Source organism: Columba livia, chromosome W, assembly GCF_036013475.1.
Source record: "Columba livia isolate bColLiv1 breed racing homer chromosome W, bColLiv1.pat.W.v2, whole genome shotgun sequence".
Lineage (NCBI taxonomy): Eukaryota > Metazoa > Chordata > Aves > Columbiformes > Columbidae > Columba > Columba livia.
In genome coordinates, this window is record NC_088641.1 from 17,905,255 (window position 1) to 18,049,433 (window position 144,179).

The 144,179-nt window shown below is 42.4% G+C and overlaps 2 protein-coding genes, 1 long non-coding RNA gene and 1 other non-coding gene across 26 annotated transcripts; 1 reads left to right on the top strand and 3 right to left on the bottom strand.

Moving 5' to 3' along the window:
* Window positions 1-47,504: 47,504 nt before the first annotated feature.
* On the bottom strand, window positions 47,505-111,303 carry LOC135577160 (5'-AMP-activated protein kinase catalytic subunit alpha-1-like). Of its 23 annotated transcripts, none has more exons than XM_065044969.1 (11): window positions 111,100-111,303; window positions 91,807-91,935; window positions 88,848-88,989; window positions 83,625-83,718; window positions 82,547-82,691; window positions 78,320-78,407; window positions 77,188-77,412; window positions 74,574-75,060; window positions 74,032-74,158; window positions 54,918-55,059; window positions 47,505-50,558 (listed from the first exon to the last, which is right to left on the bottom strand). In XM_065044969.1, the coding sequence occupies exons 1-11, from the start codon at window positions 111,224-111,226 to the stop codon at window positions 50,555-50,557; spliced, it is 1,710 nt and encodes a 569-aa protein (XP_064901041.1). In that variant the 5' UTR covers window positions 111,227-111,303; the 3' UTR covers window positions 47,505-50,554. The 23 variants fall into 23 exon arrangements, 21 of the variants coding, with proteins under 21 accessions (XP_064901041.1, XP_064901042.1, XP_064901047.1 ...); XM_065044970.1 differs by lacking the exon at window positions 54,918-55,059 and adding an exon at window positions 90,296-90,528; XM_065044975.1 differs by lacking the exon at window positions 54,918-55,059 and adding an exon at window positions 90,410-90,528 and having other exon boundaries at window positions 111,100-111,302.
* LOC135577162 (uncharacterized) lies at window positions 102,035-109,052 on the top strand. The gene is made up of 2 exons (XR_010468742.1): window positions 102,035-102,419; window positions 108,852-109,052. It is a non-coding gene; the product is annotated as an uncharacterized LOC135577162 (long non-coding RNA).
* Window positions 111,304-116,659: 5,356 nt separating the features above from the next.
* Window positions 116,660-120,597, bottom strand: LOC135577161 (large ribosomal subunit protein eL37-like). The gene is made up of 4 exons (XM_065044988.1): window positions 120,467-120,597; window positions 119,616-119,751; window positions 119,262-119,346; window positions 116,660-117,917 (listed from the first exon to the last, which is right to left on the bottom strand). The coding sequence occupies exons 1-4, from the start codon at window positions 120,467-120,469 to the stop codon at window positions 117,854-117,856; spliced, it is 288 nt and encodes a 95-aa protein (XP_064901060.1). The 5' UTR covers window positions 120,470-120,597; the 3' UTR covers window positions 116,660-117,853.
* Window positions 118,020-118,100, bottom strand: LOC135577229 (small nucleolar RNA SNORD72). Its single transcript, XR_010468774.1, has one exon. It is a non-coding gene; the product is annotated as a small nucleolar RNA SNORD72 (small nucleolar RNA).
* Window positions 120,598-144,179: the final 23,582 nt, after the last annotated feature.

The window sequence follows — 144,179 nt, forward strand, 5'->3', positions numbered from 1 at the left end:
TTAGGGGCCTAGAGCACCTTTCTTATGAAGAGAGACAGAGAGAGATGGGTCTGTTCAGCCTTTAGAGAGGGCTGAGAGATGATCTCTTCATGGTTTATAAATATCTCAAGGGTGGATATCAAGAAGATGGGACCAGACTCCTTTCAGTGGTGCCCAATGATAGGATGAGGGGCAACAGGCACAGACTGAAGCATAGAAGGATCCATCTGAATATGAAGAAAAACTTCTTTACTTTGAGGGTGACAGAGCACTGGAACAGGCTGCACAGATATGTGGAGGAGTCTCCTTCTCTGGAGACATTCAAAACCCACCTGGACGCATTCCCGTGGAATCTGCCCTAGGTGTACCTGCTTTAGCAGGTGGGTTGGACTTGATGATCTCCAGAGGTATCTTCCAACCCTAAACATTCTGTGTTTCTGTGGCACAGAGGTCAGACCGACAGACCTGTAATTCCCCAAATCCTCTTTCTGGCCCTTCTTGTAGATGGGCGTCACATTTGCCAACTTCTATTCAACTGGGACCTCCCCAGTTATCCAGGACTAAACAGTGGAAAGTGGCTTGGTGCACACATCTGTCAGCTCCCTCAGAACCCTTGGATGGATCCCATCTGGCCCCATAGACATGTGTGTGTCTAAATGGTGTAGCAGGTTGCTAACCATTTCCCCTTGGATTATTGGGGCTTCATTCTGTTCCACATGCCTGTCTTGCAGCTCAGAGGGCTGTTTATCTGCAGCACAACTGTTCTGACTATTAAAGACTGAGGCAAAGAATGCATTTAGTACCTCGGCCTTTCCCTCGTCCTCTGTCACTATGTTTCCCCCCGCATCCACCAGAGGGTGGAGATTCTCCTTAGCTCTCCCTTTGTTGCTCATGTATTTATAGAAACATTTTTTGTTGCTTTTTATGGCAGTAATCAGATTAATCTCTAGTTAGTCTTTGGTCCTTCTAATTTTCTCCCTGCATAACTTCACGGCATCCTTGTAGTCCTCCTGAATTGCCTGCCCCTTCTTCCAAAGGTTATACATTCTCCTTTTATTCCTGAGTTCCAGCTGAACCTCTCTGTTCAGCCAGACTGGTCTTCTTCCATCCTGGCTTCTTTTTGGCACACAGGGACAGCCTGCTCCTGCGACTTCCTTCTTGAAGAGCAACCAACCTTCCTGGACTCCTTTGCCATTCAGGACTGCCTCCCAAGGGACTCTGTAATCAGCCTCCTAAACAGATCAAAGTCTGCCCTTCAGCAGTCCAAGGTAGCAGTTCTGCTGATCCCCCTCCTTACTTCTCCAAGAATAGAAAACTCGATAATTTCTTGATCGCTACGCCCAAGGCAACCTCTGACTGTCACATTGTCCACGCATCCTCTCTTCACAAACAACAGGTCCAGTGAGGTGCCTTCCTTAGTAGGCTCATTGACCAGCTGTGTCAGCAAGTTGTCTTCCATACACTCCAGGAGCCTCTTAGACTGTTTCCTCTCTGCTGTGTTCTATTTCCAGCAGACATCTGCTAAGCTCAAGTCCTTCATGAGAACAAGGACTAACGATTGTGAAACTTCTCCCAGTTGCCTGCAGAATATTTCACGTGCCTCTTCATGTTGATCAAAAAAACCCAAAATTTTGTTGGTGACACCGGTCCTGCAGTGAGGTATTCATCTTCCAGGTCTTCTTTTATCTTCCCTCATAATTCCCTGCAACTGAGGGGACAGAGAACACTCCTTGTGCTCCTGATCCCTTAACCAGTTGTCCTAAGGCCCTGAAGTCCTTCTTCATTGCCCTCAAATTTCCCATTGCAGTCTCATTGCTGCTTACTTGAAAAATCAATAATGGATAATAATGAGGGCCTTACCAGGGCAGGAGGTTTTCTCATAACATATTTAACCCAGGCCCCAGGAAGGCAGCAGACTTCCCTAAGAAGTGGGTCTGGTCTGCATATTTAGGTTTCTGTTTCCCTCAGAAGGGAGTCTCATATGACAATGACACTGTTGTAGGAAAATAAGGAATTAGGATTTTAGGCCTATATCAGTGTTATAAGCTGTGCTGCTAAGGCTGAAAGTCTCAGCTTGTCTCCTGTATAGCCCTTACCCAGAACCAGGAGCGTGGTTACCTTATGCTTGCTTTGTACCTTTAGTTGAGGCATTGATAGATGCTATTCTCCGTGCTAGACTGATGAACTATAGATAACAAATGAGACAGGTAGAACTTCAGACAAAGCTAGCCCTGTGACCCGATGACCTTCCGTTTGGTACTTGCCGTAATGGAACAAGAAAGAAGAAGTGGAACCTGCAGACCACTGGGACGGAAGGAACCTGAGGACATCGTGAATACTTAGAAAATTCTACTGGACAGTGATAAATTTTGCTTACTTGCATAATACCTGTTAGAACCCTGTATAAAGACCAGTTATACTGCTGTATGATTGTCACTCTCTGAGGAGGTGACCCAACGCTGTTGTTCCTGCGAATCTTCTACAATAAATACTGCTCAGAGTAACCCACAAGAGTTCGAGTCTCTGTCCAGCACCTCCTACGACTACCTTTTTCAGTTGGTGACCCAGATGGGACTCTGCAGCACAAATTGACAAAGGGACCTGGCCAGGGACAGGTGAGTTCGAGTCTCTCCTGTTCTCCCGTTTTGTTCTTAAATTTGTATATTAGAGTTCAAGTCTCTTAAATATACTTGTCAGGATGGGGGCTGGTCCCTCAGTCCCAAAAGGTACGCCTTTGGCAGAAATTATTTCAAATTGGGGAAGGTTATCAGGAACTGTGGGGTTGCATATAAAAAGAATGATTACACTTTGCCAGGATGATTTGCCCTTGTCCTGGTTTTGGTAAAAACAAGTTTCTCTTTCAGTGAATTTTGCCTGTCAGCTAAAGCCTTCATATTAACTGCATTTTCCTGGAGCACCAGACACATGTTTTGGTAAACCTAGCAATGGAATGCAAACTTATTGATAAGCACGGATGGACATCTCGCGAGAGGGGTGACGAGAAACAAGTAAGCAAGAAACTGACCAACTGTGTATAACATTCCATTCACATGAATACTTCATATAAAAGTGGGAGATCACGAGGATCTCGTCCCTTTTTTTGCCTTTTCCCTTCTGCTTATGGCCGACATTAGAAGAGGACCTTGCTAGTTGTCCCTGCAAACTGAGGCCTAGTGACAGACTGAATCCAGCTCCGATTGGCTGCAGAGTCTAATCCAGGACTTTGGTTGCCGGCTCTGCAGTTACTGAGACTTTCAAGATTGGTTTTGTATATTTTGTATTATTTTCTCTATTATTATTAGCAGCATTAGTAAAACATCTTTCATTTTTTCCAACTCTCTTCACTCTGTCCTTCTTTTCCTCCCAATCGCCTCTCCTTAGTGGAAAGGGGGGAGAGGGAGGGGGAAGTGGGGGGAGGAGGGGGAAGAGGGGGTTAACAATACATCTGCCAGGGTTTTATTGTCACCCCGCAATCTTAACCCTTGACAGATAATTGGCGCCCAACGTGGGGCAAGAGAAAGGGGTAAATCTGAAGATTTTTGGCTTTTCTACGGCTCTGACGTACCTTTCAGTTTTCTTGGCACGGTGCCAACTCATAGAGTTGTGATACTTGCGCGTCCGTTTGCTTTGGATATTATTTAGTTGTATTAAGGCAAAGTGAATTACACTGATTTAAAGATGTTATGGCATAAGTTGTATCAGTTATTTTCTACATTGTGCTCACTGATTCCATATCTGTGTTGGGCCTTCTTTTTAAATCGAAGTATTCATTATATAACAACAAGGAACCGGACAATGGTCATGATGATACTGTGTGGTTTGTCACTGGTTTATTTCATTATACTGCAGCCGCTAATTAATTTCTACTCGCTTCTGCTTTACCTTGAAAAGCCTCCAGGAGAGATTAAAGAGCAGTACGGCTCTGTGTTTGCTAATTGGTTGAGCGAATCTTTAGAAAGGCTGACTAACAATACTTTCGTTTTTTTGCTAGGACAGTTCGCAAATGTTTTAGAGAACTTTGAATATCCTTGGAGTTTTGATAGAACTGTGATGGTCTTATCTGGTTTGCTGAATGTGTGTCAGTTTGTGCTTCTGTTAAGAGAAATGGCATTCAACAGGAGGTTTGCATCTCTTTGTTGTCCTGAGATTTGCGGTGCGTCTTCGGAAGATTTAGCAAAAAGCACTCCAAGCCGCTCGAGAAAGAGCAAAACAGCAAAAGCTGCCCCTGCAGCCACTGCCCCCCTAACAGCGGCTTCGCAGGCTGAAGCTACAGTTCCTCCGCAGAGTTCCTCTGCCAAGGTCGCTGCAGATAACATTACTTCTCCAGCCTCAAAGGCTAACAAGGCAGCCCCCCCTTCTTCACACACTGGGCACTGTTGCTGCTGTAGCCACTGTGACAGTCATTCAGACTCTGGAAATAAATCAAATGATGGCGAACCCATATCAGCATCAGTTGCTGGTTGTAAGAAAGTCACTAGAAAGACTACTCGTGCAGCAGATGATCGCACAGGGCCAACATCAAGCCAAGGTGCACCATCAGGACAGGGAGGAGATGAAGTGACCACCACTCGGTCCTTTTCTCCAGGTGAGCAGAGAGATCTGCGAAAAGACTTTAGTCGTCGTGAAGGCGAGAATATTTTAACCCGGCTGCTCTGATGCTGGGACAATGGGGCAGAAACAATTGAATTGGAAGGTGGTGAAGCCTGGCAGCTGGGATCTCTGTCAAGAGATTCCACCATTGATAGGGCAATTTCAAGAGAGTCTAATGCCACTACTCTCTGGACCCGACTCCTGGCAGCTATGAAAGTAAGATTTCCCTACAAGGAAGATTGTATATCCAAGTTGGGGAAATGGAATACTATGGAGAGAGGTATTCAGTTCCTGAGAGAATTAGCTGTGCGAGAGATCATCTGTTTTGGATCAGACAACCAAGAGGGGACAGACCCAGATAGAATCAATTGTACACGATCTCTGTGGCGCAGATTTGTACAAAGTGCACCCCCTGCATATGCTAAGTCATTGGCATCAATGGTCTGGTCAGCTAGAGGTCTACAAGAGATTACTGAAGTGATTGAGCAGCTCCGGAACTTTGAGGACAGCCTTGTTGGTTCTCTACGGGCTTGTGTCTCTGCTGTACAGAAACTGTGTGAAAAATCTGATGACCGGTTTGAAAAGATACTGCAAGAAATCAAAGAACTCAGAGAAGACACATACCATTCACGACCTGCACAAACCTATGTTTCAGCTATTAGGAAAAGGCGTTTCCAATCTCGAGAGAGAGGACAGAGGCAGCCCACAAAAAGAGGTTCACTGTGGTTCTTCCTACATGAGCAGGGAGAAAACATGAATAAGTGGCATGGAAGACCTACCTCAGAACTTCAAGAACGAGTACGTGAGATAAAAGGAAAAACTCCTAGGAAGGTGGCTGCTCCAGTTTACAAAAGGAGCAGAAGAGATTCTGATGCTCTTGAAGGAACCTCTAATTCACACCCAGAGACTGTGCAAAACAGAAATTAGAGGTGCCCTGCCTCCAACCAGGTGGAGGAAAGGGATAACAGAGTTTATTGGACTGTACAAATACGATGGCCTGGTACAACACACCCTCAGGAGTACAAAGCTTTAGTGGACACTGGTGCTCAGTGCACAATAATTCCTTCTAATTATAAAGGAACACAATCCATCAATATTGTTGGAGTGACTGGGGGATCCCAGGAACTGACTGTTGTAGAGGCTGAAATGAGCCTAACTGGAAAAAACTGGCAAAAGCATCCCATTGTGACTGGTCCAGATGCTCCGTGCATCCTTGGCATAGATTACCTCAGGAGAGGGTATTTTAAGGACCCAAAAGGGTATAGGTGGGCATTTGGTATAGCAGCTGTGGACACTGAGAAAATTGAACAGCTGTCTGATTTGCCTGGTCTTTCAGATGACCCTTCTGTTGTAGGACTGCTGATGGTTGACGATCAGCAGGTGCCAATTGCTACCACGACGGTGCATCGCCGACAATATCGCACCAACCGAGACTCTTTGATTCCTATCCAGAAGTTGATCCGTCAATTGGAAAGCCAGGGTGTGATCAGTAAGACTCGCTCACCTTTTAACAGCCCAATCTGGCCAGTGCGTGAGTCTAGTGACGAGTGGAGACTAACTGTAGACTATCGTGGCCTGAATGAAGTTACACCACCACTGAGTGCTGCTGTGCCTGACATGCTAGAACTGCAATTTGAACTGGACTCAAAGGCAGTGTGGCAGAATGCAACCCCCCTCCCTCCTTCAGTATGGCACATCTCCCTCTTTCTCTGCTACCTGAGGCTAACAGCTTCTTTTGTTTGACCCAGAGCACCCTGGCTCCTGGGACATTAGAAGAAGGGAGTGCCAAGGCACACTGAGCCGCGCCCAGTGTGGGGGATGTTTGGAGGCTTCAGGGGCACCCACAGACAGTGTGGGGGTGCAGAGAAGCTTCTAGAGTGCCTACAGTCACATCTGATCAGCCAGTATAAAAACGGGACTCTCGTCGAGACTCCGCCCATTTGCCGCGGGTCTCTCGGAGCACGAGCAAGATGCTGCTGCCGAAAGCCCCCCTCCCCGGGATGGGGACTCCGCTTGCCTTGCCGCCAAGTGTGTAAGTAAAACTTCTCGCAGGATTGCGAGTATATTTATACCTTTCGTGCACATATGCACGTATAACTTTCCGTGCTCCATATGAGCGCGTGTAAAATTAATCCTCGCAGAATCGCGGGTGTATTTTCTTTCCGTGCACATTTGCACAAGTACTTTATTTCCTCGCACAATCGCGAGTGGCCGCCGAGAGCGCCTCACACAATTGCAAGTGTATTTTCCTCCCGTGCTTCCACATAAGCACGTGTAGGATTCCGTGCACATTTGCACATGTAAAATAACTCTCGCAGGACTGCGAGCGTATTATAAATTTACTCTCGTGGAATCGCGAGTGCACACTTTCCGTACTCACTACGAGTACGTGTACCTCTTTAAAATAATCCCGCACCGTGTTTAGGCAAGTGTGTACTCCTCCGGGACTCGGGGACGGCTCTGGCATTGTTTTGGGTGAAGCCACGTGCATGCACATTGTGGACCGCCTGTTGGTTATATCAGTGGCTGCCCCTCAAATAATCTTCCTCAACTGATATCCGAACCTGTATTTAAGTCACTTTTGGAGTGCTAAACCCTGTTTTTCACCGGTTCAATAAAAGTTGTTTTTGGACCTTGTTGTCCCTTAAATTGACCTGTGGGTTGCCTCCGTGACAGGCAGCTAAGTGGTATGCCACAACTGACATCACTAATGAATTTTTATCTATTCCTGTAGCAGCAGAGTGCAGGCCGCAGTTTGCTTTCACCTGGAGAGGCATTCAGTACACGTGGAATCGCTTGCCCCAGGGGTGGAAACACAGTCCTACCATCTGCCATGGACTGATCCAGACCACGCTGGAGCAAGGTAAAGCTCCAGAACACTTGCAGTATATTGATGACATCATCGTATGGGGTGACACAGCGAAAGAAGTCTTCAAGAAAGGTGAGAGAATAATTCAGATTCTTTTGGATGCTGGTTTTGCCATAAAACGAAGCAAGGTCAAGGGACCTGCACGAGAGATCCAGTTTTTAGGAATAAAATGGCAAGATGGCCGTCATCAGATCCCAATGGATGTGATCAACAAAATTGCTGCAATGTCTCCACCTACTAATAAAAAGGAGACACAGACTTTCTTGGGCGTTGTGGGTTTTTGGAGAATGCATATTCCTGATTACAGCCAGATTGTGAGCCCTCTCTATCGAGTGACTCATAAAAAGAACCAATTTGAGTGGGGCCCCGAACAACGACAAGCCTTTGAACAAATTAAGTGTGAGATAACTCATGCGGTGGCCCTTGGACCAGTTCGGACTGGACTAGATGTTAAAAATGTGCTCTACACCGCAGCCGGAGACAATGGACTTACCTGGAGCCTCTGGCAGAAAGCACCATAAGAAACGCGAGGTCGACCCTTAGGTTTTTGGAGTCGAGGATACAAGGGATCTGAGACCAACTATACTCCAACTGAAAAAGAGATACTAGCAGCATACGAAGGAGTTCGAGCTGCTTCAGAAGTGATCGGTACTGAAGCACAGCTCCTCCTGGCACCTCGACTGCCGGTGCTGAGCTGGATGTTCAAAGGGACGGTTCCCTCTCCACATCATGCAACCGAAGTTACGTGGAGTAGATGGATTGCATTGATCACACAACGAGCTCAAATTGGAAATCCCAATCGGCCAGGGATCTTAGAAGTGATTACAGACTGGCCAGAAAGGAAAGACTTTGGGATGTCTCCAGATGAGGAGGAAGTAAAACGTACTGAAGAAGCACCACCGTATAATACACTTTCAGAGACTGATAAGCAGTATGCACTGTTCACAGATGGATCGTGTCGTCTTGTAGGAAAACATCGAAGGTGGAAAGCTGCTGTGTGGAGTCCCACACGACAAATTACAGAAGCCACTGAAGGACAAGGTGAATCTAGTCAATTTGCAGAAGTGAAAGCCATCCAGCTGGCTTTGGACATTGCTGAACGAGAGAAGTGGCCAATACTTTATCTCTATACTGACTCATGGATGGCAGCAAATGCCTTGTGGGGGTGGCTACAGCAATGGAAGAAAAGCAACTGGCAGCACAGAGGTAAACCCATTTGGGCTGCCACACTGTGGCAAGACATTGCTGCTCGGCTAGAGAGCCTGCCTGTGAAAGTTCATCATGTAGATGCTCATGTGCCTAAATGTCGAGCCACCAAGGAACATCTAAACAACCAACAAGCAGATCAAGCTGCTAAGATTAAAGTAGCTGAGGTGGACTTGGACTGGCAACATAAAGGTGAACTTTTCCTAGCTCGGTGGGCCCATGATGCTTCAGGGCATTAAGGTAGAGATGCAACATATAAATGGGCTTGCGATCGAGGGGTGGATTTAACTATGGACACTATTTCACAGGTTATTCATGAATGTGAGACTTGCGCCGAAATCAAACAAGCGAAACGGTTAAAGCCTGTATGGTATGGGGGGCGATGGTTAAAGAATAAGTATGGAGAAGCTTGGCAGATTGATTATATTACACTTCCACAAACACGTCAAGGTAAGCGTTATGTACTTACAATGGTGGAAGCAACCACTGGATGGTTGGAAACATATGCCGTACCTCATGCTACAGCCCGAAATACTATCTTGGGCCTTGAAAAGCAAGTCCTTTGGCGACACGGTACACCAGAAAGAATTGAATCAGACAATGGTACTCATTTCAAAAACAGTATTATAGACAATTGGGCCAAAGAACATGGTATTGAGTGGGTATATCATATTCCATATCATGCACCAGCCTCTGGGAAAATTGAAAGGTGCAATGGTTTGCTAAAAACTACACTAAAGGCACTTGGTGGTGGAAACTTTAAAAACTGGGATTCACATTTAGCAAAAGCCACTTGGTTGGTCAACACCAGGGGATCAACCAATCGAGCCAGGCCTGCCCAATCAGAAATTCTACGGACTGTAGAAGGAGATAAAGTCCCTGTAGTACACATGAAAAACATGTTAGCAAAGGCAGTCTGGGTTACTCCTGCCTCAGGCAAAGGCAAGCCCATTCGTGGGATTGTTTTTGCCCAGGGACCTGGGAGCACTTGTTGGGTGATGCTTAAGGATGGAGATGTTCGGTGTGTACCTCAAGGGGATTTGAGTTTAGGTGAAAATATTCAATACTGAACTGCATGATGTGAATTGCCATACTAACAGTGTTTAATAAGTGTTTTTCAGATCAAAACAGTGATGATGAAACCAGAGCTAGCTTCTTCGAGTGGCGCCTGACAACTTCTTCGAAGTTGATGTCTTTAACCCACAAACAGTGGTCATGAGATGCACTTGTACCATTTTTCCTGCCCTGGGAGACTGTCGTGACAAAATGAACTTAATGAACTTTTCAAAGGATGGTCCACTGATTAAGATTAATTACTCCTGTGTATATATGTGTATATATACATATATATATATAGTAGTAGTGATTAATTAGATTGTATTGATAAGGTTTAAGCATTCAGTGAATGGCATATTTTAAGGGGTGGAATGTCCTGGTTTTGGTAAAAACAAGTTTCTCTTTCAGTGAATTTTGCCTGTCAGCTAAAGCCTTCATATTAACTGCATTTTCCTGGAGCACCAGACACATGTTTTGGTAAACCTAGCAATGGAATGCAAACTTATTGATAAGCACAGATGGACATCTCGCGAGAGGGGCGACGAGAAACAAGTGAGCAAGAAACTGGCCAACTGTGTATAACATTCCATTCACGTGAATACTTCATATAAAAGTGGGAGATCACGAGGATCTCGTCCCTTTTTTTGCCTTTTCCCTTCTGCTTATGGCCGACATTAGAAGAGGACCTTGCTAGTTGTCCCTGCATACTGAGGCCTAGTGACAGACTGAATCCAGCTCCGATTGGCTGCAGAGTCTAATCCAGGACTTTGGTTGCCGGCTCTGCAGTTGCTGAGACTTTCAAGATTGGTTTTGTATATTTTGTATTATTTTCTCTATTCTTATTAGTAACATTAGTAAAACATCTTTAATTTTTTCCAACTCTCTTCACTCTGTCCTTCTTTTCCTCCCAATCGCCTCTCCTTAGTGGAAAGGGGGGAGAGGGAGGGGGAAGTGGGGGGGGGGGGGGGGAAGAGGGGGTTAACAATACATCTGCCAGGGTTTTATTGTCACCCCGCAATCTTAACCGTTGACAGCCCTTTATAAGCCGAGTGGCAGGGGCTTCCCCTGATGATCAGTGGCTGATATATGGCTCATTTGAGGATACTAAATTGCAGTCTCTCCGTAAAATTCTGGAGGACCGCCAGCCCCAACAAATGGACTATTTATATTTATGGTTTGACTATACTGATATGTGAAAATGAAAGCAACTCCAGAAGAGCATGAATAAACATCAATTACTTGCTTATCTGGATAATGAAATGAGTGACAATACTAAGTCCAAAACTGATTCACCCGCAGGTATTTTCCCCATGACTGTATCCTATGTGGCTAACCCCAGAGCTGGTCGTAGTAATGCTAGCAACCAGCCCCCGCTTCTCGGGGTAACTACACATTACCCCTGGAAACCAAGTGATATTTTACTCTGGCATGATAAAATGCCACGACTCCATGATGATGCAGAGCGATGCTCTAAAATCATTCGAACTGTTGCCCAAGATTACTCTCCCAGCTGGAATGATATGCAAACACTTTTGTCCGAATTATTTTCCCATGAGGAAAAACAAAAGATCCTGGCTAAAGATAAAGAATTGGCTGAACAGACACAAGGACGTAACCCCTGGCCAGAACAAGATCCAAATTGGAACTTACACGAGGAGGACCAGAAAGCTACTTATCTGGTTGCAATTGATAATTTGATTGAAGCAATCCGAAAATGTGATGAAAAAGTGACCAATTGGTCAAAAGTTAGAGTGCCAACAGGCTCCTAATGAACACCCGGGAGACTTTTGGCACCGCTTAAGAAAAGCTTTAATACAGTATGGAGGAATGACCGAAGATGATTTTCAAGAACCATTGGCTATTAGCATTTTTGTCAATCAGTCAGCCCCTGATATTCGAAAACATTTTCAAAAACATATGCCTGGTTGGCAAGCAGAGAATTTACAAAAAGTTCTGTCGGTCGCTAACTTTGTGTATAACGGCCGTACAGACGAGCAACAACGTAAGTTGCAACTAGAAAAGGAGGCTGAGCGCCTTCGACAGGAAAAAGAACGTGAAGCCAAACGCCGACGGTATCGGAGAGAAAGACAGGAAGATATGAACTTACTAGCTGTAGCCATAGCTCAGGGGGTTTCTGCAACCCGGGGACGTGGGTATCCCCGAGGAGTCCGAGGGGTATTCCGAGCTCGATTCCCTCGGGGCCGGGGACTCCTCGGCAGAGGAATCGGGATGGGAAGTTCCTTTCCACCTATGGGGGGTTCTTTCCCAACTACAAGTCCTGCTGCTACCGGTCCCCCGATTGATGCAACGCAATTAACCTGTTTTTGGTGTGGTAATTTAGGACATATGCAACGTGAATGCCCGTTGCGACCCCAATATCAACCAGGAGCTACTCTACCTGCACCTTCTGCCACTGCTGGTAGTCAACTTGGTGGTATTACTGATACCCCTTCTGCTCCGCCGCCTCCATATCATCGTAGCTACTCTCAGTAAGCATTGCATAATAACTTTAGAAATTTCTTCTACAGGTCATATTTTAGCTGATGTTAATGGAAAATCAGTCTCTTTCTTAGTAGATACTGGGGCCACACTCTCGCTTCTCAGCTTTGGCACGCCATAAATATCGCAGGAAATGATCGCTATCAAGGGTGTTACAGGCTCTGTGCTAAACCATGCTCTCTCTAAACCGCTTCCTGTCACTTTAGGTGACAAAGTTACATGGGCTCGCTTCATTATTGCACCTGGGGCACCGACTTCTTTGCTGGGACGAGATCTCTTACAAGAATTTGGCACTCAATTGACCTATGGTAAAGATAAAGCTAAATTGATTTTTGTTGGAAGTGTTTTTACTCTAGATCATACTCCAAAGAAAGAAGTGGCCATTCCGTGGGAATTGCAGAATGTCCCTTCTGGACTTTGGAGTCGTACAACTAAAGATATTGGTCTTTTGAAGTCTGCGCTACCGGTTGTTATTAAAACTAAAGGTGGTCCCCCTCCTGCTATTAAGCAATATCCAATACCAGCTGTTGCATTACCGAGTTTGCGAAAACAAATTCAAACCTTTCTTTCTCGATGAAGGGATTCTAAAACCTGTTATGCGTCCATTTAATACCCCAATTCTTCCAGTTAGTAAAAATCTACTGGATGAGGATGGAGATTCTGAGTACCGTTTTGTACAAGATTTACGGGCTATCAACGATTATGTTGAAGCTCCGCACCCAGTTGTACCAGATCAATGTTTAATTTTAACCGAGATTCCATCCTGGGCGTCATGGTACACTGTTTTAGATCTGACAGGAGCTTTCTTTAGCATACCTGTAGCAGAAGAAAGCCAACCTTTGTTTGCCTTCACTTGGGAAGGTCGCCAATTGACTTGGACTCGGCTCCCTCAAGGCTTTACTGCTTCCCCTACCTTGTTTTCGCAAATTCTCAAATGTGATCTCCAAGATATTGAATTGCCAAACAAATCTTCACTGATTCAATATGTTGATGATTTACTTGTTGCTAGCCGAACTCGGGAGGCCTGTGCAATTGACACAGAGCACCTTTGCATTCGACTGTATCATAAGGGTCATCGTGCCTCATTAGCTAAGTTACAATTCTGTGAACCAGAGGTAAAATATCTGGGCTTTGTTTTAGCAGGAGGAGTTTGAAAGATTGATCCCGACAGAAGCAATACTATTCTTCAAATTACACCACCTGTTACTAAAAAACAAATGAGAGCTTTCCTTGGCCAAGCTGGGTTCTGTTGACCATGGATTTTAGGGTTTAGCGAACTAGCTAGACCACTTATTGAAACTACAAAGGACAAAGCTCCAGAGCCAATTATCTGGACGCCAGAATTGTCCGATGCCTTTTGTGGCAGAATGCAACCCCCCCCCTCTCTCCCCCCTCCCTCCTTCAGTATGGAAGGAGTGGGCACATCTCCCTCTTTCTCTGCTACTTGAGGCTAACAGCTTCTTTTGTCTGGCCCCAGAGCACCCTGACCAGGGCCATTAGGAGAAGGGAGTGCCGAGGCACACTGAGCCACGCCCAGTGTGGGGGATGTTTGGAGGCTTCAGGGGCACCCACACTCAGTGTAGGGGTGCAGAGAAGCTTCTGGAATGCCTACAGTCAGATCTGATCAGCCAGTATAAAATGGGACTCTCGTCGAGACTCCGCCCATTGTGTGGGTCTCTCAGAGCACGAGCAAGATGCTGCCGCCGAGAGCCCCCCTCCCCGGGATGGGGACTCCGCTTGCCTTGCCGCCACGTGTGTAAGTAAAACTTCTCGTGGGATTGCAAGTATATTTATACTTTTCGTGCACATATGCACGTGTAACTTTCCGTGCACATTTGCACGCGTACTTTAAATTATTTCCTCACACAATCGCGAGTGTATTTTCCTCCCGTGCTTCCACATAAGCATGTGTAGGATTCCATGCACACTTGCACGTGTAAGTAAATTAACTCTCGCAGGATTGCGGGTGTATTATAAATTTACCCTTGCACAATCGCGAGTGTACGCTTCCCGTACTCACTACGAGTGCGTGTATCTCCTTAAAAATAATCCTGCACCGTGTTTAGGCAAGTGTGTATTCCTCCGGGACTCAGGGACGGCTCCGGCATTGTTTTGGGTGAAGCCACGTGCATGCACACTGTGGACCGCCGGTTGGTTGTATCAGTTGCTGCCCCTCAAATAATTTTCCTCAACTGATATCCGAACCTTTATTTAAGTCACTTTTGGAGTGCTAAAACCCTGTTTCTCACCGGTTTAATAAAAGTTGTTTTTGGACCTTGTTGTCCCTTAAATTAACCTACGGGGTGCCTCCGTGAAACCTTTGCATCTTTGAAGCAAGCTTTAGTCACAGCCCCAGCTTTAGGCCTGCCAAATTACTCTAAACCTTTCACTTTGTATGCTACCAAGAAGGGTGGCATTGCAAAGGGGGTCCTAGTACAACCTCATGGACCTTATGAAAGGCCTGTGGGTTATTATTTAGTTGCTCTTGACCCAGTTATCAAAGGGTCGACACATTGCCTTAGATCAGTAGCAGCAGCTGCAGATTTCTCCATGCAAGCCTCCTTTGATATGTAGTGAAGAGAAGCTGCTAAATTAATGTATGCTGTCATTAAGTTACAAAGATGTACCCATCATTAACCAATTGACATCATAAATGCTTTTTGACTACCTGCAAAACAAGGGGATATTTTTCAAGTTTTAGATCCTTCTGCATGACGAGGGAGACATAAGATTAAGTAATACATTGTTTAGAAGCAGAGTGCTTAGTTTATATTTGACTAGTAATTAATAGATGTATTGTAAATAAGAAACTAATCAATTGTCTGTGTGTGTACTAGTTGCGCTTGTGCGAAGAGCCCCCAACATGGAGAGGTTGATCAGCGGACAAGTGAAAAGACCCTCAGAAGCCCCACCAAGAGACTGCAGTACCAGTAGAAGGACGCTAGATAACAGCAAAGACTGTTAAAGAACTAACGTCATACTAACCTATGCTTATGCAATTCTTTCTTAGTGTACATGCATGTTAAAAAATTCCAAAAATTGTAATGAATATGCAATAATTGTGTGAATACAAGCAACGCAAAAGTGTCTTATGGAGGATAATCCCCAGTGCTACCCCAGCACCGATTAAATAAAGAATGCCTGCTTAACAGTATAATTGACTTTGCTGTTAAGTTTATTTCTTTGTTTCAGTAGTATAGATATGATCTTGGGACCCTGTGCCTGTTCTTTGAAGACTTACTAATCTCCCTCCCAAAAATGTATTAGGTTGGGCACAGAACTGCACAAATTGGCTTTGTTGCAGGTGTACATGTACTAAACAATTCTAAGAGTTAGAGAGTGATTTTCAGATGAAAAAATACTTAGTGCAGTTGTTGAAGTGAAGGAAATACCTTTGGGAAAAAGGGTTGGTGGTACAGCGTTCACCTCTGGACATAAAAATACATACCCTAGAACCTGGAGATAAGGTACTCATAAAAACATGGAAAGAAACATCATTAACCCCTTGATGGGAGAGACCTTATGTTGTTTTACTCACTACAGAAACAGCCATCCGAACTACTGAAAAGGGGTGGACACACGCCAGCCGAGTTAAAGGTCCAGTCAAGACTAACGCCTGGACTGCAGAGTCCACAGACGACCCTCTGAAAGTTAAACTACGGAAACAATAAATGGACTTGGGCTTGTTGAATCATATCGTGCAAGTACAGAAAAACGATAAAGTTGTTTATGAATATCCCATTTGTAAAAATCATAGAGTTAGATGTATTAATATAAGTTGTAATTGTTATCCTTTTTATATGCTTTAGGTGCATAGTGTGCTGAAACAATTGGTGGTTGCATTGTATAGACGGTATTCCCCTAGAGGAATATGCAATAAATGTTATAATATAGAATTAGAAATTACAGATTGGCATTGAAATCAAAAGTCGCATGAAAAAGAGATCCAACCCGACAGTCCTGACTGGTGGTGTATATACACCCACGAAATATAGCCTGAGCGGTTTTGCTCTCACCCTAATGAACCAACCCCTCTAAAATACAAATAACAAGGGTGTGCTGTAGAACTACCATAAAGAAAATACCGTGCCACTCTCCTATAGTCAGAGACTATAACTGGGAAGTGTATAAACAAAGGCATGGAGAGCAAAAGCATTCAGGGTTTCCTGAAGAATATTCTTGCTGCCGAGAAGATGGTTTACCCCATGGCTCGAAGCAACCGAGTCGACGGGCGAGGCAGAGGAATAAGAAATGGTGGAAACAAGAGCCTGAGTGGAACTATGTTGCTATTATTGCTGAGCTATGGAGAAACAGCGCATAGACCGTATAAGTGGACTTTAATTCAAGCAGAGGAAAGTCGTGTGATGATTGAAGAAAATGTAACTGTAGGTGCACCCTCATTTAACGTAACCATTTGTGATTTATTAGGACATTTAGGTTTTGGGGAAGACTGGAATTTTGGTCACTGCAAACCTCCACATAAAAGGGGAATTGCAGTATCAACTTATTGGTGCCCTAGCTCCAATCCAGGAAAGGGATATTGCAACTATCCTAACCAATATTATTGTGCTTATTGGGGTTGTGAGACAATAGCCACAGCGTGGAGCGTTGCCAATCCGGATAAATACCTCCAAGTCAACTGGTGGCCTAGAGATTGTCGACAATCTCTCCCATCGCTTTATGGTAGTTCTGACCCAGGGAATTGCAAAACATTAGAAATTACAGTCTTGCAACCGCAAGACCAGGGGTGGTCAATTGGCAAAACTTGGGGTGTAAGGATCTGGGAGACTAGGACTGATCAAGGGACACTTATAAAATTACAAAAAGAACCTGCCCCAGAAGGGAAATCCCAATCAATAGGCCCTAATGAGATAATAACGGGGAAATTAAAGATAAATAAAACTTCTAAGATATTTAATATAACAATGACAGATAGCTCTGATATAGATGCATTTACACAACCGGAAGAAGTAAACCCACTTTGGACTCTAATAAATGCGAGCTATCAGGTGATTAACAAAACACACCCAAATTTAACAGCAGAATGCTGGTTATGCTTAAACACCAAACCACCATATTTCAAAGCTATTGGACTAAGAAATATGCCAAAGCTCGCTAATGGATCAAATCCTGGGTCTTGTAGGTGGGAAAATAATACTCAAGGAATATCGTTGCAACAAGTCCAGGGGCAAGGAATATGTATAGGTCAAATACCCCCTGGAAAACGGTATCTATGTATAAATGGCACCCTTAAAGCTAATAGGCCTGGTGATTGGGTAATACCCGCCAATAATTCTAAGTGGATATGTTCAAAAACCGGACTTACACCTTGTGTTTCCATGAATTATCTAAAAACCATGAAAGAATTTTGTATACAAGTGGTCGTAATCCCTAAAATTACTTATCACCCGAAAGAATATGAATATCAGCTAGAAACTGTCTTTACACACCGATTAACGAAAAGGGAACCGATCACTGCTCTGACCTTAGGTATGATAATGGCCCTCAGTGTAGCAGGTGCAGAAACAGGAATTGCCTCAATAGTCAACCAAAACCAAGAATTCGCAGCATTGAGAGTAGCCGTCGATGAGGATCTGCTAAGAATAGAGCAATCTATTACTGCACTAGAAAAATCAGCCAGATCCTTGTCAGAAGTGGTCTTGCAAAACCGGCGAGGATTAGATCTATTGTTCTTCAAAGAAGGTGGCCTTTGCGCAGCTTTAAAGGAGGAATGCTGTGCATATGCAGACCACACAGGTCTAGTAAGAAATACCATGAATAAGCTACGAGAAAATATAGAAAAACAAAAAAGGGAATATGAATCTCGGCAGAGTTGGTACGAAACCTGGTTTAGACAATCACCTTGGCTTACAACCCTCCTCTCTACTATAGCAGGGCCATTGATTCTCTTAATGCTAGTGTTGATGTTTGGACCATGTATTTTTAATAAAGTAATAGCTATTGTGAGAAGCAGGCTAGAAGCAGCACATTTATTATTAGTTAAAGCAAAGTATGAGCAGTTACCCAATCAAGATGATACTGAGTTATTTGTATTAAGTAGTCAAGAATTACAACGCTTTAATGAACAAAATAAGTAGAAAAAAAAAAGGGGGGAATTGTAATAAACAATTCTAAGAGTTAGAGATGTTTGTTCATTAAAGCTTCTTAAAAGGAAACACTCAGGGGTTATTGTGCAACACGGGAAGCCCCTGCCCTTTGTTATGCAATTACCTTAAATGTTCGATCCTCTAAAGGTGGGGGGGGGGGCAGGGGTAGGTAAGAAGATAGGAGATTAACTGCCTGGCAACAGAGGACACATTCACTGAAAGAACGAGTGACGTGGCACTCTCAACGAACCCAGGACTGTCGGCCCTATAAAAAGTTCGGAAGAAGTTTTTCCCGCGCGCGACACTGGAGGAGTGGGGACTCCCCGGCCGCCCAGCACTGTTTTTGCTTATTGCGTTGAAATCCATCGGGAATAAATTTCTGTTATTCAAGTTAATTTCGAGTCAAAATGTATTACATACATAAACTGGTCTTTTGTACTACTCCAGGAAGATTTACTAGCACAGGTTGGCAGTTTGAGAAAGCTCTGCCTAGCATTTCATTTCACCTGCAAGACATAGACTTCTTACTCCCTTCCTTGATTCTCCCTTCTATGAAAACAGATTAGAAGGAACATATCGTAACAGCCTTTAATTCTCCTGAACCAACTTGTGTGACCGGGAGCAGCAGTCCTTTGCACTGAACTCAGGAGTGTCAAGGCCAGACTTTTAGCTTTCCACAGATGTCAGCTCCTTTTGCAACAGAGAGCAGTTCTGAGCTTTTGTTGGCTTTGTAATAAGTGATGGTCAAAATTGTTAATGTTGAACAAATCGAGTAGGATTCAATTGTATTATGCATATTATTGTAAGCAGTAACTGTGCTTGTGCGAGTTCGATTATGTTTTGTAGAACCTTGTAGTAGTAGTTAAAGACAATGCCATAAATAACAGGACTACCAGGTGGTGCCATAAATAACAGGACTACCGGATGGTGTCATAAATAACAGGACTCCCGGATGGTGCCACAGATAATAGGACTCCCAGATGGTGTTACAGATAACAAAGCGCTCGGATGTTGCAACAGATAACAAAAGTTCCAGAGACGGAAATTCCCAGCACGTAAACGAACGCATAACGTATATAAGCACATACGAAAGGTTGATTTGGTGTGCCTGTTGGCGGAACTGAGCTTCCCCCGGTCACCCAGCGCTGTTTTGCCTAATTACCGCTTGCTAAATAAAATCAATTGATTGACTCAGAATCGATTTATTGGCTCTTATTTATAACAGGCTTTTTATTCTCAAGCAGAATTTTTTGTCTGGGTGTTTGCTTGTTAGGAGAATTAATTTATTGTAAATAACCGGTAGAAAACCTGCTGGGAATGAATTCCGGAAGGACCTTGTGGCAGTTGCGCAACCCCGATGAGATCCAGAGCTTTCAATAGGGCGGTTGATGGCTCTTTAGCACCTTTTGTACCTCACTGTGCCTGTCCTCAGGTTACAACCTAGGTTGGTGCCAAGGTGCTGACAGTCACATCCTCCCCCACCCTTACTTTAAACGCAATGTGTGTTGAACGGACAGAGGCAGGCCGCAGGAACAACCTCAAACTATGGATGAAATGCAAAGAGTAAATTTATTTTCATTACCTTGCTAACCAGGGGATCGCCAAAAAAGCACATAAGCACCCAGGCACGGGTACACAAGCAGCCACTGCAGCACTCAGTCCTAGCTAGATCACCCAGCCTGCTTGTTTTGCCTGTATATCAGGGATTCACACAGGTGCAGTTTACCACACTGCTTTGATCTTTGCCTGCAGTAGAGCAGGAATTTCAAGGATGTTCTATAAGGTGCCTCTAAGTTTTTCACAGGTCTATGTTATCTAAACACAGAGGTTTTACTTTGTCAAACACACAAAACTAATCAACAATTAGTGTGATATATGTTTTTCTACACCCCAGCTGCAGTCACTTGACCGTATTTACAACTCTTCTTCTCTCCAATCTTCTGGTTTATTCCATCAAAATGAAACATGTCTGATGGGACAGATTGGGTGGTATAATCATGGACCTGGAGATAAATCCACAGACTGCACCAATTTACTCCTTCAGAGTGTACAATCATGTGCCTGAGTGATTTACTGTGGCAGTTGCACATCCTCAGATGAGATCCAGAGCTTTCAATAGGGCAGCTGATGGTTCTTTAGCACCTTTTGTGCCCCACTGCACCTGTCCTCAAGTATCCACCTAGGGTGGTGCCAAAGTGCCCGACACTCACATCCTCCCCCACCCTGGAGCAGGGTGACTCCTCATGTTCACATCCCCCCCAGCTGGGGGAGCAGAAGGAGCAGGACCCTCGGTCAACAAACAGGGTCCTCAACCAAGGAGGTGCCCAGGCCCAGAGAAGATAAGAAGACCGTGCTCATAATGACTATAGCCAGATCAGACTAGGCTATAAAAGGGGGCCACTGCCAAAGACCCCCTTTGAGTGGTCTTCTTGGAGCAGAGGGTCTGTGAACAGAGCCCTGCCCTGAGATCAGGGTGATGCCGTAAATCTGCTATGTGAAGAAACCTCTAAAACCAAAAAATTGTGGTTTTAAAAGCAAGCATCACCTTTATTGATGTGCCAGCACCCATGGGAATAGTTCTGCTTAGTGGGGGCACCAAACAATTCCCAGACACAGATTATATCAACACAGATCATGCATATTCATTACATTTCAAAGAAATCCTTTGCATATGCATTGCATTCCTTTGTTATTCATCTTCTAACCTGCTTGTGCTGGTGTCTGCCACCTTACCTTCTGAGAGCAAAGGCATTGTCTCCTACTCTTCTCCTGCTTATCTTAACAAATACCATTCTTGTGACCTAATGCCTAATAAGTGCCTAAAACTTAACATCTGTGAAGCTTATTCTTATTAACTTAGTAAATGTCTAAAATCTATGACCCTTGTTCATATAGACTTATTTTATTACTAATTGCTGATTTTAGGTATCAAGGGATGCCTTCTAAGGAGACTTCCTGTGATTGAGTGCTCTCACCTTCTCCTTGGTGAGTGATTTTCTTCTGGATATATCCTTGAGCAAGCCCTTGCCCACCCTGGGCAAGCAATTATTTCTTATGGGTACCCTTGAGTGAAAGAGACCTCTTGTTTTGTGTGTGCACCCTGTGGATCCTCATTATTCTTATGTGGTTGCACAGTGATAACATCCTCAACTAGTATATCGAACCTACAATTCACTAAATGATGCCAGAATGCTGAATAATTTTGGATAAACCCCATTTCTAGTTGTTTTCTTTGCTTAACAGCTTTGGCTAGAATAAAGTCTGTTTTGAACTTGTTTCCTGCCTAAACTGATTTCTGAGGTTCCTCCGTGACAGCCCTGCTGAATGGGCCATAGTCTCCTGTTATATACAGACTTCCTGCACATTTGTGCTTTTCCTTTGGTCAGCTGATTCACTTCCTTTTTCATCTGTGCCAGTTGTGTGGGAAAATAAAATCTCAGAGCTTAGGAGTTAGTTGTATTAGGTGTCCTATTAGTCTCTTGCCTGGGCTTGTCACAGTGTTGCTAGATGAGCCAAAAGACCTGACCATGAGGTCTGCTAGAAAGTTAATATTAGACTAATAATAGATTAGATGTCTAGCAGTAATTAACTTTCAGCTGTAGAACAAAATCTATTCCAGAAATGAGAATTCAACCATGGACAGTTGATTATCTAGTGATTATTGCCAAATTTTGTGGATATGCTTAACCTAAAGTAAACTTGGCTCATTATAATATCATTTTAATACAAAAACACACCTCCTCGTTGAAGGCTACCCACCTCCAGGAGAAGACAACTACTCAATGAGCATGAATGGTAAGAATAGTGTTATATAACTTGTATGTAAATTTTGTAACCAATCAGCCCTACAGGACTGCCCTGAGGGAGTGTGTATAGTAATAAGATTTTCTATACATGATTGAGACTTTTGTATTGCTGGTATACTAGCTTGATCTAGCATCCAGGAAAAGTTTAAAATGCTTTACTAATGCTACTAATAGATAAAATAGTACAAAAATATACAAAACCAATCTTGAATTTCCCAGGGTAGCGCAGCGTTGTCAGTGGCAGTGGAGCTGGCATGGCTCCAGCGGCTGCAGGGCAGGCACCTGGAAGTCCTGAGCTGGACTCTACAGTAAACCAGAACTGCATTCAGGGATGCAGGATCTAGAACCAGGCCTCAGATTGCAGGCATGACAGGCAGGGTCCTCTTCAGATACCAGCCATGGTCGAAGAGAGTGAGACCCTTGTGATCTCCCACTTTTATAGGGTGTATGACCTGTGTGGGATGAAATACTCAATTGGTCAATTTTAGTCACCTGTTCTGTCTGCCCCTCCTTGCAAATATGCCCCTCTTACTTACGGGATGTGCAAAATTTTATCAGTAACCTTGGCTGCTATAGCAATAAATCTAAACCTGAGCCTCTTCTGCATACCTTATCAGCTCTGGAGTGCAGTGTCTGAAAAAAAAAAAACAAACACGCAGCTAAATTCAGAAAAGTGCAGTTACTTAGAAGAAGTTAGCTGAAAGGAAAATTCAGTAAAAGAGAACTGGTCTTGTTTTTAACAAAATCAGGACACAATGAAAATGAGCTTTGTCTGCTGTTGAAAACTGTAGTGACCCAATGACATCTCTGCAAAATGCATGCCTTGGCAAAACGTTATAATTAAAAAAAAAGAAAATAAAAAGTAAAAGTACGTGTCATCAAGTTTTCTAGTGACTTCTAAGACAAAATAACCAGCAAAAATCTAATTGATTACACTAATAAAATAGCAATTGTGTTACAGAATCTTTGGTTAGGAATTTAAATTAATGACCTAAAAATTATAAACTTAGAATTCTTTTCTACTTTAAGGAAAGGGTGGACACATCTGAGTAGCACAGACATTATTCATTATTTCCATTCAGTTTTTTGGCCAAAATCTGAATGCATTTATCATCAACTTTTCCCATGTAGGCATGGTGCTGTTTAAATACAATGACAGTATGATGAGAAGCTTACTTTATGACTTTCTTTAGCTCTGATAAAGGGCTTATTCTTTCTAATAGATCAGAAGCCATTAACCACAGAAGTTAGTCACTGAAATCTGCTCACCATCTGGTACATCTGCTCAGCACCCTCCTGTAAAGAAGAAAGCTTTTCACTAATATGTTCCAACAGTTTGAATGTTCTTCATGGTGACAACTTTAGTCAGGCAGCATATGTCATTTTTCATATTTCCTATCTCTTTTAAACAATGAACTGAGGAGCATGGTGGCTGTATGTGTGGATTTAGCTGTAAGACTGGGTGCAGCCCTTGGTGGTAGCAGAGCCCTGTGTCACAGGGGAGTAATTTAAGGTTCTGCTTACTGCAGAGTTCGATGGCGGATTTACTCTATTATTTACTGCATGGGGGAGATATACCAAGCCAAATGCTACTTACCTTCTTTCCAGGTGTGTGTATCAGTTCATGAAGCAAACCTTCAGGTGTCTTCCCTCCCTGATAACTGTTTGCTCCAGGGGCTGTGTCTTGAAGCTCTGGAGGAAAACTCTCAGGCAAGGCCTATATCCATCACAATGCAAACTTTCAGGATTCTTCTCTCCCTGATAACCATTTGCTCCAGAGGCTGTATTTAGAGGTCTGAAGGCAAATTTTCCGGGGAGGCCCATAGCCCTTCACAAAAGCAAACTTTCAGGCATTCCTTCCCTGATAACCGTTCGCTCTGGAACCTATTTTTAAAGCTCCAGTGACAAACTTTCAGACGAGGCCCTTGTGATCTGTATCATAGAATGTCCTGAGCTGGAAGAGACCCTTGGCTCACGTTCAACTTGCCGCCAACCAGAAACCCCGGATCCCTCTCCACAGAGCTGCTTTCCAGCATCTCGTCCCCCAGACTGTATGTACAGCCAGGGTTGCCGTGTCCCAGGTGCAAAATCTGGCACTTGCCCTTGTTGAACTTCATGTGGTTGGTGATTGCCTAGTTCGCTAATTTGTCCAGATCCCTCTGCAGGGCCTCTCTGCCCTCAAAAGTGTCAACAGCTCCTCCCAATTTTGTGTCATTGATGAACTTAGTATTCCATCAAGTTCTGTGTCCAAGTCACTTATGAAGACATTGAAGAGTACCGGCCATAAGATGGAACCCTGCAGAACTCCACTAGTGACTGGTTGCCAGGCCGACATAACCCATTTACTATAACCCTATGAGTCTGGCCCGTCAGCCAATTGCTCACCCACTGCATTGTGTGTTTATCCAGCTGTTTGCTGGACATCTTATACAGGAGGATTCTGTGAGAGACAGTATCAAAGGCTTTACTGAAAATCAAAAAGATCACATTGACAGGCTTCCCTTGGTCAACCATGTGGGTAACCTTGTCATAGAAAGAAAGTAAGCTTGTTAAGCAGGACTTTCCCTCATGAACCTGTGCTGGCTGGGACCAATGACTGTTGTCATTCAGATGTTTTTTAATAACTCCCAGAATAATCTTATCCATAATTTTGCCAGGCACAGAAGTGCAGCTGACAGACCTGTAGTTGCCAGGGTCATCTGTGTTGCCCTTCTTGCAGATCGAGACGTTTGCCAGCTTCCAGTCATTTGGGACCTCTCCAGATTCCCAGAAGCATTGAAAAATCACAGATAGAGGTCTTGCTGTGACATCAGCCAGCTCTTTAAGCACCCTTGGATGAATTCCATTAGGCTCGATTGACTTGTAGGGATCTAACTGGAATAGCAAATCTCATAGAAGTTCCAGATTGATTGGGAGTTTATTGTTTACCCAGCCATGGTTTCTCTAGCCCAGGGCTATTGGGTGTTGAAGACCAAAATGAAGAAAGCATTAAACGTCTCAGCTTTGTCTATGTCCCTGTTTATAAGGTGACCATGCTCATAGAGTAATGAGCAAATGTTATTTCTGGTTTGCCTTTTGCCACTAACATATTTTAAAAAAGCCTTTTTGATTGTCCTTCACAGTACTGGCCAGATTCAATTCTAATTGAGCTTCGGCTGCACAAATTTCCTCCCTGCCGTGGAGACCAGCATCTCTGTAGTCCTCCCATGACATCTGACCTTGCTTCCACTGACCATATTTCAAGAAGATTCCTGCTCAGCCAAGCTGGCTTTTTGCCTCACCTGCTAGGTTTTTGACATTTTGGAACTGCCTGGTCCTGTGCTTTTAGTAGGTAGTACTTAAAAAGCAACTAACACTGATGGACCCCAACACCTTCAAAAGATTCTTCCCAGGGAATCCTACTAAGTAGTTCTCTGAACAGCCTGAAGTCTGCTCTTCTCATATCTAGAGCTGAGGTCTCGGTGTTAATTTTCCTCCCATTAGCATAGATTTTGAGCCTGACTGCTTTGAGGTTGCTGTGGCCAAGGAAGCCACCAGTCACCACTTCTCCCACGAGACCCTCTCTGTTAGTGAGTAGCAAATGCAGGAAGGCCTAGGATTGCAGGCAGAACAGGCAGGGTCCTCTTCAGATGCCAGCCATGGATGAAGAGCGCGAGACCCTTGTTATTTCTCACTTTTATATGGTTTATGATGTGTATGGGATGGAATACCTAGCTGGCCAATTTGGGTCACCTGTTATGTCTGCCCCTCCCTGCGAGTATGCCCCTCTCACTTACAGGACATAGAAAATTTATCAGCAATCTTGGCTGCCATAGCAATAAGGATAAACCTGGGCCTTTTCTGCACACCATTCCTAACATTATCAGCTCTGGAGTGAACAGTGTCCGAAAAACATGCAGCCAACTTCAGAAAAATGCAGTTACTTAGAAGAACTTAGCTGAAAGGAAAATTCACTAAAAGAAAAATCATCTCGTTTTAACCAAAACCAGGACAATACCCCAGGCACAGAGATAATACATCACTAAGTATCAGCTCCCCTGTAATGAAAATGCTCAGGCCCATGAAAAAGATTTTTTTGTCAGAGTTCAGATGGCAGTAGACACTACCACAGAACAGAAAATCTCAGTTCTGAAGTAGTTTAATGTTTATAGCTGTTACAGACAAGTAATATCAACTCTGTCACAAATCAAAATGAATTAGGAGTGTAATGGTTGTACTAATCCAGGTTAGGTTCAAAAGCAGAGTGGTGCCAATGAAGGGAAGCTGCTGAATCAATGTACATCATGATTAAGTTGCAAAGGATGTACCCATCATTGAACAATGACATGTTTCTTAACCATCTGTAAAATGAGGGGATATTTTTCAAGGTTTCAGATCCTCTTGCATGACAAGATGGAGACAGAAGATGAAGTAATACATTGTTTAGAAGCAGGATGCTTAGCTTATATTTAACTAGAAACTAATAGATGTATTGTAAGTAACACATGAGGTAGACTAAAACGACCCTTTGAAGAATATGACCCTCAAAGAGACTGCAGTACAGATAGAAGGACACCAGATGACAGCAAAGACCACGAAATAACTGACCTCATGTTTATGCAATCATTTCTTAGCATAGATGTATGGTATGTTAAAAATTTCCAAAAATTGTAATGAATATGCAGTAATTGTGTGAATATAAGCTATGTAAGTGCGTCCAGTCATTGGAAGCACTTATGGTGGAGAATCCCCAGTGAGACCCCAGCGTTGGCTAATAAAGAATGCCTCTTTCACAGTGGAATCAACCTGCTGTTAAGTCAATTTCTTTGTTTCACGATGTTCCTTGAGAAATGTTTGTAGAGGAGACAAGACTGCCTGGTGTTGAAAGAGAGCTAGAGGAGGATGTGGGAAACTGCAGCGGGTCTGTGGAATCCTTGACAGAAAATATGAGAGTAGAGATCAGCCTTGAGATATTAAGATTTACCCTTGAGAAGGATGGGAGTAAAGGAGTATACGGAGATATGGAGGTGTACCCGTGAGAGAGGAGGGGATAGAAGAATAACATGGATGATAGAAAAATTAACCAATGAGATGTTAGTGCTGTAACTTGTAACCAATAGTGAAAAGACACATGAACTGGTAGAATTGTATAAAAATGCATTTGTAGCAATAAATGGCATCTGTTACTTTCATCTTGAAAGAACTTGGTCCATGTCGTTTGTCCGTCTCAACCGCGACATCTGGTGACCCCAACGTGATACTGCCTGAAGAGGATCTCGCATGACAAGGTGACAGCGTGAAGCTGTGAACAGCCGAAGAAGAGCTGTGGAGACAGAGCCCGGTACAGCTGATAAGAGCAGCCGAGGAGAGCTGCTGAAGATCCGGATCGATTGAAAAGACACCTCGCTAAGGAGTAGGTGAGCTACCGGGAACAGGGGGGGTGAAATTTATCTAAAGAAGAGGGTACTATATTATCCACATGGAAGCTGCTTCTGAAGAAGCAGGGTGTTAGCCTTCCGGAACTGACTTTAAGAAAAATGTTACTATGGGGCAAAGCACAAGGTTTAGAGGTTAATCCTGTGACACCATGTAGTGTGTCACAATGGATGGACTTGGGAGATAAATTGTTTGATAGTGCTACCCAAGGGTCCAAGGAAGCAACTGAACTATTAACGAAGTGGCACTTGTTATTACATACTCTGAAAGAGTTAAAACAGCAACAGGCAGAGGCGGCGGAGGGGGATGATCTTCCTGGCTCTCCTGGGCCAGATTCGGAGAAAAAAGCAAGATTAAGTACTGCTCCGACCCCCCCTGTTACTAAGGATTCGTCAAAACCGCCTAAGTCCATATTATCTGACACGGATAAGGATCCGCGGCACTTTCTTGGAAAGTTAAAAGGAGTAAAGGAGGAGCGTACGTATGTGTGGCCCCGAGATCAGAAAAAAGTTATGAAAGACTCGTATACATATGTGTGGCCCCGAGATCAGATAAAAGCTATGAAAGACTCACATGAAAAAACAGCGTTGGGTTATGTGCGATCTCGGGAAGGGGCCCTCAAAACACCGGTCGGAGCGGTGCATTCGGCCGACCGCTCCGCTGTCATCAATCACGGCTCGAACCTCTCCTCTACCATCATCAACCACGGTTCTGCCATCTGTGTCACCACCATTGATCACAGTTCAACCCTCTGCCCCGCCGCTATCAGTTGCAGGAAAAAAAAAAAAAAAATGGACATTTTTTTTCCTATCCCCCCTTGCCTGGAGATTTAGGTGGGGAGGACCCCCCCGTGGTGAGCCAGACCGAGCCAAATAACGTAATTCCTACAGATTTGGGTCCCCCCAACCTGCCCCCGCCTCCCTCCCACGCTGCTGCAAAGCGAACTCCTGAGGGTGGGGGTAGAGTTTCAGAGCGTAAACCGAACTTACCAAAAAGCTGGGATTTACCCCCAGTTCCGATTACAGTTAAACCACGGGACCCTGTGCGTTTCTGGAAGAGACACTAATTGACACACCACAACTACAGGCCCGATAAGTTTCTGAAATCCTGAGGCAGTCAATAGACCTCGCATATCAAGCTACGATAAAGGTGCCTGAAACCAACAATGCAGCCAAATAATTTGCAACTATAATCAGGGTCCCAGTGAGAATTACATGCAATTTATTGACCATCTTCAAGAGGCCATCAATAAGCAGGTTGAAAACTTAGAAGCTAAGGAAGCATTGGTGTTGAAATTAGCAGTAGAGAAGGCTAATGTTTGCTATCAACATGTTATCTGCAAGTTTTACAGTACATATTATGTGTTTCTGTGTATTGCCTCTCTGAAAATCAAGCAGCTTGTTAGGAATGTGAGTTAATTGTTTTACTAGTTGTTTTTAAGTGCGCCGTAAAACTCTCTCCCCATTTTTCCCAGTCGTGCTGCAAGCAGCCTGTGTTTTCTACCCCTCCCTCCCCCTTCTCAAGGTTTTTACTTGCAAGATGGGGTCAGGAATAATTGTTTTCAGTTGTGTTCCTGAAAAATCAGTATTGGGAGGTGTTTTAAAACTTAGGAAAGCACTCAGAATTATAAGGAAGGAAGATCTTGTTAAATATTGAAATCAGTGTTCGCTGCTGTTTACGTTAAATGATTGGGAAAAGTGTCCAGAGAATAGAATTTTGTTGCAATTAATGTTGTTTTTAAGGTGAGAAGAGCAGGACAAAATAAATCTCTACAAGAGATCATTAGATCATTACAGACAGTTTTACAGCTGGAACGATTTGAATGTCAACAAGCTGAGAGAGAGTTAAGTGATAACACACAGGTCACAGTAAACTTGCTGAAGTCTGCAGGATGCTTTCCTCATTAACCTGTTTTCTTTGTGGGTATCGGTTTAAGCATGTTGCAATTTTGGTAGGTCTTTGTTATATGGTACGATAAGTTCACAGTCTGTTAAATCATGAGAATTCATTGACTCAAAATATGCGTTTTGTGATAATACAGAAGATCATAAGTAATTTAGTTCTTTACTGCGTGAATGTGATGGTAAAATTTTGTGTGTAGTAGCTGTTATTTTTTTTTCCTTTCTCTAGCATGCTACCTTTATTCTGGCATTCAGACTTGCGCAACTCTGTGACAGGCTGTGTCTCATCTCGGTGTGGTGGATTTGGCTTTTCCATATGCACACCATGTAAAGAATCCTGGTTTTGGAATAACAGCTGTAGCGCACCAGATGAGACACTAAAAAAAAAACCAAACCAAAATGAAACAAAACAAGGCCTTGCCCAGTCCAGCTCGCTGTGGTGGTAGGGGGGCAGGTGCCGGATGGGGCTTCAGCGCGCACTGACCTATTTTGTCAGGGAGACCCAGAGGTACCTCCACCTGGCTGAGCAGTAAGCGGCCCAAAGGTGCAATGCAAAAAATTGAGATATTGTCTTGAATTAGGGTAACTGTGATCCATCTGCTTATTTGAACTTGGTATATGGTTTTCATATCTGAGCTCAGTATTTTAGTTTGCATATTCATATTTGGTACCAAAAGAATCTTGTTTGGGGAGATAATTACAAAATGGGAACCGGTTCCACTGCTAAAATTTCACCTTGCCTCCCCTTAGAATGCATCCTTATACATTACAATGGTTGCTTATATTGTTAGAAAAGCATTTAAATTGTTAAAATGCTATGATGGCTGTGAATTTGGAAGAGGTTGTATTTAGAAATTGCTAGAATATTAACTGATTTGGATCTGGGAAAATAGACTAATGGATTTATGTTTATTATACTGGTTTATACTGGTTTTTGACATCTCTAAATTGTAAAAGGTAAATGGAGCTAAGGAATGTAACTATTTCTGAGCTACTTGAAATTGCATATAAAGTGTAGTTGGAATGAAATGGGTAAACAAAAGAGCAAAATATCCCAGGCCTGTGTGCAGCTCATTGTAACTGAGGAGTTTGCCAGAGCCTCCCACTTCGTACCAGTGATTATACCAGCTGCATGGCCTTGGCTATATCTGAACTGCGGCGAGAAGAGAAAGATGAAAAAAAAAAAAAAGGAAAAAACCCGTTTTCCCGCTGCTAAGCAGAGAAAGGGGGGCTTTACTCCCCCCGATCTGTCCTTTTTTTTTTTTTTTTTCCCTGAAGTATTGTCATCCATTTTTGTTGTGGCACTGTGTTGTTTTTCAGCTTTGAATCAGGGGTTGTTGGTGTTGTTTATTTTTGCTTCTGTCTTGTTTCCTAGGTTTTGGCACATCTGGGGAAAAGAGCTCATAATTTTACCTCCTTGCTGAAGTCAGTCTTTTCACACTGGTCAGCTTTGGGGGGTCACAGTGTTCAGTGCTTCTCTGGGTCAGACTGGTACTGATTTGAGTGTGGAGTGGAGCCAGATTGGTTTGATGTGCAGTTCAAACTGATGTGTTTTCATGCTGGGCTGTACGTCTTGCCATCTCAGATGGGGGCGAGAGGGAAGTTTTATTCCCCCCCATGCCCCTCCCCCAAGCAATGTTACTGCTAGAGAGCTGTAATACTGCATGAAGGAGTCTGAGGGTGAAATTTAAAGGCGTCACCAGTGGATCCATAGTTCTAATGAAACTGGAAAATTAAGCCAAAAATTTGTTAATAGACTTATTCTGTGTTAATTACTTGTAAGTGACTTCTTAGTAAATTCACCATGCTAGTTTTTGAGGTCATGAGACACAACGAAAGAAAGGCCATTTTTTGAGACAAACGGAACGCCAGATTTGGAACAAAGTTTTAATACATGAATTCTTGTATTTGCCCAAAAGCCCTATACCTCTCTTGGATCAGGGTTTGTTAAGCAAACTGTAAGCTCAAATAACGTTTTCTGAGAATTCTGTTTAGTTGCATGGCCTACAAGAAGCTGCTTGGATGGTGCAGATCTGCTTGCTGCAATTGAGAAATCTCCAAGGAAATTTCAAATGCTGTATTTCCACTAGTATTAACAGCCAATGTTTCGATAAAGCAAATACTACACTGATTGATCTGAAACAGGACTTTGATCCGGTAAGCGAAAACAATATCCAATAAATATGACAGCCAAAATGGAGTTGGAAACTTTGAGGAATAAGTTTATGACAACCTTACAGGTTGACTGCATTCGACTGGACTTGCAGATTTGTCTATGAAACAACCTGTGGCTATTGTGGGACAGTATGATGAGAATGCTAACAGACTGATACACCAATTGTCTCTCTAATCAAGAAAATGCAGGGAATTAATTTAAGTCTTAATAGGCCATGATCCTTTTGTCATTTGTGAAATTTAATTCTGATTTTTTTATTTTATTTGTAATCTATGTCTTTGTCAATTGCACTAGCTGGTTTTCTTAACAGCACAGCTTTTGGCATGCATAAATGTAAATTGCTGCAGAACCTGCAAGTCTTTAACATCAGGCCATAGGCCATACTTGTATTTGGTCTGATCCTACATACTTGCAAAGTTTTTGTTGATGGTTCTGGGAAGTCTCAAAAAGCTGTAGTGGTTTGGTGTGAAGATAACAATTGGCATAATTCTGTAAAAATTATTGAACGTTCAACCCAATTAGCAGAACTTGGCACAGCTTTACATTACTTAGAGCTTTTTAAGGAGGAACCTCTAAATTTGGTTTGTGATTCTGAGTACATAGTCAAGGTCCAATGCACGTATCTGCTTCTGAACTGTTTTTTGTTTTGGTTTTGTTCTTTTTTAAAACAAAAAGAGGGGAGAAGTAGGGAAAACACCACAAAACCAATTGTCAAAAGCATTGTATGTGATGAAATACTTTGCAAGTGTGACCCAAAACCATGCTAAATCAGAAAGAACCTACATTACTTATGGCCAAATCACTAGTTAATGGTCAGTGGAAAAGGCCACACCAATTGATAACCTGGGGGAGAGGCTATGCTTGTGTCTTTACAGATCAAGGGCCACAATGGTTGCTGGCACCAAACATGAAACCTGTGTTATCTTCCTGACAATGATTGTTGCAGCTGCTGTGTTTTGGATGCCTGCACAGACAAAGACTAACATGTGGAGTACTTTAGCCAACATGACTGACCAGGACTCCATATGCCTAGCTATGGCATCTCCAGAAAACCCGTTCCACACATGCTTGGTTGGCATCCCCCTTGATGACTACAGCAGCATCACACAAGTGTTTCAAATAGTGGTCGATGCAAAGGCATTGCAACAAACTGTAATAATACTAACATAGCACTTTGAATTAATTGCCTCCTGGAAATAGACATCGAATCACAGGAACTGGAATTGCTGGCATCTATGCCCATGGACACTTGTATCCAGTAGGTATGTGAAAAGTGACAGGACAATATGCTAAAGCATGAATGGATAAAACTGCGAAATGCTAATGCTACCCTTGGTGACTATAGAAATGAAACTCATTGGTGCAGTGCCTCGCAGAAGAATCCAAGGGATGTCATTGATAATGTGGGAACAGCGACCCCAAAACCTCCTGTATGGTGTATCCTTGATCTGTGGAGATAGAGCCTGACCAGGAATTCCTTCTAATGCTGTTGAAGGACTGTGTATTTTGGGACTATTAACTCTCTTAATGCCCAATGTATCTATGATAATAGATCACAGAAGAGCAAGACGAGAAAAACACTTTTTGCGTGTATATGAGTCAAAATGTGATGATAATGTGGATTCTTGGGGATCAGGATTAAGGGTTTTAGGATCTCTTGTATCTGGTGTTGGCACAGCTAAAAGCTTTAAATATTTTAGAAAATTAGGATGCTAGCTAGTTAAGCAAACTAACAGAACTTCTAAGGCTTTAAGTGGACTTTTTCTAGATGTAGATTCTGTAAGACATTCCACATGGCAGAGTAGGGCCGCGATAGATTTTTTTGATATTATCTCAAGGACATGGGTGTGAAGATCTTGATGGGATTTGTTAAATAAATTGCTTAGTGGTTGAGGGTTTTTAGGATGGTTGTTATCAGTAGTGAAAACAGGACTGATCATTTTGATGATTGTTGTGGTTGTGTTACTAATGTTCCCATGCATGATTTCTCTGCTGCAAAGGGCCCTGCAGCGGATAATGAGGGCAGCATTTTTAGCACAAATACAAAAAGGGGGAATTGTGGGAAACTGCAGCGGGTCTGTGGAATCCTTGACAGAAAATATGGGAGTAGAGATCAGCCTTGAGATATTAAGATTTACCCTTGAGAAGGATGGGAGTAAAGGAGTATCCAGAGAGGGGAGAGATGTACCCATGAGAGAGAAGGGGATAGAAGAATAACATGGATGATAGAAAAATTAACCAATGAGATGTTAGTGCTGTAACTTGTAACCAATAGTGAAAAGACACATGAACTGGTAGAATTGTATAAAAATGCACTTTGTAGCAATAAATGGCATCTATTACTTTCATCTTGAAAGAACTTGGTCCATGTCGTTTGTCCGTCTCAACCGCGACAGGAGGACCACAGAGGCCATTACTCTTCCTGGAAAGAGGAGCAATCAGCCCCTGTCTCTGCTTCATGATGGAGCATGTAGCAGGAAGAGTTGGTGGACTTTCCTGAAAAAGGAGGAAAAGAGATCTTAGGAACATGTAGAATATAGCATATTAGCATATAGCAAGTTTAGATTCAAATTACACGTTTTGAAATTAAACATGCTATTTCAATTTCCACAGACAGGTATTTAAATCACTGTCTTCCAAATGTCATGTGCTTAAGTCATTGCTAATATGCTCAGCATTTTTCATCTTTTTTTTTTTTTTTTTTTTTTTTTTTTTTTAATGCAGTAGCATCAGCTCAGTAAGAGTTCAGTTTATCCTTTTTATCCGGATGATACTGTTTTACTTCATTTATGGTGGCTCTAAATCAAAGCAGGAAAGAGAAGGTTTGAAATCAGAAGACTGACTGCATAATTACAAATAATTCCCTCATGTCTTTGTCCTGTGACTGTTTAGTAAATTTGGAGAGGACGAGGAGTACTGAAGGATAAGTAGTGGTTGAGGATGGTATAGTGTTGTGGTTTAACCCAAGCTAGCAATACAACCATGATAGCTGCTCACTCACCCTCTCCCCACCCCCCCCCCAACAGGGGAGAGAATCAAAAGGGAGGGGAGAAACTTGGACTGAGATAAACACAGTTTAATAAAATAACATTATACTAATACACTACTAGTAAATATATATAATAGCAATAAAAGATACTCAAGGCAATTCCTCATGAACACACTGAGCAGCCAGTCCTAGGAAACAGCACCTGGTCCCAAAGCCAATCCCAGAGAGAGAAAAGAGAGGAAAAAGGCAGAAAGGCCAGAGGCCTCTGCAAAATGGCAAAAAGCCGAACTTAACGTCCTGCACCAAAAATTTCCCTGGCTCTGACAAAAAAGAACGCAGGAAAAAAAAGAACGCGCGCAAGAGAAAGTGCCCGAGAGAGAGCGGAAGAGCCAACCGGAAGGTCCTAACTCCCAACTCTCCTTAAATATGAAGCACAACACTAATGGGATGGAACACTCTTATTGATCAGCCTGGATGTCAGTCAAGCTCTGCCCCATCCATGTCCCCCTTCCTCGATGCCTCACAGCACTGGGCAGAGCACTCAGAATGTCCTTGGCTTTCAGACCAGAGCAATTAAAAACATTGACTTTGTGCTGGGGTGTTACCTCTTGTTTTCAAACTAAGTCCAAATAATTAGTGTGTTAGCTGTGGAAAAGAAAGGTTTCTAACGGCATGAAGAAAATTAACCCATTTTCAGTCAAACCAGCACACACAGGTAGGAGGTGGCACAGATCAGCAGCTCCCTGTGTGGTGGCTGTCCTGCTGTGCCAGTTGTGCATCCCAGCTCAGATGGGTCATGGCCTCTGGTTCACAAGGGGCTGGTGAGCAGTTTGACTACTGCATTCACGCCAGGGTTACATCACAAGATAAACCGTAGGTCTGGCACAGGAGCTGTCGGCAGTGACAGAAGATGATCCCATCAGATCTACTGAGGCAAACATGACTGGGTCACTCCAGGTGTGAGCTGTCCTTTGGCAACTGCAGCATCCCCCAACAGAATGCAGGGCTTACTGGGAGGTGCTGGCAGCAACACCAACAGCACGTTTCCTCCTGCGTAGACAGAGGGCAAAATTTGTCTTGGGTTCGTGGCCATTAAGACATGGCTTGTAGTGCCAGGGAAGCTGGCTTCCTTGTCCTACCTTGAGTGTATGGGACTCTTACACAGTAACACCAGAACAAGGGGGTAAATTGTGTCAGGAGCTACATATATATTATACAGACTATTAGAAACAAGACCATCCTTTTGCCAGTACCCATTCAGGATTTGTAGCGGCTTTGTAGTCATTACCACTTAAAAGAATGAATCCTGCTGGCAATTGCTAACCTAAACATATGTAAATCCTCTCAGTCTAGGGTCAGTCTCCTACTCTAACAAAGAGTGATTTGGAAAACTCCTTATCAGGAACCTTGGGGGAGTAATTTAGGGTTCTGCTTACTGCAGAACAAGGTTTGTATTTCTTAAAGAGAAGTGCAACATAAAATCATTTGGTGGCAGATTTACTCTATTATTTACTGCATGGGGGAGATATATCGAGCCAAATGCTGCTTACCTTTTCTTCAGATGCCTGTAACCATTGGCAGAAACAAACTTTCAGGCATCTTCCCTCCCTGATAACCGTTTGCTGCAGGGGGTGTATCTTGGAGCTCCGGAGGCAAACTCTCAGGCGAGGCTTATATCTGTCATGGTGCAAACTTTCAGGATTCTTCTCTCCCTGATAACCATTTGCTCCAGAGGATGTATTTAGAGGTCCAAAAGCAAATTTTCACGGGAGGCCCGTAGCCTTTCACAAAAGCAAACTTTCAGGCATTCCCTCCTGTCGAGGGTTTAGATTGCGGAGTGACAACAAAAACCCTGGCAGATGTATTGTTAACCTCCTCTCCCCCCCACTTCCCCCTTTTTCCCCTCCCTCTCCCCCCTTCCCACTCAGGACAGGCGATAGGGAGGAAAAGAAGGACAGAGAGAAGAGAGTTGGAAAAATTAACAATGTTTTACTAATGTTACTAATAAGAATAGAGAAAATATACAAAATATACAAAACCAATCTTGAAAGTCTCAGCAACTGCAGAGCTGGCACCCAAAGTCCTGGATTGGACTCTGCAGCCAACCGGAGCTGGATTCAGTCTCTCACTAGGCCTCAGTTTGCAGGGACAACTAGCAAGGTCCTCTCCTAATGTCGGCCATAAGCAGAAGGGAAAAGGGATGAGATCCTCGTGATTTCCCACTTTTATATAAAGTATTCACATGAATGGAATGTTATACACAGTTGGTCAGTTTCTTGGTCACCGGTTTCTCGTCGCCCCTCTCGCGAGATGTCCATCTGTGCTTATCAATAAGTTTGCATTCCATTGCTAGCTTTACCAAAACATGTATCTGGTTCTCCAGGAAAATGCAGCTAATATGAAGGCTTTAGCTGACAGGCAAATTCACTAAAAGAGAAACTTGTTTTTAACAAAACCAGGACACTTCCCTGATAACCGTTCTCTCTGGAACCTATTTTTAAAGCTCCAGTGACAAACTTTCAGACGAGGCCCTTAACCACATGCAAAACAGACTTTCAGGAAACAAAATTCTCCTAAAATAAAAAAAATTAATGGAGTAGAACAGCAGAAGGGCTGGCTCAAGTTGGGTACCTGCAAAGAGGTCCACCCAAGCATAGAAAACCACAAACTTTTATATCTTTACAGACCATTCACAGCAAGATCCAGTTCAACAGCAAATTTTTACCACCAGGTCCTTTGCTCCCCATTGGACCCTTTTTCTCTGACTCCATGTGGGCCTTTGTTTTGTTCAGTTGTAGACATTGTTTTTGGTCAATATCCTTGAAGGTGCTGTTTTGTCTGGATAAATCTTTTCTTCTCAGTGGAGTGCAAAATAGGCCCCACTTTGCAGAGGTCTGTGGTGTCTCTGCGTTAGCCTTGGATGGTTGTTTTCCCAGTCAGTTTCATCCTTCCCAGCAAAATGTAAGCTAGATTTTATCTTTCAGGCATTTAGTGCAGTCTGCAGTTGCTTTTGGTAAATATGAGCTTGAAATTTTAGCAAATCTAGTCTACCAAGTAACATGAATCAAAGAGTACACTAAAAATCATACAGCCTTATATCTCTAAATAATCCATTACATTTGGTGTGCATCTACTTAAGCTTCATGATTAATACTGAACTTGAATTGGGCTCATCCACTGACCTCTGAGTAGTAGAACCATTGTCATACAGCCTATTTATTTAGCAGGGAGAGCTCAAAGTGGGCTCATCCAGGCTGTCATATTCATAGAATGAAGTGGCTGACTCGTAGTCAAATTGCATACAGTAGGAAAAGTATGCATGAGACTCCCTGTGCCCACAAGCCACCGGTGTTCAGTGTGCCGTTCTGCTTCCTTGTGGGTCTCCTGGAAGGAGTTCTTGGCCTGGTTGTGGCTCAGGCCCTTACCTCCTCTGGAGCATGGACCAAACTGCTGCTGGTTTGCCTGTGGGGGGTGGGTCGACTGCACCCACCATACCTGTCCTTGCAGTGTAGACACCTTGGATCTGTGGGAAACTGCAGTGGGTCTGTGGAATCCTTGACAGAAAATATGGGAGTAGAGATCAGCCTTGAAGATATTAAGATATACCCTTGAGAAGGATGGGAGTAAAGGAGTATACGGAGATATGGAGGTGTACCCGTGAGAGAGGAGAGATGTACCCGTGAGAGAGAAGGGGATAGAAGAATAACATGGATGACAGAAAAATTAACCAATGAGATGTTAGTGCTGTAACTTGTAACCAATAGTGAAAAGACACATGAACTGGTAGAATTGTATAAAAATGCACTTGTAGCAATAAATGGCACCTATTACTTTCATCTTGAAAGAATTTGGTCCATTTCCTTTGTCCGTCTCAACCGCGACATCTGGTGACCCCAACGTGATCCTGCCTGAAGAGGATCTTGCATGACAAGGAGACAGCATGAAGCTGTGAACAGCTGAAGAAGAGCTGTGGAGACAGAGCCCGGTACAGCTGATAAGAGCAGCCGAGGAGAGCTGCCGAAGATCCGGATCGATTGAAAAGACACCTCGCTAAGGAGTAGGTGAGCTACCGGGAACATGGGGGGAAACTTATCTAAAGAAGAGGGTACTATATTATCCACATGGAAGCTGCTTCTGAAGAAGCGGGGTGTTAGCCTTCCGGAACTGACTTTAAGAAAAATGTTACTATGGGGCAAAGCACAAGGTTTAGAGGTTAATCCTGTGACAGCATTTAGTGTGTCACAATGGATGGACTTGGGAGATAAACTGTTTGATAGTGCTACCCAAGGGTCCAAGGAAGCAACTGAACTGTTAACAACGTGGCGCTTGTTATTAGATACTCTGAAAGAGTTAAAACAGCAACAGGATAAGGCAGAGGTGGCGGAGGGGAATGGTCTTCCTGGCTCTCTTGGGCCAGATTTGGAGGAAAAGGCAAGATTAAGTACTACTCTGACCCCCCCGTTACTAAAGATTCGTCAAAACCGCCCAAGTCCATATTATCTGACACGGATAAGGATCCGCGACACTTTCTTGGAAAGGTAAAAGGAATAGAGGAGGAGCGTACATATGTGTGACCCCGAGATCAGATAAAAGCTATGAAAGACTCACATGAAAAAACAGTGTTGGGTTATGTGCGATCTCGGGAGGGGCCCCCAGAGCACCGGTCAGAGCAGTGCGTTCAACCGACTGCTCCGCCGTCATCAATCACGGCTCAAACCTCTGCTCTACCATCATCAACCGCGGTTCCGCCGTCTGCGTCACCGCCATTAATCACAGTTCAACCCTCTGCCCCGCCGCTATCAGTCGCAGAAGAAAAAAATGGACATTTTTTTTCCTGTCCTCCCTTGCCTGGAGATTTAGGTGGGGAGGATCTCCCCATGGTGAGCCAGACCGAGCCAAATAACGTAATTCCTATAAATTTGGGTCCCCCCAGCCTGCCCCCGCCCCCCTCCCACGCTGTTGCAGAGCAAATTCCTTTGGGTGGGGGCAGAGTTTCAGAGCGTAAACCGAACTTACCAAAAAGCTGGGATCTACCCCCAGCTTTGATTACAGTTAAACCACGGGACCCTGTGCGTTTCTGGAAGAGGGCGAAGGCTAAAGCTAAGGAAATAGGGGACCGGGATCTATCAGAAACTATATCGGTTCCTACCACTGTTCCTGAGCCACCACCCATTGAACCTGTTGAATCTATGGCATTTCCCGTCATATACCATAACCCTGCAGGGGGGGAACCCCATGAGCACGTTTCTTATTCCTGGAAAGTAATTCAAGATTTGCAAAAAGCCACTGCTCAGTACGGGCCTAACTCCCCTGCGGTTATGCAGCTGTTACGTTTGTTATCTATGGAAGCTATGACTCCCTACGATGGTTCTCAGTTAGCTCAGGTTATTTCTCAACCTGTACAGCTCTCAGTGTTTCGAAATATTTGGCAGCAAAGGGCTGAGGCATAAGCAGTGATAAACATACACTTCCCAGACATTGATCCCCGTTCTGCTACTGGTGTGGATGTATTGATGGGCTTGGGGCAGTATATTGATCAGCAACTTTAAGCGCAATGGCCTCCTCTAGTGCTTGAGCAAGTGAAGGCCGTAGGGATCGAGGCTATTGTTAGAACAGCAGAGCTGGCAGAACCAAAACAGAGATATACTGCTATCAAGCAGGGTCCTAAAGAGCCGTTTCTTTCCTTCGTTGAAAAATTACAAGCGGCTGTCGAACGTCAGGTGTTCGATGCGAATGTCCGGGGACTGCTAGTAAAACAGCTAGCTCGTGATAATGCTAATACAGATTGCCAAAAAGTGATTGAAGCTTTGCCAGGGGATCCACCTTTAGAAGCAATGATTACTGCTTGTACCAAGGTTGGTTCAGTGGAACATAAAATGACTGCACTTGCTGCTGCTATGGCAGCAGCTAAAACACAATATCAAAAGTGCTATGAACGTGGTCGGAATGGTCATGTAAGACTCATCAGTCCACGTAAAAACAAACAGGCTTCAAAAGCTGTACACACACCTGTCTATGATACAGCCTCAGTAACTTGTTTCAAATGTGGAAAAAAGGGGCATTTTTCTAAGCAGTGCCATTCTAGGTATCATTCTAACGGACAGCTACGGTGTGGGAAACTGCAGCGGGTCTGTGGAATCCTTGACAGAAAATATGGGAGTAGAGATCAGCCTTGAAGATATTAAGATTTACCCTTGAGAAGGATGGGAGTAAAGGAGTATCCGGAGGTATGGAGTTGTACCCGTGAAAGAGAAGGGGATAAAAGAATAACATGGATGATAGCAAAATTAACCAGTAAGGTGTTAGTGCTGTAACTTGTAACCAATAGTGAAAAGACACATGAACTGGTAGAATTGTATAAAAATGCACTTGTAGCAATAAATGTCACCTATTACTCTATTACTTCAATCTTGAAGGAACTTGGTCCATGTCGTTTGTCCATCTCAACCGCGACACTACTGCCTCAGGGAAATGACAAGAAGAGCGCAAAGGGGCACGTGCAGACACAAATGCCTCCTTCAACAACGCTTTGCAACCCTGGCAATCCGTTTCTGGGGTCAGTGCACATGCAGCCTTCTGTGACACACTATCAGGAAAAACCAGCGGAGCAGCTGGGATGGATGTATCCACCGCCCACACAGTAACTATAACAACTCAAGAGGTGCATAAAGTGCCCCTGGATTCTTGGGGGCCAATTGGCAGGGGACTGAGTGCTTTGTTAATAGGACGATCAAGTAGTACCCTGCGAGGATTAGTGGTACGTTTGGGGGTTATTGATGCGGACTATACAGGACAAATTTGTGCCTGGGTTTCCACAGCGACAACACCTGTGGCAATACAAAAAGGAACACTTTTAGCTCAACTTGTGCCCTTTTTGAGTTCTGTTCCTAGGACTGAGCAAGTTCTTCGTGGGGACAATGGACCTGGTTCAACTGGAAAGCCACTTATTTTTTGGTCTCAAACAGTGTCAGGGAAAAGGCCACAAATGGTTTGTACACTCATAATGAATGCTTTTGTTCCCAGCCAGGTGACCCTTACTGGACTGCTTGATACAGGAGCAGATGTCACTATAATTTCACAACAGGACTGGCCTCCTTCTTGGCCCTTGGTTTCAAATGCTGTAGGTGTGATGGGACTGGGTGGAGTCGCAAACAGTTTGATGTCAGCTAAACCAATAGTGATTGCTAATACTGAAAACCAAAGGGCTACAGTGAGACCTTATGTGGCCCCAGCCCCGCTGAATTTATGGGGGAGGGACTGCCTAGGGCAGTGGGGAGTACGGATAACTACGGATTTTTAGCAGGGGTCACTGTGATGCAGGGTGTTTCTCGGCCCACTTTAGCACTAAGATGGTTAACTGAAAGACCAGTATGGGTCAATCAGCGGCCCCTTGCTCAGGAAAAACTTACAGCCCTGCAATCTCTTGTGATGGAACAGCTAGCTGCGGGACACATAGAGGTCTCACATAGCCCTTGGAATACTCCTGTGTTTGTTATCAAAAAGAAGTCTGGAAAATGGAGATTATTACATGACCTACGAAAGGTTAATGAGGTTATGGCAACTATGGGAGCTTTGCAACCAGGTTTACCTTCTCCTACAATGATTCCAATGCAATGGGAAATTGTTGTAATAGATTTGGAGGATTGTTTCTTTACTATTCCTTTAGCAGAACAAGACATGGAAAAGTTCACCTTTACTGTTCCATCTGTAAATAATGGAGAGCCAGCGAAAAGGTATCATTGGAAAGTGCTGCCACAAGGGATGAAAAATTCACCTACCGTATGTCAGTGGTATGTGGCAAAAGCTCTGAGTCCAGTACGTGCTTTGTTTCCATCAGGGTATTGCTATCATTATATGGATGACATCTTGTTGGCCGCAGCAACGCCACAAGAATTGGGTGAAATGGAAAATAAAGCACATGAGTCATTAAATCAGTATGGGCTGGTTGTTGTACCTGAGAAGGTGCAACGACAACAGCCACGGCTTTATTTGGGCATGAAAATTTTGGATGAGACAGTGACACCACAACCTATAAAAGTGCAAATAAAAAAACACTGAATGATGTGCAAAAATTGGCAGGAATGATTAATTGGGTGAGGCCTTATGTAGGAATCCCCTCTTCTCAATTGCAGCCATTGTTTGATCTCTTGCAAGGAGACACTAATATTTCTGCCCCTCGCACTTTGACAACAGAAGCACAGCAGGTAATTGCGAAAATTGAACAAGCAATCAGTAGTAAGCACGTATGGAGAATTGATTTGACAGTGTCTGTACAAGCAATTGTTTTGATTGATCAATGCATTCCTTTTGCTATGATTGCACAATGGCATGAGAAGTGGGGAGATCCTCTACATATTTTAGAGTGGGTCTTTTTGCCAGCCAGGCCAAAAAAGACAGCCCCAGGTCTTTTTGAACTGGTGGCTCAGGTAATTATTAAAATCAGATTACGTTGCATGGAATTAATGGCAAGAGATCCAGAAACAATCATGCTTCCTGTGCAAAGTGATTATTTTGAGTGGTGTATGGCTAATAGTTCTGCACTACAAGCAGCTATGATGAATTATACGTGTCAAATCAGTTATCATTTGCCCTCACATCCAGTGATTAAATTAGGCAGTCAGGTAAGATTTGGTCAGAAGCGTCATCATGAATATTATGTCATGCATGTTAAAAGTCATACTACGTTACCAGGTTTCATAATAGAAGGAAATGCAAAAGCAGATTCTCTAGTTTCAGCAGTGACTTTAGGATCTGTTCCTGATGTTAAACAACAGGTAATAGCGTCACATCATTTCTATCATCAAGGCTATCGTGCCTTGAGACGACACTTTGGCATTTCAAATTCTGAGGCACGTGCTGTTGTTGCTGCGTGCCCTGATTGTCAAGGTCAGCATATTCCTACTTATTATGGTACCAATCCCCGTGGCCTTTGAGCCTTGCAAATTTGGCAAACTGATGTTACACATGTACCTGACTTTGGGCGCTTGAAGTATGTTCATGTCTCTATAGACACCTTTTCTTCTGCTATCGTTGCCACTGCTCATACTGCAGAATCTGCACGAGATGTAATACGTCATTGGCAGTGTGCATTTTCCTTCTTGGGCGTTCCACAACAGGTAAAAACAGACAATGGCTCAGCATATGTATCCCGAAAAGTTGCTTCATTTCTACAGCTCTGGGGAGTATCTCATGTTACAGGTATTCCTCATTCTCCCACAGGGCAAGGTATTGTGGAACGTGCTCATGGAACACTCAAGCGTTTTCTTTTAAAACAGAAAGGGGGAATGTTGGCTGAACCACCTGATGCACGCTTGGCTAAAGTCACATATGTTTTAAACTTTCTGCAGGTTTCTGATGATGCCCAGATGCCGCCCATTCTACGTCACTTTTCCTCTTTAGTGGCTCAAGAAAGGGTGGGTCCAGGGGCAAAAGTGTTGGTGCAGGATTTGCGCACAGGACAATGGACGGGTCCACATGAATTATTAACCTGGGGAAGAGCCTATGCTTGTGTCTCTACAGATCAAGGACCACAATGGTTGCCTGCGCGAAATGTGAAACCTGTGTTGCCTTCCTAATGATGATTGCTGCAGCTGCTTCATCTTAGATGCCTGCACAGACAAAAACTAACATGTGGATTACTTTAGCCAACATGACTGGCCAGGACTCCATATGCCTAGCTATGGCATCTCCGGAAAACCCGTTCCACACATGCTTGGTTGGCATCCCCCTTGACGACTACAGCAGCATCACACAACTGTTTCAAAATAGTGGTCGCTGCAGAGGCATTGCAACAAACTGTAATAATACTAACATGGCACTCTGGATTAACTGTCTCCCGGGAAATAGACATTGAACCACAGGAACTGGAATTGCTGGGATCTGTGCCCATGGATGCTTGTATCCAGCTGGTTTGTGAAAAGTGCCAGGACAATATGCTAAAGCATGAATGGATAAGACTGCAAAATGTTAATGCTACCCTTCATGACTACAGAAATGAAACTCATTGGTGCAATGCCTTGCAGAAGAATCCAAGGGGTGTTGTTAACAATGTGGGACAGCGACCCCGAAAACTCCCGTATGGTGTATTCTTGATCTGCGGAGATAGAGCCTGGCCAGGAATTCCTTCTAATGCTGTTGGAGGACCATGTAGTTTGGGACAATTAACTCTCTTAATGCCCAATGTATCCATGATAGTAGATCACAGAAAAGCGACACGGGAAAAACGTTTTTTGCATGCATATAAGTCAAAATGTGATGACAGAGTAGATTCTTGGGGATCAGGATTAAGGGTTTTAGGATCTCTTGTACCTGGTGTTGGCACAGCTAAAGCTCTAAATACCTTAGAAAAATTAGGATGTTGGCTAGCTAAAGCAAACTAACAGAACTTCTAAGGCTTTAAGTGGACTTTTGTTAGATGTAGATTCTGTAAGACATGCTACACTGCAGAATAGAGCTGCAATAGATTTTTTGTTATTAGCTCAAGGGCACGGGTGTGAAGATTTTGATGGTATGTGCTGTATGAACTTGTCAGATCATTCTGAGTCAATTCATAAAAGCATACAATTGTTGAAAGAAGGGGTACAAAAGTTACAAGTTGATGATGGATGGGATTGGTTAAATAAATTGTTTAGTAGCTGGGGGCTTTCAGGGTGGTTGTTATCAGTAGTGAAAACAGGACTGATCGTTTTGATGATTGTTGTTGTTGTGTTACTAATGTTGCCATGCATGATTTCTCTGCTGCAAAGGGCCCTGCAGCGGACAACGAGGGCAGCATTTTTAGCACAAATACAAAAAGGGGGAATTGTGGGAAACTGCAGCAGGTCTGTGGAATCCTTGACAGAAAATATGGGAGTAGAGGTCAGCCTTGAAGATATTAAGATTTACCCTTGAGAAGGATGGGAGTAAAGGAGTATCCGGAGATATGGAGTTGTACCCGTGAGAGAGAAGGGGATAGAAGAATAACATGGATGACAGAAAAATTAACCAATGAGATGTTAGTGCTGTAACTTGTAACCAATAGTGAAAAGACACATGAACTGGTAGAATTGTATAAAAATGCACTTGAAGCAATAAATGGCACCTATTACCTATCACTTTCATCTTGAAAGAAATTGTTCTATGTTGTTTGTCCGTCTCAACCGCGACAGAATACATTCTTAAATAAATGTGGTTATGTTATAAATAATTTTAATGCGCTTTTCTCACTTTATGTTTTTTTTGCTACTGACTTATTGCTTCCTGTTTATTTCATATTTATTTTAGACTATCGAAATTTTGTTGGACAAAAAGCACATTTGAGCAATTTTCTTATTCGTGTTCAAAATGGGTCATAAAGCAGCAGAGACAACTCGCAACATCAACAACGCATTCAGCCCAAGAACTGCTAAAGAACATACAGTGCAGCGGTGGTTCAACAAGTTTTGCAAAGGAGACGAGCCTTGAAGATAAGGAGCATAGTGGTTGGTCATCATAAGTTGACAACAAACAATTGAGAGCAATCATCGAAGCTGATCCTCTTACAGCTACACAAGAAGTTGCCAAAGAATTCAACATTGACTGTTCTACAGTCATTTGGCATTTGAATCAAATTGGAATGATGAAAAAGTTCGAGAAGTGGGTGCCTAATGAGCTCACTGAAAACAAAAAATTGTCATTTTGAAGTGTCATCTTCTCTTATTCTATGCAACAACAGCAAACCATTTCTCAGTCGGATTGTGACGTGTGACAAAAAGTAGTTTTTATACAATAACTGGTGATGACCAGCTCAGTGGTTGGGTTGAGAAGAACCTCCAAAGCACTTACCAAAGCCAAACTTGCACCCACAAAAGGTCATGGTTGCTGTTTGGTGGTCTGCTGCCAGTCTGATCCAGTACAGCTTTCTGAATCCCAAGTAGCAAGTGATAGGACAAGAGGAAATGGCCTCAAGTTGTGCCAGGGGAGGTTTAGATATTAGGAAAAAATTCTTCAAAGAAAGGGTTGCCAGGCATTGGAACAGGCTGCCCAGGGAAGTGGTGGAGTCACCATCCCTGGAAGTGTTTAAAAGGCATTTAGATGAGTTTCTTAGGGACATGGTTTAGTGCTAGATGTAACTTAGGTTATGGCTGGACTCGATGATCCTGAGGGTCTCTTCCAACTGAAATGATTCTATGATTCTATGAAACCATTATATCTGAGAAGGATGCTCAGCAAATCAATGAGATACATCGAAATCTACAACACCTGCAGTTGGAATTAGTCAACAGAAAGGGCCATTTCTTCTCCATGACAATGCCCGACTGCATGTCGCACAACCAATGCTTCAAAGGTGGAACAAATTCGGCTACAAAGTTTTTCCTCATCCGCCATATTCACCTGACCTCTCTCCAACCTACTACCACTTCTTCAAGCATCTTGACAACTTTTTGCAGGGAAAACACTTCCACAACCAGTAGGATGCAGAAAATGCTTTCCAAGAGTTTGTCAAATCCCAAAGCACGTATTTTTGCAGTACAGGAATGAAGAAATTTATTTCTCATTGGCAAAAATGTCTTGATTGTAATGATTCCCATTTTGATTAATAAAGATGTGTTTGAGCTGAGTTATAATGATTTAAAATTCACAGTCCAAAACCACAATTACTTTTGCACCAACCCAATAAGTTTGTCTATTAATTTATAACATATATAACACTAGAAGACAGCATGCAAAGTTTTAAACAAGATGGCTTAGTTTTATGTTTACTTAGTTTTAAGTTTTGAGAGTTTAAAAAGTTGTAGTTATAAACAAACATTTGGGCCATTCAGCTTTGTCAAAAGACAAAATGACCCACAACACAGGAAGTAGGCACATCTTTGAGAAAGGACAGAACTTTATATCTTACAATAGTAATGAACTGGTAATTTTTTTTTTCCAACTCAGAACAACCATGAAAGTAGTTTTTAAATATTGCACCACCAAAATCAAATTTTTATTAATTACCTAGTGAGTTTTACTGCACACGGACAATGAGGTTTATACATGAAAAAAATTACAATGTAAAGGCAAGATAATTCAACATACTCCAACTAGAGTAAGCTTGGGAGCATAGAGTAACATACTTGACCAATTTGTATATTTGCATAAGCTGCCTCCTTACAACCCTTGGAGATTTCTCTGTTAAGTTTTGTTTCACAGCCTATTGGCAGATACTAGTGTGATGCTAAAAAAAGGTCTGTAAGATCAGTAGGAACATCTGCAGAAAGCAGTTTCAACAGCAAGATCTACAAAGCACAGGAAAGTTACACAACACAACAGCTTGCCAGTCCCCCTTCAAATAGCTTGTCAGTCCCCCTTTCTCCCTCCCCCACACCATATCAAAAAAACAAACAAACAAACCCAAAAACCCCACAAAGAAACAAACAAAAAACAAACCCCGACTCTTTTCCATCAGGAAACTTTTGGCCATCAAAACTGATTTATCATACCAGTAAAATTTACTTTATTTAAAACTATGCATACAGTACACTCTGGCCAGAAATTTACTTTAACTTCCAGACATCAAGACAAAGTAAAAGCCATGGTTGCCTTAATGCACAAGAGGGCCAAAAAAGTATATAAAAATTAAAAGCTCTTTGCACCTTGACACCTTGCATTTGTGGTCAGCATTACAAATTTGCAAACCAGAAGCAGATATCATTTGCAAATATTTAGTTTGACATATGCGAGAGACCATTTCAGTGATCCCAAACCACTTCCAGATGAGGAACTACTGCAATAAAAAAACCCAAACAAACACAAAAACTATGCATTTGTTATATTGTGCAAGTGCAATATTTAACAATGTCAAAATAAAAGGGTAACAAAAACGAGTACACCAATTTATTCAGTACATCAGAACCAGTTCTTACAAGGCTAAAAAATAACCAACTTAAGTAGGATTTGCAGTTGGTCCCTCATGTTGACATCTCAATCTCAGGAGTTTAAACCCAAAGCTTTAACAAAAATCTTCCACTTTGAGATACAGTAATACAACTTTGCATTACAGGGACTGTGTGTGACACTCGAGGATAAAAACTTGAAGCTCTAACTTGTACCTACATACTAGGCAGACCACACCAGTGCTCAGTTCAGAACGCAGCTACAGTGGCTCCAGGAGTTAAGCAGCTTTATGTTTCTTCAAATTCTGTGCTGTGCATATTCATGAATTTCTGAACTGAAATCAGCTGTCCTGGATTAGACTGTTCTTAAAGCTGTAGCTAGCAGTTTTCAACTAGTCATTGGCTAGAACCCCCATTAATTTTACAAGTCTAGGTTTCACTACTCATATTAATACCTTGATTTCCAGTCCCTAACTGGGAGAACAATCTTTGAAACTGAGGTCATGAAGTTTTTTTTTAAGAGAATGCTCATGCTTGAATGCAAAACTAGATGTTTTATGACATACAGTTTATTCTTTAATGTTTACATCTATTACTGCTAGATGGAAATGGAACTGTGAATAATTACATCAAATTTACGAGAGATTATATGTTTTTGTGCAAGTATTAGCTGTGATTTTAACATTTAAGGTTCAGTTTTCTTCCTAAAACACTGCAAAAACCATCAACGCAGAAGGATTTATGTCATTTGTAATGGCAATCTACTGCTGAAAATTTTTTTTCATATTAACAGTCAAGTTGTCATGATCAGTTTTAAATGTTCAGCTGAAAAGTTGAACTACTAATGTCATAATTTAAATGGCAGAGTTCACTATAAAGGTGTCTTGGGAAAACCTAAACCTATATATGTAGTTTCAACTGCAAAGTGAATCCTATATATTATAATATATTATAAGCTAACATACAATATAAACAGCTGTATAAAAGTTTTAACATATATTTTAAAAATGGTAAATTTTAGATTCTGGAATAGCATGCAAGAGCCCTTAGGGCTGTGCTCTTAACCACATGCACATGTTTATAAGGAACAGGATTCTCAGCCTGAAGTAGTAGTAGGGAACTGCTATGCTGCTACCGCACTAAGGTATGAGCTAGCGAATCTGCACAGATCAGGGACCTGCTGACAATTCTTCACAGAGTAACATTTTGTTTCAGCCCACAGGGTGCCAAGTCTTCTTGGCATTAAGTCTCTTACCACTGTTGTGGCCTCAGTTGTTCTACTTACAGCCCACAGAATTTCACCCTTAGTGCATTACAGAGCACCTACATGCATTTTTCACCTGGTTGGATTTGCATGCATTTCATCAAATTTAGCCATTATTACATTATAATTCATTAAACTATTTATCATTTACTGTCAAATAAGGGGGAGGAATCACAGCAGTTTTAACACATTATTGTTAAATGTTGACAATTCTGATCAACTGAGGCACAATTGTAGATGGTGACCAACAAGTCATACTTCAGTCATTGAACTAGTAAGCGTACATTTACTTACAGTGAATCAGATGTATTACTAGTGAAAAAAATCAAGAAGGTCCATGTAACTTGAAGTCTAATATGCAGTATAAAGTGTGAATACTGCCCCAAGGGCATATGACTTCCTGTACCTGTACAATGGTATTGTACAGCAAACAATCAGAATTCACTCCAGGTTCAAAATAATATACATAACTGCCCATAATCATTCCAATCCCTCTGCAAATTGCATTCTGTGGCTAGTTTTTTCAGTGCCTTCGTTAATTTAACTGGATTATAACTGGAAGCATCTGACTATGATTTAGGCATGCTTATTACTGTAAAAGAAATCAGCCCATCTTCAAAATTATTGTGCAAGTATTTTAATAAGATTTGCACACATCTCAAAGAATTCTATCGTATGACTCCCTGGTCTTGGAGTTAAGTCAGCTTTATAAGAGTCAAGCGAAGAGGTCACTGATGGGGTAAGGGATATATCTGCAGATTTTCCTTGTGCATCAGCATCTGAATCTTTCTGAAAGGATCTACAGTTGCTCACAGAACCTGATCTCCGTGGAGTTGCAGTCCCAGATTTTGCTTCAGTAATTTCATCTGGGGGGCAAGTGGAGAGAGGAGGAAAATTAGTTATAAGTATCAAATCAGTCATAGGAACAGCAAACATCTTCTCCTTCTCACACTTCTAATCTTATTTTTTAAAACTTGATTAATACATAAACAGCTTTTGCAAACTATATATAGTTGATAACAAAATAAAAATTTATATATATAGAAACACAGAATCAAATGTCCTTATGCAAATTATTCTTGTGCTCTGAACTGTGCTCTAGGACTATCTGATCTAGTTTAGACCAGCATTCACCATATTTTTCATGAACTAGTTTCAGCACCTAATAGTTCAATTGATTTAGTTTAAACCAGAAACAGGATAGCATCATAAGGTTAAGTCAAATAACAGTTCAAACATTTTGTAGATGTTTTTGGTAGTATAGAGTTTATTTTATTATATTTGTTTTCTTTCTTGTTGGTTATTTATACTTTGCTATTTGTATTTTTATTATAATTCATTGATGCATTAATTGTTAGCATCTACATTAATTTATCCTTCATTTTTGGTAGTTTTTTCCCTTAATATGCATTTGGGCTGCAGCAGTTTAAGTTTACTTCTAAGATGGAAGTATTTTCTCCTCATACTGAAGGTACTGTTCTGCCGAAGTCTCTTTATTCTTACTTTAAATACTCAACATTATTTTTGACACCTGCCATCAGAAAAAGTTATTTCCAGGATAAATTAGTGAACATAGGAGAGGTTGCCTTTTCACATCAAAGCTACTTTAAACTATAGTTCAGTAAGAGGAAAATAGAACAGTTAGCTGTGGCAGAGGAAAAGTCAAATCAGCTTCACTATTGGAAGAGAGATGCCAAATCCATGCCCTTGGGTTGTATTTCCTCAAGAGTTGAGGCCAGAACTGCAGCAGGCTGCCCTCTCCCAGCTGCATGGCTTTAAGCAGTCATCTCCCCTCCAAAAGGGATGGTTTTTGTCCTATACTGCAGTAGGTCAGTACAGGAAAGTGATTCATCCCCTGTATCAAATACTACTAGATCTAAACAAGCACTTGTCAGAAGGAACAAGGCAAGAACTGCAGTGGCAAATCAGATCGGGTTAAACTGTCACGAGACACAGCCTTATCCATCCTATACTGTAATATCTATCCTATAGTGTAATCCAGCCATATTCCAGTAAATCCTTTTTCCATGCCACATGTTTTCCTAGGGATTTCGTGTACTCCATTGGCTGTAGGTAATTCTGCTTTAGTCTACTACGCCCTTAAAAAAGCATTATGGCCAATCTATATTAGCTCCTCCATTTTCAGGAAGGTATCCAACTTGGAGTTTGTGTTGGTTTTGGCTGGGATAGACTTAATTTTCTTCATAGAAGCTTGTATGGGGCTATGTTTTGGATTTGTGCTGAAAACAATTTTGGTAATATAGGGATGTTTTAGTTATTGCCAAGCACTGCTTACACTTGTTTTGCTTTGCTTCGTGCGCAGCTTCTGCTTTACCTATTAAACTACCTTTATCTCAACCTACAAATTTTCTCACTTTTACCCTTCTGATTCTCTCCCCCATCCCACCGGAGGGGAGTGAACAAGCAGTTGTGTGGTGCACATTTGCCAACTGGGGTTAAACCACAACAGTCCTTTTTGGCAGCCAACATGGGGCATAAAGAGTTCAAGATAATGACAGATTTGATTGGAATGTGTTAGATCAAATTGACAGCTGTTATTGTTGTTTAGCTATTAATGGACAGGCTCCTGTGGTTGCCATGGGGCTTGCTTGGCTTACTATAAATTAGTCTTGTGCTCGTTAGTGGCCTCTTCTTCCTTTTGCTGCTTATTATCATACTCTGCTGTGCTTGAAAACATTTCGATAACAACAATAGCCATGCACCTGGGCTGGCAGATGGCCAAGGCATTGCTGCTGTTCTGTCTGGAACGCCAGGGTGAACTCAAGTCAAAGGGACTGTGACTTGTGGATGAGTAGATGTGGGAGCGGGACACCCCAAAGCATCTGTGGCCACAGATAAGTCCACACCAGAGCAGGTACATCTTGAAGCATCTGTGGCCATGGTTATGTCTGTTCCACAGTAGGTATACCTCTGAAGGGGTTGTGGCCAAAGGATAAGTCCACGCTGGAGAAGATACACCTCGAAGCATCTGTGGCTATGCATGAAGTCATGTTGGAGCATGTGGCCATGGATAAGCCCACAGCAGAGCAGGTACTCACATTGGAGCAGGTTTACTTCTGAAGGGACTGTGGCTGTGGGTAAGGCCACACTGGAGCAGATACACCCCTAAATAGACTGTGGCTCATAGATAAGGCTCCACTTGGAGTAGGTACACCCCTAAGGGACTGCAATCTGGATAAATCCAAGCCAGAGCAGGGGCAAGGGGTAGAGTTCATTGCAATGTTAAAACCTACGGTTTGGCCCAAAGGGACCAGGGGTGGAGACTGTAATGGAAATACCTTTAAGTTATTGTAACCTATGATTTGAGTTGCATGTTATAGGAATTACTATAGTAGGAACCACCTGAACCAATGGAGGACGAGCCTTAAAAGAAGCAGTGCAAGTGCAGTAGTGTGCCGATCTGAGCTGGCTTTGGTGCCCAGTAACTCCATGCATCACATCACCTCTCCCATCCTGAGTGACCACCATAACAGATGGAGTCCAAAGTCATGGACTCAGTGGACATTTGTGGATATTTGACAGACATTTCACAGGGATGGTCCATAGACCAAGGGAATGATATTTGGGTATTATATCAAAGGATGGGAAGGGGGATGTTGAGTAATAACAATGCATTGGATAGTGTGGGAACCAAGCATGACATAAATTATATGGAACAAGGGGTGGAGAATGTGCTGGTTTTGTCTGGGATAGAGTTAATATCCTTCAGAGTAGCTAGTATGGGGCTATGTTTTGGATTTGTGCTGAAAACAGTGTTGATAATGCAGGAATGTTTTCATTATTGCTGAGCAGTGCTTACACAGAGTCAAGGCCTTTTCTGCTTCTCACACCATCCCACAAGCAAGTAGGATGGGGGTGCACAAGAACTTGGGAGGGGATATTAAATTATTTGGTATATTGGTCCTTACAGAACTTGTTTAGAAGTTGCTTGTATAGAAAAATAACACAGAATATCGCTTTGTATGAGATATACGGGAAATTAACCAGCACATAGTGGTTCTTTACCCAGTAGTGCCTGATCCCTCCCCATAAGAATTCTGTGAGGTTATGGAGGGAGAAAAATAGAAGGGCCAAAGCCCAATTAGAGCTGGGCCTGGCTACCGCTGTAAAAGGCAACAAGAAATGTTTCTATAAAAATATTAGCAACTTAGCCCAAATTAGCTCCTCATCTTGAAAAAGCCTCCGAGAGGGCAGTGACGCATCGCTGCCCATCAGGCACTGGGAGGGGCAACCAGCTTCTGACGCAGGTGAGTACCAGCCACACTGTGCTGCAGCAGCAGGTGTGATAGCTTGTGCAGTAGGGCACAGAGGTTGTAACTCCTTGCTTGTTAGACACTCTCACCTATTGTCAGTGTCCCAGACCGCTGCCAACCATGGTCTCCTCCAAAAAGAGAGCTTGTCACAAAAAGACTGTGGCAACTCAGAGGCCCTGCCCCGAACCATGGCTGTTCAGGTGTCCGACTGCAGGGAGTGCCAGAGCCTGCTGCCAGGGAAGGGAGGGTAGCATTCCACCTGCGTGAGGTGTCAGCAGGTGCAAAATCTGCTCAGCATGTTTGCGAAACTTAAGGAGGAGGTTGAGACACTGAGGTCCATCAGGGAGTGTGAAAAGGAGATAACTGGTGGAGTAACTCCCTGGTGTGCCACTCAGAAAGGCCCCAGGGGGATACCCCCCAAAAGGTGATGGACCCCCTGCCCTGTCAGGCAGAGGGGGAAGACACAAGACAGCCCCTGCACTGTTGCTGTCAGGCAGAGGTAGGGTGTGGGAGATTTGAGGGATTTTTCTTGAGGTTGTTGTGTGGATGGGTTTCTATTAGATGGAGATTTATTTCTGAAGTAGCCAAAGGAATCTCGAGGCCAGCTCAAAGGCTGAAAAACAGCACCTGCTGCGGGAGTGAGGCCTCAGGGCCTCAACAAGATGTAAATCAACAGACCTATTAGCAGTGAGACTCGGGCGCGTGGACAGCTCATGAACATGGACAATATCCAATCAGCTAATGCATGCTTGGGGCGTGGACGCGTGATCGATCAGGAAATAACTGCATATATAAGGAGGCTTGTTTCTGTAATAAATAAATGGCTTCGCTTGAATTCATATCGAATTGTGTGGAGTCCATGAGTTTTCGCCCTCGCAGTAGGGGACCGAAAAGATGGCGAGGGTTGGAAGCAAGTTCCAGTTCAGAGTCACAGGCAACCCCCCTCCTTACCTGCTTTGTTTTCCCAGGTGCCCCTCTGTAATAAGTTTTGAGTCCCTGGATCTTGAAGAAGAGGTGGGTGAGGAGGTGGTGCAAGGTCTGCCTACAAGGTCACATAGAAAGAGGCAGTTGACTCCACACCTCAAGACTGCCTCTGATAAGAAAGAAAGAACAGTAATTGTAGTAGGCAATTCCCTTCTGAGGGGGACGGAGGGCCCAATCTCCAGAGTTGACCCTCATCACAGGGAAGTTTGCAGTCTACGCGGAGCCCAGATTAGGGATATCACCAGGGTACTCCTCAACCTGGTGCACCCAACAGACTACTACCCACTGCTGATCTTCCATACAGATGGAGAGGAAGATGCATCCCGCAGTCTGACGGGAATGAAGAAAGATTTCAAGGCCTTGGGATGGATGGTGAAAGAGTCTGGGGCTCAAGTGATTTTCTCTTTCTTCCCTCCATTTTCGGGTGATTACATGGGATGGAACAGAAAAATTCAGTCAATAAATGATTGGTGACAAAACTGGTGTTACAGGCAGGGCTTTGGATTCTTTGACAATGGCTGGTTTTACAAGACACCAGTTCAGACAGCGATATGTGAGAAAGGTTATTCTTGCAGGGGAAAAGGGATGCTGGGACAGGAATTAGCTGGGCTCATTTGGAGAGCTTTAAACTAGACTCGAAGGGGGATGGGGTTGTAGCTGGGCTTGCATCAGTGAGGCAGCACTCTAGAGTTGATGAAGACTTGGAGGCCTCCCATCCCCCTAGGGTGAAATCTGGGTGCTCAGCTCACTCCCTGAAATGCCTGTACACCAATGCGGGCAGCATGGGGAATAAGCAGGAGGAGTTAAGAAACCTGTGTTCGGGCAGGAAATTATGACCTGGTGGCAATTATAGAGACATGGTGGGACAGCTCACATGACTGGAATGTGGTCATGGATGGCTATGTCCTTTTCAGGAAAGACAGGCCAGCCAGGCGTGGTGGTGGAGTTGCTCTTTATGTGAGAGCAACTACAGTGTATTGAGTACTGTCCAGGCACGGCTGAGGACCAAGTTGAAAGTCTATGGGTGAGAATTAAGGGGCAGGCTGGCAGGGGTGATACTGTTCTGGGCGTCTATTACAGGCCACCAGATCAGGATGGGGAAGTTGATAAGGTCTTCTAGAGGCAGCTGAGAGTGGCCTCACAGTCACAGGCTCTGGTTGTCGTGGGGGATTTTAACTTCCCTGATGATCGCTGGGAAGGACTACTCAGCCAGCCAGCCACAGTCCAGGAGGTTCCTCCAGTGCCTTGACAATAACTTTCTGATGCAAATGGTGGAGAAGCCAACTAGGAGAGGTGCACTGCTTGTTGGAAAGTAAAATGTGGCAAAGCAAGATGTGCAGTTCCAGCCACCTGGATGATAAAGGAAGATCAATACTAACATGACCATCTGAACGGTTGAAGACATAATACTAACATAATAATATATAAAAGGCAGACAGATATATAAATAAATATATAAATAAATATATTATATATATATATATATATATAAATAAATAAAATATATAAAAGGCTTGGACAGATTACTTTGAAGTACGTTTCTCATAACTGTAAGAAGTTATAGCCCAGACTTCTGAGAATGGTATCTTGGGCTGGATAACCGCCCCCAAGTGCATGGGATGTGTGAATGTCCTTGGGCATGGTCTGTGAATGAGTGGAAAAACAAGTGAGACAAACATCACATGAGTTTAGTGTGTTTTTAATAAGAATTAGTGGAAAAACACCTTTTTGTAAACATCTTAGTCCATGCTCGTACCTGTAAATCCTATAAATTGTCAATGGTGAATAAAGAAGGCAGCCTAGGCCTAGGTCAGCTCTCTGCTTGGCCAGGTTCTGCGATTCTTCCTGAACAAGATCTCTGCCTCTGCGTGAATTTCTGTCTGCGTCCTGGTATGCGTCGTTCCTAATCACTGCAAATGGTGCCCACTCTGAGTGTGTGAGCCCTGGAGGCTCTTCATCGAGCAGTGTGTTTGGTAGCGACCACGCAATCTGACGGGTGAGTAAATTTTATTTGTGGCCACATTAATCCCTGCGGTGTAGATAGGGACAAGCAGTCCTCATTGAACTAGAGAGCTGCGGGATTGCGTTAGTATGGGGCAAGCCGCTTCTCAGGAACATAAATTGTATTTGCAGGTTTTACTGCAGCTATTACGTTCTTCTGGGTATCGTATTTCTGAGAAGCAGGTAGCTTTGCTCCTCGTATGGTTGAGAGAGCATTGTGCTTGGTTTCTGAGTGAGGGGACGTTTGACAGTAAAATTTGGAAATAGGTCGGGGAACAGCTACACGCACATAAGAATTCAGTTCCCAATAGTTTACATATTACTTGGAGATTTGTGTACTCTGCACTATCACAGTTGCAGTCGGCAGAGCACATACTGCAAGGGCAAACAGGAGAGGATGGACAGAAAAACACAGATGAGCAGGTTGCTAATGATTTGAGTCTTGACAGCATTCATCCTTTTGAGTCAGGCTCTGTAGATCTCGAAAAAGAGTCAGTTCTATATCCATCATTAATGCCATCACAGCTATGTAAAGATAAAGCAGAAATTTGTGTGGAGCTGGGTCAGGAGTCTAAAACTTTACCCTCAGCACCTCCTTTGCCTGATTTTAAAGATGCTTATACAGCACACAGTAACCCCTTCATGACTAAGACAGCAGAACACAAAGGGGTGATGCGAAATGCCGTGAAAAGGCTATGGAGCACGGCGATTTTTCTTTCGCCTTTCCAGTTACTTACAAACCATAACAACCACCAGAACATGACGGAATACCTGCTTCTGTGTATTGCCTTTCTGAAAATCAAGCAGCTTGTCAGGAATGTGAGTTAATTGTTTTATTGGTTGTTGTTAAAAATGTTTCTTTGTGATATTGTTTGTATAAGTGCACTGAAAGCCTTCTCCCCACTTTTCCCACTCGCGCCGCAAGCCGCTCCGTGCTTCCCCCTCCTCCCTCCCTCTTCTCATGGTTTTTACTTATGAGATGGGGTCGGGAATGACTGTTTTTCAGTCATGTTCCTAAGAAATTAGTACTGGGAGGTGTTTTAGAACATAGGAAAGCACTTGGAAACATGAAGAAGGAAGATCTTGTGAAATATTGTAATCGATGGTGGCTGCTGTATAAGTTCGATGACTGGGAAAAGTGCCCAGAGAATAGAACCTTGAAGTATAACACTTTGTTGTTTCTAAAGCGAGAAGAGTAGGACAAAAATAAAACTCTACAAGAGATCATTGAATCATTTCAGACAATTTTACAGGCGGAATGGTTTGAACTTCAACAAGCTGGGAGAGAAATAACTGATAACACACAAGTCATAGAAAACTTGCTGAACTCTGCAAGATACTTTTCCTTATTAACCTGTTTTCTTTGTAGGTATCTGTTTAAGCATATTACAATTTAATAGGTCTTTGTCTGTTATATGCTACAGTAAGTTCATAGACTGTTAAATAATGAGAATCCATGGACTCAAAATGTGCGTTTTGTGATAATACAGAAGATCATGAGTAATTCAGTTCTTTACTGCGTGAATGTGATGATAAGATTTTGTGTGTGACAGCTGTTACTTTTCTTTCTAGCATGCTAGCTTTATTCCAATATCCAGACTTGCGCAGCTCTGTGATAGGCTGTGTCTCATCTCAATGTGCTGGATTTGGCTCTTTTGTATGCACACCAAGTAAAGAATCCAGGTTTTGGAATAGCAGTTGTAGCGCACCAGATGAGACACTAATAAAAACCTTGCCCGGTCCAGCTTGCTGCGGCGGCGGGGGGGCGGGTGCCGATGGAGCTCCAGCGCGCACTGACCTGTTTTGTCAGGGAGACCCAGCGGTACCTCTGCCTGGCTGAGCAGTAAGCAGCTCAAAGGTGCAATGCTAAAATCAAGATATTGTCTTGAATTAATGTAACTGTGATCTATCTGCATATTTGAACTTGGTATTTGGTTTTCATATCTGAGCTCAGTATTTTAATTTGCATATTTATATTTGGTACCAAAAGAATTTTGTTTGGGGAGATAATTACAGAAAGGGAACCGGTTCAGCTACTAAAATACCACCTTGCTCCCCCTTAGGATGCATCCTTACACATTAGAGTAGTTGCTTTTATTGTTATCTAATAATTTTGAGACCAGAAAAGAGTTTAAGTAGTTAAACTCTGATTCGCATTGAATTTATGTGTTTGTTGGAGGTATGGGAAAGAAAACTAAATGCTATGATGGATATGAACTCGGAGGAGGTTGTATTTAAAAGCTGCTAGAATATGAGCTGATGTGGATCTAGGAAAATTAAAGTAATCAGTTGATAGTTAATATGCTGTTTATTGACATCTGCAAGACATTACAAACAGTAAATGGGCCTGAGGAATGTAACTATTGCTCAGCTAATTAGAATTGCATATAGAGTGTATTATGGCTGGAATGAAATGGGAAAATAAAAAAGCAAAATATCCCAGGCCTGTGCTGTACTGTTTGAACATAAATTTCAGGCCTGTATCAAGCTGCAAATTAAACTTAGCCCCCTGGCAGCTCCCACTTAGCACCAGCAATTAACACCACCTGCATGGCCTTGCCTGTTTCTAAACTGCAGCAAGAAGAAAAAAAAAAAAAAAAAAAAAAAAAAAAAAAAAAAAAAAAAAACACCTGGCTGCCGGCTTTTAAAGCGGTGAAAGGGGATTATCTCTCCCCACCACTGCAGCAATGTTGTAATACTGAACAGAGCAGTCTGAGGGTGAAATTTAAAGGCATCCCTAGCAGATCTGCAGTTGTAATGAAACTGGGAAATTAAACCAAAAATTTGTTAATAGATTTATTTTGTGGTAACTAGTTGTAAAAGACTTCTTAGTAAATTCACCGTGATAGTTTTTGAGATTGTGGGAAAGAAAGAAAGATCATTTTTTGAAACCAATGGAATGCTAAATTTGGAACCAAGTTTTAACAGCTGAATGCTTCTATTTGCCAGAAAGCCCTATACCTCCCTTGGGTCAAGATTTGTTAAGTAAATTGTAATCTCAAGTAACATTTTCTGAGAATTCTGCTTAGTTGCATGTCCCACAAGAAGCTGCTTGGATGGTGCAGATCTGCTTGCTTCAAGTGAGAAATCTCCAAGGAAATTTTGGATGCTGTATTTCCACTAGTATGGACAACCAAAGCATCGGTAAACTAAACGCTACACTGATAGAACTGAAACAGCTCAGTGGATGAGCCAAATTTAAGTTTCATATAAATCATTCAGCTTAAGTAAATGCATACTAAAGATAATTAATCATCTAGAAGTATAAAGTTGTGTGATTTTTAATGTAGTCTCTGCTTTGTTAGTAAGCTGTATTTGCTGAAATCTCAAGCTGTAAAGTTCTGCTCATATTTACCAAAAGCAACCATAAACTACACTGAACACCTGCAAGATAATGTCTAGTTCACACTTTGCTGGGAAGAACAGAACTGACAGGGCAAAAATCAATTACTTCAAGGCTAATGAGCTGAGATCAGCTGATTGGAGGCAGCTCGGCAGGTCTCGATTAAGTGAAATCTGCGAGGTACAGAGAAGCCTTTTTTTGTGTTTTTTGTTTGTTTGTTTTTTGTTTGTTTGTTTGTTTGTTTTTTTTTTTTGTTTGTTTGTTTGTTTAGTTTGGTTTTTTTTTTGTTTTTGTTTTTTTTTTTTTTTCTCTCAATCGGGAACTTTCGTTCTCGAGAGACCCGGCAGCCCTTGCGAGAGTAGCTGACGTGGAGTGGGCGTTACCATGGCAGGGGCGATCACTCGCCTGCCCCTGGTCTTGAAAAAGCCTCTGGGAGGGCAGCGACAAGTCACTGCTCACCAGGTGCTGGAAGGGGCAATTGGCTTGTGACACAGGTGAGTAGTACCCACGCTGTGCTGTAGCACCAGGTGTGGTAACTCGTGCACTAGGGTGTAGAGGTTGTCACCTTTTACTAGTTAGACTCTCACCTATTGCCAGTGTCTCATACTGTTGCCGACCATGCTCTCAACCAGAAAGAGAGCTTGTCTGAAGAAGACTGTAGTAACTCAGACAGACTGTCTGCCCTGAACCGTGGTTATTCAGGTTTCTGGCTGCAGGGAGTGCCAGAGCCTGCTGCTGCTGGATGACGATGGCCAGCATCCCACCTGTGTGAGGTGTGAGCAGGTGCAAGATCTGCTCTACATGGTTGCGAAGCTTAAGGAGGAGATTGAGACACTGAGGACCATCAGGGAGTGTGAAAAGGAAATTGACTGGTGGAGTAACTCCCTGGCGTGCCACTCAGAGAGGCTCCAGGGGGATACCCCCCAAAAGGTGATGAACTCCTTGCCCTGTCAGGCAGAGGGAGAAGACCTGAGACAGCCCCTGCCCTGTCGCTGTTGGGCAGAGGTGGGGGGAGACAGAAAAGATGATGAAGGGTTGGAAGCTAATTCCAGTTAGGCACTGTGGGCAACCCCCCTCCCTACCTGCTTTGCTTCCTCAGGTGCCCCTCCGTAATAGGTTTGAGGCCCTGGATCTTGAAGAGGAGGTAGGTGAGGATGTGGTGCAAGGCCCACCTACGAGGTCACATAGAAAGAGGCAGTTCACTGCATGTCTCAAGACTGCCTCAGATAAGAAAGAAAGAAGGGTAAATGTAGTAGGCAATTCCCTTCTGAGAGGGATGGAGGGCCCAATCTGCAGAGTTGACCCTCATCGTAGGGAAGTGTGCAGTCTACCTGGAGCCCGGATCGGGGACATCACCAGGATGCTCCCCAACCTGGTGCAACATTTCAAGGCCTTGGGACGGATGGTAACAGAGTCTGGGGCTCAAGTGATTTTTTCTCTTCCCTCCTTCCAGTTTTGGGTGATGATGTGGGAGGGAATAGAAAAATCCAGTCCCTAAACAATTGGCTACAGGACTGGTGCTACAGGCAGGGCTTTGGGTACTTTGATAACAGCTGGTTTTACAAGACACCAGTCCAAACAGTGATACATGGGAAAGGTTTATCTCGCAGGGGCAAAAGGATGCTGGGACAGGAATAAGCAGGGCTCACTTGGGGAGCTTTAAACTAGATTTGAAGGGGGATTGGGTGGTAGCTGGGCTTGCATCAGTAGGGCATCACTCTAGAGTTCATGAGGGCTGGGAGGCCGCCATACCCCTGAGGTGAAATCGGAGTGCTCAGCTCGCTCTCTGAAATGCCTGTACACCAATGCGGGCAGCATCGGGAATAAGCAGGAGGAGTTAGAAACCTGTGTTAGGGCAGGAGATTATGATCTGGTGGTGATTACAGAGACATGGTGGGACAGCACACATGATTGGAATGTGGTCATGGATGGCTATGTCCTTTTCAGGAAAGACAGGCCAGCCAGGCATGGAGGTGGAGTTGCTCATTATGTGAGAGAGCAACTACAGTGTATTGAGTATTGTCCAGGCACAGATGAGGGGCAAGCTGAGAGTCTGTGGGTGAAAGTTAAGGGGCAGGCTGGCAAGGGTGATACTATTGTGGGCATCTATTACAGGCTACCAGATCAGGGTGAGGAAGTTGATGAGGCCTTCTACAGATAGCTGGGAGCAGCCTTGTAATCACAGGCCCTGATTGTGGTGGAGGATTTTAACTTCCCTGATGTTTGTTGGAGGGACTACTCAGCCAGTCAGCCACAGTCTAGGAGGTTCCTCCAGTGCCTTGATGATAACTTTCTGATGCAAAGGGTGGAGGAGCCGACTAGAAGAGGTACACTGCTGGACCTCATCCTCACTAACAAGGAGGATCTGCTGAAGTGGTAAAGGTTGAGGGCTGCCGTGGTTGCAGCGACCATGAGATGGTGGAGTTCAGGATCTCATGTGGTAGGAGCAGGATAGCAAGCAGGATTGCAACCCTGGATTTCAGCAAGGCAAACTTTGGCCTTTTCAGGCAATTGCTAAGGGAAATACCATGGGCAAGGCTGCTTGAAGGTAAAGGGGCCCAAGATAGTTGGTTAGTATTCAGGGACTGTTTCTACCGGGCACAAGATCAGAGCATCCCGACATGTAGAAAGTCAAGGAAGGGAGCCAGGAGGCCTGCGTGGTTAAACAGGGTGCTGCTGGGTAAGCTCAAGTGGAAGAGAAGAGTTTATAGATCATGGAAGGAGGGGCTGACCACTTGGGGAGAATATAAGGCTGTTGTCAGAGGATGTAGGGAGGCAACGAGGAAAGCTAAGCCCTCCTTAGAATTAAACCTAGCGAGAGAGGTCAAAGACAAAAGAAAGAGTTTTTTCAAATACATGGCAGATAAAACACCAGAGTCAATGTAGGCCCACTGATGAATGAGGTGGGTGCTCTGTTGACAGAACATACAGAGAAGGGAGAGTTACTGAATGACTTCTTTGTCTCTGTCTACTCTACTGGAGGCTGTCCTGAGGAGCCCTGTACCCCTGAGGCCCCAGAGGAAGGCAGGACAATGAAGAGGTCTGCCTTAGTTGATAAGGACTAGGTTAGGGAGCAGTTAAGCAATCTGGACATCCATAAATCCATGGGTCCAGATGGGATGCACCCGTGGGTGCTGAGGGAGCTGGCTGAAGTCATTGCCAGACCAATCTCCATCATCTTTGCCAAGTCTTGGGTAACGGGAGAGGTGCCTCAGGATTGGAGGAAAGCAAATGTCACTCCAGTCTTCAAAAAGGGCAAGAAGGAGGACCTGGGTAACTATAGACTGGTCAGCCTCACCTCCATCCCTGGGAAACTGATGGAACAACTTATCCTTGGTGCTATCTCAAGGCATATCATGGATAAGAGGGTCATTAGGGGCAGTCAACATGGCTTCACCAAGGGGAAGTCATGTTTGACCAACCTCATAGCCTTTTATGAGGACGTAACGAGGTGGACAGATGATGGCAGAGCGGTGGATGTGGTCTACCTTGACTTCAGTAAAGCATTTGACACAGTCTCCCACAGCATCCTCACAGCCAAACTGAGGAAGTGAGGTCTGGACGATAGGGTAGTGAGGTGGACTGAAGGAAAGAAGCCAGAGAGTCGTGGTCAATGAGGTGGAGTCTAGTTGGAGGCCTGTATCTAGTGGAGTGCCTCAAGGGTCGGTATTGGGACCAGTACTATTCAATATATTCATCAGTGATTTGGATGAGGGAACAGAGGGCACTGTCAGCAAGTTTGCTGATGACACGAAGCTGGGAGGAGTGACTGACATGCCAGAAGGCTGTGCTGCCATCCAGTGAGACCTGGACAGTCTGGAGAGTTGGGCGGGGAAAAATTTAATGAAATATAACAAGGGAAAGTCTTGCATCTGGGTAGGAACAACCCCAGGTTCCAGTATAAATTGGGGAATGACCTATTAGAGAGCAGTGTAGGGGAAAGGGACCTGGGGGTCCTGGTGGATAGCAGGATGACCATGAGTCAGCACTGTGCCCTTGTGGCCAAGAAGGCCAATGGCATCCTGGTGTTGTATTAGAAGGGCGATGGTTAGTAGGTCGAGAGAGGTTCTCCTGCCCCTCTGCTCCGTCCTGGTGAGACCGCATCTGGAATATTGTGTCCAGTTCAGGGCCCCTCAGTTCAAGAAGGACAGGGAACTGCTGGAGAGAATCCAGCGCAGGGCAACCAAGATGATTAAGGGAGTGGAGCATATCCCTTATGAGGAAAGGCTAAGAAAGCTGGGTCTCTTTAGTTTGGAGGAGACTGAGGGGTTACCTCATTAATGTTTATAAATATTTAAAGGGTGAGTGTCACGAGGATGGAGCCAGGCTCTTCTCAGTGACAACCAATGGTAAGACAAGGGATAATGGGTTCAAACTGGAACGCAAGAGGTTCCACTTAAATTTGAGAAGAAACTTCTTCTCAGTGAGGGTAACAGAACACTGGAACAGGCTGCCCAGGGGTGGTTGTGGAGCCTCCTGCTCTGGAGACATTCAAAACCCACCTGGACACATTCCTGTGTAGCCTCATCTAGGTATTCCTGCTCCAGCGGGGGGACTGGACTAGATGATCTCTTGAGGTCCCTTTCAATCCCTAACATGCTGTGATTCTGTGATTCTGTGAAGAGGAGGGCTATGGGATGCAGGGGGAAACATAGTGACAGATGAGGGAAAGGCTGAGGTACTAAATGCCTTTTTCGCCTCAGTCTTTAATAGAACAGTTGTGCTCCAGGTACCCAGTCCCCTGAGCCAGAAGACAGGGATGGGGAGCAGAACGAAGCCCCAATAATTCAAGGGGAAATGGTTGGTGACCTGCTATACCACTTGGACACCCACAAGTCTATGGAGCCAGACAGAATACACCCAAGGGTGGTGAGGGAGCTGGCAGAGGTGATCACTAAACCACTTTCCATTATCTGTCAGCAATCTTGGTTAAGTGGGGAGTTTCCAGTTGACTGGATGCTGGCTAACATGATGCCCATCTACAAGAAGGGCCGTGTAAGAGTCGGTCCGAAGATGGAACAGTATTTGCCTGAACATCGCCATCAGGAACTGAGAGAACTGAGGCCCTGACAGAAAGAATGCATGGAGAATGTCTTGGAGAGAAGCCTGAGGAGAAGCATTGTGTTGTATTGGTTTCTCCGATACGGGGGAGCTGCTGCTTACAATGGCCGCTGTATGGACTTCGCCTGCTGCTTCAGCCAAACCAGCCCCTGCCTCCTGAAAGTGATTGTTATGAGGGTCTCTTTGACTCAGGGACAATAGCTGCCGTCCAGAAGATGTGTTCTCACCTGCAGCCTCAGTCACACATGTCCCCCACCTGCTCCCCCAAACAATGGCCAATGAAAAGGAAAGAAAGACCCTTTAATGCTGGCCATGTAAGCATTGGCAAAAGAAAGCATGAATCTTTCGAGCCTGCGCAGTACAAGCCTGGGTTGCGAAATCAAGGCGGAGACTGGCCTCAATTAATGGGAGTGAGGGGGGGTGAAGAAGCATAAGAGATGACTCCCGAAGGGACACTGTGGAGATCTTCCCACCAGAGGATCCCGAACCACGACGGAGGACCAGCAGGACTCTACAGGACCAGAGACCAGAGGGACGCCTCTGAAGCTCTACTGGTGGTAAATGCAACCTCACTTCCCATCTTTACTTTTACTCTCCCCATTTCTTTTCCCTTTTTCTTACTCTCTCTCTCTCTATCGCGTGCTGCTTTATGGGCAAATTAATAAAGTAACACTGTTTGATTGAATCATAACCCCTTGGCTTTTTGGTTGCCTTTATTTTGCACTCTGAGATCAAGGTAAACGAACCATCACGAGTCCATCACCAAGTGGACCGTGACAGGCCAGAAGGAGGATCCAGGGAACTACAGACCTGTCAAGTCTAACCTCGGTGACAGGGAAGGTCATGGAGCAGATGATCTTGAGTAACATCACATGGCACATACAAGAAAACCATGTGATCAGGCCCAGTCAACATGGGTTTATGAAAGGCAGGTCCTGTTTGAGCAACCTTATCTTCTACTATGACAAGGTGATCCACCTAGTGGATGAGGGAAAGGCCATGGATGTTGTGTACTTAGACTTCAGTAAAGCCTTTGACACCGTATCCCACAGCATTCTCCTGGAGAAGCTGGCAGCTCATGGCCTGGATGGGTGTACTCTTTGACGAACAAAGAACTGGCTAGAGGGCCGGGCCCAAAGAGTTGTGGTGAACGGAGCCAAATCCAGTTGGCGGCTGGTCACGAGTGGTGTTCCCCAGGGCTCAGTATTGGGGCCAGTTCTGTTTAATCTTTTTATCAATGATCTGGATGAGGGGATTGAGTGCACCCTTAGTAAATTTAAATTTACACCAAATTCGGTGGGAGTGTTGACCTGCTGGAAGGTAGGAAGGCCATACAGAGGGATCTGGACAGGCTGGATCCTTGAGCTGAGGCCAATTGTATGAGGTTTAACAAGGCCAAGTGCTGGGTCCTGCACTTGGGTCATAACAACCCCAGTCAGTGCTACAGGCTCAGGGAAGAGTGGCTGGAAAGCTGTCGGGCAGAAAGGGATCTGGGGGTGCTGATTGACAGCTGGCTGAATATGAGCCAGCAGAGTGCCCAGGTGGCCAAAAAGGCCAACAGCATCCTGGCTTGTATCGGAAATAGTGTGGCCAGCAGGACTAGAGAAGTGATTGTGCCACTGTACTTGGCACTGGTGAAGCCCCACATTGAATACTGTGTTCATTTTTGGGCCCCTCATCATAAGAAGGACATTGAGGTACTAGAGAGAGTGCAGCCATAGATGGCTTGTCCTTCTACCTACACTGACAACAACGGACCAGGTATGCTGTGGTCAGGCCTGGCCAAGTAACAGAGGCTGAGCCAATCCTGACAGGACTGAGCACACATGGAGCAGAGATGGTAGCCTTAATACATGCAGCACATCTGGGGAAGGGAAACAAGTCAACATCTACATGGACTCACAGTATGCCATGCAACAAGTACATTATGGAAAGAGTGGGGATTTTTCACATCATCAGGGAAAAAAAAGGTAGTAAATGGGGAAGAGGTATGCAGTTTCCTGGAATCAGTCCAACTGCCAAAAGAAATTGCTGTAGTACACTGCACTGCTCATACTAAAGACACTACAGAAATCAGTAAAGGAAATGCCTTAGCCAATGCAGCTGTGAAGGCTGCAGCCAGACAACCACTGAGACAGCATCTGATTGCAATTTTATTGGCAAACCAGAGCAAATGGCCAAGCTTAACAGACCCCATATCATGTATGGGAAAGACTGTTCAGTGGAAGAAAAGAGACAATGGGAAAAGTGGGAAGCAAAACAAGATAGCAACAGAATATGGACAACTGGGTGAAAACTGATATGACCAAAGAACAATTTAATTTCTGTGACTAGGTGGTTTCATGACAAAGCTCATGGAGGAGTGGAGGCAGTAGCTAACCAGGTACAGAGAGTATGGACAGTACCAGGGGTTTGCACTGCTAGAAAAAAAAAAAAAAAAAAAAGTCACCAGTAGGTGCCCAACCTGCCAAAAGTTCTCAAATCCCAAACTCAGAGTTTAGAGGACGACCATGGGTCTTTTTTTCTTTCCAGTGATTGCAAAAAGATTATGCAGATATGCCAACTATTAATGGGTACGAACATTTGTTAGTAATAGTAGATGAGCTATCAGGGTGGGTAGAAGCCTTCCCAACAAGAAAAGCAGATAAAGGAGGAGTAATAAAAGCCTTAATGAAAGAAATTATACCCAGGTATGGGGTTCCAGAGTCAACTGAGTCAGACAGGGGTACCCATTCTGCAGTAAGTATAATCAAACAGCTGTATCTATCACTGGGAACAGAGAGGGAATAGAGAAGAACCTACAAACTCCCAGTCACCCACAGTCTTCAGGACAGGTAGAAAGAATGAACAGTACATTAAAGGAAAAAGTAGCTAGGATATGCACACACACTGGACTGAAGTGGCCAGAAGCACTGAACTTAGGTCTATGGGATGTTCAAAATGGACCATGGCAACCCATAGCATTAACCCCAGTAGAAATTCTCTGGGAGACTGTCAGGGATTGGCTCAAGGAGCGTGGACATGAGTCCACCGAGCAACTGTATGAGCAGAGCCCATTTTAGTTGACATAAGTAGGCCTTAGTTAGCTTGTCTATTAGGCCGTGGGAAAGGGGGGAATGGAAAAGTACTGACTAAGGCAGGGTCAGCATATCCTTGAAGAGATAAGAGTCAGAAGAATGCAGGATGTGCATAGCTAGCTAAACCCAAGTAGGTGGAGTAAGTAAATGTAACCTTTTAGTGCTTAGCCTATTAGATAGAGACAAGTATGCATAATTATGGTATTTGGTATAAATACACGCTATCTCGGGCAATAAAGTTGAATCATGCTTTATCACTCACATTGAGTCGGCCTGCATGTTTTCCTCAGCCACGTACTCGCAGGAGACATTTAGCTATACCAGGGACTTATATCCCAGCTAAGATCAGCCTGTTAGGTGGAGATGAATGGTTAATCCAGTACGTACTGTATATGCAAGAAGGGTTCAAAAATAACAGAAAATGTGCTCAATGGTATCAGTCAGCACCACCAGAAACACAGATGGATGATATACAGCATGGAGATGAATTTTTTATTATGGTATTTTCAGAGAAATCCAAATTAGAACCTAAATGGGAAGGGCCATACACTGTTTTATTGTGTTCTCATTTTGCTGTTAAAGTTCTAGGAAAAGAAAATCAGATACATCATTCCCATGCCAAGCGAGTAATCAGCAACCCACCAGCTAGTGAATGACCAGTGAATGACAAAAAACAAAGTGGGATATCTTACCACCCTTGTTTCTGCTGATTCTGTTGATTGCTACAGCATGGCTAAGTATTATAAGGACAGATCCCGCATACATCCCATCTCAAAGGGAATTCTGGATTATTAACAAAACCAAAGGAAGGATAGTTTCCATGAACAGGAGAACCCCAGAGTGGCCATGGTCTCAAGGTCATGTTAAGTATATGAGGAGTATGGGAACACATTCTAATAGGGAAAATTTAAATCTTTCCACCATGGTCATGCATGGAACTAAAATATACTTAGAGAATGGGTGGAGCTGGTACAAAGATTAAGCTTATGGCAAAGTTCCCCTGCTTCAGGGAACATCAAGGGAAGAAATTAAAATAGGATGGCAGATGATCAATGGGTCTACCCATGAGAAGGCATCTCAGATTTCTGTGTACAACACTACACCAAACCCAACAGCAAAGGACAGAAATCTTTGCACCTCTGAAAAATTGGACTGTTGGTACAATTTTACTTTAGTACAACTGTCTTTGTAGTCTGCCTCTGGGCTCGCAGAGACGTGGGACTGTCATTTAAATTCAAAATTGATGTTGCTGAGCCTAGCACAACAATATCCACCACTTAACATCCACCCCAACTGTAAAAGATAAGAAATACTATCCCCACAGATTTCTGTAATTGGACCATATGTGGTTAAAAATACAGGCCAGCAACAATTGTTATTTAATCCATCATGGTCCCTCAAACAATTGGAACTATCAATGCAGATCAATATCTTTACAATTAAACCAGTCTGTTTACCATTCCCAAGTGCATCCTATGCAGGGTAGTTAGCATGGTTACATGGGCAGTCTCTTACCCCTTCGAAGCGAACAAGAAGGGATGCAACTGGTATCTTCGGGACAGAATTGGGAGTCCTAAACAACATAGATGCTGAAGTGCTTGCAAACAAACAGTGCAGCCATGCATGATCTCAACAAATTAGAACATCCCTTACAGTCCTCCCTATCAGCACTAGGATCTAATCAATGGCTCTTATCCGATGTATTGCCACAAGGGCAGAGAATTAATGAAAAGGACCACCAGTCATGGATGCACTTGGTGTAACTCAAAATAATGTTTCTCTAGTTCTCAGTTGTATCCAAGTTCAGCTGTGGATGCAATCAATGGTAGCAGCAATTATAAGAGAAGGTGAAGATGGCACCTTATCCACAGAAGTTTGAGAAGTAATCTGGGACATTGCAACTGAGTTTGAAAGAGATTTCCAATCCTGGTGGAATTTATTAGTTTTACTTATGATCCTATCCACAACAAGGCCACAACTTTTGTTTTAACAATATGCAGTGCTTCAGTATATACCTTACACCGAATCATTGCCTTAGGAATAAATCGCACTGGAACTGTACCCTTTAGAGCATAGAACATGGGCCCAATGGAACAAAAATAAATGGCAAACTGTTGACACTAATGCATGCATTATGCGGAAACACCAAGGATTTATCTGAGAGAGTAGTAGCATTAAGGACTGAGACATTTGTCTTGATACTGAACAAACTGTCTGTCATTTTGAAGTGTGTCCTGATGAAACCCCTGAAACTATACTTGAGTACACTGTAAAGGGGTGTGTTTGTATGAGAACCCTTTGTAATTCTATGTTCGTAGACAATGTGCCTGCAGACACAAGCAACCACTCAAATAATTGTATTTGTAACTTTACCAAAATTATGGGGTGTGACTTTAACCCCTGTATTCAGCCCCTGTAATCTCCCACCAACTGTTACAATCTAACTATAGACTATACCAAGATTTACTGCCTTCATCCATTGGAATGAATCTCACATTAGTGAGGAAATTATTGCAGCATCATGAGCTACACCAAGTGCTGAAGCAAGTAAAAGTGGATAGAATGCTTTGATCACTGTCCACCATGATACAAAAGATGGGCTATGAAGATGATTAGGGGCCTAGAGCACCTTTCTTATGAAGACAGACTGATAGAGCTGGGTCTGTTCAGTCTGGAGATGAGAAGGCTGAGAGGCGATCTCATCAATGTTTGAAAATATCTCAAGGGTGGATGTCAAGAGAATGGGACCAGACTCCTTTCAGTGGTGCCCAACGATAGGATGAGGGGCAACGGGCACAGGCTGAAGCATAGAAGGTTCCATCTGAATATGAGGAAAAACTTCTTTACTTTGAGGGTGACAGAGCACTGGAACAGGCTGTCCAGAGAGATTGTGGAGTCACCTTCTCTGGAGACATTCAAAACCCACCTGGATTAATTCCTGTGTAATCTGCTCTAGGTGTATCTGCTTTAGCAGGTGGGTTGGACTAGATGATCTCCAGAGGTATCTTCCAACCCTAACCATTCTGTAATTCCGTGAAAAGAAATACGCAGTATACTCAAAAGACTTAAAAAAGATGGAGCGCGCCTCTGGTGGGAAACCCTTTTAGGGTGGTCACCCACAGCAACCAGAGTATACAACCACATGATGCACCCTGTAGTAGTTTTACTAGGTTTAGCCTTACTGTACCTCTTGTTAATAATCATTTTGTATATAAAACTTAGGAAGATGATTATACATTTAGAAAAACTTCATGAATGCCACTTCACATATTAGCAGGGATGCTTAACACAAAGGGAGGACTGTTAGGGAACAGACTGCCTTCGCTTATTGAATTATTTGGTATAGTGCTTCTTATAGAACTTCTTTAGAAACTGCTTATATAGAATTCACTTGGCATAAGTAAATTTGCTTAGCATAACTTCTGCAAGCTGTGAACTCTAACTTTCTGCTTAAGTAAAAAAGGCCTTAGAGTGGTTCAAGCTACTAGATAAGGGGAGCTGCATCCCTGGAGATAAGTAAAACAACAGAACAGTGTCTAAAAGAAGATGGAATAGAAGAATGTTTTGGTTTATCAAGAAGTTATTTTTCTCCAGCTGCAGGTACAAAATAGCAACTGAAGGTCAGGACTTTGATTAACAGCCCATCTGACAAAAATGAAGAGATTCAATGAAGAATGGGGAGACCCAAGACTCTAATTTTGCAATTGACCTGGAGTGACATGGGGGGGGCGGGTAGAGGCTTGGATTGTGAGGATATAATTGTCCAAGTTTTTTTTTGCTGCGGGTTCCTCTTCCCAGAGGCAGCCAGCTCTAGCTGCTCTATGCTGTACCTTGCAAATAAATTGAGAAGAATTTCTGGAATCCATGCCTGAGTCTCTGCTATGGGAAACCTAAGGAAAAGAAACTTCCCTAACACCATACCATATGACATGCTCAGCAATAAAAAGATGGGGGAAGGGGGAAGTTCGGAGTTATAGCATTTTGTCTTCCCAAGTAACCATTATGTGTGATGGAGCCCTGCTTTCCTAGAGATGGCTGAACACCCGCCTGTCAATAGCAAGTAGTGAATAAATTCTTTGGTTTGCTTTGCTTGTGTGTGCGGCTTTTGCTTTACCTGTTAAACTATCTTTATCCTAACCCACAAATTTTCTCACTTTTACTCTTCTGATTCTCTCCCCCATCCCACTGAGGGGAGGGAGAGTGAGCAGCTGAGTGGTGCTCAGTTGCCGGCTGGGGTTAAACCACAACAGTTGTATGCTTGAAGAACAAAAGCAAGAAAACTCATAGATCAAAATAAACACAGTTTAATATGGGGAAGGAGGGAAAAAAAAAAAAAGAGAAAAAAAAGTGATGCAAAGGCAACCACTCACCACCTCCTACAAGCAGACCGATGCCCTGCCAGTCTCTGAGCAATGGCTACCTTCCCCAACCCCCCATCTCCTCAGTTTTTTTTTTGCTAAGCATGACATCATATGGCATGGAATATTTCTTTGGTCACTCTGGGTCAGCTCTTCAGGTTCTGTCCCCTCCCAGCTTCTTGTTCACCTCTGGCCTACTCATTGGGTGCAGCACAGTGGTGAAAGACTAGATATTATGCAGGTAGCACTCAGCAATACCCAGAACGCTGCTATGTTATCAACACTCTTTTAGTCACAGATCAAAACCACAGCACCATAGAGCCTGCTATGAAGAAAATGAAATCCATTTCAGCCAGACCCAGTACAGCCATGTACAGCCCAAGTCAAATTTGCATGCATAGATGCCAAGCTTTATCTTCACTAGGAAAATATGTTTGCATACTTGCTTCAGATCTAAATTAATGTTTAAATTTGGGGGTGAGGTCCCAAAGGCAGTTTAGGTTAATCCAAATCTCACCTCCCACAATCCTTTCCCTTTTGCACCAGTGGTATTAGTTGTAATAAGTGATGGTCAAAATTGTTAATGTTGAACAAATCGAGTAGGATTCAATTGTATTATGCATATTGTTGTAAGCAGTAACTGCGCTTGTGCAAGTTTGATTATGTTTTGTAGAACCTTGTAGTAGTAGTTAAGCCAATGCCTGGATTGCCTGGATGGTGCCACAGATAACAGGACTCCCGGATGGTGCCACAGATAACAGAGCGCCCAGATGGTGCAACAGATAACAAAGTTCCAGAGACGGAAATTCCCAGCGTGTGAACGAGCTTATAACATATATAAGCACACACGAAAAGTTGAGTGGTGTGCCTGTTGGCGGAACTGAGCTTCCCCCAGTCATCCAGCGCTGTTTTGCCTATTTACCGCTTGCTAAATAAAATCGATTGATTGGCTCAAAATCGATTTATTGGCTCTTATTTATAACATTAGTGCTGGTGCAGACAGAAAATGGAGTAGTTCAGGAGCTGATATAGCTAAAAAGTGATTATTTAAGGGATGAAGCAGCTAACCACCTGGTCACAGGAACACTAGACGAGGAAGCAATAAAGAAACACTAATTCAGATCTAGCTTGGCTTAAACTAATAAAGGGCAACACTTCACTTCTTAACAAGTAAATTAAGACGTTAGCATTTAGAATTATTTCCCTTAAAGCTCCATGAACTTATGTAAGTCTTCACATACCATCAATGCTACGGAAGTCTAGCAAGTATGTCCTGCTGTCCACCTGATACAACTGTAGACTCATTTTGGAATATGCACTTGTCACTGGATTCTTCCTTCGAACACGCAGATAGTATGGATTTACCACCTAGTACGAAAGAGATCTGAGTTAGTAACTGGAACTGCTTGAGAAGCACTGTATATTGTTTTTCTTATTTCAACTCACTGGTATTATCAAGTGATTTAAAGCTTATCTGTCAGAGGATTTTTTTTGTGGCCAACAAACAAAAAAAATCACACAACCAACCAAAAAACACCAACCTCACTCAACACATTCCTACAGCCCCAACAGAAAGGTTAAAGACAGTAGCAAGATTTTTCCTGTCAACATCAATAGCCTCCCTCAAAACCCTTCCTGCACAGCAAGCACAAGCTGTCAGCACAGGCACATGAGATTATTTTCCAGCACAGGAGAACATTCTTTCAGACTTCTAAGCTATGTAATTACACAGCTCAAACAAAAATTTAATGTTGTCTGCTGTAAAGATCCTTTATTCTTTTACCTTCCATTCATAATCCAGTTGTTTAATTGCTCGACAAACTTCAGCCATTATATCATTAGGTCGACTCTGACTCCGTATTCCTAAGTGCCACTTTGCTCTTCTTACACCTTGGTGTTTTGACTTCTGTGGATTCAGCTCATCAAGAGTATGGCGGGGAAGTGGTGCTTCAGCTACTAAGAATGGCACTCTTTCAGGATGAGGGCGAGACAGATTGTGATCATCAAGAAAAGAATCCGGTGGGCTTGTAGCCAAGTAGAAGTCTTTGGCCTCATTCATTATTCTTCTATTATCTATAATGAGGTGATAAGCAACCACTAAAGGGTCCTGATGATTTTGGCTGTATAGACAACTTAGCACTTCCTCTTCAATGCATTCAAACTTCTCACACACTTCTTTTAAGGCTTCATCATCAATCATGGTAGAACTATATGTTGGGTCTTCAGGAAACAAGTATTTGGGAAGGTCCTGCTTAAACCATTCATGTTCCCTAGATTTAAAACCAAAGTCTGAGTATATGTATGTAAAGCAAGCCTTTTTAGTTTAAAAATATTTAAAAAATAAAATTCTTAGTCTGTACAAAAAACCCCACAGTTGTCAGTTCAAGTCCCCTTCTGTGCAGCACAAAAATGCATAATGGAAAGTTATCACCTCCTTCACAAGACTTTTTGCTAGACACTTTGCAGGAGACTGAAAAAAACCCTTTCCTGTAAGGATTTTAACTACCTGATCTCCAAAAAAAATATTTGTATAACTCATCAACCAGCTTTTTATATAAATGATTGATTTGTTTTTTTTTTTTTTTTCCCAGCCACTGTCTTAGTTTTGAGATATTTTAAACTGAAATTTGTAATGTTACTCACTCGAGTTATCCCTCCCCAAGTACATATATAACAATACATAGCAAATTGAAGAAATCTTGATACTGAATAGTTTCTTTGGCAGATATTTGGACAAGGATTTTTGAAGTCACACCCTCCCCACCCCTAATAAGCTGCCCATAATTTTTTCATTCAGAAAAACCCCTTCTGTCTCTTTAAGACTTAAAGAGTTGAGGGAAGGCTATGGAAGAATCAATCTGTACCTCTTTACTACTGTATCCATGGGCTAGTATTCATAAGAGGGAAAAGGAAATATACAGAAAGAAGCAAATACTTAAGTTGCCCAATCATACAGAAAAAAAAAAAAATGTTTTATGTACCTAGAGTAAGCTGCTTAACTAGCCAAAGGATATAGCATGACAGTTTAAAAAAGTATCCTAGTCTACAGCATAAAGACCTGCTACATATTTAAGAGCAGTTATATGGATCAAGCTCTAGTCAGTATGAGCCTGAGAACATGCCTCAGCACAAATGTGCTGAGCAAAATGCACTTTCAATCATAAGCAAGCAGTTAATTTTGAAGCAGAAAAAGCTTTTCCTATATGACTACAAAGCACAGCTCTAGCTGAATAACTGGGTCAAGAGGAGTATTTTGTTATTATTCATTGCAGTGGGCCTTCTTTCCTTGCCCTTCCTCCCCCTAGAAAAATTAAGGTATTTAATTAAACTCAAGAGTTTGTCCTTTAAACTGAGATGACATGTCTCATGGCTAAGAGGACAAAATTGATTAGAATTCAAAATCCATCCATGCTCTGTAGTCAACATTTTGCAACATCTTTTTCATATAATTTATCTTCTGGATTTGTTTAACATGACTTAGATGAGTGGACAGGAACTTAGCTTAAGTTTTACAATGTTTAGTTCTCACAGTGCTTTGATTTCTGCAAGATAGTACTTCCCATTGTAATAAAGTAGCAAGGGATACATGTACCACAGTTTTTGTTCTACGGAAAGAACATGAACATTGCCAGCTTCCTAACTTCCAACCCTAAAAGAGGAAGCATTTTCACAAAGGTAGTATTTCAGAGCTCTGTCCTTGGATCTTCTTACAAAGGAAACAGAAAAAACTAAGCTAGTGCATGAAGGACAGCTTTATCAGCTACCATTTTTTATTTATTTATTCTACCCACTGTGCACTTGTCAAAAAGGTCACCCTCTTGGAATGTGGAGCCCATTATGGCTATCTGTAGCTACAAGCTTTAACTTTTCAGTATTCTATTTAGTAAATGTCACTCATACACAGGTTCATGCTAGAATAGAAAGTGCCATCTCACACATGAAATATTCAGCCTTAACAGATGATTTTTCAGAGTCAGCAGAAATATGAATAAAAGTGGTAGTTATCAGGTTAAATATTCATACCTTCCCCTCAGCCATTTACAGTACAGAATAGTGGTTCTTAACAGCAAATAATTTTCTTGCCCAGAGAGGTCAATACAGCACAGTTTTTGCAAACCATTCTGCAAGTAAACAGGTTTGCTTTAGCAGTCTTAAATCTAGAGTTTCTCAGAATTTCTATGTAACATATATATTTGTTTTACTATGACCTATAATAGATACTTCATTGGTCACTGGAGATCAGAGTCAGAGCTAAAGCCAAAACAACCACAAGTTGAACTTTTCCATCTCAGACTATAAAGCAGGGACAAGCTATCAGAATGATTTATTTGTTCTGCATATTTTCACTGAGATTACCATTCCAGTGTCCTGTGATCAGACATCAGTTAATGTTTTACCTAATGTTTCTGATTGTTGCTCTCTTCATTGGATCTACTTGCAGCATGTGTTTTAGAAGACTGATTACAGATGGATTCAGGTACTGAGGGGTATAAAAGATACCATCACATATCTTCTTAAAAAGGGTTGGCACGTGATCATCATCAAATGGAAGTGTTCCACATAACAAAGCATAGAGAATAACCCCACTGCTCCAAATATCTACTTCTGGACCTGCATATAATCTGTGAAAGAGTTAACTATTAGCAATTTGTGCTTAATACAGTTAAACTTTTTTTTTTTTTTTTTCTACTTTCTTACATTGTATCACATTAATTAAGAGTGTGTGAACTTGGGACAATTAATCTGCAGTTACTACACCATTTCAGTGCTACACCTCCCTTGAACTCTAGCATCCTTCCCCTTCAAATATGTATCAAAAGCTAAGGCACAAGTACTTACTTTTCCTCTCTGTTATATAAAAATAATTCACAGATACAATTTATGACAATGGTAAACTGAAAGAAACTTTCACCTACTACCAAGAAAGCCTATGTTATACATAGTTATCCCTGTTTGAATGAAATCTATGCAGTTACCTAGCCTCCAAATTTTGGAGGCTGAGAAGTTTAAGACAAGTCCATATAGCAGAATTTGTTACATCTTCTATGCTACTACCTGAATAAAACATACATTTGGCCTCCAATCAACAAGAGATATTAAGGTGGGTAACTGAAAGCAGCAGATTTGACAATCACAGAGTCAAAATGAAAAAAAAGTTACCTTCAGACTGAATACCTGTTCTGCAATCTGCAACACTACTCACTGCTACTCAGCTTTACAGTAGATTGCCTGTATTTCTATCTATACCTCTACTTCCAAGATCTGCGCTGTGAGATTTTAAAATCTATTCAGGCATACTGCACAAACTGGATTTGGGACATGAAAAATCACCTCCACCTTACAGGAACTATTCAAAGCTAGTTCATCAAACCCTTAAATACTTATGAGAAATTATCAAGGCAATTAAGAGTTCAGCCCACAGTTCCTCAGCATCAAGTTTGTCAATTACACTAGTTTTGTAGCCTTTAGAATTAAGCAGCAAAATGACCGAAGTACATGCACGCATGCATCCAATAGAAAAAAACCTACCTTCCCGAAATTACTTCCGGTGCAGCATAGTTAGGGGAACCACAGCTTGTTCTTAAAAATTCTCCATCTGACATCATATTTGATAGACCTGAAAGTATATAAGAGTAACTACTAAAGATTCAGAAAGCAAAAGGATTTCACACTGCATATACCACCTAGAACAAACCACTAGTAATTCAAATTAGAAAGTTAAATAATTTGTCTCAGTAAGGAAGCAACATGGTCTGGAATTACTGGAATTTTTATATGAAAATGCAACATGATCCTGCATTTATTAGGTTGGTGCACAAGCAATAGCAGTTTTGGACTATGAATTTTAAATCATTATAACTAGGCTCAAACACATCTTTATTAATCAAACTAGGAACCATTACAATCAACACAGTTTTGCCAATGAGAAACAAGTTTGGTTATTCCTGTAGAGTAAAAATACATACTTCGGGATTTTACGAACTCTTGGAAAGCAACTTCTGCAACCTGCTGGTTGTGGAAGCATTTTCCCTGCAAAAAGTTGTCGGGATGTTTGAAGAAGTGGTAGTCAGCTGGTGAAAGATCAGGTGAATATGGCTGATGAGGCAAAACTTCGTAGCCCAATTTGTTCAACTTTTGAAGCATTGGTTGAGCAATGTGTGGTCGGGCGTTGTTGTGGAGAAGAATTGGGGCCTTTTTGTTGCCCAATGCCAACTGGTCAACAAGCCTTTTCAAGCAATTGCTAGGGGAAATCCCATGGGCAAGACTGCTTGAAGGAAAAGGGGCCCAAGATAGCTGGATTGCATTCAGAGATTGCTTCTTCCACGCTCAGGATCAGAGCATCCCCACACGAAGGAAGTCAAGGAAGGGAGCCAGGAGGCCTGCGTGGTTGAATAGGGATCTGTTGGGTATGCTCAAGCAGAAGAGGAGAGTTTACAGGTCATGGAAGCAGGGGCTGGCCACTTGGGAAGAATAGGCCCATTGATGAATGGGGTGGGTGCCCTGGTGGCAGAAGATACAGAGAAGGCAGAATTACTGAATGCCTTCTTTGTCTCTGTCTACTCTGCTGGAGGCTGTCCTGGGGAGCCCTGTACCCCTGAGACCCCGGATGAAGCCAGGTCAATGGAGGAGTTTGCTTTAGTCGATGAGGACTGGGTTAGGGAGCAATTAAATAGTCTGGACATCCATAAATCCATGGGATGTTGCAAGTTGTCTCAGCTGCATTACGACCCATTTTGAACTTTAATAAGAAAATTTCTCAAAATTGCTTCTTGTATAACATAATTTCCATAGTCTAAAATAAATCTAAAACAAACAGCAAGTAATAAGTCAGTAGCTGTGGCAGACGCACTCGATCCCCCCCAGCCAAACCCCCAGCAGTTTGGTCTAGGCTCCAGAGGAGGGAAGGGTCTGAGCCATAGCGAGGCCAAGAAGTCCTTCCAGGAGACCCACAAGGAAGCAGAATGGCACACTGAACGTCGGTAACTTGTGAGCGCAGGGAGTCTCGTGCATACTTTTCCTACTGTATGCACTTTGACTACGAATCAACCACTTCATTCTACAAATACAACAGCCTGGATGAGCCCACTTTGAGCTCACCCTGCTAAATAAGTGAGCTGTATGACAATGGTTTTACTACTCAGAGGTCAGTGGATGAGCCCAATTCAAGTTCAATATTCATCATTTAGCTTAAGTAGATGCACACCAAATGTAATGGATTATTTAGAGATATAAGGTTGCATGATTTTTAACGTACTCTTTGATTCATGTTACTTGGTAAGCTGGATTTGCTAAAATTTTAAGCTGTAAAGTTCTGCTCATATTTACCAAAAGCAACTACAAACTACACTGAACACTTGCAAGATAAGGCCTATTTTGCACTTTGCTGAGAAGAAAGGATTTATTCAGACAAAACAGTACCCGCAAGGCTACGGACAATAAACAATGTCTACAACTGAACAAAACAAAGGCCCACATGGAATCAGGGAAAAAGATCCAATGAGAAGCAAGAAGACCTCAAAGTGAAATATTGCTATTGGATTGAATCATGGTGTGAATGGTTTGTAAAGATATAAAAGTCTATGGTTTTCTATGCTCGGGTTGGGCCTCTGCACAGGTAACCAGCTTGAGCCAGCCCTTCTGCTATTGTACTCGGTTAAATTTTTTTTTCTGAGAATTTTGTCTCCTGAAAGTCTGCTCTGCATACAGTTATCAGGCCTCGCCTGAAAGTTTGTTGCTGGAGTTCTAAAACACAGACTCCAGAGCTAACAGTTATCAGGGAGAGAAGAATCCTGAAAGTTTGCACCGTGACAGATACAGGCCTCGCCTGAAAGAAGGTAAGCAGCATTTGGCTTGGCATATTCCACCCATGCAGTAAATAATAGAGTGAACCCACCACCGAACTCTTTTAAGTCGCGCTTCGCTTTAAGAAATCTAAACATTGTTCTGCAGCAAGCAGAACCCTAAATTACTCCCCCACGACAGTAGTAAAAAAACATAAAACAAGAAAAGTGCATTAAAATTATGTATAACAGAACCACATTTATTTAAGACTGTATTCCAATATCAAACTGCAGATTTCAACAATGCAAAAAGCGTGATTACTTTTGCACCAACCTAATAGTTTACCAGAAATGTAACATCAATCCATTATTGCACACAACCTAGGAATGTTTGAAAATATATTTAAGAAAAAAAAAAACAAAACAGTCCATTTTGGATTACACAGGCATGATAGAGAACAAAATTGCTCTAAGGGAGAGAACACCATAGCAATATAGGATTTGGGTCATTAACAAGAAAGTGTCTTAAAAACCACATTTGCTTCTAAATGCTGAAGTGGAAGATGCTACCACAGAACTGCCTAAAATTCTCTAAGAGGTTACACAGAATAAGGGAACTGAGGAGTGTACACAGCTTTGCCACAATTTAGACACCTACACTGCTTCAACTGGTTCCTGAATCACTACAGGTTAGTATAGCTTGACTTTTAGATTCTGTTAGTGATTAAAGTGTACTTTAGAACTAGGCCATCTTCATTCACCAGCCCTCAGCATACCCTATGATCAGTGAAGAATTACCACTTCTAGAATAGCTGTGGAAATGATCATCTAGTTTCCTCAGTGGAGGCTGCATAATCAAGATTATCACAGAGAACTCAGTCTCAGAAGGAATTATGCCCTTTGGAGGGGGAGAATATAAAAGAACACAGCTTGGCTAGCTTTCATACTCTAATATACAAAAGCTTTTATTAAGTTATTGTTTAATAAGCTTGCCACGATTAACTGAGTGCCACAGCTTTTCTGATACTTGAGTTACAGGATGATATTGTATAAGTTACTGTACTCCATTTCTTTACCAGATAAGCCACTTCACCCAAAGCATTTTCTATTTCTACACTTGAGAAATCACTATGAATCCTAGCACCCACATACTTGAACACAATACTTTTAAGATATACTTAAAATACTCAGCATTACCTAGCATCTTTTGGAGATTTCCAAGGGCAGGTGTTATCTATTATGCCTACAAGAGATATATAGGGATAATGTAGCAGTATGGATGTAGCATACCTTACTATGCTTATATGGTCAGGTTTCCAGATTCAGATAGTTCAAAGAACTAGCTACCAGTCTTCTCAGCAGCTGTGTTAAACAGCTAATATAAACAATTAAGCTTTCTGATAAGTTAGGCAGCTATATAGCAAAAAGCACAGGAGTATGCAAGATTAACTGTTATTATTTTAACTTTTATGCTTTAGTTACATTTTTTCAATCACATCTTTACAGTTTTTAAAGTGAATTTAGAGTAGTTTCATAGGAGGAGTAGTGCATTACAAGAGCAATGTGGTTCTTAAATATTATGAACTGCCCTTTCACTGTACTTCCAAGAGAGCTAAGCATCTGCATTTTACAGATGGAGAAACAGGCAATAAGAGAGTCAATTTTGAAGTGGCAAGGTGGGGAACTAAGTCTAGCATTTCAGAGAAAATATTAAGCAAAACCAAACAACGCAGTTCACAATTTCACCCAGTCACAGAAAATACCCAACTTGAAGAGAAAGCTTTAGAGGAAAACAAATTCTACACATGTGCAAGAACACCATTTTCCTTTATATTCATACTCTTTAAGTTTTCTTGTATTATGTCTCACCACTACAATATTCAAGTATACGCATTTTATTAAATATTTCCCATAGCAATTAGCAGGATCTAAATAATACCAGAAATGTGATCAGATATAAAATAGCAATACTTACCAAAGTCAGCTATCTTGGCATTCATGTGTGCATCAAGCAGCACATTTTCAGGCTTCAGATCTCTGTGTACTACCATATGCCTGTGACAGTAATCCACACCAGAAAGTATTTGCTGGAACAAACGTCTACTTTCCTTCTCATCAAGCTAAGATAAACAAAGGTTTTAAACAATTTTGAGACAGTGGAAGATAACTTGGTTTTCCTCTATATGAATTAAGGAAATTTTCCCATGATCTAAAGTTAACATTCATAGTTTTGATACTTTATACAGCAGCTGATCAGAACTTGTAGCAGAAAGCTTCATAATTCTAAAATGACTAAACCAAAACAATATCCACCAACTTATGAGTCACTGAAATTTCTCAGTCACTTTTGAAATGGGTTAGGCAGATGTTACATACTCAGTAATTAGAAATATTAGCACCCAAACATTAATTTTGTCTAATTAGAATATCAATGAACTTTGATATTTAAGCACAGTGTAAGATTTAAGTTGACAAAAGCTGATGACACTCAGTACAGAAGTGATACATTTTAGATGCTACTTATGCTCCCATTCACAGCTAGCCCCAAACAGCAGACTTAGCTGGGCATTTCCTATAAACACACCTTAATCCATGTCAAAGTTTGCTCAGTCTAACAACTCACTAAAAGTATCCTGACTATCTGGATGATTTGTCAAAAGTGACTTTTGGACTTTCACATAAATAATTCTATTAGTAGAAAAGGGTAATAAGGGCACAAGAGTAACTTTCCAATAATAGGTTATACTGAAGAAATAGTTTTCAGCTACTCCAACTGGATACATACCCTTTCAGTTTGTACACAGTAATTGTAAATTGACATATAAGTATAATTTATTCTTCAGTAGAGTGGAAAAAATGCTACAAAGAAATACATAAAGATCTAAAACGTGTTAGCATATAACCATTTTTTGTTTCAAAACAAAATGTCATAAAGTATATCTTAACTGCTAACTGCAAAATTAATGCTGAATACATATAACCAAACTTTCATTTCACAGGAATGATGCAAAAGCAATAACAGAATGCAAGTCATTGATTTACAGAGTTCTTACCCTTCCATTTTTACAGATATAATCAAACAGTTCTCCTCCTGAAACATGTTCCATCACCATGAAAATGTCAGTTGGTGTACTGATGACCTGGTACCTGATAAGAGAAGGTATCTGTTTGTCTATGCACACAGTAAAAGAAGCTAGTTATATTTAGTTAAAACCAAAGTTGTGCAAAGAGTCAAATAAAAGGATATGTTAAAAAAATTATCAGCCAATTTACAACTACTAGAATAATATTTTTCAGAAACTATTTCCTCTACTTTCACTATGTGATGCCATCATTGCCAAGACTAGCAGGGAATTTATATTTCCCAATAGGAAGATCAGTCTTTGTACTTTCAGATAACTATTCCAATTCCAAATTATTTCTATTAAGCCATTTAACTTGGTGGGACAGATCCCATGACTGGACTGTGGCTATCGATGGTTACAGGCTGTTCAGGAGGCACAGGTGAGAAAGGAAGGGTGGAGGAGTTGCCTTCTACATCCAGAGGGACAGAGTGTGAAGAGCCGTCTCTGAAGAACAGCCAGGAGCAGCTTGAAAGATTATGGATAAGAATCAGAAATAGAGGCAACAAAGGAAACCTTATGATCAGTGCCTACTACAGGCCACCCAATCAGAAGGAAACTATCGATGAAGCCTCCTTACTCCAGCTACAGGAGGTATTGCGCTCACAAGCTCTTGTCCTGCTGAGAGACTTCAACCACCCCAACATCTGCTGGAAAAGTAGCATGGTGAGTTGTAGGCAGTCCAGGAGATTCCTGGAGTGCATTGCAGATAACTTCCTCAGACAGGTGACAGACAGCCTTACCAGGGGGTATGCGATACTGGACCTGATGGTCACCAACGCAAGTGAGCTAATCAGGGAAGGAAACATTGGAGGCAGCCTGAGCTGCAGTGATCATGCATTGTTGGAGCTCACAGTCCTGGGTCATGTGGGACAGGCAAAGAGTAAAGTCAGGATCCTGGATTTCAGAAAAGCCAACTTCCAGATCTTCAAGGAGTTAGACAACAGGAACCCCTGGGAAGCTGCACTCAGCAACAAGGGAGCGGAACACAGCTGGCAGATTTTTAAGGACACTTTCCATAGAGCACAAGAACTCTTGATCACCAGGTGTAAGAAATCGGGTAAGGAAGGCAAGAGGACAGCATGGCTAAGTCAAGATCTGCTGATCAAACTAAAGGGCAAGAAGGAAATGCACAGGCAGTGCAAGCAGGCACAGGTAACTTGGGAAGAGTATAGGGATGCCGCCCAGTTGTGTAGGGATAGGGTCAGGAAGGCCAAGGCACAGCTGGAGCTGAACTTGGCAAGGGATGCAAAGAATAACAAGGGCTTCTACAGGTATGTCAACCAAAAAAGGAAGATCAAAGAAAGTGTACCCCCACTAATGAACACAACTGGTAAACTGATAACAACGGATGAGGAGAAGGCTGAGGTACTCAACAACTTTTTTGCCTCACTCTTCTCTAGCAAGTTCTCTTCTCACATCTCTTGAGTGGATGAACTACAAGACAGTGACTGGGGGAACAAATTCCTTCCCACTGCAAGAGAAGATCGGGTTTGTGACCACCTGAGGAACCTGAACATACATAAATCTATGGGACCTGATGAGATGCATCCCGGAGTCCTGAGGGAATTGGCTGATGCAGTTGCCAAGGTGGTCTCCATGATATTTGAGAAGTCACGGCAGTCAGGTGAAGTCCATGGTGACTGGAAAAAGGGAAACATCTCACCCATTTTTAAAAAGGATAGAAAGGAGAACCCTGGGAACTATTCACCTGTCAGCCTCACATCCGTGCATGGGAAGATGATGGAACAGATCCTCCAACAAGATATGCTAAAGCACATGGAGGACAGGGAGGTGATTTGAGACAGCCAGCATGGCTTCACCAAGGGCAAGTCCTGTCTGACCAACCTCGTGACTTTCTACAATGGATTGACTACATCAGTGGACAAAGGAAGAGCTATGGATGTCATCGTGACTTCTGTAAGGCCTCTGACATGATTCCCCACAATATCCTTCTCTTTAAATTTGAGAAATATGGATTTGATGGGTGGACTGTTCAGTGGATTAGGAACTGGTTGTATTGTCACATCCAGAGGTTAGTGGTCAACGGCTCAAAGTCCAGATAGAGATCAGTGATGAGTGGTGTCTCTCTGGCATCCATATTGGGACCAGTACTGTTTAATATCTTCATCAATAACATAGACAGTGGGACTGAGCACACCCTCAGCAAATTTGCAGATGACACCAAGCTGAGTGATACAGTTGACACACTCAAGGAATGGGATACCATATAGAGGGACCTGGACAAACTCAAGAAGTGGGCCCATGCAAACCTCATGAGGTTCAACAAGGCCAAGTGCAACGTCCTGCACCTGGGTTGGGTCAACCCCTAGTGTCAATACAGGCTGGGGAATGAAGGGATTAAGAGCAGCCCTGCTGAGAAGGACTTGGGGATACTGGTAGATGAAATGCTGGACATGAGCCAGCAATGTGTGCTCACAGCCCAGAAGGCCAACCACATCCTGGATTTCATAACAAGAAGTGTGGCCAGCAGGTCAAGGGAGGTGCTTCAGCTCCTCTACTCTGCTCTGTTGAGACCCCACCTGGAGTCCTGAGTACAGGAAAGACATGGACCTGCTGGAGAGGGTCGAGAGAAGGGCCACAAAAATGATCAGATGGAACACCTCTGCTATGAGTAAAGGCTGAAATGGTGTTGTTCAGCCTGGAGAAGGCTCTGAGAAGACCTTATTGCAGGCTTTCATTATTTAAAAGGGGCCTATAAGAAAGATGGAGACAGACTCTTTAGTAAGGACTGTTATGACAGAACAAGGTATAGTGATTTTAAACTAAAAGAAAGGAGATTCAGACTAGACACGAGGAAATTTTTTACAATGATGGTGGTAAAATACTAGAACAGGTTGCCCAGAGATGTGGTAGATGCCCCATCCCTGGAAACATTCAAGCTCAGGTTGGATGGGGCTCTGAGCAACCTGATCGATTTGAAGACATCCCTGCTCATTGCAGGGGGGTTGGACTACATGAGCTTTGAAGGTCCCTTCCAACCCCACTACTCTATAATTCTGTGATGTGACACAATCTGATCTAGCTCCAGTATAAGTGCTCTTGCCAAGTGAAAGGAGGGTATAGGGATAGCACCTATCAGTTGCAGCATGGTCTTAAGAAAAGACTCTGCCAAGAAAAAAACTAAAATTCAACACCATGATTTATAGTGAAAGTCACCCACATTCTAGATAGGCCCTGTTAGATGTGCAGGTTCACTTAATAGGAAACAGAAGTTAAAAAGTCAACAGCAGTTCTAATTTATTTCCTCAGATCAGAAATAAAGGGTCTACTCTGGAACATATTTAACTATACTCTGCTGATGAACTATTGATCAAACAGATGTAAACAGGCACACTGTAAATATCGCATTTATTTTGACAAGTGGTAGAAGCTATTAGGTTGGTACACAAGCAATAGCAGTTTTGGACTGTGAATTTTAAATCATTATAACTAGGCTCAAACACACCTTTATTAATCAAAATAGGAACCATTACAATCAACATAATTTTGCCAATGAGAAATAAGTTTGTTTATTTCTGTAGAGTAAAATACGTGCTCTAGGATTTTACGAACTCTTGGAAAGCATCTTCTGCATCCTGCTGGTTGTGGAAGCATTTTCCCTGCAAAAAGTTGTCGAGATGCTTGAAGAAGGGGTAGTCAATTGGCGAGAGATCAGGTGAATATGGCGGATGAGGCAAAACTTCGTAGCCCAATTAATTCAACTTTTAAAGCATTGGTTATGTGACGTGCAGTCGGGCGTTGTTGTGGAGTAGAACTGGGCCCTTTCTGTTGACCAATGCCTGCTGCAGGCGTTGCAGTTTGCAGTGCATCTCATCGATTTGCTGAGCATCCTTCTCAGATGGAATGGTCTGCTGGGATTCTGAAAGCTGTAGTGGATCAGACCGGCAGCAGACTACCAGTGACGGTGACCTTCGGGTGCAAGTTTGGCTTTGGGAAGTGCTTTGGAGGTTCTTCTTGTCCAACCACTGAGTTGGTTGTTGCTGGTTGTCCTATAAAATCCACTTTTCATTGCACATCACAATCTGATGGAGAAATGGTTTGCTGTTGTTGCGTAGAATAAGACAACACTTCAAAATGACGATTTTTCAGATTTTCAGTCAGCTCATGAGGCATCCACTTATCAAGCTTTTTCACCTTTCCAATTTGCCTCAAATGCCGAATGTCTGTAGAGTTGTTGATGTTGAGTTCTTTGGCATCTTCTCATGTAATTTTAAGAGGATCAGCTTCGATGATTGCTCTCAATTGGTTGTTGTCAACTTCCGATGGCCGGCCACTATGCTCCTTATCTTCAAGACTCATCTCCTTTGTGAAGCATCCTGAACCATCATTGCACTGTACGTTCATTATCAGTTCTTGGGCCCAATATGTTGCTGATATTGCAAGTTTGCCGCTTTACAACCCATTTTGAACTCGAATAAGAGAATCACTCGGATTTGCTTTTTGTCTAACATTATTTCCATAGTCTAAAATAAATATAAACAGCAAGTAATAAGTCAGTAGCAAAAAGAAATAAAGAGAGAAAAGCGCATTAAAATGATGTATAGCAGAACCACATTTAAGAATGCATTCCAATATCAAATGGCAAATTTCAACAATGCAAAAACTGCAATTACTTTTGCACCAACCTAATATATGGAAGAACTCTGAAATATCAGATGACACTTAACAGACCTGCAGAGCAATATCTACATGGGGAAAACATAGGTCACTAATCAACACATCCCTCAAAACTATTTTGAGTAAAGAAAACACTATTCTTACTATGGAAATGCTCTTTACGGTCTTGTTCTTAACTTAGTTTCTAAGCAGAAACAAAGATCAAATATAACCAGAAAAAAAAAAAAAAAAAAAAAAATGGATGTTACTATAAGTATCCATCATGCAACTACCTTTGATATACCTGCCCAAAGAATTTGTAAGTAAAGATCTAAGGGAAGCTCTCTGCCCTGCAGAGATGATCAGTTTTGTGAAAATGCTTTATGGAGTACACTGAAAATGGTTGCATACTTGGAAACTGGTTACTTTCCTAACAATACACTGCTAATAGTATTGCACTTTAAACAGGTTTCAGATCAGTGAGACCAACAGATTACTGCTTAAACAGATGTGATTATAGCAAGCAAAACTTACAGCTTAATTATATGAGGATGTCTGAAGAGTTTGAGGTTCTGTATCTCCCTGCGGATTTTTCCTACAACATCGAGGCTGCGAATCTTCTGTCGATTCAGGATCTTCACTGCAACTTTATGCCCAGTTAACTCATGTTTGCCAACTGCAAGGAACAAGGAAGTATTTAGTCAGAGTTCCCAATTGCTCCATAAATACATTAATCAGACCATTTCAACTATAGCCAAGAAATACAACAGCCAAGATGTAAGCATTCCATATATGCCCATTATCATTGGGGAGGTTGAAAACCAGATGACACATTATTTCTTCTGCCCTACTCCAATTCCTCCCACAATCCTATCATTAGAAGATGAACCAGATATGTAGGAACAAACCTTAAACCTAACCCTTATAAGTCTTGCAACATGACTACATTTTTGCACTATTGCAAACAAAACATTTTGCATCCCAAAACACTGCCATCCTTTCTAATTAGGGAGACCATTTTCTTTCTTCGTACATGTCACTCCAAGCTTTTGGCTCACTTGGTAACCCAACTCAGACGTGCTCTCCCACAGCTCTTACTACAACAATGCTCTTACTGAAGACATCACTGGTAGCCTTCTCCCAAGAAGCTCATTTCAGCAATTACTCTGAATTAGGGCTGAGAGTATCTGATCAGTTCATTTGAAAAGTAACTATTTATCTGTCCTTGGAGCAGTCTGACCCTATATAAGCTCCACAATCTGTGCAGTAAACATCAGGACTTTATTACACAAAGGGGCAAAAATTATATGAAATGCACAAAATAAAATCCAGCAGTGACTATGAAAAGCAATGTAAACATGTAATCTCGTGCATTCCTCAGTTTATTTACTAGAATCATAGAATGTCCTGAGTTGGAAGGGACCCACAAGGATCATCAAGTCAAACTCCTGTCCCTGCATATGACATCCCCACAGTTCACACCGTGTGTCTGAGGGCGTTGTCCAGTCTCTTCTTGAATACTGTCAGGCTTGAAGCTGTGACTACCTCCCTGGGGAACCTGTTTCAGTGCTCCACCACCATCTGGGTGAAGAACCTTTTCCTAATGTCCAATCTAAACCTCCCCTGGCACGTCTTCCTGCCATTCCCTCAGGTTCTATTATTGGTCACCAGAGATCAGCACCTATCCTTCCTCCTCCCCTTGCAAGGAAACTGTAGGTTACAATGAGGTCTCCCATCAGTCCCCTCCAAGCTTAACAGACCAAGTGATTTTAGCCACTCCTCATCCCTTCACCAACTTTGTGGCCCTCTTCTGGACACTCTCTAGTAGCTTTATAACCTTCTTATATTGTGGTGCCCAGAACCGTACACAGTACTTCAGGTGAGGCCACACCAGTGCAGAGCAGGACAATCACCTCCCTCGACCGGCTAGTAATGTTGTGCTTGATGCACGCCAGGATGCAGTTGGCCCATGTTCAACTTGCCGTTGACCAGAACCCCAAGATCCCTCTCCGCAGAGCTGCTTTCCAGCATCTCATTCCCCAGGCTGTATGTACAGTCAAGGTTGCCGTATCCCAGGTGCAAAATCTGGCACTTGCCCTTGTTGAACTTCATTCAGTTGGTGATCGCCCACTTCTCCAATTTGCCTAGATCCTTCTGCAGGGTCTCTCTGCCTTTGAGAGTGGGCAAGTTTCATTTTTTCTATAAACAGAAGAACCTGAAAATATAAAACATTTCCTAGACATTTAACCCTCTTAAATTTGCAAGTGCTATTGTAAGTAGCCGCAACAGATTTGCTAAGAATATTTTTCTTAAACGCAACATTGGATCACAGATAAGCCACAAAAGGTATCTCTTCTACTAGAAGGCTTTGCTATCTGCATTGATTTTTGCATGCAGTGATTTAAAACTATTAATATCATAACTACATCACTTTCATCCACCACCCAGAATCCTACCTTCTGAAGACAAAGCAGATTCCAGGGATACCTACATGGTTCATCCAACAGACATCTGCTGAACACAGTACTCATTCATCTGGGTACCTCTCCTCACTTGAAAATTAACTAAGCCTCAGGTTTCAAGCTTTATTTAAATATATCCATGGGAAGCTATGATAAACAGAAGCAATTTTTTTTCTGCATTCAACAGATAATTTTGACAGGATTAGCAAACACCTATCAATCTGTAAATATCTTTCCCAACACAAGACTTTTCTGCTGCCTCTTGCCTCTATAGCAAGCTAAAAAAACAACTCAAGTAAAATGAAATTCTTAGTAGAGAGACAATGAAAAGTATCTCTGAGTGATTACTCTTACAACAAAAAGATAGCCACTGTGCAAAATAAAGCAGTTTGTCTAAACTCCTGTAGGGAAATAGTAAAGTGGATCACCCAAGACCCTGAACCATCATGATGCAGTGGTGAGATGTCTTGTACCTGAGAATATAGAAATGTTCCACCTGCAAGGTGAAAGAACTCATCTCCTCATTCAGCAAAGACAACATTAACCACAAATTCTAGACCACGGGTGTCAAACTCATTTTTACCAGGTGCCACATCAACCTTGCGGTTGCCTTCAAAGGGCCAAATGTAATTTTAGGACTGTATAAATGTAGGAGTATGCTTTTTAATCAGACCATTATTCCATTCCACAATCCCATTGGCATGAGTATCACAACTCTATGAGTTGGCACTGTGCCAAGAAAATTGAGAGGTACATCAGAGCAGCAGCAAACCAAAAAAATCTCCAAATTTACCCCTTTCTCTCGCCCCACATTGCGCGCCAATTATCTGTCCAGGTTTTGATTGTGGGGTGACAACAAAACCCTGGCAGATGTATTGTTAACCTCCTCTCCCCCCTTTGCCCCCACCCCCCCGCCAAGGACAGGCGATTGGGAGGAAAAGAAGGACAGAGAGAAGAGAGTTGGAAAAATTAACAATGTTTTACTAATGCTACTAATAAGAATAGAGAAAATAATACAAAATATACAAAACCAATCTTGAAAGTCTCAGCAACTGCAGAGCCAGCGCCTGATGTCCTGGATTGGACTCTGCAGCCAACCGGAGCTGGATTCAGTCTCTCTCTAGGCCTCAGTTCGCAGGGACGACTCACAAGGTCCTCTCCTAATGTCGGCCATAAGGAAAAGGGAAAAAAGGGACGAGGTACTCGTGATCTCTCACTTTTATATGAAGTATTCATGTGAATGGAATGTTATATTCTGTTGGTCAGTTTTTTAGTCACCTGTTTCTCCTTGCCCCTCTTGCGAGATGTTAATCCATGCTTATCAATAACCTCGCATTCCATTGCTATGTTTACCAAAACATGTATCTGGTTCTCCAGGAAAATGCAGCTAATATGAAGGCTTTAGCTGACAGGCAAATTCACTAAAAGAGAAATTTGTTTTTTTAACAAAACCAGGACAAGGTAATATGGTGTATGGAACGCCCACTTAATACCTTCCCCTCAAACTCCATCCTGAACCACTGTGGCCATAAAGCATGTTCCATTATCACTTTGAATATTCTCAGAGGTGGATAAAACACTGAACCACTCACACAACACTCACACTGTTTGGTATAACAAAGGGTCTGGCTGGCCCTTGTGGTCCCTTTTGGAATTTGCCACAATAGGAAGCACACACTGTGAACCCTCATTCCACCTTTAACAGATCTTGTGGGTGCAGCAGTCCCAGCTTCTGACAGATTTTAAGTTAATCTTTAAGAACCTTAAGGGCCTCCACATGCTGCAAGGTTCAGTCCCATTTCCTGCCATGCTTGTGTCACCACTGAAGTTATGTTTGGGATGGCAGCCATTAGGGGTGGGGTGTTACCATTCAGTTTTCAACAACTGATAGGTTAAGTGCCACCACCCATTGGACTTGCAAACTGGCCAAACCAGAGAATTATAGGGAGAATGAGTGCAGCTGATTATGTCTTTTTCAAGATCGTTAACAACCTCCATAATGCCCTGTTTTGCTGCACTCAGCAGGGGGTATTGTGGAGTACAGGTTGTTTTGGATAGAAGCAACACGGGAGCAAGCTGCAAGGTCCTAATGTAAACACCCTCTTTAGGCTGCAGCACGAAGGAGCAAACTGCAAGGTCCTAATGTGAGCACCTTCCTTGAGTTGCAGTGGCACGGGAGCGAGCTATGAAGTCCTAAAACTAGAAGCTTCTTCATTCTGTAGCAGCATGGAAGCAGACTGCCAGATCCTAATGCAAGTTGCTACCTCAGGCTGCAACAGCACAGGACGGAGTTGCAAAGTCCTAATGCGGGTAACTTCCACCCTGCAACTCCTGTATTAATAAAAGAAAAAAAGCCTTTGTCAGTGGACCATTGACAAGAACTTACCACACAGAGTGGGTGGCCTACGTCCCAACCTGTGACTTAGTTTTTTAACTTGTTTCATTCTCCCTGCAGAGGCTCAAAAGGGTCAAGTTTACCCTCCTAAAGGTGGAGGGGGCGCAGTTGCTGAACCAGTTTTCTCCTCTAGTAATTCATTCCCTCCTGGATGGTAAATTCAACTTGGGAAGGGGTTCAGGTTCTGGGAAGGGGGGGGAGGTCCAGTCCAACCAGCCATGGAATGGTTTAGGTTTCCAGGATGGTGGAGGCCATCCAGTGCAGGTCCCCTGCACCCTCCTGTCTCACACTTAACAGTGTGTCGGTCTCCATTGCAATTCACTAGGCTCAGGACCATCCCTGGGGCTGCACAGACAACAGCTTAGGGTTTCCCTACCTTGTGGACCTGTGTGCCTCTCTGTTTTAATAAGAGATCATGTCTTTTCCCTCCAATTCCACAATTTCCTTAGAACTGCTTTCATCCGAGTCTCCCCAAACTTCTCCATCCCAATCCTCCTTGGAATCCATACCTGCCATCAAGTTTTGACTTCAGGCCATGGGGGAGCGGGGCTCCCCAACTTGTGCCAGAACACTTGTGCCAGTGTGATCTCCTTTTGTTCCAATACGTGTCTGCTCTCTTTTTCTTTTCAATTCTACCTTTACACCATTTATCTTCAACTGTCTCTTAGAATTATCCTGTTCCAGTTGTAACAAGTAGTTCCGAGAAATGTTTGTTCATTAAAGCTCCTGGAGATGTTTGAGTTCTGAGAAGTGTTTGTATGCTTACTTGCTTTGTCCTGCTTGATGTATTTACCTAACGAGGAGATGTTGATTTGAGTTCTTACTTGCTTTGTTCTGCTTGATGTATTTACCTCATAAGTAACCAAAGTAAGGCGATCGAAACTGGCTACGCAGCAGTCAACCTCACATGATGCAAGGCACACCGTGAGAGCCTTCAACATGAGTGAAAAGTTACACCCGGAAGCTATGGACCAGAGATGGACTATAAGAACCAGAGAACTGAATTAGCTGTGTGCGCGTGCCGCAAGGGAGACTGAGGTCTCTAGGCCGCACCCAGCGCTGTCTTTGCTTATTGCTTGATTAGAAATAAAACTTTTGTTACTTACAAGACTAAGTCAAAATTTATTACAATTTGGTGCCGTGACTCGGATGAAGGATATTCGGCAGCGATCCTTTCTGAGGGAGGCGCCCCGCTTCTTTTTCTAGCGGCCCTTGGAGGATTTTGCCACCATCCTTCACCGACGAACCTTCTAAATTGCAATAAGCAAAGTAAACGCCGGCAGCCCCTTAAACTTTGTGCACGAAGACCCGAGTGAAGACGCAGGACGCGTGAGTATAGGCCGGATTTCCACTCGGGTTGGGGCTGGGATTCCTGGGGTACGACAACTGAGACGTCCAATTGCGGGCAAAGCGAGTGCGGACCCTCCAGTAGTGCAGTTCTCATAGCCCGCGAGGGAGTGAGTCACGAACGAGGGGAGCGCGTGTGAGTGTACCCTGGAAGATGGGACAGAAGAAAAGCAGGCCTTCTGGTCCCATGGGTGGGGAGCAAGCAAAACTCCCAGGACAGTCCATTAGGATTAATGATTAAATATTGGGATGATTACCCCTCTAGATGGGGTAAGAGTAAAATAAAAATGATACACTATTGCATGGAGGTTTGGGGTGGTAAGGAAATTTGTAAGGACCATTTGTTTTGGCCAGTATTTGGGTCCTTTGAGGATTGGATTTGCGAAGCCTTGAATTTTTATGTTAACTCAAAAGAACCATTTAGTCAAGAGGAGAGTGATTATGCACGCTTATGGATAGGGTCAGAAACTAGGATCAACTTGTATCCGTTAAAAGAAAAGGGGGATGAGAAGCACGATAAACGAAGAAATAAGCGGCATGAGGAAGAGATTCCCGTAACTCCTCCACCTTATGTGCCTCCACCACTACCCCCGGTGCCGGCCCCTAGCCCAAATGCTCCACCACTAGTACCGAACCTGGAGGAAGCGGACCCTAGTCAACCCATAGGACCCGTCACCCGTAGTAAAACTAGACAGCAGCAGTATCAGGTGACGGGACATTTATATCCGTTGTGAGAAATTGCAATGGGAGGACCACAGGCGGGAATGGGATATGTGGCGGTGCCCCTCAATTCTGGAGACGTTAGAGATTTTAAAAAGGAAATGGGGAGTCTTTTAGAAGACCCGCTGGGAGCAGCGGAGCGGGTTGACCAATTTTTAGGGCCCAACGTATACACTTGGGACGAGTTACAATCGATAATAGGAATATTGTTCATTGCAGAAGAGAGGGGAATGATCCGTAGAGCCGGTATGCGAATCTGGGATGAACAGCATCAACAGGGTCCTGCAGCCGACACTAAATGGCTGCTGCAAAGGCCCGACTGGAATAACCATGACCCATTACACAGGGGTCACATGCAAGATCTGCAGACTATATTAGTCCAGGGTATTAGAGAATTTGTACCGAGGGGGCAGAACATTGGAAAGGTGTTTAGTGAACACCAGAAAAAAGATGAAACACCCACAGAATGGCTAGAACGGCTTAGAAAGAATTTACAGCTATACTTGGGATTAGATCCCAGCACCCCTGTAGGGGAAGCGTTGTTAAAAACGCAATTTGTAGCAAAATCCTGGACGGATATTCGGAAGAAACTGGAAAAACTTGAGGATTGGCAAAATCGTGGATTAGATGAACTACTAAGGGAAGCTCAGAAAGTGTATGTCAGGAGAGAGGATGAAAAAGAGCGGAGGACTGTACGAATGATGATTGCAGCAGTCAGAGAAGGTACAGCTCAGAAATCCAAAGATCGAAGGGCAGAGTATAAGGGGCCTAGTCCTAAGATAAGACCCCTTAATAGCGAGACTACAATGGAACGGGGTGAGCTGATAGAAAATTTTTACTGTGGAAAGAAAGGGCACATTAAGTGGAACTGTAGGAAGAAAATGGCAGATGAGAAAATGTTTAAAGTGGAATAGGGGTGTCAGGGGCTCTTTTTGCTGGGGACCCAAAAAGGAGCAGAGCCCTTGATAAAATTGAAAGTGGGCCCCCAGCAGCAAGAAATTGAATTTCTTGTCGATTCCGGGGCAGAGCGATCTACCATACAAGCCTTGCCCAGGGGATGCAAAATATCCTCCGACACCATGCAAGTAATTGGGGCAAAAGGGGAGCCATTTTGTGTTCCCGTTGTAAAGGGGGTAATTATCGAAACCGACTCCAAAATAGGAGTGGGAAATTTGCTTTTAGTTCCAGAAGCTGAATATAATCTCTTGGGGTGAGATTTAATAATCGAATTGGGTATCAATTTAGAAGTAATAGGGAAAGAAATTCGGATAAGATTATGTTCCCTCAAAGTGGAAGATGAGAATAAAATTAATCCTGAAGTGTGGTATACGGAGGATTCAGTAGGGAAACTGAACATAATGCCCTTTAAAGTTAAAATCTCTAGCCCAGAAATACCCATTCGGGTAAGACAATATCCAATATCTGAAGAAGGTCGAAGTGGGTTGAAACCAGAAATAGAAAGATTGTTAGAAAAAGGCTTGCTTGAACCTTGCATGTCTCCTTTTAACACCCCCATTTTACCTGTAAGAAAAAAAAAAAAAAGGATGGGAAATGGAGGCTGGTACATGACCTGAGGGAGATATACAAAAGGACTGTGAGTCGATTTCCCGTAGTAACTAACCCGTATACCCTCCTGAGTCATGTAAGCCCGGATGATAAGTGGTATAGTGTAATAGACTTAAAGGGCGCCTTTTGGACTTGCCCATTGGATGAAATTATTTTGCCTTTGAGTGGGAGGACCCAGATACTCATAGAAAACAACAATTACGCTGGACTGTACTTCCCCACAGGTTTACGGAGTCACCTAACTTGTTCGGGCAAGCTTTAGAACAAATTCTGCAGGGATATGAGCGCAGTCCAGGCATAAAGAAAGAGCTGATAAGTGCCCCTGTGTTGAGCTCGCCAGATGATACGGAAACCATTTTATTTGTTCACTAATATAGATGCAGGGACTGCATACGGGGTCTTGGCACAAGAATGGGCTGGACATAAAAAAACTGGTAGTTTATTTATCTAAATTGCTAGACCCCGTTAGCAGGGGTTGGCCAACATGCCTACAAGCAATAGTAATCAGCTGCATTACTAGTAGAAGAAGCACAGAACATAACATTTGGAGGAGAATTGCATGTTTTGACACCACATAATATACGAGGGGTTTTGCAACAAAAATCTGATAAATGGATAACAGATTCTAGGTAATGGATTACAGATTCTAAGTTGTTAAAATACGATAGTATGTTAATTGAATCCCCTAAATTCACCCTAGAAATTACTTCCTTGCAGAACCCTGCACAGTTCTTATATGGGGAATCTAGCAAACAATTAACACATGATTGTTTGAAAACAATTGAAGAGCAAAAATAAACAGCAAATAAGGAAACGAGTTCCCGGCGGAAGGGAACTCATATACCGGCCATTCTCAAGAATACAGATTGATTTTACAGAGTTGCCAAAGGTCGGACGCTACCGTTATTTGTTGGTGCTAGTAGACCACCTTACACACTTTGTGGAGGCATTCCCAACAGCTAGAGCTACTGCACGTACAGTAGCAAAAATACTGTTAGAAGAAATAATTCCCCGATATGGAATAATTGAAGCCATTGATTCTGACCAGGGCCCACACTTTGCATCAAAGATTATTACAGAGACCTTCCAAGCACTACGTACCAATTGGCAGTATCATACTTCATGGCATCCACAAAGTTCAGGAAGAGTAGAACGAATGAATGGAGAGATAAAGAAACAACTCACAAAACTAATGATAGAAACCAAAATGTCATGAGTAAAGTGCTTGCCCTTAGCACTATTAAACGTACGAACGCAGCCGAGTACAGACCTCGGGATCTCACCTTTCGAGATGTTATATGGTATGCCTTATGATTTAAAAATACCACAGGACCACCCAGAAATAAAGGATTTCCAAATAAGGAGTTATCTAATACAGTTATTAAAGCGAAGAAAATACCTTTGGGAAAAAGGGTTGGTGGTACAGCGTCCACCTCTGGACATAAAAATACATACCCTAGAACCTGGAGATAAGGTACTCATAAAAACATGGAAAGAAACATCATTAACCCCTCGATGGGAGGGACCTTTTGTTGTTTTACTCGCTACAGAAACAGCCATCCAAACTGCCGAAAAGGGGTGGACACACGCCAGCCGAGTTAAAGGTCCAGTCAAGACTGACGCCTGGACTGCAGAGCCCACGGACGACCCTCTGAAAGTTAAACTACGGAAACAATAAATGGACTTGGGCTTGTTGAATCATACTGTGCAAGTACAAAAAAAAACCAAAACAACAATAAAGTTGTCCCATTTGTAAAAATCATAGAATTAGATGTATTAATATAAGTTGTAATTGTTATCCTTTTATATGTTTTAGATGCACAGTGTGCTGGGAAAAACTGGTGGTTGCATTACCTAGACGGTCTTCCCCTTTGAGGGACTTGTGATCAGTGTTATTCGATTGAACGAGAAATTACTGGATTGGCATTAGAACTTAAAGCCTTACGAGAAGAAATTGAGGTCAAAGGCCCTAGTTAGGGGAACAAATACTGGAACGAGTTTGTTCCCACCCTAATGAGCCGACTCCCCTGAAATTACAAGTGTGTTGCTGAACCACTGTAAAGGAAATAGCGTGCCATTCCCCCTTGGTAAAAAGCTGCAACTAGGAAACCTACAAGCGACGGTGCGGTCGCCGTAAACATTCGGGGCCTCCTGAAGAATATTCTTGCTGCCAAGAAGATGGTCTACCCCGTGGCTCGAAGCAACCGAGTCGACGGGCAAGGCAGAGGAATAACACAAAGTGGGGGCAAAAACCCGAATCGAATTGTGCAGCAATGTTGGGAGAACTACCCCAGTGCTAGGCAGCACAACAAATTGCGAAATCAAAGCACGCCGAACCTGGGCAAATGCAACCGCACCTGGTATGCTGTATTAATACTATTACTAATGGCCAGTAATGGGGAGTCAGCACATAGACCATACAAATGGACCCTAATTCAGGTAGAAGAGAGCCGAGTGATTAAAGAGAATATTACAGTAGGATGCCCTAGTTTTTCTGTAACCCTTTGTCAGTTAGCACCTATACAACCATGCTTAGATCAAAAAGGTTATTATGTTTGTCCCTCTTCCAATCCAGGGAAGAGTTACTGCAACTATCCTAATGAGTATTATTGTGCATATTGGGGTTGTGAGACAATTGCTTCAGACTGGAAACCGGTTGTGCGAGATAAGTTTTTGAATATAACCTGGGGGCCCAGCGGTTGCCAACCTCCTAAGCAAGCACTAAGAGCGGCCGTTGATGAGGACCTGTTAAGGACAGAGCAATCTATAAGTGCGCTAGAAAAATCGGTAAGATCTCTCTCTGAAGTAGTCTTACAGAACCGACGAGGTTTGGACCTACTATTTCTTAAGGAAGGAGGACTTTGTGCGGCTTTAAGGGAAGAGTGTTGTGTATATGCCGATCACACAGAACTAGTAAGAGACACAATGAATAAACTATGAGAAAATATAGAAAAACGAAAAAAAGAATATGAATCTCGGCAGAGCTGGTATGAGAACTGGTTCAGACAATCACCCTGGCTTACAACCCTCCTATCCACTATAGCAGGACCACTGATTCTTTTAATCCTAGTATTAACATTCGCACCTTGTATCTTAAATAAAGTAACAGCGATCGTGAAAGGCAGACTAGAAGCCGCTCACTTGATGTTGATTGAGGCAAAATATGAGAAACTGCATGATCAAAACAACACCGAATTATTAGCATTAAGTGGTCAAGAGCTGCAACACTTTAACGAACAAAATAAGTAAAAAAAAAAAAAAAGGAGGGGGGGAATTGTAACAAGTAGTTCAGAGAAATGTTTGTTCATTAAAGCTCCTGGAGATGTTTGAGGTCTGAGAAGTGTTTGTATGTGTCGAGGGTTAAGATTGCGGGGTGACAATAAAACCCTGGCAGATGTGTTGTTAACCTCCTCTCCCCCCCGCCACTTCCCCCTTTTGCCCCTCCCTCTCCCCCCTTCCCACTAAGGACAGGTGATCGGGAGGAAAAGAAGCACAGAGAGAAGAGAGTTGGAAAAATTAACAATGTTTTACTAATGCTACTAATAAGAATAGAGGAAATAATACAAAATATACAAAACCAATCTTGAAAGTCTCAGCAACTGCAGAGCCGGCACCTGAAGTCCTGGATTAGACTCTGCAGCCAATCGGAGCTGGATTCAGTCTCTCACTAGGCCTCAGTTTGCAGGGACGACTAGCAAGGTCCTCTCCTAATGTCGGCCATAAGGAAAAAGGGAAAAAGGGACGAGATCCTCGTGATCTCCCACTTTTTATATGAAGTATTCACGTGAATGGGATGTTATACACAGTTGGTCAGTTTCTTGGTCACTTGTTTCTCGTTGCCCCTCTCGCGAGATGTCCACCCATGCTTATCAATAAGTTTGCATTCCATTGCTAGGTTTACCAAAACATGTGTCTGGTTCTCCAGGAAAATGCAGTTAATATGAAGGCTTTAGCTGACAGGCAAATTCACTAAAAGAGAAACTTGTTTTTAGCAAAACCAGGACAGTATGCTTACTTGCTTTGTTCTGCTTGATGTATTTACCTCAGAAGTAACCAAAGTAAGGCAATCGAAACTGGCTACGCAGCAGTCAACCTCACATGATGCAAGGCACACCGTGAGAGCCTTCAACATGAGTGAAAAGTTACAACCGGAAGCTGTGGACCAGAGATGGACTATAAGAACCATAGAACTGCATTAGCTGTGTGCGCGTGCCGCAAGGGAGACTGAGGTCTCTAGGCCGCACCCAGCGCTGTCTTTGCTTATTGCTTGATTAGAAATAAAACTTTTGTTACTTACAAGACTAAGTCGAAATTTATTACACAGTTGCTTATAATATTTATACAGGTCCCATGCCCGTTTTAAACAGGCACACAGGATGGCACATGTGGTTACAACCATGCTAGGATCAAACCATTTTTCTTCCACCCACTGTGTGCAAGGGGGGGAAGGTTTACAGCTGTGCCTCTAATTTCTCAAATATTGATATTCTGCTCAACTACACCAATTTAAATATCACAGAGGCACTCCGAAATTCAATTTACACAGGCAATAAACTCCAAACAGACTTTATTCTAACCAGAATAGTTGGAGAACCAACTAGAAATGGGGTTTATCCAAAATTATTCAGCACTTTGACAACATTATAAAACACAGATCTCAGATACCAATTAGGAATTCAATTACTACACAGCTAATTCAAACTCAGGGGATCAGATCCCAAAACTCTAGAGTGATGGATTCAATATGCGCATCTCCCTGTTGTCCCAAAATCGGGGTTCTTTACCCAGTGTGCAATCTGCCAATTATACACACAGAGCTGAAATATCATTTCATTACAAGATTGCACAATGTCAGATGCTAGGTGGTAAAACCACAAAGCTAGCACACCACCTTCACAGTACTTACATAATGTATACTTTCGATTTTGATTAGTACCTCCCCATGTTTCCACCCCCTTTCCAGGATTGGTTAGTAATTTACATATGGTTACACATTAATTTTCTTGTACTACACATGCTCATGGGTTAGGGTCTTCACCTAGGCAAGGGTCTTTTGACCTGTGGACCTTATTTTTAGTATTATAATGAGCAAAGTTCATCCAAGGGACATTCTATCTGACAGTCTCAAGATATATGGTAAACAAACTTCACTAATTACACGTGTTCCAGGATGTTCAAACTGCAAGAACAGCAGCTCCTGATAAGGAGTTCCTTAAATATATCTTGGTTTAAAGAGCAGACTGACCTGGTACTGGTCCACTGGTTGCATATCCTTAAGTTAGTCATTGCTGACAGGATGCATATTGCCTACACATCCTTAGGTTAGTAATTGCTGACAGGATAAATTCCTTTAATTTGTAATGACTACATTCCCACTCATACAAAGTGAAGACATTCAAGGGTACCCAGAAGATCACTTGCCAATTAGGCAAGGCACCTCAATCCTCAAGGAACCTTCCATAGACAGCCAGTCTAAAGAGGACTCCATATCCACTGCTCCAAGGAAGACCAACTCAAAGAGGGTCTCCAGCAGACTCCATTTATAACCCAGTTGAATCTGAGCTGTGGTCATTTATGGTAGTGGTCCAGAAGTACATCTGCCACAACACCTTAAATGTAAGTAGCATACATTTGAGCAATTCTACAGCTTTGCATATAAATATTAAGATATTCAGTTCTGACATGCATTGCATTATAAAGTTTAATTTATCAGCAAGTTTGTTTCATTTCTGATTTCTCAGTCTACCTTAGATGAAAACTGGAATCAGAACTGAGAAAAACATTAGAAAGTCATTTATTAGCTACAACATTCTATGTTCAATATGCAAGGAACATAAGAAAACAGTTTATCCAAACACAGTTTTCATTCAGAGTAATTAAACAGTAATATTTGCAGTTGGCTGAAACCAATTCTAGCCATCACAGCCTTCAAGACTGTGTGTCTCACGCCTTGATTTTATTCATTGACTGGAAGAAAACAAGTTTTTCTGCTTCTTCAGCCATTCGCTAATTTCAAATAAATAATTGAAATGATAACACACTGTGGTTTTGTGCAGGTACAAAAAGATCCCAAAAAGCCTCTTCACTTGCTTAAGACTTTTAAAATTGAATGGCTATTTTCTTCAATAATTCCCCCCCCTCCCCGCCATTCAATTTAAGATTATATCAAATTTCGCTTTTTAAGATATGAGTTTCCATTAACCATCTACTTCATGAAATAAAACTGTCTTGGACATGATCCACCAATTATCCATTAGCACTGTTTGGTTACTGCAACAACTCATATTCAAAGTCTTAAACTATGTATTTTTTTCAGAAATCTTTCAGTCTTCCCAGACAAAAGTAATCTTCACTTTGCTGCATAACGTAATAGCAAATATAAGTTTTTCTGTATGCATTTAGTAAAGATAAATAAGAGAAGAGCTGTCATTTTTTTTTCCTACTGTAAAGTGACTTTGCAGCTTTGTTATTGTTTGTGTACTATCACATTAGAACTAAACTGTTAATTCCAAGAAGAAACCATACTGAACTGTTACTAAGGTTTTAAGTCTTCATCCACATGCCATAAGAACTTATATGATGAAGCAGTTCCAAGGTATCTGGTATCAGCAAAGCAGCAGACACTAAAACTGGTAAGAAACCACTGATTACTTTTGAATTTGGCATAAAGACAACAACTAAAAGTAAGACCTCGGATAACATCACGTAGAAAAGAAGCCAGTGTTATCTTTACAAAAGCTACAAAAGTTTTAACAATGAAGGGGAAGGCTCACAAATAAGAAGTAATCAAAATATATTTGTTAGTCACCCTAAGCCTTTATGAGCTATCAGTTCTTCAAAAGAATCACTATGAAAAGAAGTTCCCTTTACAGAGTCAACATTTCCTTATATTTCTTTTTTCTTTGATAATGCAAATTGCCTTCAAGCTTCATTATGACTATGCATAACATCAGAATTTCCAAGACAGACTCAAAGCAGCGATTACTTGTTTTAACTGTTCAAGTGCAGGAGCAACATTCTCTAAACTTAATTCACCATATCTCTGACTGGAAAACAGATCCCAAGGCCATTCACATATTCTTATGAAATACAGGTACCAGTTATGAAGGCTGTAGTAAAAAGCTGAACAAGCATATTTTGTATTTAATGAAGCCTTTCTGTCACATGCCAAAAAGCCAACCCAAGGCTCAAAGGAAGGCAGTCATTAAAAATATGAGCTAAACAAATTTTTACACTAATTTAACAAAAAAAAAAGTTAATGCTGTGCAAAGGCATATTGTTGCACAACAACATTACAACATTAGATAGCAAAGTGATCTTCACTGTCCATTCCCAGGTCTCTTATCACTGCCTTAATCAAGATAGCCTATTTACATCAGTTTGGCAGGCTGCACAGACCAGGATTTTTAACCTAGTTCTATAGACTGAAACAAATATATTTACAATCTTAACTAGTACCTTCATTTTCTCAGTACAAATCACTGGAAGCTTGACTACTCTTCCCTTTATGAAAGCTATTAAAAAAAAAATCTGGAAATAAATTTTGCATTTGGTTTCAGCAGGAAACATCAGCTTTAAAAAAAAAAACACCCCAAAAATAACACACACAAAAAAACCCAACCCCCCCCCCAAAAAAAAAACCTACCACCACCACAAAAAAAACACACACACACACACCCCCAAAACAAAAAAAAACTACCACCACCAAAAAAAACCACACACACAAAAAAAAAAACACCACACAAAAAACCCACAAACAAACAAAAACCAAAAAAACCCCACCAAAAAAACAAACAAACAAGCCCAAAACAAAACAACACCGAAAAAACTCCACATAATTGATTTAGGTTTAGGTTCAGTACTCTCTTTTACCCCACAGCTTTTTACTTCTGTGGTGTTTTAGCTTTGCCTTCTCCATGACTGCCCATCTGAAGCACAGTCAAATGCTTAAAGTCAGTCAGTAGTTAATTCAGGCTAGTACAGCCAGATGAACAGTTAAACTGAAAAAATAACACATTAGTAACAGTTATCTGTCTGGGAGGGTAAAAGGGTAAGTAGCAGGGTGAAGTCATCTGACAGCTACCTTGACAGCAGACCCACTTTCAAAAAGCCATATACCCGACCCCCTACATCACATGAACTCTCAAGGAAAACCCTAACTGAATAAAAAAAGCTACAGTTTTTCCTTTTATTGTCAGTTGATGAAACCATATCAGTCACCAGAGAAGGAAAATGCTGAGGATTACAGGAAAACAATCACATATCTGGTATTAAATTATGAAAATGTGTGCTCAGGAAGAAAACTAGTGCAGCACAGAAAATATGCCTTTTATGAAGTACAGCTAGAGCAAGATAAAAACAACATCTAAGGACAAGATAATAAAACTTAATTTATGTAAACAGATCATTAATCCATGAACACTTGCTTCCAGTTCCTAAATAAATTCCCAGAACACTTAAGGAAGGCAATAGAGCTATATAGTAATCTTAGAATTTATATTTATTTGGTACCAATACTTATTTCTTGCAACTAATGTGTGTTTTTAACAACTAAAGTGTATTTTGCAACTAAAGTGTTTTTGCAGGCATTGTATTTATCAACAGCATCTAAAAGAACTTATACCTGTTGCTTTAATATACCTCATTATCTGTGGATCTAATAGTGACAATTTCTCATTGAATGCACTCAGACTTATACTATATATTATACTATATATTATACTATTATACTATTATATACTATATATACTATATATTATACAATTATATACTATATACTATATATTATACTATTATATACTATATACTATTATACTATTATATATTATTATACTATTTGTGAATCTGTGCCAGGGCATACACCGGACCGGCTGTTGAGCACAATTGGACTAATAGTGCTGACTTAGGGTTATTTGATGTAATTGGGCATCAGTCAAGGGTTCAGCCCAGCCGCACTAAAACAAAAGGGCTTAACTTTGACACTACTTCTGGTAAAATAATGGAAAACTAGCAAGGTTCATATAACAACCCCTGAGAATGCTATATGGTCCTGTACCTTGACTTGTCCTCTTATTTTACATCCTTCGTTGATATCAGATTCTAGAGTTATTGTATTTCAGGTATCTTCAACGAATACCTGTGCTTTATCTAGAGGAGACAGCATTGGAATGGTGTTATTGGTGTCACAAACCAAACATCAAATTGAAGTTCAATCTGAAAAAGCACAAGTTATAGCTCTCCAAACTGTGTGAGTAATTACCTGATATCAGGTTATCTGGACTAATACTAGCGGCAAAGAGCTAGAGTAACACATATGTATTACCAGAAGGAAATTACACTCCTGTTTTCCTCCCTTATCACAACATGGCTCTTCGTGCTTTGTAGTCTTGTACTACAAGCACATGACCTGGATACATTTCTGTAAGATCAACATGTAAATACTTAGATTTGGTTAGCCTCGACTGTAACTAACTTATTTGCCTTTTGTATTAAGAGAGGATTAACAGCTACAGATTTTTTGACAATGTTTCATTGGCATGCCAACCCCAGTAGCTGCATTATAGAATTATGCTATGCTAAGTGGTTTTGATATTAATGTTCCTCATTGCTGCTTTTTCCAAGTAGGAATGCCAAGGAACATTACAAAAATCAACCGGCAGTAAACTCTCAGTCTTCAACACCATAAACACTGCTTTGATTTTGAAGGCATGTTCAACATAACTGATGAATCAGCTAGTGTAGAGGATGATATTCAATATCTTCGGTACTTAATGCATCAAATGAAACAATCTACCGGTGGTGCCTGGCTGGATGAATGGTTTAATCCCCAGACAAGATGAGTGAAACATGTGATTCAAAGCATTATTGTAAGGATATGTTTATTCCTTTTTCTATATGCATTTATTGCATGCCTCTAAATTACCCTGCAAGCCCAGCTTTGCCTTCTCCACAACTGCCCTCCAGCTTTGCCAGTCTCAGCAGGAGCGGTCTCTTGAGTGAGGGGGTTGAATATGGGAAAACAATGGAAGATTGGCAAGAAGGATTGTAAACACACTCAAGTGACTTGCAGCTAGGGTACAGAAAAACACGAGTCATTGTGCTGGTTTGACTGAAAACTAGTTAGTTTTCCTTCATGCAGTTAGAAACCTTTATTTTTCGTAGCTAGCGTGGTCATTGTTTGGACTCAGTTTGAGAACAAGAAGATAACACCCTGTGACAGAACTAATATTTTTAATTGCTCTGGTCTGAGAGCCAAGGACAATTCTGAGCGCTCTGCCCACAGGTGTGAGGCAGATAGTAAGGGGGGCATAGATGGGGCAGACCTTGACTGACATCCAGACTGATCAATAAGAATATTCCATGCCATTAGCATCAGGCTTCATATTTAAGGAGAGTCGGGATCTTCCAGCTAAGTTCTTTCCTCATTCGGTTGGAGCCAGGACAGAGACCTGTTGGATGGAGTTCTGTTTGGGAGTTTCTTTAGTTCAGCCTTTTGCCATCCTGCCATTTTGCAGAGGCTTCTGGGCCTTTCTGCCTTTTTCTCCTCTCTCCAGGATTGGCTGTTCGGGACCAGGGTGCTACTTCCTAGTACTGGCTGCTCAGTGCAGATAGAGTTCATGAGGAATTGCATTAAGTATATTTTATATTCTATTTCTATTATATATATATTTACTACTAGTATATTAGTTCTTTTGTTATTTTATTAAACTGTGTTTATCTCAATCCAAGTTCCTCCCTTCCATTTTGATTCTGTCTCCTATTTGGGGGTGGGAATGGGGAAAGTGAGTGAGCAGCTATTATGGTTATATTGCTAGCTCAGTTTAAACCAGGACAATCATACTAATTGTTGTTTAGTCTTGTGTGCTTGGCAAGCAGAACAGCTGTGTTTAGATAACATAGGCCTGTGACAGATTTAGAAGCACCCTACTGAACATGCTTGAGATTCCTGCTTTGTTGTGGAAAAGATCAAAGCACAATGGAAAACTAGACCTGCACAAATCCCTGAAATACAGGCAAAACCAGCAGGTTCACTGATCCTTTAACATGAACCAAACTCTGCAGTGCCTGCGTCCCCACTTGTGTGCCTCTGCCTGGGTGCTGCTTTGGCGATTCCCAGGTTGGTGAGGTAACAAAAATAAATTTACACTCTGCATTTATTTCACCCATGGTTTTGTGGTTGTTCCTGCATCCTGTCTGTGCCAGCTCACACACTGCTCCCCAGTGGATGACAAGTGATGGTGTCACTTTATAAGCCAGCCTTGAAAAAAAGGAGACTCAATGGGCTTTACTCTTCAAAATATTCTTCTGCTGCTTTCCTAGATATTCTTAGAGTCAAATATATTCCAAGTTTCTACAAGATGCCAGAAGTTCCTTATTAACAACTGACTTCCAGGTAGGATTTGGTTCTACTATTATGCAGAGCACTGTCCATGACATCACTCTCAATTTCTAGAAAGGAAAAATCTATGTTCTTCATTCACTTTCTTCAATCATACAAAGAGATATGACCACAATCCAATGCTACTTCTGAGCAGAACTAAAGGGAGGTAAATTTGAAACAAAACATGGTAACAGACTGCTGAAACATAAGTAATTACTTCAGAACATGCCAATAATTGAAAAAGCTTGTGCAGTGAACATAAAATAAGAACATCTACACTGAAAAAAGATATGATGTTAAAAGCCAGCTAGCACATTAGATACAACAGAATAAGCTGGAGGTTTTTTTACTAATTATACTGGTACATGAGTGTCCTGGTTTTGTTAAAAAACAAGTTTCTCTTTTAGTGAATTTTGCCTGTCAGCTAAAACCTTCATATTAGCTGCATTTTCCTGGAGAACCAGATACATGTTTTGGTAAACATAGCAATGGAATGCTAACTTATTGATAAGGACAGATTCACATCTTGCAAGAGGGGCAACGAGAAACAGGTGACCAAGAAACTGACCAACTGTGCATAACATTCCATTCACATGAATACTTCATATAAAAGTGGGAAATCATGAGGATCTCGTTCCTTTTTCCCTTTTGCTTATGGCCAACATTAGGAGAGGATCTTCCTAGTTGTCCCTGCGAACTGAGGCCTAGTGACAGACTGAATCCAGCTCCGGTTGGCTGCAGAGTCCAATCCAGGACATCGGGTGCCAGCTCTGCAGTTGCTGAGACTTTCAAGATTGGTTTTGTATATTTTATATTATTTTCTCTATTCTTATTAGTAGCATTAGTAAAACATTTTTATTTTTTTCCAACTCTCTTCTCTCTGTCCTTCTTTTCCTCCCGATCACCTGTCCTTAATGGGAAGGGGGGAGAGGCAAAAGGGGGAAGGGGGGGGGGAGAGGAGAGGAGGTTAACAGTACATCTGCCAGGGTTTTATTGTCACCCCGCAATCATAAACCCTTGACAATGAGTTATCCATTAGATTAACCATAAAATAATACACTTATTTTAATAATATAACCTCAGTCTAGTATAACTCGTTTGTGAAACAACATTTTAGATTTGTATACCCCAGTATTTCAACAGTTCTCACAAACAACACAGCTTGAACAGCTTAAGATAATGCAGAGTTTTTTCACTTGCAGTGAATGACATCAAGGGAAAGTTTAATTTCTGCTTTATTTCTACTAGGCTTCAAGTTTACTGCATGGCATCTGCACCCCAACTATGAAAAGTTGTTTAAGTCTGAGGTGAAAAAAAACTTTGATAACCTCTGGTCAAATGTTTTTAGCACAAAGTCTTCCCATGTCTGTGTGTCCACTGTGTTGCCAGTTAATCCAATAATCTCATGCCCGTCTTTTTATGTTTATTTCTCCCCTTGTAGAGGAACAAAGCTTGCCTTCCTTATAAGACATCCAGTATTAGTATTTGTGCAGCAAAACATACAGACAGCTCAAGAATTAAGACTGCCTGCTTTAATTACTCATCCAGTGATGTTTTAAATAAACACAACATTATTAATTATTATTATCAATAGCTTCCAGGAATTATTTCCACAAATACAGAAAAGAAAGCTTTTGCTTCTCCAGCGATTACTTCCTGCTGTAGAACTACAAGTCCCACTCAGTCCCTGAGAAATCAGCTAACACAACTCTTTCCTGAAAAACATTCACAGCATACCAGGCGCTATTTCCACACTACCACACTCAGCAGCATTCAAACCGTAGCCTCAGGCCCCCTCCCTACAGCCATCGTGGCCAGAGCCGGGGCTCTATCTAACGGTATGTGAAACGCCTTCTCACGGCTGCCCCGACATGTCAGCCTTACAGTCGCCCCCATCGGCCTAGCATCGCCACAGCCCAATGACTCACCCGGCCCGGCGGGTACGGCCGGGCAGCGCCCAGCAACCCAGCTTCCCCGGCGCCACCCCCGGTGAAGCTCATACTGATAGAGGGAACTAACATTTTAAGGGTTAACTAAACATATAATGGGTGCCTACTAATGAACTAACACTTTAAGGCTTAGCCACACAATAAGTGCTTAGTTTAGAGCTTTATGTAAACAATTACGTTAAGAAAAACAGAACCTCATCGAATGCCAAGATAAGAAGTTTTACAGCACCAGCTGTAACCTTGAGGAGACAAGACAGCAAAGATTTACAGCAAAAAGGTGGCACCAGTCTGATTTCGGTCGACCTGGCAGCTTGGGTTCCAGCCAATTCATCATAATGAGCCAAAGGTAAAAAGTTCACTGTGACGAAGCTGAAGGAGCCTTCATCCAAAGACTCCTCCTCAAGACCACTAGATGACACTGCGCAGGCACAACAGGGCGGGGTCAAGGAGGAGACTATGGAAATGACTACCTGGGACTCATTTTAATAAGAAGTGGGGAAAGGTTATGAATATGTATAGGCGTTCCTGGGGTCATTATGAATATGTAACACCTTACTATATTTAAACACACCTCATATTGTTAGAAGTTGCACATGAATGGTGGAACGATCCCCCTTGTGCCCGACATCGAAATAAACATACCTGCTTTATAACTTTGTGAATTGTGAAGTTGTTTCCGCGCGTCAATACCCCCCTAACACTCTGAACTGGAGATGGAACGGGTCCAAGCCTGGACTAGGGCGGCAGCCCGGCCCCCACACACCTCCCAGCCCCAGTCAGGCCTCGGCGGCCACCTGGCCCCAGCTTCAGGGGTCCAGCTGCCGTGAGGGGATCACAGGCGACTGCATCCCTCATCCAGCAACGGAAACTCCACTACCCAACCCGACACACCCTCCCAGCGCACTACCCCCTGCAGCCCGACCGGGTCATGCCGCTCCGCGAGGCAGGCTGCGGCCCCACCGCTCACCCTTGACTTTGCCGAAGGTACCGACGCCAAGCGTATCACCCAGAATGTAGTGCCCAATCTTCACCCGCCCGTGCTCATGCTTCTGTTTATCTGCCGCCATCTTGAGCCAAGGCCCGAGTCTGCGCATAGTGCACTACACCGAAACGCTGGTGAGGGAGGAGCAACTACGCAGCGCCCGTCCGCACTGAAACCCGGAAGTGAACTCCGCACTTCCCCGCCTTCCTCCCCGGGGACAAACTATTGCTCTTCGGGGGGGAAGGGCTAAGTCGGTTTAGCGGCGCCCAGAGGGGTGCGGCTGCTGTAGGCGGGTCCTTCCGGCGAGGCGACAGAATGTGAGAAACAAGCCCCAAAGGCTTCGAGACGGAGTGAGAGGACCGGGGCGTTTTTACACCATCACCTCCCCCGAAGAGCACTGGGGATTCACACGGATTTCGGGACCAGGGGGGAAGGCGGGCGCAGGGCGCTTCTCAGAGGTAGTGACGGTTACCCTCAGCGCCGGCGGAGTGCGAGGGGCTGGCCTGGGCCTGCTGGCATCGGAAGCGGCACTGCCTCGAAGCGGAAGCTCTCCTGTGTGCCCGCAGATAGCGGGAAACTAGGGCTAATTGAGAAATCATGCTATCACAATGAAATTGCTAGGCTGTCTGCATTGCCACAGCCACGGGGTGCCATGCAATAAGCAGCTGCAAAGCCTGCTTGTGGGGAGTGCACAGCAGCTCTTGAACACCCACATGCAGGCAGGGTTTCAGGCGCTAATAATGCGGTGTGTTGCATATCATGATTTAATGGTCCATTCAAGGTGCAGTTGTTGCTGATACGCTTGGCTCTGCCAGTGATGCTGAGAAAGCTAATGGCCAGCAAACCCATTTTGCCACGCGACATGAGGAGTGGCATCCGGGCACAGGGAGCATACTGTTTCCAAACCACCTATGCTCAGCAGTGAAGAAAGGTCTGTGACATTTTAAGATGAAGCAAGCTGGCAAAGCCATGTTTCTACCTCCCTGCCTTGCTCTGACATAAGCAAACACCAGTCTCATCCTTCAGTAAGGTAATTCAGGAGCATAAGCTGCCAGAAGACTAGTCCTACTAAAAATTTAGTATTGGGATCCTATGACAGAAAACATAGCCACTCACAAAAACCAGACACATCGAGTCTCTGTGTTTCCAATCGACCTTGTAAATCCAGACCCTATTGTGGGAAATACAAAGAGAAGTAGGAGCAGCTTAACTCCTACTACCTTGACCAGATAACTTGTCCTCCAGTTTGTCTTGCCAACTCATTCATTCACATTGCATTTAGGGCAGTATCCTTCCATTCACCCATTGTGTGCTTTCTACATACCAAAGACCATATTCCTTTATTACTGACTATAACTGGATTATTTTTTAATCACTTCCAACCCTGCCTTCAAAAAAAAACAGATTAAACTGTAGAAAGAGTGACAATTCGATGGATATTTTTGCATGGAGAGATCATCGACTCAAGAGGAAGGTTACTGTCAACTCCCATCCCTTCACCACCTTTCCCAAGTTCTCCAGACTAAGTGAATGATATAAACTAAAATGCTTTCTCTTGCCTACCCTAAGCACAGCCCCTGAATATGTTTGCAAACAGATCTAAATGCTTACATTCTGTATAGGATCCTATCTATGGCTTTGTGGAAAGGCTAATCTGTAACATTGTAGGAAAAGCAGTGTATTTTTTTAAAATACACACTTAGGATCTACAGTTTAGTGGTACACACTGATTTGATTTAGATGCTTTAGCAAATTGAAAAATAAATTATATATTAGTCCATGCACGTTAGCTAGCTATTTATTCACCATTTTCTCCTTGGAGCATCACCTAGTAGGCAACATGCTTTCTGTTTAAACAGGTCCATTCCCTTTTGTGGCCCCTTTTGTTTCATCAAGATTCTCCTCTTCATACTTTCTAGAAGGTGCTTATGGACTTTCACAACTTTTGATTCATTGTTCTATTGCAAAGTGTATGAGCTTTCATGTGTTGTATTCTTGTGTTCCTTTTATGGTCTTTCTTCATTATATGTGAAAGAGGGAGAGTGTTATAGTCAGGGTAGTAACCAGTGATTTCAGAAGATGTGCTTTCAAATACCTGTTCTGTTCTTGAAGATGTGGCATCCCAAAAATCTTAGTCTCGATTCCTCTTTTGTAACTCCGATCTAGTAATATTTTGCTGCTTCAGTGCAATATTGCAACAGCTGCAACAGCAATCACTTGAAACAGTTGCAGTGGTATTTACTGATACAGTAGGCAACATACTGTACCTTGTGCCATTACTACAGTACACCAGACCCTTTACATGCCAGTTTAACAGTAGCAAATAGGCAAAGATCTGTACTAAGTTCAGCTAATTATTATTTTGCATATACACAATTAGAGGATCATTAGGTAAGTTTACCATAAAGACAAAAACAAACAAAACAAACAAACAAACAAAACCCCACCATGAACAGGATTTTATTTATCTCAGCTTTACTGCAATTAGAAAATTCTGTCCTTTGTCCTCTAGCATCTTTCCCTATACATAAATATCTCTATTATCTACATATAAAATACCTTATAAGAAAGCATAGTCCCCAGTTTGCTGGCACCCAAGAGATAACACTACTAAGCTCTCTGGAAAGCCCTAGAACTTTGATCTCTCCATTAGTCAAGAAATACAACTTTGTTTCCATGAACAAATTGCATTTTTGCCAGCTTGCCCACAACCTGTATTGAGGACTGCTGCCTTAACACGTTCACCTCATGAAACACCTAAAAAAATACTTATGTTGGAATTTACCTTGCTTTATCTACATGTTTTTATGGACACAGCCTACGCCAACTGCCCCATGAGGTGAGGGAGTTTATACACATTTGGAGTAAAACAAACAGCATCACTTAATCAAGTTATTTGATGTTTTGAGTACAAAAGCCTCCACATTTATAGTGTAAGGTCAAGACCTCAAAGGTTTTAATTTAGGGCTCTGAATCAAATTTTAATAGACCAGAGAAGCTTAAGAATCTAGTGCAGTAGTTACAGCTGTGTATAGGAAGGTAACTTACTCTTAGGAGAGGCCTTCAAATAATTGTCATGAATCAAAAAATGAAACTTTTTCATGTAAATTCATGAGGAAAAGTGACTAACACCTTTCTTTCCCCAACATTTTCTTCTCAAAGCATCCCATGACATATCCTGCCTCTCCTCTTCCCAGGGGTCACAAAAATCTACTGGGTTTTGTTTGCTTGTGTCATTGTGGAAAATGTAGTTAGACTGATCTCCATACTACCCTGACAATAGAGCAACAAATGAGTTAACTCATAGGTAAAGTGAAATTAGTACCACTTTATGCTAGCACACTGGATGGTAGAAACAGCTGAGGGTCAGTGTGAAACACCTTGTTCAGCCTTTCCTGCTATGGAGTCAACAATCTCACACAGAGAGAGGTATAGCTCATTCACCCTATTGGGTTTGCTAGTTCACACACACAACCTACCTAAAGCAGGTACTGTTATTTACACGTCTTTGCAGGAAGTACAACAGTATTAGAAGTCTAAATTACCTTTGAGAGACTGCCTTAGTTTTATTAACTGCAACATACAAACATTAGTACTGGTACCCTCAATAGCCCATACATAAGAAAAAACAAAACAAACAAAAAAACACAAAACAAACAAAAATAATTAAAAAAAAAAACACCACAAAAACCTCCACTTTACTATAAACTGTCATGCAGTTACACTTTTGGAGCTAGACATAACAAATCTGATAAATCTTCTGCCACCAAAATCATTTGAACACCACCTATCTGAAAAACTTTCATCTGATACACTTTTGTCTAAAAAGCAATACGTGCTACACTGAATATGACATGTAATAACTTCTGATGTAATTTAGACTGTACCATCTAATGGTCTCTTGGATTAACTGTGCCATATCAGTCTGAAGGATACAAAAATCAAACATATTACAGACCACGTATGGTAATACTTCTATACATAAAGGGGCTGATCTAAACTACCAATGAACACTATGCAGAGGTTCAATTCTAACTGATAACCCTCAAATTAAGATTATTATAACAAGATCTCAACAAAAGATTATTTATATACTGAAAAACCATTGAGGCAGTCTAGCTTTCAACATTTAAGAAAACACTACAAAGAACTGAAGCGCTTCAGAATCTATATCCCGTAAAGCTTTTAGTCCAACTGATACAGGGAATTAACAATTAACTAATTAACACTTAAAGAGCTAACAGAGAGCTAACCCTTTAACCCACATCACTATTGCCTAGCCTTGTGTCACTTGTACGAGAAACAGGAGTTTGCTGATGCCTTGCAAAGATAATAATCCTTGGGTGCATCCTTGGGTGCATCCTTGGTGCATCCTTGGGTGAACTAGATAACAGAAACTTGGGCACAGGACAGGAGATACGCCAGTTTTAACCAACTCAGCAGTCTGAGACCTAACCAACTCATCACACTGGACCAAAGGTGACCGTGTACAGAGAAGAGGACCCGGGTTCACAATCACTGCACAGCTGCAACCAGGTGAAGCCGGAGGTGGAGACTATGAAAATGGTCTCCTGGAATTCATTGTAATAAGAACCGCCTTCTCGGGGACAGGTTATAAATACGTATAGGCGTTCCTAAAACTTTCATGAATATGTAACACTTTAATGCATTTAACCAAGCTCACAGCTACTGAAAATTTACACACGTCTTAGGTGGAAAAGATTCCCTTGTGTGTCCGGCGCCGTGTATAAACATACCTCTTTACAATCTTATGGGTTGTAAAGTAATTTCCACGCCTCACAACTATGACTGACGTAATGGTGAGCTACCTGAGCTCTTCTGAATGGGTTTAATATAACCCAAATTAACTGATTTCCTGCCTCTCACCAAAAATTTTAAAACAGTTGAAAATGCAGTGGCTGTCAAACTGCTTGTACATAAAATTCCTTCTGAAATGAAGTTTGTAAGTTTTCAAAGTTACTGCAAGCCATCGCAAGTTTCAATCCCTATTACCCTGATATGTTGTATATTATACAAAGGCTAGTTTTTCAGAAGCATGGTACAGGATAATTCATGCTGAGGAGCTAACGGTAACAGCAGCAAGTAGCTAAGCACTTGCCTTTGCAGTATTATATGATGTTTGTGGGTCAGTGTAACAGGCCGCTCAAAACAAAAATGCTGCGTTACACAAAGAACATCATATAAGACTTTGCAAAGCAAAGGCTTTAAATTCCCACCCATAGTCAGAATACCTGCCATACCACTGTCCAAATGCACCATTATTCAATAAGCCCTTAGTGCCTTGCTGACCCATTTTAAGATGCTCTGAGGGGTTATTCTCACTCTGAGAGTAACAAAAAACATGATTACTTCCTCCTACATTTGTTTCCCAGTATATCATCAAAACCCACATTTTAGATGCACTCCTGAGCCCTGTGAATACATAGATGTGTAATACATGCAAAACGTATTTTTAATTTAACAGCTTCAACACCACTTTCAGACTCTCAGAAGGACCAACTGAAAGCAGAGCAGGTACAGTATATTTGTTACATGTTGAGAACAGCAAGATTTCTCTTTTTATTTAGAAACAGCTTAAGTAGATACACTCAATTATCCAAAAGCATTAACTATACTTCATTTAAAATATAAGAAAGTGCAGTCAGGTGCACTCCAATTTCAAACCTGGCTGAAAATTTCTTCAGTGATTTGCACAAGCTGATCCATTTGTTGACTGCTGATCCTTCAGTGCTGACAAAGCAGCATGGTACTTCTGGAAATTCATGATTAAACCAAAGGAATCATAGAACAGCCTCAGCAGCTTAAAGTATGAGAAGCTTTTGGTGTGGTGTTATTTATGTGTTCTCTTCAAGGCATCTGAAAATCCTCTAAACCCTTGCAGTGATTACTATCTTCTGAATTCCCAAAGCTTTCATAACAGCATCTTATGATCACTTTTTTTAAAGCTGAGTTTGAGTGCCAGCTGAGTGACTCAGTAACACACCATGTAGAGTGCAAGTTTATCAGGTATCAATCCATAATTCAAACCTACCCCCAAGTCACTGACTTCTGTATCATACTACCTACCATTTGTTGTTTACACCCAGCATAATTAACTCTGATCTCCTTGTGTGACAAATTTCCACACTGACCTTCCTGGATAATTTGGATAACTTCTGATTTAACTACAGCAGATCTCCAGTCCCTTCATATCTGGCAGTATGTGTGCTCCAGACTTGGGAGTTTCTTTTTACTAAAGCAGCAATGACCCACTGAATAGGCAACACTTTTGCAGGCCTTTCAGAGCCACAGAACAGTGAGTAAACAGTGGTTAAGACTGGGAATCCCTCTTAAACTAGTCCCTCCCAGAACAGCACGTAGAGCCATTATTAAAAGTTACTATCTTTGAGATAAATTCTGACCCTCTGTGCTAGGGCACAATGAAACTCAGTCTATAGTGCTGATATGCCTTTTCTCTTGCAGGTAAGTTCTTTTGAGTAACACATACAAACCTCTTTTTAAGTTCAGCAAAGAGATAATGGTCCTTTTCAAGGTGGAGGTGCTATCAAATGAAAAGTCAATTAAAGGATTTTTTAATGAATTGCTTCAGTGCATACCATCAAGAATTTGTGTGTGTAAATAGATGTATTTTCAGAAGTCCCATATTTCACTGAAGTAAAACATATAAAAGGTGACATTTTCTGGATAAGACCATTTATTTTAACAAATAGATGAGTCTTTACGATGAACTGGAGGCTGCAACTCTCTTGGGCTTCAGTGTGGTACCCTCAAGGAATCCATTCCTACAAGTAGAAATATGGTTACCACTTTCTGAAAGGGTGATTTCTGCTCCAGGTTATTTTCTAACAAGCAATGCTTTAGATCAAGTTCATCAGCTTTTTTTCAGCTTCTCTCAGTAATGCACTGAAATCACTATGGAGTTCATATGTTCAGACATTTTTAAGAAGATACATCATTGGCAAGCTGTTTGGATTAAGCAATATGGTTTTCTCTCTCTTCTGCTGAAGTAAATTTGACTTCTTCAAAAAGAAAGATTTCAGTAACTGAGTAAACACTGCAAGACAGAATCAGATACAGCACACTCAATGAAGGCACTCCTTACTTTATGTTCCTGCTAAGAACCTCAGCAAAAGATTTCACATTTGTTAGTACTGAAGCACAAGTCAATTTCTTATAGAAATCATCTATGTCTCCAACCAGAGATTAAGACAGGCATGACAAAAGAAGAGTCAACCCCAAGCTTGCTTTTGGATATGACATTTCTACTTCAGCAATGCTTGCTAGAAATCAGGCTGCAGTTGCACATCATAAGGCATTTTCTGGCTGCTGCTGGGAAAGACTGCACCCACCAAAAATACCAGATGAACGGATCCCTCAACGACACCTAGTTCCAGGTCTTAAAAGACTCCTACTTTTCACTATTAAATCCAATTTACATTTTTAGGAAAAGACTCTTGAATTGCTTGGTATTTTTCATCCAGCTTTCAGGTGTATTAAGCCAGAAGTTACAGAGCTCTGTTTAGAACATGGAGGTCATACAAAATAAATTCTTAACAAGTTTAACAGTATAGTACTTTGTAAGTGCAACTCAACACTTTATAACATGTTTTAGAAAACTGTAACTCTGAATCTCATGTTATATTTACTTACTGCTAACCGAACTCCAAATTAGAAAGTGACTACTGAAGTATTTCAATCCTGAACTTCTTTTTTGTGGGCAAGAGGGGACTGGAACACATCTCAAGAACTGTCTCTTACAAAACTCCACACTTCAGTGCAACCAGCAATTTCAGTGACTCACAAACAGAGGTGATGCTACACAAAGCATACCTTTTTAAATATGGTCATTTTATTACAACACCCTCTGTGTTCTGTACTATCTACACTTAACAGAAACACCAGAGCTTGCTATACATCCTATGTATTAACAGTGAGTGAGCTATTTATAATAGGCAGTATATTCCTTTGAAGATATAAGGCATAATTTATTTCCACAATATATTTAAAAAGCAATACCATATCACATTAAGCATACTAAGTGTGTTAACTCTGAATGACACATTTTATAATTCAGTGAAATCCATGCAAGATTTCACGTTACACTAGTTTGTAATAAAATGTCATACCTGAATCGACGGTAGACCCTTTTCAGGTGCCTCATGCGACCAGTACCAGTGGTGTTGCGTCTTTTAGCCTTTGCACTCCAGTTATCTAGAACACATAAGTTACTGTTACTGATCTGCAACAAATAATTAGATGCGCAGTAAGTTTGAATAGCACAACTATTCAATCTGACACAGAAACAAACAAAAAAAACCACTTATAAGCATATGCTAGCTGAAATAAAGTTAAATCAGTGTAATTTCAAAAAAAGCTCCAACCACTACAAGATGACACAGTATTCTTTCTTGGTTAGAAAAAAACAGAGTATTGAAAATTACAAAAAACCACAAGTTTTTAATCTGAGGTCTGTTACTTACACTTTCTCTTACGCTTTGCAGGGTAACCACATTTCCCACAGGTGGATTTCTGCAGATGGTATGCCTTGGACCCACATCGACGACACAAGGTGTGTGTCTTATTTCGTCGCTTACCAAATGAAGATGTACCTTTTGTCTGTAAAACATTTCAAGACATTGCACATTGTAAATATCACTAGTGCTAGCAAGTCATGTAACTCAAAGCATAAGCTCCTCTAAAAAACACACACTAATTCACAAAGTCCAATAAACCTGTCAGAGGCACACTGAACTCTGAAACAACTCAGTTTCACCTATAGGTATTCTCCATTTTCAGAAATCAGTTCCCTACACCTCTCTTTGTCATCCCTACCCCCTGCCCAGCACTTAAATAAAACGAAGCCACCAAGAGATTATCTTTAACTCCTTTCTCATCTCCCCCAAATTCATCACTGATAAACAGTAAACAGCTTTTTCCCGATGAAAGATATTTATGGCACACAGATCAGCCGTATGCTCACCACAAGAGACTTTGACAACCAAACCCCCTCTTGATGCGTTATGTGAAAGGCTGCCTCATCCCCATCCCCTGGGAGAGCACCGTCCCGGCCAGGCTCACAGCAAGCGCAGAAGAGACCTCGAAGGAGATACCAGAAGCGCTCCGGTGTTAGCAAGCCGCCCCCCCCTCGAGCCAGGCGCGGTGCTCACCGCCAGGCCTCCAGCCCCGCAGCAGCCTCCCCGCAGCACCGTCCCGGCGCCAAGCTTGCCCACAGCAGGACGCAGGACCACCCCACACAAGGTCCGCGACCCTACAGAGCTCGGCGCGGAGGTGGATGATGGTGGATACCCCACGCCCAGGCCCCAGCGCTCACCATCTTCTCCAGGCGTTACCACCAAAGAGGTCAGACCCCGCCCCGCTTCCCCTGGAGCCCAGCAAGAGCTTCCGGGTGCACACTGAGAGCGTCCGGTTGAATGCGGCGGAGGAGTTCGGTCCGGTGGCCTGGCTGGGGAGGCCCAGTGTGGCAGAGAGCGAGTGCTCTCCTTGGCTTAGCCTCGCCCCAGGTTGTGCTCAGGGGTCCCTTCTGTGTGATTGCCCCTTCCCACCAGGCCCGGCCTGCTGGGACAGACCGGGGTCCCTGTAAGCTCTGGTGTCCTGGGTGAGACCTCCGGAGGCTTGGGTCCCAAAAGCTCGGTTGTGCCCGGTGATACCTCCCCGAAACTGGTGCTTATTAGGACATAGCAATGTGTCCTAGAACATGGTGCGACATTGCTTGCTCTCCTTCAGTTAGTCTCCAGATGCACATTGGTCTCAAATCTTTTCCATGCAAGCAGGATCCCATCCGGGAGGGAATTGTGAAGTTTCTCCCATGTCACTGTGTAGGAAGACAAAGTGTCATTCTTCAGATGTTAATTTTCTGTTCCCAGATTAGGAAAAGGTACATCAGAAGAGTTTTATTCTTTCCTAGGTTTCTGCTAGCTATTTGTCTGTTCTGCTTGAAAATACTCCATGTTGCACCAGCTGAGGTTGAGACAAATTCTTGAGTTTTCCCATTGAGTTCCCTCCTCATTTTAATCTACATCCTCCTCTTATGCCTAACCTACCTCTGAGGCCACTACTGCTCTGTGCCAGTCCCACTGTATCCTTCCCACCTTTGCTTCTGGGGCATCTTCTTCCTTTTCTAGCTTGACACTTTTCAGAATGGGACATGTATGCATTGCAGGCCTCATTGGATCTGGCCTCATAGACTGGGAAAAGTGAAAGCAAGGCAGAGTGGTGCTCTCAGTAGCTTAAAGGAGCCCAGTTCCCATAAAAGCATGTTTTCTGCCACTGAAGTGTTCTACAGCTTTCTACTTCTGCTGTTCACAGTTCAGCTGCCCAAAGCTCAGGTTATCTAATATCAGATTCCTCCCAAGTATCCTGACACATGGTGATGGGGCAAATGCTCATCCAAAATAAGTATGTGGCTATTTAGTTCAGGTAAAACAAAGGGGTTTACCACTCTCTGCTAGGTATTTTGCAATGCTGATTGTCTCAATGGAATCATGGTCCCCTCTCAATATGGTGAAAAGATGAACCACAGTGACTGGGAATGCTTCTGTACTGAAAGGGCCAAAGTGTGGCCAGTAGATGTGCACACTATAGTGATGAATGAATGATGGGACAGGTTACCTTCCCAGCCACTGGTCCTACAGGAACATGGTTTTCCTTCATTAAATAGTCATATTGTTTTTAAGAAAACTTCTGTTTACCTTACTTCTTTCTCTTTTCCAAGAAGCATCAGATAGTCAACTGGTTGGGTTTTGATTTTTAAAAAAGGCACAATGTATTTTCTAAAATGCTGTAAGATGTTCTCAGAGTTTCAGGAGAGATGATGGAAATGAAGTACTTTCTGACATAGGAAGGAGCTCACTGGGCTGAGGAATAGGAGGAGAAAAGATGGAGTGGACAATTCAAAAGAAGAAGGAGAGAAAAAGGATCCCCATTAAGGTTTAGAGGGAGCACATAGAATCATAGAATCATTTCAGTTGGAAGAGACCCTCAGGATCATCAAGTCCAACAATAACCTAAGCTGACTCTAGCACTAAACCATGTCCCTAAGAACCCCATCCAAATGCCTTTTAAAAACCTCCAGGGATGGTGACTCCACCACTTCCCTGGGCAGCCTGTTCCAATCCCTGACAACCCCTTCCATGAAGAATTTTTTCCTAATATCCAATCTAAACCTCCCCTGGTGCAATTTGAGGCCATTTCCTCTTGTCCTGTCACTTGCTACTTGGGAGAAGAGATCAACACCCTCCATGCTACCTCCTTTCAGGTAGTTGTAGGCAGCAATAAGGTCTCCCTTCAGCCTCCTTTTCTCAAGGCTAAACAGCCCCAGCTCCCTCAGCTGCTCCTCATAAGACTTGTGCTCCAGGCCCCTCACCAGCTTTGTTGCCCTCTTCTGCACTCTCTCCAGTACCTCAATGTCCTTCTTATGATGAGGGGCCCAAATCTGAACACAGTATTCAAGGTGGGGCCTCACCAGTGCTAAGTACAGTGGCACAATCACTTCCCTAGTCCTGCTGGTCACACTATTCCTGATACAAGCCAGGATACTGTTGGCCTTTTTGGTCACCTGGGCACACTGCTGGTTCATATTCAGCTGACTGTCAATCAACACCCCCAGATCCCTTTCTGCCAGGTAGCTTTCCAGCCACTTTTCCCTGAGCCTGTAGAGTTGCTTGGGGTTGTTATGACCGAAGTTCAGGACCTGGCACTTGGCCTTGTTAAACCTCATACAATTGGCCTCATCCCAATGATCCAGCCGGTCCAGATTCCTAGGTATGGCCTTCCTACCCTCAAGCAGATCAACACTCCCACCCAACTAGGTGACATCTGCTGTGGAGGGGTTTTGATAGATAAAGATTTGTTGCTGAATTAGTCAGGCTCAAAGGAATCTCAAGGCCGCTTCGAGAAGCTGAGAACAGAATCTGCTGTGAGAGAGAGGGGTGTTCCTCAATCACCGGGGTCCTGGCGTGGCGTGAATCATTGGACGTATCATCAGTGAGACTCCAGTGCATGGACAGCCCACGATACTCATTTAGCGAATCCATGCTTGGAGCGTGGATGCGTGATTAGAATATAGTTACGTATATAAGGAGACTTGTTTCTGTAATAAATGGCTTTAGCGTGATTCACATTGAATCGACTTGTTTTGCTGAGTCCTTATTTCGCTCTAACAATCTGCAATCTTACTGAGGGTGCACTCAGTCCCCTCATCCAGATCACTGACAAAGAGATTAAACAGAACTGGCCCCAATACTGAGCCTTGGGGAATACCACTTGTGACCAGCCGCCAACTGGATTTAGCTCTATTCACCACAACTCTTTGGGCCCAGTCATCCAGTCAGTTTATTATCCCTCAAAGAGTACACCCATCCAGGCCATGAGCTGCCAGCTTCTCCAGGAGAATGCTGTGGGATACGGTGTCAAAGGCTTTACTGAAGTTTAAGTACACAACATCCACAGCCTTTCCCTCATCTTTCCCTCATCCCTCACATAAACAGTGAGATGTAAGGGACTGGATGAAGCATTTGAAATGCAGCCTTCATTAATCTTTTGTCTCTCTTATTTCAGATTAATTTATTTTATGGACATGGAGATCGGTTCTTGCTGATGTATCAAGATGATTATCAGGCAACCTTATTGGTTTTTTTGAACTGTTTCTTAAGTAGGAATTCTCAAGATTTCTTGAGACCCTGTGCTGGTTTTCTACAGTTCCCTATATTTGAACACATGAATCACCAAGCCACTATTATTTCTGTGCTATCTGTGATGAAATTTCTAGATTATTTTCTCTTGCCTCCAGCAGGTATGGAAGCTACTGCTACCCAGTGGGCTCACAGTCAAATAACATGTTGTGCCAATTGCCCCAAGAAAAAGGCTAGAAATTGTGGACAAGAAAGTTGGGAGTAATCAAAGGGCAAACATCCAGCTGTTCTCAAAACATGCTACTTTTGAGCAAATAATACAGAGCAAATAACTGATTAAATTAATTTGGCTTTTATTCTGCTTGTTTTCAACTATAAGATGTCTGCAAAAATTTACAGTTTTCTCAAAAAATTAAAAGTGCCTATAAGTTCTAGAGACCGTAAAGGTCAGGAGATCCTTTCAGTGCAATAGCAACCTTGCCCTCCAAAATAGCTTCCCACTGGAGAGGGAGTCTCCAAGGGAAAGCATACATCTCTTGTTCTGGCTTAATCCTTATTACCAGCACCACAGGCCACCACCTCAGCTGAGGGTAGGGTTTATGTGAGGAAGCATTGCACCTGTGCTTACAAATGTAGCTCATGATTGACGCGATGAGAATGATGCATACAGAGACACAGACACAGAGTTCTTGTTAGCAGCGAGAGCAGAATCAGGCAGAGCTGAGCTGAGCTGAGCTTTCTTTAATTAGCCTTTCTCAATTTATAGCTTTACAGATACAGGCCTGAACCAAGAGGTTAAACAGGATGGTTTTTTTTCAAAAAATATTACTCCAAACACACCACATTCATCTTGTGACTGTTTTCAGTCACGTTCCCATGTATATCTTGTTCCAACCCACTCGTTCACAGCCCAGGCCCAACAACATTCATGCATCACACATCCTTGGGGGTGATGTTCCAGCTCAAGACATTCTCACCAGCCTGGGCTATCACTCCTTACAATCATGAAAAACACACTTCTATACAACACATCCAAGGCCCTTTATATTTTGACTAATTGCTGTGATTTAATCATATCAGTATTATTTCTTCTTTGACTGTCCAGGTGATCATGTTAGCATTCATCTTCCTTTATCATCCAAGTGGAAGTGCACATCCTGCTGTTCCCACACATGATGATATTTATGACAATGTAAAATTTTCATTAAGCGGTTCTGTGTACAAGAAACTGTGAGCATAGGAAGTTTTCTCATTAAGCTGGCTTTACTATTAATAAACATTGCTTTGCCCTTTAAGAGTTTCAGGCTCAATGACAGGCCCAGTGCTGTGCATACAGTTTCCTAAACTGAATAAGGCACAATAGGAACAAGTTACTTTAATAAAAGAGAAGAATCATGCATCTTACTTTTTAAAGCCATACTTTTTTTGCAATCTAAACCTAATCAGTGAGTGCATGTTTGTGCAGTTTTAAGAAAAATATAGCACTGCCCCGCACCACACACAAGGTCCGCGACCCTACAGAGCCCGGCGCGGAGGTGGATGGTGGTGGATACCCCACGTCCAGGCCCCAGCGCTCACCATCTTCTCCAGGCGTTACCACCAAAGAGGTCAGACCCCGCCCCGCTTCCCCTGGAGCCCAGCAAGAGCTTCCGGGTGCACACTGAGAGCGTCCGGTTGAATGCGGCGGAGGAGTTCGGTCCGGTGGCCTGGCTGGGGAGGCCCAGTGTGGCAGAGAGCGAGTGCTCTCCTTGGCTTAGCCTCGCCCCAGGTTGTGCTCAGGGGTCCCTTCTGTGTGATTGCCCCTTCCCACCAGGCCTGGCCTGCTGGGACAGACCAGGGTCCCTGTAAGCTCTGGTGTCCTGGGTGAGACCTCCGGAGGCTTGGGTCCCAAAAGCTCGGTTGTCCCCGGTGATACCTCCCCGAAACTGGTGCTTATTAGGACATAGCAATGTGTCCTAGAACATGGTGCGACTGGTCCTGGAAATAATGACTAAGAGTTATCTATATGTAAATATGTCTCTATCTGGTCGAGAAAATATTTAACACGCTTAAGTTGCCTTACTGGTACACAATGTTTAACTATAATGCGTCTTTGTGATAGCGCATATGCTGCTATTCACAGGTACCTACGGCTCCACTTCAGGCTGCAGAATCAAGTCCTGTCCCTATTTCCATGTTGAGTGAAAACTATTTTCATGACTGAAATTAAGGGACAGGGTATCCTTGGCTGTAATATATACTTTCAAAGTGAACTGCCTTAAAAAATAGGTAGCCCCTACTGCACGCTCTTCTTGTTCTTGTCCCCCCCAGACCCCACCTGCCATGTGACATTCTGCCTGCAGTCTAAAGCAACCCAATGGACATCATTAATGTAAAACTGATTTTTGTTCAGATGAACCATTTAAATTCTCACATGCCAGCCTATCACACATATTCAGTTGTCTCACAATCTATAGGCAATTTTATCTTAAAAGAGTTAATTTTGGGGAAATAACATGCACAGAGAGAACTTGAAGAAATTTGTATTTATCTTATCACCATTTCAACACCTACTTGTCTCAAACAAAGTCAGAAATTGATGATAAAACCAATATATTTAACCTTGATTGTAGAATTTTATAACCTTGTCTAACAGCTCTTGATAAAAATATGTATTTATCTGGCAGGCTAGATCTCATTGCTTCTGGTTTACTGAAGCTGAGTAAAGATGCAGTTATTCCAAAATGCTGTCTGGACCTGCCACAAGCCAGTAAATTGTGAGGAACTCTTCCACAATGAACGTGTGGACAGTTGAACCCCTGTGACATGGAGCTCATTGTCCAGAAAAAGGCATGGCACAATCCCCAAAGCAATTAAGCCATGTCCGACTGCTGCATTTTCACTCCTGGACAAACCGGCCTTGTATGGTTGTCTCAATTTATCAATTTATCCTCACTTGTTTCCTGAACATGGCCTCTCACTGAATTCCTTTGGTGCTGATTTTTGTGCTGGAAGGCTTTTGATTTCTGCTGAGGTTGAGGGATGGGGCAAAAAGCCATTTCGAGTTTAGCTGCGTTGTTTCCAGATGTGCAAATGTGTGGCCCAGGCTGTTCACTCAGTTCTTTAATTTTGATTGGCAATTTCTGTCTCTGTAATAACACCCAAAGGCAGAGGTCTTTGCTCATATTTATTTTACCTCACCTGAAAATCCAGGCATTTAGTCTATCCATGGTCCCGCTGTGGTTAAAGGAGAGAGATAAATGATTCCAAAGGGTAAATCATCCTTAAATTAGGTGTCTAAAATAAGCTGGAAAAATCATCCTTGTGTTGCTTGCCATGCAAGAGACGGAACCTGACACACCAATATGATGTTCACAGAGTTCAACTTTATTGTCCGACCGAGCTAGCTTTATACCATAAGCTGCCCTGTCCACGCGCCTTGCAACAATATGATTGGTTACAGCATGCGCTATACAGTAACATGATTGGCTGCATGCAATGTCCACGCGCTCTGCACACGCGTGTCAGCGATTGTTCATTGGCTGGTACCTTCTTACAGGATTCCTTTTGTCTCTTTTGTTTCCGGCTTCACCTCCTAGCCAGGCTGGCGACTGCCCCATCCCCCCAGAAGGAGCCCTGCCACTACATCTCCCCCTCTTTCATTTAATATACTGTTAACAACACGCCGTATCATGCTTTGAAGACAGTGCGAAATACAGGGTAAGAATATTAAAGCTACTACAATTACAGTTAACAAGAACAGACCTGTTTTCAATATTCCTTTTAACCAAACAAAGCATCCAACCCAAAAAACCCAACATCTTCTGTTATTTTCATGTTCTGCAAATCTTTTATCTTTTTATTTATAGATTCTGAATGGTCTTTTAAGTTCAAACAACACATACCATCAAACTCTTCACAACCGTGGCCATGGGCCAATGACAAAAAATTAATCGCTGCTCTGTTTTGCAAAGTGGTATGCTCAACACTGGCTGCATCCGTTGCTAAAAGCGAAAACACGTCTGAGGTTAAGGGTCGTCATCATTGCAATCGGTCTCTTCTTTGCTAGCTAGCCAAGGCCTCACCCACTTTGCAAGAATCCACGAAGTTTTATGGTTACCTGTAGAAACACAAGCATATCCCCTTCCCCAGGTTATTAATGACATAGGACCTTCCCATTGTTGTGTTATTGGATTAAACACACTAACCTTAGGTACATTTTCAGCAAAATCTTTGATGTTTTTGATACGGTGCATAACAACAGGTTCCATTTCAGTCTCACTTTTAGGATTAAGCCAGTTCAGCACATACAATGCCTTCATCAAAACCTCTTCTGGACTCACACCAATTCCCCTTTGTTTTTTCAAAACGGACAAAAGGTTTTTCAAGGTGCGGTGTGCGCGCTCAATAATTGCCTGGCCAGTAGAATTATAAGGGACTCCGAACAGGTGTTGTACCTTCCACTGGACGAGGAGGGTTGCAAGTGTGTCAGAATGGTATGCGGGGCCATTATCTGTTTTGATCTGTGTAGGAACTCCCATGACAGCAAAAGCTTGTAATAAATGATGCTTTACCGCTTTTGCATTTGCTGAGGTCAAAGCTGTAGCCCACAACAGCCCTGAACAGGTATCCATGGACACATGAATGTACTTTTGTCGGCCAAACAGTGCAAATTCAGTAATATCAGTCTGCCATAATTGGCCTGGCTGCAAGCCCCGAGGATTCACTCCCTTTTGTTGCAGAGGCACTATGCGAGCACAATCAGGGCAAGCTGCAATAATGGATCAAGCTTGTTCCTTGGTAAGGGCAAACTGTTTTCGGAGCGATGCTGAGGACTGATGGAAGAACTTGTGAGCTTGTCTGGCTTGTTCAAAAGGAGATACATCTGTCACTGCCACGAGTTTGTCTATAATGCTGTTTCCCTCAACTAGCCCACCTGGTAGGTTAGAGTGGCTTTTTATATGCATTATAAATACTGACACTGTCCTACAATCACAGTACATCAGCTGGATTAACTTGTGCTGGGTTGTTGGAACTTGCTGGTTGCTGCCGTTCGTCGTCAGAGGCAGGCAATGGCTCAAAGGGCGCAGAGGGCATAAGCGACTCGCCGCCTCCCCAAAACTCGAAGTCTGATACTTGTTAAAGTCTGCAAGATGCTTTCCTTATTAACCTGTTTTCTTTGTGGGTATCTGTTTAAGTATGTTACAGTTTTGGTAGGTTATATGGTACGATAAGTTCACAGTCTGTTAAAACATGATAATCCGTTGACTCAAAATGTGTGTTTTGTGATAATACAGAAGATCATGAGTAATTTAGTTCTTTACTGCGTGAATGTGATGGTAAAATTTTTGTGTGTAGTAGCTGTTATTTTTCTTTCTAGCATGTGTCGAGGGTTAAGATTGCGGGGTGACAATAAAACCCTGGCAGATGTATTGTTAACCTCCTCTCCCCCCCACTTCCCCCTTTTGCCCCTCCCTCTCCCCCCTTCCCACTAAGGACAGGCGATCGGGAGGGAAAGGAGGACAGAGAGAAGAGAGTTGGAAAAATTAACAATGTTTTACTAATGCTACTAATAAGAATAGAGAAAATAATACAAAATATACAAAGCCAATCTTGAAAGTCTCAGCAACTGCAGAGCCGGCAACCAAAGTCCTGGATTAGACTCTGCAGCCAACCGGAGCTGGATTCAGTCTCTCACTAGGCCTCAGTTCGCAGGGACGACTAGCAAGGTCCTCTCCTAATGTCGGCCATAAGCAGAAAGGAAAAAGGGAAAAGGGACGAGATCCTCGTGATCTCCCACTTTTATATGAAGTATTCATGTGAATGGGATGTTATACACAGTTGGTCAGTTTCTTGGTCACTTGTTTCTCGTCGCCCCTCTCGCGAGATGTCCATCCGTGCTTATCAATAAGTTTGCATTCCATTGCTAGGTTTACCAAAACATGTGTCTGGTTCTCCAGGAAAATGCAGTTAATACGAAGGCTTTAGATGACAGGCAAAATTCACTGAAAGAGAAACTTGTTTTTTAACAAAACCAGGACATTCCACCCCTTATAATATGCCATTCACTGAATACTTAAACCTTATCAATACAATCTATCAATGCAATCTAATTAATCACTACTTATATATATATATATATATATATATATATATATACACATATGCACATATGCACATATATACACAGGAGTAATTAATCAGTGGACCATCCTTTAAAAAGTTCATTAAGTTCATTTTGTCACAACAGTCTCCCAGGGCAGGAAAAATGGTACAAGTGCATCTCATGACCACTGTTTGTGGGTTAAGACATCAACTTCGAAGAAGTTGTCAGGTGCCACTCGAAGAAGCTAGCTCTGGTTTCATCATCACTGTCTTGATCTGAAAGACACTTATTAAATACTGTTAGTATGGCAATTCACATCCTGCAGTTCAGTATTGAATATTTTCACCTAAACTCAAATCCCCTTGAGGTACACACCGAACTTCTCCATCCTTAAGCATCACCCACCAGGTGCTGCCAGGTCCCTGGGCAAAAACAATCCACGAATGGGCTTGCCTTTGCCTGAGGCAGGAGTAACCCAGACTGCCTTTCCTAAAATATTTTTCACGTGTACTACAGGGACTTTATCTCCTTCTACAGTCCGTAGAATGATTGGGCAGGCCCGGCTCAATTGGTTGATCCCCTGGTTTTGACCAACCAAGTGGCTTTTGCTAAATGTGAATCCCAGTTTTTAAAGGTTCCACCACCAAGTGCCTTTAGTGTAGTTTTTAGCAAACCATTATACCTTTCAATTTTCCCAGAGGCTGGTGCATGATATGGAATATGATATACCCACTCAATACCATGTTCTTTGCCCCAATTGTCTATAATACTGTTTTTGAAATGAGTACCGTTGTCTGATTCAATTCTTTCTGGCGTACCGTGTCGCCAAAGGACTTGCTTTTCAAGGCCCAAGATAGTATTTTGGGCTGTAGCATGAGGTACGGCATATGTTTCCAACCATCCAGTGGTTGCTTCCACCATTGTAAGTACATAACGCTTACCTTGACGTGTTTGTGGAAGTGTAATATAATCAATCTGCCAAGCTTCTCCATACTTATACTTTAACCATCGCCCCCCATACCATACAGGCTTTAACCGTTTCGCTTGTTTGATTTCGGCGCAAGTTTCACATTCATGAATAACCTGTGAAATAGTGTCCATATTTAAATCCACCCCTCGATCGCAAGCCCATTTATATGTTGCATCTCTACCTTGATGCCCTGAAGCATCATGGGCCCACCGAGCTAGGAAAAGTTCACCTTTATGTTGCCAGTCCAAGTCCACCTCAGCTACTTTAATCTTAGCAGCTTGATCTGCTTGTTTAGATGTTCCTCGGTGGCTCGACTTTTAGGCACATGAGCATCTACATGACGAACTTTCACAGGCAGGCTCTCTAGCCGAGCAGGAATGTCTTGCCACAGTGTGGCAGCCCAAATGGGTTTACCTCTGCACTGCCAGTTGCTTTTCTTCCATTGCTGTAGCCACCCCCACAAGGCATTTGCTACCATCCATGAGTCAGTATAGAGATAAAGTATTGGCCACTTCTATCGTTCAGCAATGTCCAAAGCCAGCTGGATGGCTTTCATTTCTGCAAAGTGACTAGATTCACCTTGTCCTTCAGTGGCTTCTGTAACTTGTCGTGTGGGACTCCACACAGCAGCTTTCCACCTTCGATGTTTTCCTACAAGACGACAGGATCCATCTGTGAACAGTGCATACTGCTTATCAGTCTCTGAAAGTGTATTATACGGTGGTGCTTCTTCAGCACGTTTTACTTCCTCATCTGGAGACATCCCAAAGTCTTTACTTTGTGGCCAGTCTGTAATCACTTCTAAGATCCCTGGCCGATTGGGATTTCCAATTCGAGCTCATTGCGTGATCAATGCAATCCATTTACTCCATGTAACTTCGGTCGCATGATGTGGAGAGGGAACTGTCCCTTTGAACATCCAGCTCAGCACCGGCAGTCGAGGTGCCAGGAGGAGCTGTGCTTCAGTAACAATCACTTCTGAAGCAGCTCGAACTCCTTCATATGCTGCTAGTGTCTCTTTTTCAGTTGGAGTATAGTTGGTCTCAGATCCCTTGTATCCTCGACTCCAAAAACCTAAGGGTCGACCTCGCGTTTCTTATGGTGCTTTCTGCCAGAGGCTCCAGGTAAGTCCATTATCTCCGGCTGCGGTGTAGAGCACATTTTTAACATCTAGTCCAGTCCGAACTGGTCCAAGGGCCACCGCATGAGTTATCTCACGCTTGATTTGTTCAAAGGCTTGTCGTTGTTCAGGGCCCCACTCAAATTGTTTCTTTTTACGAGTCACTCGATAGAGAGGGCTCACAATCTGGCTGTAGTCAGGAATATGCATTCTCCAAAAACCTACAACGCCCAAGAAAGTCTGTGTCTCCTTTTTATTAGTAGGTGGAGACATTGCAGCAATTTTGTTGATCACATCCATTGGGATCTGATGACGGCCATCTTGCCATTTTATTCCTAAAAACTGGATCTCTCGTGCAGGTCCCTTGACCTTGCTTCGTTTTATGGCAAAACCAGCATCCAAAAGAATCTGAATTATTCTCTCACCTTTCTCGAAGACTTCTTTTGCTGTGTTGCCCCATATGATGATGTCATCAATATATTGCAAGTGTTCTGGAGCTTTACCTTGTTCCAGCGTGGTCTGGATCAGTCCGTGGCAGATGGTAGGACTGTGTTTCCACCCCTGGGGCAAGCAATTCCACGTGTACTGGATGCCCCTCCAGGTGAAAGCAAACTGCGGCCTGCACTCTGCTGCTACAGGAATAGAGAAAAATGCATTAGCAATGTCAATTGTAGCATACCACTTAGCTGCCTTTGACTCCAGTTCAAATTGCAGTTCTAGCATGTCAGGCACAGCAGCACTCAATGGTGGTGTAACTTCATTCAGGCCATGATAGTCCACCATGGAGTGGTAATAAAAATATATTGCTCTTCTAATGTAACTTACCTATATGAGCACTGCTCATGAGCAATGTATTAATAGTTAGTGATATTACCACTCCTTAGTATTGAACAGAGAGAACAGATAATAGTCTTCAGACCACTGACATGCTCAGAGGGTGGCACTAATACTCAGTAGATCATGGTTGAAGCATGACTACGATCACAAGCATAGCAGGAACAAGAGCCTCCCACTCACTTCCTCAGTGGCATTTGACCTTTACCTTGGGACAGCTGTGAAGTTAGTGATGTTATGTGATCATCAGTATAAACTTATTCATTTCATCATAAATAGAAAGGATGAGTGACTATGAAAATTTGTAATTCAGTATTGAGAAAAACACTTGGAGGCCCTCTTTAGTGTGAGTTTGAATACCTGATTTTTATTATTAAACTCTGGCATTGATTTCAGTGTGCTACATGTGAGTTCATATTTTGTGCTGGTTTTTATGGAAGAGTCTGAATGCATGGAAAGAGTACGTAGTTGTGATAAAGGGGCTCTTCCCTACCCATTGAGGACTATATAGGAAGCAAGAGTATCAAATGTATTTTATACACATTGTATAAGCTTTGTTATACAAAGAGGTTTGATAATTTTTTTATCATTTCCACTATACTTTAACAAGCAATTTCCTCAGTTAGTGACAGCTGTTTAATTTTCTTCTACCCAGTTTCATTTTAAACAAAGTTTTTTGTATTATAATAATTAGTTTCTTAGCAGGATGCAACAGCCTTTTTCATAAGCATTGTTGTTTGCTCATATTTTCTGTTATTGTCATAGATATTTAAGAACTGTAAAAATAATACAGTTTTCAAATTCTTTGTCTAATTTACTGTTACTGTTTAGAGAGTTTATACAGAGTTGTTTAGGAGAAAAGTTTTAGTTGAACTACACTATCACTTCTGGTGACCAATGTTTCCAGTTCAAATTCACACATGAAAGTTTTCTTTTCAAACTGAGGAATCTGGATACCATACAAATAAAGTTACATTTCTTGTGGCTGCTTGTAACAGATATTCTGAGTAGTTTCTTTCCACTAATTCCAATGAGGTGTCTACCTCTGCAAATCAAGATGATATCCAGAAACAAGGCAACCAAACTGACCCTCATGAAAATGTTGCTCTTGAATTCCTCAGTTCTCCTGCAACCTTCCTGATACATTGTTACCTAGGTCAAAGTGTTCAATATCCAAGGGGACCTAAAAGCATTCCTTTGATCTAAGAGATAACGTTTAGAAAGAAAGACTTCAGCTTGTCTGCATCTCTGAAGATAATTGGTATCAAGCACCAACTAGCTTCTAGCATATATCAGGCTTGAATATTCACCATTCCTATCCCTTGAAGTCATCCTCACTTGCACAAAGGGCGTTCCACATGTGAACAAATAAGTGATGCCAATATGATGACATTAGACAGAAATTGTTTGGATATCAGTCTTGCATTTGCTACACACAAGTCCTTTCAGCAGTGTTCTAGTTTCGTAGAACCAATACAACTCTATTCTGGAGCAAATCCCACCATAGTCACATCAGGGACTATATGGCTGTACTGCATCCTGGTGATGGCGGTACATAGTATGACACTAAACTTGTGCAAAACAAATGCCACAGAGGTTATTTGGTGCTCATATCCATCTTCCTCTGTATTGTCTAGCCAGACCTGGTTTTGGTCTCCCTGTCCCCAGGCTGGACTTATCTGTAAGGCCACTCCGCTTTAGTTGTGGGGAGGGACTGGAAGTGGGTGATTCTCCTCTTCCCCATCAAAGTGCCAGAGCAGAGCAAGGAGGTCAGGAAGGTCTACGGGCTTTGGATAGGATCAGCTTGAGGCAGAGGGGCTTGTACCCTGGAGAGATGGAAAAAAAAAAAAAAAAAGAAAAAAAAAAAGAAAAAAAAAAAAGATGGGTGTTGGAACGATAAAGGACTCAGCATTCCGATTCAATGTGAATCACACAAAGCCATTTATTACAGAAACAAGCCTCCTTATATATGCAACTATTCTCTGATCACGCGTCCACGCTCCAATCATGCATTCAGTGATTGGATATCATCAATGTTCACGAGCTGTCCACGCGCTGGAGTCTCACTGATGATAGGTCCGTTGATTTACGTCATGTTGAGGCCTTGTTATTGTAGAAATGCCTCTCTCTCACAGCAGGTCCTGTTTTCAGCTTTTCGAAGTGGCCTTGAGATTCCTTTGGGCCTGACTAATTCAACAATAAATCTCCATCTAACAGGAACCCCTCCACAATTCCCCCTTTTTGTTCTTGAACCAGTCAGGCCCTTTTAACAGCGTGCTGAATCATCTGTGAAATACACTGCAATATACAGCACATGATTAACACAATAATTACAGTTACATATAATGCAATTAAGCCTTATTTAATAAGATCAAACAACTACCCACTTATTCCAAAACTTATAAGCTATATGTCAAACCTTAACTTTACTACGGCAATCTTATTAATGTACAGTTCTAGTTTGTCTAAAGCACTTATTAATAGATTCAGAATAATCAAACAAGTTAATACAGCACAACCATAATCCTAATGTTAAAAGTAGAAAATTTATAACTGCGTGATTTTGTAGAGCAACATGTCTAATACCATCAACATCTACAATTAATTGAGTTAGTATTTCAGAAGTTAGATTAACCTATTTAAAAGACCAATAGCTTAACTGATACGTCTCCTAAAACTTTACCAGCTGCTAGATCAGTGAGAAAGAGTGCAGTAGGTACTATGGTAGGAATGTCTCATAATTTTATCTCATTTTCGCATTGACTATCTAAGTGTAATATTGCCCTTTTGGTTCTCCTGCTGTTTGTTCAAATTGCCATTCTCCACAGAAGGTACACCACCTGCTTGCTAATAGGCTTCTAGACCACCAGGTCTGTGGGCATCTATAACACTGAATTAGGATTCACGGTTTACATCTGAAACAGTCCTCACAACTTATCTCCCTCCTGTCCATCTGCATCCGTTAAATCATTGTTGTCTTTATTCAGCCATGGCTTGACCCATTTTGCGGGAATCCACTTCGATCCTCGGCCTGTAATGACACAAGCATAACCCTTTCCCCAAGTTATCAATTGATGTGGCCTTTTCCATTGACCATTAACTAATGATTTGACTATAACTAATGTAGGTTCTTTCTGATTTAGCATGGTTTTGGGTCATACTTGCAAAGTATTTCATCACATGCAAAGTATTTCATCACATACAATGCTTTTGACAATTGGTTTTGTGGTGTTCCCCCACTTCCCCCCCCCCCTTTTTTGTTTTTTTAAACAAACAAAAAAGATCGGAATCAGATACGTGCATTGGATCTTGACTACGTACTCAAAATCACAAATCAAATTTAGAGGTTCCTCCTTAAAAAGCTCTAAGTAATGCAAAGCTGTGCCAAGTTCTGCTAATTGGGTTGAACCTTCAAAAATTTTTACAGAATGATGCCAATTGTTATCTTCACACCAGACCACTTCAGCTTTATGGGACTTCCCAGAACCATCAACAAAAACTGTGCAAGTATGTAGGATCAGACCAGATACGAGTATGGTTTGTGACCTGATGTTAAAGACTTGCAGATTCTGCAGCAATTTACATTTATGCATGCCAAAAGCTGTGCTGTTAAGAAAACCAGCTAGTGCAATTTACAAGGGTTAAGACATCAACTTCGAAGAAGTTGTCAGGTGCCACTCGAAGAAGCTAGCTCTGGTTTCATCATCACTGTCTTGATCTGAAAGACACTTATTAAATACTGTTAGTATGGCAATTCACATCCTGCAGTTCAGTATTGAATATTTTCACCTAAACTCAAATCCCCTTGAGGTACACGCCGAACTTCTCCATCCTTAAGCATCACCCACCAGGTGCTGCCAGGTCCCTGGGCAAAAACAATCCACGAATGGGCTTGCCTTTGCCTGAGGCAGGAGTAACCCAGACTGCCTTTCCTAAAATATTTTTCACGTGTACTACAGGGACTTTATCTCCTTCTACAGTCCGTAGAATGATTGGGCAGGCCCGGCTCAATTGGTTGATCCCCTGGTTTTGACCAACCAAGTGGCTTTTGCTAAATGTGAATCCCAGTTTTTAAAGGTTCCACCACCAAGTGCCTTTAGTGTAGTTTTTAGCAAACCATTATACCTTTCAATTTTCCCAGAGGCTGGTGCATGATATGGAATAGGATATACCCACTCAATACCATGTTCTTTGCCCCAATTGTCTATAATACTGTTTTTGAAATGAGTACCGTTGTCTGATTCAATTCTTTCTGGCGTACCGTGTCACAGCACGCTAGCTTTATTCCGGTATCCAGACTTGCGCAACTCTGAGATAGGCTGTGTCTCATCTCGATCTGCTGGATTTGGCTCTTTTGTATGCACACCATGTAAAGAATCCTGGTTTTGGGATAACAGTTGTAGCGCACCAGATGAGACACTAATAAAAACCTTGCCCAGTCCAGCTTGCTGTGGCGGCTGGGGGGCAGGTGCCGATTGGGCTCCAGCGCGTACTGACCTGTTTTGTCAGGGAGACCCAGTGGTACCTCTGCCTGGCTGAGCAGTGAGCGGTTCAAAGGTGCAATGCAAAAATCGGTATATTGTCTTGAATTAGTGTAACTGTGATCCGTCTGCATATTTGAACTTGGTGTTTGGTTTTCATATCTGAGCTCAGTATTTTAATTTGCCTATATATATATTTGGTACCAAAATAATTTATGTTTGGGGAGATAATTACAAAATGGGAACTGGTTCTGCTGCTAAAATACCACCTTGCTCCCCCTTAGGATGCATCCTTATACATTAGAGTTATTGCTCATATTGTTATCTAATAATTTTGAGACCAGAAAATAATTTAAGTTGTTAAACTTTGATTTGCATTTAATTTATGTGCTAGTTGGAGGTATGGGAAAGAAAAGTAAATGCTACGATGGATGTGAACTTGGATGAGGTTGTATTTAAAAGTTGCTAGAATATGAACTGATTTGGATTTGGGAAAGTGGAATAATGGATTGATGTTTAATATGCTGGCTTTTGACATCTATAAATTTTTAAAGGTAAATGAAGCTAAGGAATGTAACTATTGCTGAGCTACTTGGAGTTGCATATGAAGTGTATTATGGCTGGAATGAAATGGGAAAACAAATAAGCAAAATATCCCAGGCCTGTGTCGAGCTGCAAGACAAACTCAGGTCATTGTAACTGAGGAGTTTGCCAGAGCCTCCTACTTCATACCAGCGATTACGCCACCTGTGCGGCCTTGGCTACATCTGAACTGCAGCAAGAAGAGAAAGAAAAAAAGAAAAATGGAAAAACCTGGCTGCCCGCTTTTAAAGCGGTGAAAGGGGGCGGGGGGGGGGGGGTGTTCTCTCCCCCCACTGCAGTGATGTTGTAATACTGAATGGAGAAGCCTGGGTGTGAAATTTAAAGGCATCCCTAGCAGATCCGTAGTTCTAATGAAACTAGGAAATTAAACTAAAAATTTATTAATAGACTTATTCTGTGGTAACTAGTTGTAAGAGACTTCTTAGTAAATTCACCATGCTAGTTTTTGAGGTCGTGAGAGAGAATGAAAGAAAGGCCATTTTTTGAGACCAATGGAATGCCATATTTGGAACAAAGTTTTACCATATGAGTTCTTGTATTTGCCAGAAAGCCCTATACCTCTCTTGGGTCAAGATTTGTTAAGTAAATTGTAAGCTCAAATAACGTTTTCTGAGAATTCTGTTTAGTTGCATGTCCCACAAGAAGCTGCTTGGATGGTGCAGATCTGCTTGCTTCAAGTGAGAAACCTCCAAGGAAATTTCAAATGCTGTATTTCCACTAGTATTAAAAGCCAATGTTTCAAAAAAGCAAACACTACACTGATAGAACTGAAACAGGACTTTGATCCAGTAAGGGAAAACAATATCCAATAAATATGACAGCCAAAATGGAGTTAGAAACTTGGATGAATAAATTTATGAAAACCTTACAAGCTAACTGTATTCAATTGGACTTGCAGATTTGTCCATTTATAGCTACAACATAGAAACAACCTGTGGCTATTGTGGGACAGTATGATGAGAATGCTAAAAGACTGATATACCGACTGTTACTCTGATCAAGAAAATGTAGGGAATGAATTTAAGTCTAATAGGCCATGATCCTTTAGTCATATATGCACCATATGTTAAATTTAATTTTTATTTTTTGTTTGTAATCTGTGTCCTTGTAAATTGCACTAGCTGGTTTTCTTAACAGCACAGCTTTTGGCATGCATAAATGTAAATTGCTGCAGAATCTGCAAGTCTTTAACATCAGGTCACAAACCATACTCGTATCTGGTCTGATCCTACATACTTGCACAGTTTTTGTTGATGGTTCTGGGAAGTCTCATAAAGCTGAAGTGGTCTGGTGTGAAGATAACAATTGGCATCATTCTGTAAAAATTTTTGAAGGTTCAACCCAATTAGCAGAACTTGGCACAGCTTTGCATTACTTAGAGCTTTTTAAGGAGGAACCTCTAAATTTGATTTGTGATTTTGAGTACGTAGTCAAGATCCAATGCACGTATCTGATTCCGATCTTTTTTGTTTGTTTAAAAAAACAAAAAAGGGGGGGGGGGAAGTGGGGGAACACCACAAAACCAATTGTCAAAAGCATTGTATGTGATGAAATACTTTGCATGTGATGAAATACTTTGCAAGTATGACCCAAAACCATGCTAAATCAGAAAGAACCTACATTAGTTATAGTCAAATCATTAGTTAATGGTCAATGGAAAAGGCCACATCAATTGATAACTTGGGGAAAGGGTTATGCTTGTGTCATTACAGGCCGAGGATCGAAGTGGATTCCCGCAAAATGGGTCAAGCCATGGCTGAATAAAGACAACAATGATTTAACGGATGCAGATGGACAGGAGGGAGATAAGTTGTGAGGACTGTTTCAGATGTAAACCGTGAATCCTAATTCAGTGTTATAGATGCCCACAGACCTGGTGGTCTAGAAGCCTATTAGCAAGCAGGTGGTGTACCTTCTGTGGAGAATGGCAATTTGAACAAACAGCAGGAGAACCAAAAGGGCAATATTACACTTAGATAGTCAATGCGAAAATGAGATAAAATTATGAGACATTCCTACCATAGTACCTACTGCACTCTTTCTCACTGATCTAGCAGCTGGTAAAGTTTTAGGAGACGTATCAGTTAAGCTATTGGTCTTTTAAATAGGTTAATCTAACTTCTGAAATACTAACTCAATTAATTGTAGATGTTGATGGTATTAGACATGTTGCTCTACAAAATCACGCAGTTATAAATTTTCTACTTTTAACATTAGGATTATGGTTGTGCTGTATTAACTTGTTTGATTATTCTGAATCTATTAATAAGTGCTTTAGACAAACTAGAACTGTACATTAATAAGATTGCCGTAGTAAAGTTAAGGTTTGACATATAGCTTATAAGTTTTGGAATAAGTGGGTAGTTGTTTGATCTTATTAAATAAGGCTTAATTGCATTATATGTAACTGTAATTATTGTGTTAATCATGTGCTGTATATTGCAGTGTATTTCACAGATGATTCAGCACGCTGTTAAAAGGGCCTGACTGGTTCAAGAACAAAAAGGGGGAATTGTGGAGGGGTTCCTGTTAGATGGAGATTTATTGTTGAATTAGTCAGGCCCAAAGGAATCTCAAGGCCACTTCGAAAAGCTGAAAACAGGACCTGCTGTGAGAGAGAGGCATTTCTACAATAACAAGGCCTCAACATGACGTAAATCAACGGACCTATCATCAGTGAGACTCCAGCGCGTGGACAGCTCGTGAACATTGATGATATCCAATCACTGAATGCATGATTGGAGCGTGGACGCGTGATCAGAGAATAGTTGCATATATAAGGAGGCTTGTTTCTGTAATAAATGGCTTTGTGTGATTCACATTGAATCGGAATGCTGAGTCCTTTATCGTTCCAACACCCATCTTTTTTTTTTTTCTTTTTTTTTTTCTTTTTTTTTTTTTTTTTCCATCTCTCCAGGGTACAAGCCCCTCTGCCTCAAGCTGATCCTATCCAAAGCCCGTAGACCTTCCTGACCTCCTTGCTCTGCTCTGGCACTTTGATGGGGAAGAGGAGAATCACCCACTTCCAGTCCCTCCCCACAACTAAAGCGGAGTGGCCTTACAGATAAGTCCAGCCTGGGGACAGGGAGACCAAAACCAGGTCTGGCTAGACAATACAGAGGAAGATGGATATGAGCACCAAATAACCTCTGTGGCATTTGTTTTGCACAAGTTTAGTGTCATACTATGTACCGCCATCACCAGGATGCAGTACAGCCATATAGTCCCTGATGTGACTATGGTGGGATTTGCTCCAGAATAGAGTTGTATTGGTTCTACGAAACTAGAACACTGCTGAAAGGACTTGTGTGTAGCAAATGCAAGACTGATATCCAAACAATTTCTGTCTAATGTCATCATATTGGCATCACTTATTTGTTCACATGTGGAACGCCCTTTGTGCAAGTGAGGATGACTTCAAGGGATAGGAATGGTGAATATTCAAGCCTGATATATGCTAGAAGCTAGTTGGTGCTTGATACCAATTATCTTCAGAGATGCAGACAAGCTGAAGTCTTTCTTTCTAAACGTTATCTCTTAGATCAAAGGAATGCTTTTAGGTCCCCTTGGATATTGAACACTTTGACCTAGGTAACAATGTATCAGGAAGGTTGCAGGAGAACTGAGGAATTCAAGAGCAACATTTTCATGAGGGTCAGTTTGGTTGCCTTGTTTCTGGATATCATCTTGATTTGCAGAGGTAGACACCTCATTGGAATTAGTGGAAAGAAACTACTCAGAATATCTGTTACAAGCAGCCACAAGAAATGTAACTTTATTTGTATGGTATCCAGATTCCTCAGTTTGAAAAGAAAACTTTCATGTGTGAATTTGAACTGGAAACATTGGTCACCAGAAGTGATAGTGTAGTTCAACTAAAACTTTTCTCCTAAACAACTCTGTATAAACTCTCTAAACAGTAACAGTAAATTAGACAAAGAATTTGAAAACTGTATTATTTTTACAGTTCTTAAATATCTATGACAATAACAGAAAATATGAGCAAACAACAATGCTTATGAAAAAGGCTGTTGCATCCTGCTAAGAAACTAATTATTATAATACAAAAAACTTTGTTTAAAATGAAACTGGGTAGAAGAAAATTAAACAGCTGTCACTAACTGAGGAAATTGCTTGTTAAAGTATAGTGGAAATGATAAAAAAATTATCAAACCTCTTTGTATAACAAAGCTTATACAATGTGTATAAAATACATTTGATACTCTTGCTTCCTATATAGTCCTCAATGGGTAGGGAAGAGCCCCTTTATCACAACTACGTACTCTTTCCATGCATTCAGACTCTTCCATAAAAACCAGCACAAAATATGAACTCACATGTAGCACACTGAAATCAATGCCAGAGTTTAATAATAAAAATCAGGTATTCAAACTCACACTAAAGAGGGCCTCCAAGTGTTTTTCTCAATACTGAATTACAAATTTTCATAGTCACTCATCCTTTCTATTTATGATGAAATGAATAAGTTTATACTGATGATCACATAACATCACTAACTTCACAGCTGTCCCAAGGTAAAGGTCAAATGCCACTGAGGAAGTGAGTGGGAGGCTCTTGTTCCTGCTATGCTTGTGATCGTAGTCATGCTTCAACCATGATCTACTGAGTATTAGTGCCACCCTCTGAGCATGTCAGTGGTCTGAAGACTATTATCTGTTCTCTCTGTTCAATACTAAGGAGTGGTAATATCACTAACTATTAATACATTGCTCATGAGCAGTGCTCATATAGGTAAGTTACATTAGAAGAGCAATATATTTTTATTACCACTCCATGGTGGACTATCATGGCCTGAATGAAGTTACACCACCATTGAGTGCTGCTGTGCCTGACATGCTAGAACTGCAATTTGAACTGGAGTCAAAGGCAGCTAAGTGGTATGCTACAATTGACATTGCTAATGCATTTTTCTCTATTCCTGTAGCAGCAGAGTGCAGGCCGCAGTTTGCTTTCACCTGGAGGGGCATCCAGTACACGTGGAATTGCTTGCCCCAGGGGTGGAAACACAGTCCTACCATCTGCCACGGACTGATCCAGACCACGCTGGAACAAGGTAAAGCTCCAGAACACTTGCAATATATTGATGACATCATCATATGGGGCAACACAGCAAAAGAAGTCTTCGAGAAAGGTGAGAGAATAATTCAGATTCTTTTGGATGCTGGTTTTGCCATAAAACGAAGCAAGGTCAAGGGACCTGCACGAGAGATCCAGTTTTTAGGAATAAAATGGCAAGATGGCCGTCATCAGATCCCAATGGATGTGATCAACAAAATTGCTGCAATGTCTCCACCTACTAATAAAAAGGAGACACAGACTTTCTTGGGCGTTGTAGGTTTTTGGAGAATGCATATTCCTGACTACAGCCAGATTGTGAGCCCTCTCTATCGAGTGACTCGTAAAAAGAAACAATTTGAGTGGGGCCCTGAACAACGACAAGCCTTTGAACAAATCAAGCGTGAGATAACTCATGCGGTGGCCCTTGGACCAGTTCGGACTGGACTAGATGTTAAAAATGTGCTCTACACCGCAGCCGGAGATAATGGACTTACCTGGAGCCTCTGGCAGAAAGCACCATAAGAAACGCGAGGTCGACCCTTAGGTTTTTGGAGTCGAGGATACAAGGGATCTGAGACCAACTATACTCCAACTGAAAAAGAGACACTAGCAGCATATGAAGGAGTTCGAGCTGCTTCAGAAGTGATTGTTACTGAAGCACAGCTCCTCCTGGCACCTCGACTGCCGGTGCTGAGCTGGATGTTCAAAGGGACAGTTCCCTCTCCACATCATGCGACCGAAGTTACATGGAGTAAATGGATTGCATTGATCACGCAATGAGCTCGAATTGGAAATCCCAATCGGCCAGGGATCTTAGAAGTGATTACAGACTGGCCACAAAGTAAAGACTTTGGGATGTCTCCAGATGAGGAAGTAAAACGTGCTGAAGAAGCACCACCGTATAATACACTTTCAGAGACTGATAAGCAGTATGCACTGTTCACAGATGGATCCTGTCGTCTTGTAGGAAAACATCGAAGGTGGAAAGCTGCTGTGTGGAGTCCCACACGACAAGTTACAGAAGCCACTGAAGGACAAGGTGAATCTAGTCACTTTGCAGAAATGAAAGCCATCCAGCTGGCTTTGGACATTGCTGAACGATAGAAGTGGCCAATACTTTATCTCTATACTGACTCATGGATGGTAGCAAATGCCTTGTGGGGGTGGCTACAGCAATGGAAGAAAAGCAACTGGCAGTGCAGAGGTAAACCCATTTGGGCTG

Coding starts and splice junctions, on each gene's coding strand:
- LOC135577161 (XM_065044988.1), bottom strand. Junction 119,347..119,615: donor TGCAAAGCGTAAGAGAAAGT/GTAAGTAACAGA, acceptor TATGTGTTCTAG/ATAACTGGAGTGCAAAGGCT. Junction 117,918..119,261: donor AGGGTCTACCGTCGATTCAG/GTATGACATTTT, acceptor TTCTACTTGTAG/GAATGGATTCCTTGAGGGTA.
- LOC135577160 (XM_065044967.1), bottom strand. CDS start 111,226: ATGCGCAGACTCGGGCCTTGGCTCAAGATGGCGGCAGATAAACAGAAG. Junction 74,159..74,573: donor AACTGGATTATGAATGGAAG/GTAAAAGAATAA, acceptor CTTTCGTACTAG/GTGGTAAATCCATACTATCT. Junction 50,559..74,031: donor AGACTTCCGTAGCATTGATG/GTATGTGAAGAC, acceptor CTTGCCCCCCAG/ATGAAATTACTGAAGCAAAA.